Below are 133,597 nucleotides of genomic sequence, written 5' to 3' on the forward strand. Positions count from 1 at the left end.
AATTTATTTCTCTGTATATTTGTGGAGAGCAGGACCAAAGTAACACAATTTGCTCCCGGGATGCTAATTGATGGGAGCCATGTTACTCATGTAGTCTGACAAGGGCATTGGGCAGATTCCTGAAATCAGGAATCTCGAAAGCTGACACCTGCTAGATTTCCTCATTTGTTTATGGATAGTTTCTACCATTGTCAAAATACACATTTAAAAGTAAAACTGCAAATGTTGTTTGATTAATTACTGAATAATTAATTTGTAGGAAAACAACTTTGTAAAAAGTCACCTTCTTAAAAAATTTCGTAGAGTTAATATCTGCAATTTATTTCTCTGTATATTTATAGAGAGCAGGACCAAAGTAACACAATTTGCTCCCAAGATGCTAATAATGAAACGCTTCTGCTTCTTGAACATTTTTTTGCTTTGTGTAAATTTACTGTGTCTACACAAAACATATCAGGCCAAATGAAAGACAGAGCTGCAAGAATTTCCACATTGAAAGTTGGGCAGGATGCCTGGGAGGGATGAAATGTAGTTCCCATTAAATGGATACCCAGCTGTCTAGTCGCAAGGCTCAGATAAAGAATATCTACTAGCAAGGGAATCATTGCTAAATATGGACCAAAGAATTCAGGACTTCAAGTTTAGTTTCTTTAATGTGTGAGTGAGACACTCAAAGGGATAGAAGATGAAGTGTTTAATCTCTCTGAGTTCATTTAAGGACACATCCCAATAAGGAAAAGCTGTGGGGCTTATGATCGTTTAATAAAACAGTGCGAAGAGAATTGTTTGGCACTTGTTTGCACATGACAGACTCACAACGATTCATTTCTTTAAAAATGAAGCTCCACAACACCCCATCTAAAATTATGTTTCCGACCAACATCACTTAGTAACTACACATAGGAATGAACACTGGCCTGGAGGCAGCATCCACAGATCTCCTGAGATAATGACTAGCTCTTCCATTTACAAGAATCCTGTTCATGACTCTCGGGGTTCTTATGCCATTTCTCTGCCACTAATTAGCTTTGTGGCTTTTACAGGGTCTCAGTTCGTCATGTGTAAAATGAGAAGGTTGGGTTTTTGAGTTCTTAATGTGCCTTCCAGGTCTAAATCCTTTCATTCATTCCTGAATCACTGCTGGTGGATTGAAGTATTAAGTTACCATGGTGGTTGACAGAGTCACAAGAACACTTGGTGCAGAGATTCTCAGATCTTTGGAATACTCCATTCATAGTAGGAATTTATACCACCTTAAAAGTGAACAGAGCAGAAATCTGTCCTTTCCTCACAGGGCATAAGTATCCTTGATGTAGGGGCTGGCTGGAGACATAAAGGAGGGAGCACAGTGAGGCAGCTTTCATAGTGAGGAGGCAGTTTTGCCTCCAGAAGGCACAGGTCAGATTTCCCTTCACTCTTGCTCCGACTCCAGCCAGCAGGTCATTGACCTCACATGCTTCACCTTCTGCAACCCTGACTCACAGGACTTAGCTGATGAGTATCAAGACTTACATACCATACCTGTCATGCATTTTTAAAAATGTATGCTCTCAAGTAACACTTTGGCAAGATTATCCCACAATAGAAGGTGTCAGAGACAAAGAGAAATACCTTTACAGGAAAGACTTTTCATTAGAAAAGGCATAATTTCAAGCTGCCTCACTTTGTGTTCCCTTCTTCAGTGGATAGGAAAGATATTCCTTTTTTTTTTTCCTTTCTAAATTGGGTGTCTTGATTCTATTTAAGGTTTTTCCATAGGCAGGAAAACCAATGTCAGCTTCCAAGTCTGCAGAAAAATCTTGTTTGTTCAACTACTTTACTAGAAAAAAATTCTAAATTCAACTTGTTTCCCTTGTTTATAGATAAATATAATGCCTTGTTAAGAATACTTTTTTCAAAATGTTGCACAAAATAGAATATATCAAAATAATTTTCAAATGTTATCTGATCTCTAAAATATAGTATGATGTCATCAAAACATAATTTAAGAGTAAGATTACAAATTAAGATTTTTACTAGTTTATAATATACATTAGTTATTTCTTGGTAATTTTTTGTCAACTCTCTTCTGAATTATATTTATTAACTCCCTTCTGTTTTATTTGAATCAAATTTTTACTTTTGTCTTAATAGACATTATGAAATTTTTTTTCAGTTTTGAAAATTCTACAATATAAGCTTACTGGTATATATACACAATGGAATATTATTCATCAGTCAAAAAAGATTAAATCATGTCATTCTCAGCAACATGGAGCTAGAAGGAATTATGCTCAGTGAAATAAGCCAGAAGGAAAAAGAAAAATATCAGATGGTTTCACTTATAGCAGGAATATAGGGGAACCAATTAAGACATCAGTGTGAAAAAATAACAACAGTATAAAACACAACAAAGGAAAAACTGACAATTATAAATCAGAGACATACTGCAGGGGAGAAGGCTGGAGAGGGATGGGGGAGGGAGGGAGGAGCACAGGGGACTGAGGTGATGGTGCATGGGTGCACTGGTGAAGGAAACTCTATATTTCCTTCCTTCAGTAGTCCTGAGGGGGTGGGGAGAAGCAAATATTGTTTAAAAATGAACAGTGATGTAAAAAAATTTAAAAATTAAAAAATAAATAAAAATAAACTTATTCTTTCATTATCCAGTCCCTCAACTTACATTGCGTATTTTTAGCTCAAACCAATATTTCAATATTTACTTTATGAATGTAAATGACACATGTTCCTTTTAGAAATGCTACTTATATTGCAAAAAATCAGTGACTCTGTCCACTGCTGTTATTCGAGTATTGCAGGCTCTAATTCAAGTTTCTGGGTGATTGGAGACACTGCCTTCATTCCATTGGATCCATTATGAATTAACACAAGAATAATGACACATAATTATTGCCAGACAGTGTTTTACCCACTTTGAAGTTTCTAAAAGAAGATGTCCCTAACGTATGCTCTTACTTGTTTATTAGTTGTCAGGTTACAAAGCAAATAGTTTTGATTACTTGGTTTACTTAAAATAAAATGGCATTTTTTATATTTAAATTTCAGTTATAATGTTTCTAAGTCAAAAGAGTATAAATACTAATATGCATAAATATATAAACTGTTTCCATGAAAGTACCATTGCAAACAGAAGACAGCCTGTAGCAATTTTTGTTTTAGGAGAATTACTACTAATAGTAGAATCCCACTAAATAAAAACAAATTATTTTCCTTACAAGACAAATTGTTTCAGTGATGATTTGGAAGTTATCATTTCAAATTGTTTATCTTAAAATATCTTAATGCTGTATTTGTTATCTAATTTTCTCATCCTCTTCTACCACATTATAGATTAAATCTCTGAATGTTTTGAAAATCTTTGTCCTCCTTGCTTCTGAACTCTATATCCTATTTTTATATAATAAATTTTTTTGACAATTTAAAATCCAAAATCTATGCCTACTACTATCTCTCTCTGTAGAAACTACACATTCTGCACAATGTAAAATATTAGACCAAAGAAAGAACATACAGTCAAGTAAAAAATGTTTTTTAAGAACTGTGAGCCAGTCTAGTATATCTGCTATGGATTCCACCACAAATCTCTCTGTAATGGAATTAACTGTTCCCTTCAAATCACCATTTTATGGGGAAAAGACACAAAGTTAATATACAAAATTATACATTATTCAGCAAACTAGTTTAATACATAAAGACAAAATAATTGACTACCTGAAATCCAAAGGGAAGGCAAACCATGAGGTCAGGTGTGGTTTCCCCATGACTTGAGCCAAACTATTAATTCTATTAAGGGAGCAAGTCCCTTTCCCAGCAGGAAATGCATTGGAACTCCGAGTCACTTGCAAACATTGTTATAAATATGACATCAAGTCAAATCCACAATCACAGTCTCATAATTTAATTTTCCCAATGTAGATATTTAAAGCCCCATTTGATGATTTTATGAGCCTGCTGTTTTCTTAATAGTTAAAGATAACACCCTCTAAATATTTAGCCAAGTGACAGTGACTCTATAGATGCCTGCCCATGAGGGCTGACCACCACAGCACAGTAACTTACTTGTTTACATGTCAGTTTCCCCAGTACCCATTATTATAATGTTCAGGTGTTGTAACACATCAAACATTACAACACAAGAGACTGCCAAAGGCTTACACAAACTACACAGCCACGCTCTCTTGGCGAATGATTCAGATAATTATAATGAAAATAACATCAACAAAGTGTGTAAACTGAAACTAAAATTAAAGAAAACAAATGAAGTTTTACTATGTGGAAATCATATATAAGATTCTGATCAAGAATCATAGATCCTATTGCTAGAAAGTAACTTAGAGGTAATTTAGTTTAGCTACCCAGCTGACACAGATATTTCCTCTACAAAATTCTTGACAAGTGACCATTCAGCCTCTCTTTGTTCATATATCGTTCCCCAAAGTACACTATGCTATTGAGTCAAAACTTGCCTTGCTGAAACCTCCACTCATTTACTCTGTTTTCCAGAGCTTTAAAATCAATTCTGCCACTCTGTACTGGTTCACTTGTAATGTTATTATAATAACAATAGCAAATACTTATTGAGTTCTTACTGTGTGCCAGGCATTGGACAAGATATTTTATATAAACTATATTATTTATTTAGTATTAGGAGTGTAAATTCTGGAGCCAGACTCTCTGATTTAGATACCAGCTCCACCATTTAGAAGCTTTATGACAGAAAATCACCTAACCTCTTTGTGCTGTAGTTTTTCAACTATATAATGGGGGTAATAATCATAGTGCCTACATGATAGGGTTGTTAGAAGTATTAAATACTAGTGTATATAAAGTATTTACACAGTCCCCTAGCACATGATAAAGACTGTAAAAATGTTGTCATGCTACTTGTTGTTTGGCAGCTTAAGTGTGGGATTTTCAATTATTGTTGGTAAATAACATTTGGAATCAATTTATTATTCAATGTATTTGCCACTTCTTGTGTATTTGCTATTCCATGTAGCTTTGCATATTAGTCTATTTTTAAAAAGGTTCAATTCTGTGAACTTGTTTAAGTGTTTGGTTTGTTTGAAGAGCTTGGAACTAAGAGCATGACTTCTCCAAAAGAAGTATTCCTAATATATTCTCTCATGAAACAAAACCATCCAGAGTTAAACCAGAAATGATGAAAGTGTGCTTGGAAAATATTACAAAATGTATAAAGAATAATAACATTTTTCTAAGTCTTTGGTTTAATAATCCTACTCTGAAAAGTTAGCTTAGAGATTATAATGAAACAAAATGAGTAAGTTACATGCCCCCAAATCTTCCTTACAGCATTATCAATTCCATCCCCCATAGTATATTAGTTAGATAAGTTATGATAAACATACTATAACATTGTAAAAGAATCCCAAACTTAGTCATAATGAAATTATTACTATTAAAACATGTATATTTGAAGACAAACTGGGAGAAAATAGTGATAAAATGAAAATAATTCTAGTAAAATAGTACAGTCATGGTACACCTCAAAATATTTTCATTCAAAAATATTTATAAATAGGGGGCCACCTTGGTGGTGCAAGGGGTAAGCACCGCACTATGAAGCAATCCACAGCCTCTGCAGCATGAGTTCGATTCCCGGCCAGCCAGGGAGCTACTCACATGGCGCAGCAGACCTCTCCTGTCTCACCCGCTGCTCCCCTCAACAGTGTGTTTCAGTCAGTCTGCCTGTTTTGCTCCCCACTCTGTCTCTGGTGAATCCTCTCACCCACCGCATCTCTGGCCTGTACCCCAGCTCTTGTATGCATAAATAAATAAATCTTTAAAAAATATATATTTATAAATAGGTTACTGTGGTGAAAATGAACTAAAACTATGTGTATCAATGTAAAATCTCTAGCAAAAAGTGTTCAGAAAATTCATATGACATAATTCCATTCACATAGTTTGAAAACTTAAAATACCATATCAGATATTGTTTGTGGCAACAAGCATATACACGTATGGTAAAAGTCTAGATATTTGGGTGGGAATGATATATACCAAACTCAGGCTAGTGATTACCTCTGGAGACAAGGAGGGGAATGTGACCATGGAGAGATGCACAAGGAGGGATGAATACTCAAGTTACTTGAAGAGCAAACTGGTTATTTTAAAATACTATCTTCTACTGGCTCTCAACCTGTCTGAAGAGCTTTTTAAACATACAGATGGCTGGGTTCCATCAATCTATATTCGATTCAGTTGATTTAGAGTAAGACATGGGTCTCAATAATTTGAAAAGCTTCCCAAGTGATTCTATGGGCACCCAGAAGAGAGAGCTAATGTATTTTTCATATAGCTAAAATATATGATGGTGATTAAAATATAAATGATGGTTTATATTTATAAAACATGATTTATATTTATAAAATATACAATGATGACATATTATTTTATCAATAAAAATATAAGATCTTAAAAATACATATTTTGGATTCTGCTTGACTCAAAAAATCAAAGAATTCTGCTACTCTCCAAGTCCAAGTATCCATGGGCACACTGCTATCACAGGACAAAGAACCTGGCATGTGTATTATGCAAGAGTGGAAACCAAGTCCAAACAGATCAGGGAAAGAGTACAATTTAAATTGTCATGCCAGCAACAGCACAACTGAAAATGACACCCCCACAGTATTGTTCTTCCCTGCAGAGTGAGTTTCACAAGAGCTCTCTTGTAGAGGACGACTTCTATGCTTGCAGCCTCCTTCTGCTCTGGGTCTCTGTCTGAATGTAATAAAAGAAAGAAGAGAAAGAAGCTGATCTGTTTCATCTCTACAAAGCAGCCTTGTCAGATTTCCATGATGCCAGGCCAGTGGGTACAGTGGAAGAATCATTCTGTGGGCCAAAAAAGGAAGATAACCAATTGTCTTCAGAGCAGTCTGCCCTGAGGATGATCTTGAAGTCAGGAATGCAAGCCAGAGGAAGCTGCAGTGGCCAAGTCCTAGCCTCAGGTTTGTTAGATGAGAAACGAGCCCAGAGTGTTGATCACAAGTGCACCCTACCCACTCACTAGCTGTTGGCCTTCTCAGCCTCTGTCTCTTCTCTTCCTATCCTCCAGAGCGTTTTCCCTGGACTTCTGCCCTTATTCTTTTCCAGGCTTTCTTTAGAAACCAGAGGGTTTCCTTAGATACAGAAGAAGCAATAACTCTTAAGACAGGAAAGAACAATTAAATAAATGAAATGTAGGAATACTGGGGAAAGAGCCAAATTAACAGAATAACCTTTATGGACTGAATTCTGGTTCCTTAGAAACTTAAAATAGGTGCTCTTAAAGAGAAAGAAATGTCACCTTTCAGTAGAAAAACTCATAAATCACTATTGCACAATTTGTTGTATAATCTGTTGTTGATGGAACCTAAATTCTGATAGGACATTCAACACTTGAGGATATCAGACTATGGGAAAATCATTAGTAAAGGACTTGAAAATCCCACTGGCCACAAAGAATTAATATTGGATTAGTAGTGGAACTGCCTGGTGGTATGGTAGCTCCATTTTTTGGAGATTGAGGAACCTCCAGACAGCTTTCCATAGTGGTTGGACCAGTTTGCACTCCCAAAAACAAATGTAGGAGAGTTCCTTTTTCACCACATCCTTGTCAACATTTGTTGTTGTTTGTTTTTTTGATATGTGCCATTCTTACTGGTGTAAGGTGGTTTCTCAATGTGGTTTTAATTTGCATTTCCCCGATGATAAGGGATGTTGAACTTTTTTTTATAATTCAAGAAAGAATTTTTAATTAAATAACATTTTTAATTAAGCATTACCCTCATCACCGCCCCACCAAAACCCCCACTAAGAACATGTTTTGTTCTACTAGAATCTTCTTTCTATGTGACACTTTTCTTGTTTCATATGCCTGTTGGCCATTTGCATTTCTTCTTTGGAGAAATGTCTTTTAAGTTCTTCTGCCCATTTCTTGACTGGATTGTTTATTTTGTTTTTGTTGGGTTGTGTGAGTTCTTTGTATATCTTTGTGATCAATCCCTTATAAGTTGACTGGAGTGCAAAGATTTTTTTTTCAAGATTTATTTAATATTTATACAAGCACTGGGTACAGTCAGAAGCACGGGAGGGTGAGAGAATTCACCAGAGCCAGAGCAGGGAACAGAACAGGCAGACTGATGAAATACACTGCTGAGGGGAGCAGCGGGCATGGCAGGAGAGGTCTGTTACAACATGTGGGACCCTCACCAGCGGCCGGGGATCGAACCCACCCCTATGTTTATTACAACACTATTTACAATAGGTAAAACCTGGAAACAACCCAAATGCCCAAAAATAGATGACTGGATCAAGAAGATGTGGTATATATACATAATGGAATATTATTCCGCAATCGAAAAAGATAAACTCATGCCATTCACAGCAACATGGATGGAACTGGAAGGAATTATGCTCAGTGAAATATGCCAGAAGGAAAAAGAAAAATAGCAAATATGACTTATAGCAGGAATGTAGGGGAACCAAATAAGACATCAGTGTGAAAAAATAACAACAGTACAAAAAAACACAACAAAGCAAAAACAGACAATTACAAATCAGAAATATACTGCAGGGGAGAAGGGAGAGGGATCAGAGGGAGAGAGGAAGGAGCACAGGGGACTGAGGTGATGGTGTACAGGTGCATTGGTGAAGGAAACTCTATGGGGACTACACCTGAGAGAGGGGGGGAAGCAAATATTATTTAAAAATGAACAATGATGTAAAAAATAAAAAATTAATATAAAAATAAAAAAATAAATGATTAAAAAATAATAATAATAAAAGTTTAAAAAATGTTAAAAAACAAACAAAAAATATCAGATTAAAAAGTAAGAAGAAACATGCAGAATGAAAAAAGGATTGTTGATATTCATTTTTGTTAAAGAACCTAAGATTTTTTTAATGGGGATATTTTAATAAAATAATGTAGTCAGAGGGCCAAGTAGTGCCAGGTTAAAAATAGTGAGTTCCTCTCCTGCACTGCTGGTGGGAGTGCAAACTGGTCCAACCACTATGGAGAGCTGTGTGGAGATTTCTTGACCTACTAAACATAGAGATTCCATATCATCCAGCAATTCCACTCCTAGGTATTTACCCAAAGGACACAGAAACATTAATTCCAAAGAGCACCTGCACCCCTATGTTTATAGCAGCACTATTTACAATAGCTAAGCTCTGGAAACAACCCAAATGCCCAAAAATAGATGACTGGATCAAGAAGATGTGGTACATATACACAATGGAATATTATTCAGCAATCAAAAAAGACAAACTCACACAATTTGCAGCAAGATGGATGGAGCTGGAAGGGATCAAGCTCAGTGAAATAAGCCAGAAAGAAAAAGAAAAATACTGGATGGTCTCACTCATAGCAGGAATCTAGAAAACCTAAATAAGGGACCAGGTAAAAGAAAAAGAATAGTATAACTATAAGAAAGAAAAAATCAAAATCAACAAACAACTATAAAACAGAGACACACTATGGGGGGGATCTGAGGAAAGGAAGGACTGGGGTCAAAATAAGGGGGGTGCAATTGTATGGGGAATATAAAAATAAAAAAATTTAAATTATACTGAAAATCATTTATAAAATAAAAATAAAAATAAAAATAGTGAGTTCCTTTACTTAGAAAAGGAGATTTGTGTAGGTAGGTGATTCTTATGATCCATTTTTTAAGAAGTTCATTTGTAAAGGCTTGAAAAAGAGGCTTCTCAATTTTCTCTATAGATTGGAGGAAGAGTGATTAATTCTGAGACATTGCAGATGGATGTGCATATAAACAAATGTGGGCAGAAGCAGGAAGGTTAAGGAATGCTACCTCTGCTATTATGCCTGGCATACTACCTATTTATTTATTTCTCCACAGTTAATCATACTAGCATTAGAAAAAGCTGAGTGATTAAGCTCTGTTCCAAGAACAGTATTAATAATAATAATTATGTCGGTAAATAAACTCATAAACAATAAAAATAAATCAAGTCATATTTCAGTTGAAAATCAGTTTGCCAAATGGGGGAAAATTATTTTCATACAAGAAATCTAGATATGAAGAATAAGAAGAAAAACTAAAATATCTACAAAGGAAAAAGATTAAAGCAATATGTTATTTTGATAAATACTGTAGTCATTTTTAAAGAAAATAACACTTTAATGACCAAGGTATACTAGTAATTCTCTGGAACTATGTGATGAAGTTATCTAACAAGAATTTGCCTCACACTTAATTAGTCATTTGTGCAGTCATCAAGCAAAGAATGCCAAGACTTTCATATAACCTAAGTCTTCAGAAGCAAAGACCAGTCAGACAAGTTTCTAAACAGAGGTGAAAATAAATGCAGAAAAAGTAGACTGGGATTACATGGAGAAGACAGAGCTTGTCGACAAAGAAAAGACATAGTTCTTGGTCCCATGTGATTAAAAACACATAATCCAATTAAAAACTCAATTTAAATTTTGACAAATCGATCAAATGAATTAAAAACAACATAAATTCTCCATTATCATTTAGGCTTCAATTTCATCAGATCATTTGGGATTATAAATACAACCATAATAGTATACACATATGAGTTTCTCTCACATCAAGAAATAAAATGGTTATTTCATTAATTGCATACCATTGTGAAGAAAACCATAAAGGTTACAAGTGTTATATATACGCACACTAAAATATTGTGTTTTAAACTGAGAGTCAAAGTCTTAGGCCAAAGACCATGTTCAAATTGTTTCTCTTTCTACAAGGACATGGACTATATCTCTTGTGTAAGCCTTATAATGCAGACTTCTCCAGTCTAGGCATTTTGACAAGTAAAGATGATAGATACATTAATACCCAATTTATATTGAATTAGCCCAACTCAGTTCCCATTTTGAGATTCCTCCTCCCCCTCCCAGATTTGCTTGTAGGATCTATTCTAGTGGTCTACTGAAACAGAGCTCTAGTTCTGCTATCTTTATTTATTTATGTATTTATTTAATTCATTCATTCCTTTGTTCATTCAATCACATTTTACTCATTGGTGATTTCAAAGTTGGCATTACTCATTACTCATCATAATTTCCTATAGCAAATGCAATTTCAGTTCAAGTCCCCTAATCTCCAATCCAATCTTGATGATTACCCCTATATCATTTCCCTATTGAAATTCTAGAGATATCACTGCATTAATCTCTTTTTTCCAAGCACTGGCTGGATATTAGGGGTATGGCTAATATAAAATCTGTCCAGGTCTCTAACCTCATAATTAAAGAATTTGGGGGATGTCTGCTTAGCTTGAGGTTAGATAGGAAGAGAATTCTGATTTCTCAAGATTCTTTTAACCTGGGAAAGACCTAGAAAAGAATCCAGAATGTAGATATACCAAAATATTCTCAATTTAGCAAATTGAGAACCTATAACTATAGCAAATATAGTATGCCTTTTAGAAATCATAGTTAACAATAATTGAGTACCTAAATACATAAACAGTTACTAATTTAGTTGCACCTAATAGGATTCTTTCCCTAATATAGAGTTGGACACTCTACAGATTTACTGAAATGTTTATAATCAGATTAATCAAGATTTTATAAAGAGGTAGAATGATTTATATTCAGGATCACACTGCTAGTAAGTAGGGAAGATAAGATTCTAACCCTGCTAGTCTGATCCTAGGCTTTGTACCCTAACCACCATCCTGCATGAGCTGTTGCAGCTACTAGTTTCAGTTGTCCTCACATTCTGGAATCCTTTACAATGTATTAGCAATAATTACTTTGCAGGAAGAGTCCTCTGGGATATAAGGAAAATAATTCTTGACTGAGAAGTCTGTTCTTGTTTCAGCTCTGCTAATTAGTATCGTGAATAAGGACAAGTGTCTGCACCTCACTACCTTTCAGTCCCCTCATCCAAAAAAAAAAAAAAAAAAATGCTAGCATAGAACTGAATGGCCTCAAAATTCCCTTTCATTTCTAAAATTGAAAGCTTAAGAAAAATATATTCTAAATTTAGGAGTATACATTTTAAATTAAGGATATAATTTAAATTGCAAGTCTTAGTCTATAATATAATGACATGTTTGAATTTGAGTATATTGTAAGGAAAACCCCTTAAAATTTTTGTTTGTTTCATAGAGGACTTTAAAACACTGAATTTCTGTGAATTCTCAACTCAAAAATGATCTCATTTTATCCACACTTTTCAAGAGGATGAGTACAGCTCTGGCATGCCTTGTACTCATGAAACGCCATTCTTGGGACTGAGCGGAGACAGGCACTTTCTGCAGTGGTATCTGCTCAGCCCCCTTGATATCATGACATATATAGATAGCGGTGATGACCAATGTTGATGGGAAGTGGAGAGTAACAGACTGCAAGAAGATAGGAGCAAGACAGGTGGTGACAGAGGAAAAGGTGGGACCTGACTGACAGAGTGACATCTCCAGTCACCCTAACTCATTATCAGTATTGGCTTTGTATGAAAGAAACAAGTTTCACATATATTAACATGTAAGTGGTTCCCAATTTATACAAAACTTATACTGACTCAATCCATCACATAATCATAATGACCCTCTTTCTCCTCTTTCTCGTGCTCCAACTCTTGCCTCCACATTCTTGAATTTCTGCCTAGACAATGCTTATGGTTCAGTGGGGCTGCCTGCTCGGACAGAATTGGGGACAGAAAGGAGTTGCAAAGAAAATTGAGATTTCTTGAATCTCTTAACTTAGGAAAGACCAAGAAAAAGAATCCAAAATATCAATAAGATGTGGTATATATACACAATAGAATATTATTCAGCAATCAAAAAAGATAAACTCAGGCCATTCTCAGCAACATGAATGGAGCTAGAAGGAATTATGCCCAGTGAAATAAGCCAGAAGGAAAAAGAAAAATATCAAATATCACTTATAGCAGGAATATAGGGGAACCAAATAAGACATCAGTGTGAAAAAATAACAACAGTACAAAACACAACAAAGCAAAAATAGACAATTATAAATCAGAGACAAACTGCAGGGGAGGAGGAGGGAGAGGAATCAGAGGGAGAGAGGGAGGAGCACAGGGGACTGAGGTGATGGTGTACAGGTGCATTGGTGAAGGAAACGCTATGGGGACTACAACTGAGGGGGTGGAGGGAAGAAAATATTGTTTAAAAATTAACGATGATGTAAAAAATAAAAAAAAATAATAAAAGAAAAAAAAGAAAAATGATCCAAGATGATAATATTTTCAACTGTGTATTGTTGGACCCTGAAACTGTACTAGATACTCATCCCTGGAGTTGTATTTGATACCCAGAGTGTTAATAGCTAATATTTATTAAGTACTTAATAAGTGCCAAGTAGTATTCTAAAAAGCTTATATGTACTAACCTATTATTTCCTTAACAACACTATGAAATAAGAAATTTCCTCCCTGTAAGATGAAGAATCTAGACCCTGAGAAATTAAATGAGAATTAGGTTACAAACTCAGATGATCTGATTCCAGAGTCAATGTTCCTAATAGGTCCCCTATGCCATCTTGGTATAGATACTATCCCCAGAAACTCTGAAATTCATCTTATAGGTAAGAAAACCAAGACCAATGAGGTTAAAAGATTTTCCAACATCCACATAGCTAAAGGACTAGTTAAAAAAAAAAAAAGTCTAGAATTTCCAACTTCTAAAACAGTAATTCTCAAATTTTTTTTACTGACTCTGATGGGTTTGGGTTCTAAAGAGGAAGTGTCTTGAGTTTCTTATTCTATATTCATTTGAAAACTGTTCTGTGTCCCTGAAAATTTGTCATTCTTCTCTGGAACCCAAAATATACCCTGGCAAAATATACATACCAGCAGGGCCCAGGTAAAGGCCCACTGTCCTTCCTAAGACAGTCTGTACACTTTTTAAAAAGAACAAGAAAACATTTGTCCTTAAGGATAAGATCAATTACCACCCATGGCAGAACTTGCCCCAACCCTGATGAATTGTTTTGTTTCGTTTTGTTTTGTTTCAGTTTTGCACATACACTTCAGATGCTCAAAGGAAAAACAATAATTTCAAAAGTAATACACTTAGAGTAAGGTATATTAAGAAAACAAAATAACCCTCTATATGTAAGATGACGAGCACAGAGACCCAGTTCCGCGATGGATGACATGCCACATTATTGCTTAGCCATATTAATATGTTTGTTAAGTTAGTTTCAAGCTTCTAAACTCACCTAGCTCATTATGGTGTATATTTGCCAGCCCCAAAACTCTCAAACTGCAGTCTTTTTTCTTCTTCTTTAAGCAAGAACAGATTCTGCAACGAGACAGACCTCATCCCCTATGTTAATTTCTACGAGGGAGTGATAGTCAACATGAGTTTGCATATAACTTACTGTGTTGTACCCAGCCCCCAAAGAGTCAGAGGGTGGGGATGAAAGATTTGTTCTCTAAGTTATGCTAATTTCAACATTTTTGCGTGGCTTTACAAGAAGTTCTGCATTTTTTAAAATCAAATAAAACATTTACTTGTACATTGCTTATTGTGCATTAGTTAATACATTCACATACTATAAAATACACCAAGCAAAATCATGATAAACCTATGGTACCAGAGGTGTTAAGCCTCTCAACAAGTTCACATCTACTTGTTTCAAGAGCTTTATTTTCCTGATTAGACAGCCAAAATAATTCGATGAATTAACTAAATCCATCACCACTTGAAATGTAGGCATTCTAAAAATGAAACTATGTCTATTTATGACTTGAGAACCTTATTATAGTAAAATCAAATAAGAGATAGGAAGCTGCCATCAAACTTGCTATATTTCATCTTCATGGATAGTAATTCAAATTTAAATAAATTTAGTTTAATTCCATCCTAAATTATGCACATGAATGCAATCATTTTGAATAGTAGACTGAGTAGGTTCAGGTAAACAATACTCAGAGATTAGTAGGATGAATAAAAAATAAACTCATCTTGTTCTGATTAGTCAAACATAAGGAAATATAAGTAATGTCTGTGATATGAAAGTTGACACAGATAGAACATCCTAGAAAGAATAACTTCAAATTATTTTTTTCAAATCACTCCAATTAGATTTTCTAGATATTCTAGCAATTCATTTTACTTGGTGCTAATCAACTTAAATTTTAAAAATGAGTGCATATAAGAAAAAATCCAAAAGGTAAATTTCTAAGACGCTAAATGAGTTACTAATCAGCATTTAAAATTTTCAGCTTGTTTCTACCTCATTAGCCTATATTTCAAATTCATATTTATCTTATAATATGCTTCAGTTTTTTAAGATTCTATATGATCCAAATTTATAAAACCCATATGAAATAGTCATATGAAGTTCTAACTTGCAGAAAATATTTGGGGTTAAGTTATTTGGGCATTAAAGGAGGCTCTCTTTGGGGGCAACAGCAATTTAGATTTCTACTCTGTTACAGAGTGTGTATAGATGTTTATAAAATTAAATTAATATAAAGTCATTATTAAATTAATATAAAGTAATTAAATTAATATAAAGTTATTTTTATCATGAGCAACAGAATCTTACTTCATTTAATTTACTTCCATTCTCTTGCCTGCCCTTGATCTTATCATTCTTCTGATAGCAGAGACAGACAGTCCTTTGTTTGTTCTGGGTGCGGTTTCATCCATGTTGGGTAGAATAGCAAAGCAAAGCAAAGCAAAGCAAAGCAGGATGCAAGTGTATGACCAAAACAAAGGAATGTTAGCAAGCAATTTTATAGGTCTTATAATCAGTGGTGCTTCATATTAATTTCCTGTGATTGATGTTTTAAACCTTAATTGCTTCATTTTGCAATCAGTCACTAGCTGCAAATAATGCAGGTCGCAGTCATCAGATTAGTGAGTCTCACAATGTTGAAGCCATTCTGCACATTTGCCAACAGCATTCAAAACAGGAGCTACCAGAGGATCACAACAGCCATACTGTTTGGATAAAGAAAGTTGGTTTAGAGCCATGGTTCTCAAAGTGTAATCACTGGACCAGCATCACCTAGGAATTTGTCAGCAATGCAAATTCTGAAAGTGGGGCCTAAACTGAATTTTAACAACTCTTTCTGATGACTCAGATACACACTAAAGTTTGAGAACCATTGGGTTAGAATGATTCCTCAATGTCATGATTTTAAACAATGTATGGTATGTTGGTTTTACCACAAAGCTTCAAAGGACACAAAATAATGTTCACATTACTTGTTTTGTACACAGTTATGAAAAAATGGGGGGAATGAATGCCAGTGGAGATTTGTAGGTAATATAAAGAGCATAATATTTAAAAACACAACCAACTTTATATTTACAAACATGGAGGTTGGGTAGAGAAAGGAGGTGAATTCCTTTTTCTACAACCTACTGAGGCAAACACTTTCTGGGAAAAAGTTTCCTTCAAAGATGGGGTTGCCATCTCCTGGCAAGAGGAGTTCTGGAAAAAGACAGGAGCTCAGGCCATGGGGCATCTGGGTCACCACTATCATAGGGGGGACCTGTAACACTGACTCCATAAATATTAATAGAAACCTGAGTTCATGTCTGCCTGATGAAAATTCATGCCCTCACAAAGTCTTTATCATTGTTGAACCAGGCCAGGAATTCAGGACTGGTCTACCAAGGCAGTTTAAGTTGGTACACATGCCTGTTTAGAGGGTGTAGGACACCCCCTGCCATCCTCACTTCTTTTCTCCTCTCCTATCTTGTTCAGGGATCTCCTCAAAAGGTCTATATGCCAGTCTCCAACAGGGAGCTTGGCTTATCTATTTCTACTGCATTTAGAGAATAAATTCATCCAATGTTTAACTGATGAAGAATTCACAAATTAATTGTTTTCTTGAATTCATTCATAGCAGTTAAAATATTAAATAATAATTTTACTCTTTATCAGACTAAAAAAATATTGCTCCTTCTTGGGTGTAGTATGTTGTTTTCAGGTTTTGTTGTTCTTGTACTAATTTTTTTAATAAACATAGTATTGTTTCTGTGTTAGAGTTTTATGGAATATAAATTCATGCCCCTACTTTTTCTAAAAATAAATTTAGTCCACACAGGACTTCCTAATGAGAAATATATATAACTCATTTATTGGAATAGAAATATAATGCCAAAGTCATAAAAAGGAGGAAGAAACATACGTCCTAATCCCAAAGGCTAAGATGATAACTGTGGATGATTAATTCTACTCCTGCCAACCTGAAAAAGAAAAGTAATATAATGTGTTGTTCATACTTTGGGAAATAAGGAAATCAGGCTTTTCAGAAGAAATTTTATCCATAGTACTAAGCCCTAAAATAAAATAAACCCAGCATGTGATGTCTTATATAGAAGACAGTGTAGGCTATTTACTTAAAAACTTCAATAGTTTTATAGAAGCAAGCCTGGTACTTGTGTCCCCTAAAGGATAAACTCAGTACATAAACATGTAACTTTATAGCGATCTAATGTGATACAAGGGCAGATCTTAAAAGTCACTAAAAAGTAAATGGATAACATGTCCCTTAAACAACTTTGACTCACTTTTCTCTGCTTAGCTTTTGGAAGGAGTGAAATAATTTACTCAAGGTTATTCTCCAACTAGAATCTAGATTGTTAGAATACTGCTGATAAAAAAAAGACACATAAATCTTGTATATCAAGCAAGCAGGTGGCAAGGTTGATATTCTATTAAGCAAGCTGAAAACGTTGCCCCAAAAGCTGCTCTCAGGAAATTGAACAGCAAAATATCTGATCCAAGTTAGAATTTTCCCTTAAGAAATGACCATACTTGTAGATGATTGAGGTACTGAAGAAATATAAAATCTTCAGAATTGCATGGGGTAACATGTGTTTGGGCAGAATCTGGTATAACATAAGCTTTGACCTGGAAAATTTCAGAGAAGTTGTCATCAATTTTGCCACTTAGCCATAGAAAAAGTCCTCAACTGCTTCTGTGGAACATTTGATTCTGAGCAGCATAATTTCCTGACATGCTTGCCAAAATAAATTAGTTCAAAATGTACAGTGAGGCACCTGCATGAGTTGACCCACTGCATGGGGCTTTTTGAATTCTGGTGAATGACCAAAGGAGGTGGTGATACTTGAACCATTCTTTCTGGATCAAGTTAAATAGAGTAATTGCTTAATAGAGACCACCCATAATACATGCTAATAAAGCTATGTCATAAGGATGTAGAATCATACCTGTGTGATTTGTTTTGGCAAAAGGGCTCACATTCCAGTTATCAAAAAGTGAGCTCCCACCAAATAAGCTTAAAGTAAAGTATAGGGTCGATAAACATATCCTGTTTTATAACCCTTGAGATTGTTGTTTGACCTCACAATCTTTTCATGGTATCCTGGAATTTTTAGAGGACATCAAAAGAGGGGTATTTAAAGGGCTTCATATTAAGTGCTTTGAAAACCATTAAGGCTAACAAGTGAACAGATTCAAAGTTGGTTAAGATTTTCCCCTTTATTTCAGTAGGAAGGGCTATACTTAAATTTAATTTCCCACCAAAGTGATACCCTCCCACATTAAAGGTTCTGAGCAGCTATCATCTATGGTCAGACTGCTTTGTACCAGGGCACATTTGTCCCTGAGTCATAGAAGGCACTCTCATGCTTGCCTCATGAAACAAGAGAGAAAGGGAAGTCACTGTCCTTCTACTATAGTAGGACATGGAGGGTAGAAGGACATGGAGGGTTCATCCATATCCAAGCCAATATGTTCCTCTCTGCAAACTTTGAGAGACTGAGAGATAAATACACCTGCTAACCTGCTCAAGTGGTGCACCCTGGTGCTTGTCCAAACCCATTTCATGACAAAGCCTTACAAGTCTGTTTTATATCTGAATACTGTCCATAAAAATCAACTTGAATACATTTTGGAGAATGTTGTAACAGCCATTTTTTTGGACCAAAACAAAAAAAGAATCTCTCCCCTCCACCCCCCATAAGCTACAGGGGAATAAATCTCTATAATTAATCTCTGACATTCTCTTATAAATTATTAATCCACAGTTTTCCTCATATCTCATCCATTCTTTTTTGGGATGGAAAGGGAATTGATTGTTTTGTTGTTTCTACAGTAGCTATTTAAAAACATTTGTTGCCAGTTGTCTTTTTTGAAATACTTGCTGATATGGGTTCATCTCTTCTATACAATTATTTATGTTAATTTTTGAATAAGTACAAAATTCTAAAGGAATAAGACAATTAAATAAGAAATATTTCCTTCTTACCTTATTTTGCCATATATCCAGTTTCAATCTCCAGAAGTTATTATCAGTTTTCTTATATATCCTTAAGATTTTCTATGTAGATGTTTTAAAAGCAGTAACAATAGCAAAGCATACACATTTTTCTGCATCTAGCTTCTTTTTATCAACAATATATCTTGACAAGCACTGCATATGAGTACAATCAAATCCTCTTCATTCATTTTAAAAGTTACATAGCATTTCATCTCATGTTTGTACTATAATAATTTAGGTGGTTTCTTTTGCTATTATAACCCAAGCAAAAGTTAGGATACTTTTACAGTTTTTTAAATTAATTTTTTATTCCTTTTACAGTTTTTTTCCCTGCATGTGTGAATATATACATAAGATAAATTCCTAGAAGTGGAATCACTAGTAAAAGAGTATGCATGTGATTGATTTTAGTAACTGTTGGCCAATTGTCTCTGATAGGATTGAAATCATTTATTGTTCTACTAATAATGTGTCTGACCAGTACACTGCTTATCTCCATTATGACCAGTAAAATGGTCATAATGTACCTTATCAAACTTTTTTATCTTTGCTAATCTGAGGTAAAAATTTAATCATAATTTAAATGAAAAATTTACTCTTCCTCTTTTCCTATATTTATACTATTTGTCTTTTTCTTTTTTTTTTTAATACTGTGTTGCATTAGCTGCAACCTCCGGAACAATGTTGAATTATCACAGTGAATATGGGTATATTTGTCCTGTGTTTGACTTACATGGCAAGCAGTTTGATGTTTCCTGTTAGGCATGATTTTAGCCCTTGCTGAAATATAGGTATTTTGTTATTTTAAGGATGATACCTATTTCTACATATTACTAAGAGGTTTATTTTTATATATTTCACCAAAGAATAGAACTTGAATTTTTCAAATGTTTTTCAACGTCTAATTTCACTTTTTGCAACCCTTCTCACCAACTCTGCAGTGTGTACCATCACTTACATATCCAGTGTTACTTTTCCTTCATCATCCAATCAGTGATTACCTCCACCCTCACACACAGTATAATGGATACTGTGGTTCTCCTCCCAGATTGTTCACCTACCTCAAACGTATGAAATGCTCATACTTGCATCTCTCCGTGGGAATTTCTCTAGGTCACAGGCACTACCCTGCCCTAGGACAAGTTTGTACTCTGACTGGTTGATACATGGGTGCAGGACTGGCCCTATGGCCTCAATTTGGTGATGATTTTAAAGGGCCATCCTAGTTCTAGAGCTCATGATAGAAAGGACTCATTGTGAGTCATCTCCCTGTGTCCCAACCCTGCCTCCCTTCATTCCTTAAGGTGTAACTCCTGAGTGAACTCTTACAAAACCTTATGCATGTGATTTTTTGACTCAGTGTCTGTTTCCAGGGATCCTAATCTAAGACACTTAGAAATCTGTAAGCCTTGTGATAGATATTTTTCCACTTGTCTTTCTGAGTCTCCACTGTTTCCCACCCAGTTTTCTGCCCTGGGAGGCTCAACTTGTGCACATTATAGTAACAGAACTACTATGCCCTCTGGTTTTCTGTTGGATTTAGTCACTGGCGTGCCATACCAGAAGAACCAAGAGAGGGAGGAGAGTAAGGTTAGGTATTTATTCTGTCAAGGTTGGTTGGGGGTTTTATTCTATTGAAGATGAGTGCTGTTCTCAAATTGCCTGTCCTACATGACTCTATCTTTCTGGTTCTGGCTGCATCTGTCTACTTTCATCCCCTCAAATCTAGAGATGGTGAAAACTCTATTGCTATTATCTTTATGGTTCTCCTGTACTGGCCACACCTTTTAAACTAATCTCCCTTGGAAATAAATCCTTCTCAAATTTTCCAGGTTTGAGTCATGTATTTACTTTTTGGACCAAAACTAATACATAACTATCAGATATAAGGAGCAAGCTGGATTCCCTTCCTTGCTTGCTGGATATACTGACAAAGTTTTAACAAAGGACAAAGGAAAAGAATGCAAGGAAATAATAATCATAACTATTATTTACTGAGTGCTTACCATGTACCAATTACTGACAAATAAAAATACAAATTCAGACTTAGATAAGAGATTTCACTTGGAAAGACTACTACAAAGAAATGGGGTGGGGGGTAAAAGGAATATTGCAATAGGAAAAGGTGTCTTAGTGAAATCAGAAGAAATCTCTCACAATAAGATCAACAGCATCTCAACTGTTAGGTAAAGTGACTTTTTTCTCCTATATAGTTGAGTAAACAGACCAGAGAGAATCTGAGGTGGGAAAGTGGAATGAAAGAGTGGGGTTTTTGTCCTGATAGAAACTCAGAGAATAACATACCCTGAGATCAACCTATTTTAAAGATATGCTGTTAGGGTGGCTCAGGCTGAGGACAGGTCAAAGTTCAGGGACCTGGAAGAAGGAAAGAATTCTAACCAAAATTGCATTAACAAATAATTTGTTCAGATTGATCATGTGAACAAAGCAGTTCAGCTACTTATTTATGAGGGAAGGAATGGGAAGCTGGAGGATCCACATCTGGTCTTTATCATAGTAAACAAGGGGGCTACATGATGAGTAAGTATGTAAGTCCTTTAGGTTAAGGATTGTTCTTTGTAGTAAGCCATTTTCCAAGAACAAAGAGTGTTCTTTAACCATTACTGTTTTGCAGGATATCAGGGCTCAGGTAAAATACAACACTATAACCAATAACCAATAAGCAATAATTCCGAAGAGTTTAAATGTGTTATCATATTTAATCTACTTGTGTAAGTAGAATAGAGGGGGTAAGAGAGTGCCAAACCACAAACTTGGGCTAATTAACTTTAGTTTCCTCTCTTTAGAGGTGTTAATGGCAGTACTGACCTCAGTATGATTGTTGTGAAGATTAAAACAAAGAAATACACACAAAAATGTTTACAAACAGTTCCTAGTGTATAGTGAATGTTCAATAAAAGTTAACTATTAATACCATTATTATTCCCAATTTTCAAATGAGGGTGCTGAGGCATGGGGAGGGCAATTTACTCTAGTAAAGATTAAATCTCTCCTAGAATACATTCTTTTACCTTCTCTCATCTACTGCATTCTCCAAGTGAGGGGAGGAGGGGAGATAAAGTAGACACAATGTTAGACAAAGCTGAGATCAATTTTCCAGAGTTACTGCTTACAATTCAAGAAAAAGAGGAAGGAAATGAATCACTTATAATTTTTTTCTCTAACCTATGAGGTTATTAATGTGATAGCAGAAAGAAAACATTCTTATCTCCTAGCATTGTCATCATTTTGTCAGTAGTCTACAGTCACCCGGAGCTGGCAGTGGAATAGCAGCCAAGAGCCCTTACCTCCTCCAAATTTATCAAGCCCTCCAGAGTCTCCCCATTCTATTCTAGGCAGTACTTTTATTTCTGGATGGTACAAAGTTGTAAAATTCTACAAAACTGTTGTGATTTATTTTCTGTTACACCAATTAGCAATAGCTCTCTAGATACAATATCATTGTGATGATGACTTTGTAATTGTTATTATCACATGACTAAACTTGAGTAATTTTGTTTCTTTTCTCTTGCTCTACCTTACATTCTAGGTAGTATAACACAGAACTCTGTAATTTTTTCCTTCTTTCTCTGTAATCTGACCAAGTTTTGTAAAATCTAATGTCTAAAAAGTGACACTTAATTGGATATTGATGACATAGGAGATTATTTCTAATTTTTTAGGTATAATCAGAAGCTGACTATTTTATATCTATAGCTGATAAATTTTAACCCACCAATTATCTACATAACAAAATCGTTTTCAGTAGTTATCATGAAATCAAATTGATAATAATGGCAAGAAAAACAATGAAGTTTTATTTTATTGAACTTTGTATATATGTATATATTATGTATGTAAGTAAAATAGATAATAAAACAAAGATAATATTCAAAAAAGGAAAATGTGATGCATTAATTCTGTTTAATTTTTTTAAGAGGCATGTATTTTATTCATTTATTTATTTATTTGTTTGTTTGTTTGTTTATACATGTATTGGGTACAGTCAGAAGCGCGGGAGGGCGAGAGAATTCACCAGAGCCAGAGTGGGGAGCAGAGCAGGCAGAAGGACTGAAGTACACTGCTGAAGGGAGCAGCGGGCGGCAGGAGAGGTCTGCGTGCCATGTGGGACCCTCCTCCAGTGGCTGGGGAGCAGCCGGGGTTCGAACCGGCGCTGCAGAGGCCGTGGGCAGCTTCGCAACGCAGCGCTCAACCGCTGAGCCACCGGGGAGGCCCTGTTTAATTAATTTTAAGGGAAAATATACCTACATAGTTTTTCACAGTGATGAATAACATTAGTTTAATTGCAACTAAGATATCTAACTAAAATAAAGATATTATTCAAGTTAACTGATATATTTCAACTGATATAAAACAACTAAAACTTGTCAGCCCCTCTGTTCAAGAATTCCAGTCTATTTTAAGTCATGTGTTTCAGTGTCTGCCTCAAACTATGAGGCCAAGTCTGTATGAAAACAGACCTGGTTTAAAACTGAATACTATCCATGAAATTAGACGCTAGATAGAAATTAGAAAATGTTGTAAAAAATAGCACACAAAAATATTTCACCTCATAGTTCAAATTTTGTTTCACTATTTTAAAATGTAAACCCAAATAATGACTTCAATTGGTTCCATAGTCTAAGAGGACTTAGTATAAAGTATAAAGTAATTCATGTTCTTCTTATATAGTAACTTAGCATATAGTATAAAGTAACTCATGTTCTCTTTATCTTTGTAATTACTATATATCACTGTTCTTTTTAAATCTACCAGGTAGATGCAAATATGTAAGTACAGGCAGAAACTGTCTGCTCCATACTCCCAACCCATCCATTCTCGTTCAACAGATCCAAACCATTAGGAATTTATTTTCAAAACAAATACTTACAGTTTGGTCCTAATATGCCAAAAGCCAATATTGTGACTAAGAATTCTCTAACTGCCATTAGAATTCAATGTTCATTTTTTTTTAAAAGATTTTATTTATTTATTTATACAAGCACTGGGTACAGTCAGAAGCACGGGAGGGTGAGAGAATTCACCAGAGCCACAGCGGAGAGCAGAGCAGGCAGAGTGACAAAATACACTGCTGAGGGGAGCAGCGGGCGGCAGGAGAGGTTTGCGCACCATGTGGGACCCTCGCCCGGTGGCCGGGGATCAAATACACTGCTGAGGGGAGCTGCGGGCGGGATCGAACCCTTGCTGCAGAGGCTGCGGGCAGCTTCGCAACCCAGCGCTCAACAGCTGCACCACTGGGGAGAATTAGTACCTTGATGTTTATATATATATTATTCAACAGTATGTAGCAATTGTATACCAAAAAAAAAAAAAAAAAAAAAAAACTTAAGGAGAAATAATCTATTATTGACATTGTTAAGTTTTTATTGTTTTTTTAAAATTCTTTACAATGTACCCCATTGTCGCCAGTGCTAAGAGTGTGATACTGGTATATGATTAAGTATATATGATTAATGTCCTTACTCTTTTTTTTTCTTTTTTTATAATAAATTTTGTTTTTATATTCCCCATACAATTGCAACCCCCTTATTTTGACCCCAATCCCTCCCCTCCCCGCCCCCCACCCCCTATAGAGTGTCTCTGGTTCATAGTTGTTTGTTGATTTTGATTTTTACTTTTTTATAGTTATTCATTTTCCTGGTCCCTTATTTAAGTTTTCTAGATTCCTGCTATGAGTGAGACCATCCGGTATTTTTCTTTTTCTTTCTGACTTATGTCGCTGAGCATGATCCCTTCCAGGGCCATCCATGTTGCTGCAAATTGCATGTGATTAACTTTTTTGAATGCTGAGTAATATTCCATGGTGTAGATGTACCACATCTTCTTGATCCAGTCATCTATTTTTGGGCATTTGGGTTGTTTCCAAAGCTTAGCTATTGTGAACAGTGCTGCTATAAACATAGGGGTGCAGGTGCTCTTTGGAATTAATGTTTGTGTCCTTTGGGTAAATACTTAGGAGTGGAATTGCTGGATCATATGGAAGCTCTATGTTTAGTAGGTCAAGAAATCTCCACACAGCTCTCCATAGTGGTTGGACCAGTTTGCACTCCCACCAACAGTGCAGGAGAGTTCCCTTTTCTCCACATCCTCGCCAACATTTGTTGTTGCTAGTTTTTTTAATATGTGCCATTCTCACTGGTGTAAGATGGTATCTCATGGTAGTTTTGATTTGCATTTCCCTGATGACAAGTGATGCTGAACATTTTTCCATATGCCTGTTGGCCATTTGCATTTCCTCTTCAGAGAAGTTTCTTTTTAGCTCTTCTGTCCATTTTTTGACTGGATTATTTTCTTTGTTGTTGTTGAGTCTCATCAGCTCTTTGCAGATTTTTGTGATCAGTCCTTTATCATTAGTGTTGTGTGTAAAAATGTTCTCCCAGTCGGTGGGGTTTCTCTTTGTTTTTGTTATTGTCTCTTTTGCTGTGCAGAAGCTCTTTAATTTGATGTAGTCCCAGCTGTTTATCTTTGCCTTCACTATCACTGCTTTGGGTGATGTGTCTATAAAGATGTCTTTGATGTGCATATCACGTAGTGTTTCGCCTGTATTTCCTTCTATGTATTTTATGGTTTCAGGTCTTATGTCTAGTTCTTTAATCCATTTTGAGTTGGTTTTTGTGCATGGTGTTAGGTAGTAGTCAAGCTTCATTCTTTTGCATGTAGTGACCCAGTTTTCCCAGCACCATTTATTGAACAAACTTTCTTTGCTCCAATGCATAGTCTTTGCTCCTTTGTCAAAGATTAGTTGACCCTAAATCTGTGGGTTTATTTCTGGATTTTCTATTCAGTTCCATTGGTCTGTGTGTCTGTTCTTGTTCCAATACCATGCAGTTTGATGATTATGGCTTTGTAGTAATGTCCTTACTCTTAAGCACTAATTGCAGAAGTGATTAATTTCAAATGGCTAAGACACACATATTTACAACCAGTAGACAGACTGATAGTAAAAATATGATGAAATATTTAAAAACAATGAAAACAGTGATCATTATACTATTATTTAGATAATTTTAATTTTTTCACAAAAAATTATGAAAAATACTACTTTAATCATTGGCAAATACACACACATATATATTTTATACCTTTTCCTAGCAATTTTCTAAAACATAAAATTTTTTTATTCAAATGATCAGAGAAGTTTGAATTTTTAAATAAAGTTGCCAATTACCTAATATTAATTATCAATTACCAATTAGCTAATGTAGAGAAAATATTCTAATAGTTATTGATATAATGACTGATATACTAAAATGTTGTGCTTAGAATTATAACAATGCAATTTTCTGTTTGAACAGGGACTCTGTTCAAACTGTTCAGTGAAATACTATGATTTCAAACCTTACAAAGACTTTATTTATATATAGATGGATAGCAATATCTCCTAACAATTATATATACCCCATGTTTATATTTTTATATATTATCATATATAATGTGTACATTATATATAATATACATTATAATATTAAATATATCCAAACTAACTTTATATATAGTCTAAGTAACAATTTTTTAAAACTCAGTTTAGAAGATTTCCATTTTATTATATATATATGGCAGTATAAAATTAGTATATTATATTAATTTGAAAATCATTGGAACTTAATTTTTTGACTTTTTCTAGTTCTAGTTTTATTTACTTATTTTAATTAATAGGATTTATTCCTGTACCAGTTTCAAGTTTATAGCAAAATTAAGTTGAAAGCATTGAGTTCCCATATACTCCCTCCACTGGACACTCACAGCCTCCCCCACCTACAACATCCTGCACCAGTATGGTACATTTGTTACAGTCCATGAGCCAACACTGGCACATCATCAACAAGCAAAGCCCATGGGATACACTAGGGTTTACTCTGGGTGGTGTACATTCTATGGGTTTTGACAAATGTATAATGGAACACACTTGCTTTTTATCTATAGTATCATACAAAATAGTTCTGAAGTTAATTTTTTTTTAATATTAAATTTTATTTTTATATTCCCCCATACAATTGCAAACGCCCCATTCTGACCCCAAACCTTCCCCTCCCGCCCCCCACCCCCCAAAAAGTGTCTCTGGTTCATAGTTTTTTGTTGATTTTGATTTTCACTTTCTTATAGTTATTCATTTTCCTGGTCCCTTATTTAAGTTTTCTAGATTCCTGCTATGAGTGAGACCATCCAAAATAAGCCATGAAGTTAATTTTTAAATTAAAAACACTTTTCAATTAAAATGTTTCCAGGATATGTTTTAGGGAAAGGATTAAGTGGGCTTTTCCCCACACCAAGCAAATCTCTGCAACATCAGTTGGGTGTCCTTCACTTTAACTCACTTCTATGTACTTGAAGATAGTATCAGATTCCACAGGTTAAGGGCTCAGCCCCATGAGACTACTCCCACTGCACTTCAAATGCCAATTACAGGTAGTAGATCTGATGATTACCAACAACTTCTATCCAGTTTAGTGAAAAATTCCCATTAAACCTTTCTTGTCTTTAATTAATTTGCTAGATGGGCTCATAGAACTCAGGGAAATACTTACATTTGCCAATTTATTTAAGGATATGATAAAGGATACATGTAAATAGGCAGATAAGGTAACATAGGGCAAGTCCCAAGTTTCTGTTTCCATGGAGTTGGGGTGTTCACCTCCCAGTACATAGATATGTTTGTCAGCCAAGAAGCACCCTGATCTCTGTCCTACTGATATTTTTATGAAGATTTTCTTAGAATTATTAACACTATTTCCAGCCCCTCTTCCCTCTCTGGAAAATGGAAGGTGGGGCTGAAAATTCCAACTCTAATCATGGCTTAGTATTATTGGTGCCCAACCCCCATCTAGGAGCCCACTGAGGGCTCCCAGTGTTCTTATCACTGAGGAATTTACAAGGGTTTTAGAAACCTTATATCAGTGATGGGGTCAAAGACATTTTAGAACAATAGATCCCCCATCTTATCATTGGGGAAATGACAAGTTCCTGGAGTTCTGTGCTAGAAATCAGGAACAGATTACACACACACACGTGTGTGTGTGTCTAAGTATACATGTATGTGTGTGAGTATACTTATATACGTGTGTGTGTGTGTATATATATATATATATATATGATCTCATAGCAAGCAACTTCAATATAATTTCTAAATGGGAACAGAGGAATCAAGAAGATATAATCATGTAAAGTTTGTAAGAATTAAGTCCTGTTATTATAAGAGTTAGGCTTGTTATCATTGCGTGTATTATAAGTTTAATTTATCTAATATGATAGATTTGGAAATGAAAATCTATTATTCTCCTTTCAAAAGAGTTTAATACTAAGAATTTCTGATTCAACGTTACCGATCAGTTACAAGAAAGGTATCATGCTTAGTTTGGTATACCACATTTTCAAAACAATACTAGTAAAAAAAAAATGTATCTAGGACAGTGTTCACCAAAGTGAAAACTGGCAAACATAATTCTGTAGAACCTCTCCTCCCAACCCCAAAGAAGAAAATCCAAATACTTCATATTCTTCTTAGAGCTTTACAACATACTTAGCATAATAAGCATTCTGAGAGGTCTTAAAGTATAGAAACTTCTTTCCTTTTGGTTAGCACATTGCTTTCCAAATGAAGTTTTTCTTTTTCTTTTGCATAGCAACAATGACTATCCTGCTCAACCAGATTTTGAGAAACATTGCTTTGGAAAGCATTAATCCAGAGAGTGAGCAGGTTGCAGAGATGTATGGAAATGAAGGAACTGGGACTCAGGAAAAAGGGTTGAGTTTGGATTCATACAGACCTGTTTTCTATATCAGCACAGTCACAAGAAGTGGCATGACCTTTCTCACCTGTAAAATGGGTAGAAAATATTAATTTCAATGTTTTTGTGAGGAATAGCCCTTTCCTATAAAGACTTTGCTTGCCTACTTCCCAAGTTGTGAAAAAGGAACATCTACTGTATGCATGCCAATTACAAAGATTTGGTTTAGTCAATCTAATGGAGGTGTTTCTGATGTTCAAAAGCAATCATTTTGAAGCGCATCCTAAACTATTTAACCCTTTCCTTCCAATCACCTAGACCACGCTCAAGGACCATTTATTCCAAGTACCCACTTCCACCTCTGAATTTTTTTCTAGGATTATACTGTATGTCTAGAACACTTTCCTCTAACTTAGCCACCCAATAACAGACACAGCTTCTAATAGTCTATTTCCTCTACTACCTTTAGTTAAAATCACCCAAAAATAAGGTCACATATTAAAATAAAACAAAAATATTAAGTTTAAAACTATGGTGGCTAAAAGACACGACTGAAATGTTTGCTATCAAGAAGCTTTGAACAAAGCAAAGAAACATTCAAGTTTATTTTAGATTTAAAATATTCTCAGGATAGCCTTATGGGAGTACGATTGTGCTAGATATCTTCTATCTTCTATTTCTCTCACCCCTACTCCTAGATCTATCCCCAGCCTCCTTCTCTAAAAGATAAGGTCTATGAACAGCTTCCACGGATTCTCTTACCCTCTAACTTCCTCTTGAATTTGGCCAATGGAGAGCATAGGCAGATTAGAGGAAAGGAGGGGAGTGTTGTCCAGGTGTTATTCTTATGTTTACTCTATATGGGGGTCATTTCTCTCCACCAAGATCTCAGTTCCTGTGAGATGGTCCTCTCTACATAGCTCTCTCACTGTCTTCAGTTTGGAGACCAAGTTATACTGTAGCAACGATTGGTTATAACTATTGCTGACTTGGTTCATGTACATTCTAGTCTTGTAACTGCTTCAAGCATACCACTAAAAGTCATAATATTTGAAATAGTGTCTGGAATTAAAAAAATATCAAAAATCTTGAGACTTAGTGTTTAAGCTTTGAATTGTACTTATTGCTTTAAAGTCTTAGAAATTAGTTTTAAAATACAAAAATACTTGGAGGAAGAGTATTGGAGTAAATGTGTAACACTGTGGTTCTCAAACTTATGGGTAAATAAGAATCATCTCAGAATATAAATAGACCATAAACTCACACCACACATGAAAATCAACTCAAAATGAACAAAAGACACGAATGTAAGACCTGAAATAAGAAAAAACTACATAGAAGAAAACATAGGCACAACACTCCATGACATAAACTTTAGAGACATCTTTGTGAACTCATCTTTAGCAGGAAGGAAAACAAAACAGAATATAAACAACTGGGATTATATCAAATTGAAATGCTCCTGTACAATGAAAGAGACAGTGACTAAAACAAAGAGACACCCAACTTAACGGGAGAAAATATTTGCACACCATACATCTGATAAGGGATTTACACAGACTGTCTACAAAGAGCTTTTACAACACAACAAAAGGAAAACAAGCAATCCAATCAAAAAATGGACAGAAGAGTTAAATAGGCACTTCTCCAAAGACATGCAAATACCAACAGACATATGGAAAAAATGTCCATAATTTATCATCAGGGAAATGCAAATCAAAACCACAGTGAGATACCACCTTACATTTATGAGAATGGCCAGGATCAAAAAAAAAACCAAAAAAACAAAAAAACAAATAACCCCAGAAACAAGAAGTGTTGGAAAGGATGTGGAGAAAAAGGAAATGTATTACACTTTTGGTAGGAACATAGATTGAGACTCCTCAAAAGACTAAAAATGTATCTATCCTATGATGCAGCAATTCCACTTGTTGGTATTCACCCAAAGAGCATGAAAACACTAATTTGAAAAGAAACCTGCTGTCCAATGTTTAGATCAGCACTATTTACATCAGCCAAATATGGTAACAACCTAAATGCCAGAACAGTTCAGTGGATCAAGAAGATGTGGTATATATACACAATGGAATACAACTCAGTGATCAAAAATGATAAAACCATGCCATTTGTGGCAACATGGATGGAAATGAAAGTGATTATCCTAAGTGAATTGAGACAGGAAAGAAGCAGAAAGAAAAACGATGGATGGTTTTACTTATATGGGGAATAGAGAAACCAAACAAAGGGTCAGACGAAGACAAACTGTCAGACCAACCCTTGAAAGCAGACAACAGATTGGAGACATTCAGGGAAGGGGAAAGAATAAGGAAGGGGAGAATAGAAAACAGGGGGCGGGGAAGGAGAGTACAATAGATGGAGGACTCTGGGTGCTTTGGAGGACTCTGGGTGGGAAAACTATGGTGACTACACCTGAGTGGAGAAATTTTACATAGTGAAAAAATTAACAAGGATTTTTTTCCCAAAGATTTTTTTCTCATTCAGATATGAATTGCATGCTAGATAAGAACCCCACAGAATTCTGATACAAATAATACTGTACTAGGTATCTATTTCTGTGGGGAAAAAATAATACCCAAACTTAGCAAATTTAAAACAATACATTTTAATTATATCATACAACTTCTAAAGTCAGGAATTCTGGAGCAACTTAGCTTATGGTACTGCCTCATTGTCTTTCATGAGAGCAGCAAAAGAAAGAACCAGCAAACAAAGAGGCAATATATAGGATAAGAGAAATTATTTTCAAGCCATATATCTGTAAGGGATTAATATCCAAAAAATATAAGGCACTCATACACTCAGTATCAAAAGAGCTGAATAGATGGTTTTCCAAAGAAGACATACAAATGGCCAACAGGAACATGAAAAGGTGTTCAAAATCACTAATTATCAGGGAAATGCAAATCAAAGCCACACTGAAATGTCACCTCACACCTATTAGCATGTCTGTTATCAAAAAGACAAGATATGATAAGTGCTGGCAGTGATGTGGAGAAAAGGGAACCTTTGTGCACTGTTAGTGGTAATGTAAATTGGTACAGCTTCTGTGGAAAAGAGAATGGAAGTTCCTCAAAAATTAAAAGTAGAACTATCATTATAATCCATCAATCTTGCCTTTAGGGGTATGTATATATATATGTGTATATATATATATAATATATATATATATATAGAGAGAGAGAGAGAAATAAAGAAATGAAATGAAATCAGCATCTTGAAGAGATAACTCTGCATTCCCATGTTCACTGTAGCATTATTTACAATAGCCAAGATACAGAAATAATATGTGTCTATCAATGGATGAATAAAGAAAATTACACACACACACACACACACACACACACACACACACACCCCAGGGGAATATTATTTAGCCACAAAAAGGAAGGAAATTCTTTTTTTTTATAGCTTTTTATGGAACAACGTGGATGGATCTTGATGGCCTTATTCTAAGTCAACTAGACCAAAAGAGAAATACAAATACTATATGATTTCATTTACATGTGGAATCTAAAAATGTTAAACTTATACAAGCCAGAGTAGACTGGTAGTTACTAGGAAGTGAGGTAGGGTGGGAATGTTAGTCAAAGGGTACAAACTTCCAGACATAAGGCAAATTAAGTTATGGGAATCTAATGTTCAACATGGGGACTATAGTTAACAGTACTATTTTATATACTGGAAAGATGCTAAGAAAGTATATCTTAATTTTTTGTACCACACACAAGAAAATAATGATGTGAAGTAATGGATATGCTAACTAATCTTACTATGGTAGTCTTTTCACAACATATATGTTACATTGTATACAGTGTTACATGTCAATAATATTTTAATAAAGCTGGAGGGAAAAAAATCCATATCCTTCAGAAAGGATATGCCAAGAGCACCACAGAAAACTCTTCCTACTTTATACTTTTGCCTAGATTCACTTCCAAAACAGAATTGTTTTACTTAGCAACTAACAATAGAAAACATGTTTCATAGTAGGTTATCATTTTTAGTATGGACAGTAGAGCTATACATGACTAATCATCAGATACTTTGGAAAATTCAGTTTATTTTCTGTATTTTGTGCCTTTGCAACCAATACAATGTATCTGTGTAACAAGGCCCTATGTGACAGCATCATAAAACACTGAAATAGATGGCTCGAACACTGTGGCATCATTTTCAGAGTTATTGATCAAAGAGAGGTTAACAGCTTCACTGGGTTCAACCTGTAAAGAATTGCTGGACTCTGGCTTCCTTCCTCCTGTCTCTAGCCACATTGTCTCCTTTTATGGATTAAGTTCTGGCAGCATCCAAGACCAGGCATGCCCCATACTAGGGATGTAGGAGGAGTTTAGAAGGCAGAGTGCCAGAGTTCAAGCTCTATGTCTTCTGTTGGCCTGGGTCCTGATTTTTGTCTCCTGTTGGCCTGGGTCCCTTTTCTGTCTCTCATTTTCCTGTCCTGGGATTCTCATTCTAGAGCCTGACCTTGCTAATGTGGACTTACTGCCTTGACCTACAGAACCTCCATCACTTCTCACTCCTGCTCTTGTTCCACACTCCCAGATCTGACCTCTTAGGTCTGCTGGCATTAGGTCGCTGCAGTGGATATTTCCATCTGGTCTAACTGAAGTCACTCTCATCTCACACACATTGGCCCATCCTGACATAATCTGGCTCTATGTAGTATATCCATTTCCTCTCTCAGCCTTTCTTGTGGTGTGAAATTTAATGCAATCTCACCACTCCCTTTATATAAACACATCCCCATTATATTAGAGATTTAAACATTTTATTGTGTAAGTACTGTCTGTATATGTCAAAACATTTCCAGCTCTATGTTTTTTGTTATTCCATTCATTTACTCATTTGTTCATTCATTTCTCCTACTCAATGATTCTAACTGAAATTAGTTATCTACCATTTCCTCTGCTTGAAACCTCCCATCTCTGTTACATATGACTTTCCTCTCCATCCAGAGTGGAGTCTATTTCTTCTTTCTTTTAATCTGGCAATTCTGTGATATGCTCTGACATATAGATGCAGCAAAAGTGGTACTCTGCCAGTCACAGGCTGGGACCTTAAATAACCTGGCGACTTCAGCTTTTGCTCTTTTGAGGACCCTGAGTCACAATGTAAAAGTTAAACTACCCTAATAAAGAGGCAGCTGAGGCACCAGACATATGAATCAAGCATCTTGGATCCTCCAGTCCCAGTCAATCTGCCCCAGGCAATACCACATGGAACGGACACCAGCAGAATAGACACCAGATTCCCACATAGCAGAATCAGAACAATGAAATTATTTTTTTTATTACATCAGTAAGCTTTGGGATAGCCTGCAGTGCAGCAAAAATAAAAACAGCAATAAATATGTAACTTCCAAGTAAACAAAGATGGTTCTAAAGTAACCTAAAAGTAAATTGGGGGCAGAGAAGCCAAGTTCTAGGTCTATCACTTATTCTTAGGACTGCATGGTATTGAATTTGATCAAAAGAAAGTTATTGGTTTCAGTAAAGCAGAGCTTCAGAGTCCAGTTTAGAAGGAATTAAGGATAAAGTGATTAGTGAAAAAGTAAAAAAATAGGTAAAAAAAAATAGTTAAAAAAAAAAGGTAGAGAGCAATTCTGCTAGATATTGAATAACAAAGGTATTCAATCCCACTTATATCTCTTATATGATTACTTATATAATCACTAGGGTACTTCTGAAAATGCAGAATCTTGCCCCTTAAAATCCTGGCTTAAGTAAGTTAAATTCTTTAAATTTTGATAAGTTTTAGGAAAAGGAGCTTGTGAAGAGAGTGGGGCTGTAAATTCGCAGAGAAAGAGAATAATCAAAAGAAAAACCAAGACAAGATATAAAATAACCTAACACAAAAGGATGTATTAAATAGTGGATTTCCAAAGAACTTCCAACTGTTGCCTAAAGTCTCAAGAATGAATCTATTGCATGCATATAAAATAGTGTGAAAGAATGTAAGCCAAATTGGAACATGGAATCTTTTATGGGTGGTGGTTTGAGGGCACTTCATTTGATTTTTTTTTCCCACAGTGAGAATATTTCAATTATTAGACAAACAAAAGACTTTTTAAAACACATAGTGAATGTTTAACTAAATAACTTCTAGCAATCATTATATGCCTATTAAATTAAAAATATAATAAAATGAGTAAACTCTATGTTGGATCTAAGGCAAATTGATATAATACTAGAACGTGAACTCAGAGACAGAAAACTATTCATACCTTTTGGCCTAATTCCACTTTAGGATTATACCTCAAGGAAATGACCAGAAAGAAAAGAAGTAGTTTGCACAAAGATGGTCATAGAAATGCTATTTATAATACTGGAAAGTTGGAAAAGTCTCAAACGTTCAACAATAGTGGTAAGGCTAAGCAAACTGTGGTGCATTATCAGGATGGAAAACTATGGAACACTGACTAGTGTGGGGACTAGGTGGGTAAATGAAGTGTTAACTGAAGTTTAATAAAAGGACACAAAATTTCTATGTAGGGATGGCAACTATGCAATTTGAATTAACAAAAATCAAAATAATATGGAAGAATTTATATAGCTATAAGCTTAATATCCTTTCTCCATAAAATTGTTTAAAATCTAGATTTGTTTTCTTGGAAGGGGCAAAGAGGTATCTGGGACTCGAATGTAGTAGAATTAACTACTGTGCTTATTCTTTTAATTTCCTGTGCTCGAGTCTCCAGTGTTCTCCCACTGCAGCAAATGTAGTTAACACCCACAAAAAGTCACTGAGCACATAAGTACTGGGGGAGCAGTTTTAATCAGCGACATTGAGTAGTGTTTTGAAAAAAATGGGTGTGTAGCAAAGGATGTACCAGAAAAAAATGGCAATTGTAGATTTATAGGACGTTTTTCCCCTTTCCTTTTCATGCAACCAAGTAGAGTTACCAAGCAGAATTGATTAATTTCTTTAAAAATATAAACTATCTAAACATACCAAGAAGCAGAGAGAGAGTAAAGTAACATGGACTCAACAGATTTATGTGAGTACCTAGAAGTCCTCTGTTATCCTTCCCCAATTCTATTCAGAGCCCTCTCTCCTCAAAGTGAAACTATTTAGATCTTGTTGTGTGTGTCCTGTCCTTGCATTTTAAAATGTTTTTGCCATATAAGCATAGATCCATAAATAACATAGAATGTCATCTTGCTTGCTTACAGATTGAAATGACTTCATAACATAATAATAAGCAACCAAGAACTCAAGATAAAAGCTTACCATATATTAATATTGTGCCATAATGCCATATTAATTCATATACTTTTTTTAAGAAACAAAATTTCCAGATACAGTTGTAATTCCCTGAACCCCTTTCCCTGATCCTAGAGTTTAATTCATTAGGTTAAACATCCAGCTTTTTTACATCAGATAAGAGGAACACAGTGATAGTAGATAGACAACTAAGAAGAACCCAAGCCCCATTTTGTATTTGCTTAGAATTTATCTTAGAATCTGAAAAGTCATTCCAAACAAAACATGAAGCCATACCCAGAAGATCTGCCGTAGCACATTCTGGAAACCTGTCTATTTCTGTTTCTAATTTCTCAAAAAATATACATAATAATCCACTCGAACTGAAGCCAGTTACTAGAACGTACCACACTGTATTCGTATCTGTGCCCTCAATGTGTCATGACTCAATGAATGAATAGTACCAAGTTTTTTGCTGTTTTTTTTTTTAAACACAGATGGTGTTTGTGACAGCCATAAGAATGTGCCTCTCAGATCTCTGAGTATAACACTGATGGCCCAGGGATGCTGTGTTAGGGATCCAACACACTTTTCACAGGCTTCTGCCAGCCAATGATTGAGTGTAGCAGGGAGACCCAGACCGGCCTATTGCTGTGAGACATGAACCAGCTGACATGTAACTTTGGCTTGAGGACTCCCCACTAGCCCAGAAAACACTTTCTTAGACTGCATTACACTTTCTTACACTGCATTTCACATTAACTTTCTTACACTGCATTACACTCTAATCCCATCTTGGTATCTACTTCTTTGAGGATCTTCTTTGAGGGTGAATAAGTTTGTGCTTTTCACAGGATTTCCTGGATAGGACACATTAATGTCATTAAAAATTAACGTCATTAATAAATAAATAATTAATGATTAATGGTAATGAATAATTAATATTAATGTCATTAATAAATGATTAATTAATGACATGTTACTGTTGTTAATAATTAAGTATTTATCCAAAGATTTGGGATATAAGGCCTCCCTGGCAGTGCAGGGGTTAAAGACAGCTATCAAGCTATCTGCAGCCTCTGAAGTACTAGTTCCTTCCAGCAGGCCAGGGAGCAACCCACATGGCACAGCAGACCTCTCCTACCTCGCCCACTGCTCCCCTCAGCAGCATATTTCAGTCAATCTGCCTGTTTTGCTCCCCACTCTCGCTGGTAAATCCTATCACCCCTCCCCAACCTCTTACTTACACCCCAGTTCTTGTTTGCATAAATAAATCAATCTTTTTTAAAAAAAAGATTTCAGATATAAAGAATAGAATCCTTTTTAAATGATATTAAAGATTTTCATTTATTAACATCTTCAAAACATATTAAATGAAAAACAGTATGCAAAATATTATTTATAGTGAGATCTCACTTTTGTAAATCAGTATAGAAAAAGGTATAAAAGGGTAACACACGAAGGTTTTTTAAATGGTTAATCTCTAGGTTGCATTTAGTTTCTTTGTTTCAGATTTTCTATAGTTTTTCATTTGTCTATAATTAACATAAATTGCTTTTGCAATAACTTTTTCTTTACACTTTAAAGAAACATTGAAGTCCTTAATTAAACACGATACTCTTAGGTACTCTGAAACTTTAAAATCAGATTTTTATCTGATGTAACTTTGTTCAATTCTTACCTCTCCCAGTTGCCTTTCTTTTTTTTTTAACGATTTATTTATTTATGCATACAAGAACTGGGGTACAGGCCAGAGGTGCAGGAGGGTGAGAGGATTCGCCAGAGAGAAAATGGGGAGCAGAACAGGCAGACTGACTGAAATGCACTGCCGAGGGGAGCAGCAGGTGAGACAGGAGAGGTCTGTTGCGCCATGTGGGTTGCTCCCTAGCTGGCTGGGGATCAACTCGTGCTGCAGAGGCTGCAGACAGCTTCACAGTGCGATGCTTAATCCCTGCACCACCATAGGGCCCTGTTAGGTGCCTTTCCTACACCAATGCAATGCCCAGCATTATCCCAGATAATCCTCCACTACTACCTTTGCAGAGCTGTTTGGCATGTACCTATTTATGGTTTTTGAATCTGTCAGAGCTCAATTGCTCTCCATTTGCAGAACTGGCTGAAATGTCACAATGCAGGGCAAAGACTTGGGTTTCCCAAAGAGCTGGATAATGAAAGTTTGAGTTGTCTGTAGCGTAAAACTTGACTTTTGTGAAACAAGAGATGGGAAGAAGTCAGTCAGTCACATTCTCCCTCTTCTCCATTCTATTGAATGGTTTTTCTTGCATATATTTTCTAGCATCCCCTCTGGGGAAGTCCTTCTTGCTGAAGGAGAACACACGGTGAGTGACGTACTGTATCTTATATAGCGAAGCCAGTGCAGTCAGGCATCACTTTGCATAGTCTCACACCTTTCCCCACCTCATTTCTTCCCTTGTTCCTCACTCTCAATTTTTGGGAGTTATAAAATAAGAATACTTGGCCACAAGTGATATAACATAAAATACTAAAAAGTGTGGTTGTGACAGGCAGGACAATGCTCAGATCCTCCTTCAAGAAAGTATGTTCTACCCAACTGAAAGAAGTGGGCTTACCTGACATCTCCAAGAGATAGTAACTTCAGAATTCACTTCAGCTTTTGAATTGAGGTCAGAATGTCTGGAGGTGAAGCCCATGGCTGATTGTGACAATGGTAGGTGAGGTCACTTTCTTCTTGGCTCACCAGGACCCAATGACTGAGCAGGGCAGTGGTACCAGGATGTAGACATTTCTACTGAACTTACACCTCCTCTACCAATCACTGTTTCGGATTTCCCATTGTGCTGGCAGAGATGCCAGATCTGCATCATTGATAACTTCCCTCTGCCTATCCTGCCTCCTCTCTATGACCTTTCACACTCCTCACTCCCTCTTAGTCTCTGGTGTCCAGAGAGCCCAGTGGGCAAGGCTGGATCAGAAATATTCTAAGGAAGTAGGCAGTAAAATTGGATCACTCCACATGACTAGCAATTAGCACCCCACTCAGTGTGTAAGTAGGAGCACAGAGGGACCCAGGCAAAAGATGACAGTCCTAGTTCTATAATTTTCAATGGTATAGAATTGGAACAATGTGCTGGTAGAGAAGAATACACTAGCTGGTGCAATGATCTAGGCACTTAAAAGATAAGGGGACTGATAAATATAAGGAGAATGGAATTGGAGACTGGACATGAAGTCATATTGTCACCCCACAGACTGCTAATGAAAAACTGTGTTCACTGACTTGGTGGTCACTCTTTCAGGACAAGAGAATTTAATATCCAAGCTAGTACCTGAGGGGATGTTGCAAACTTACAGCTAGGGCAACTCCTAACAACCTAGAAAAAGCAAAGGCTTTCACAAAGCCTGAATTTAAATGCTTGTATTGCCAAGATGTACAGAAGAGGAAGAGAGCAAAAGACCCAGGAAAATGGAGAATGCTGAATTAATATGTTACATGAGGCCAAAAGAAGAAATACATTATTCAGGAAGGTTTCAAGGATACATAATTCACCATGTGCATTGGAAATATGTTGACGACAGGGACCTCAGAATGACTATGATGTTCTGTACAGCATTCCTCTTCAAGTCTGGATTAAAGTGAATCCTGAGAAAAGGTCACAGAATTTGGATCACTGATAGCAACAAGGTTGGAGATATCTTGCAGCAATAGGGGACAGTGGTAGATTTTTACTATCAGATATCAAAGGGTCACAGTATCCACAATTATGAGATGATTAACAGAACACAGAATCCTTAGAGGTAAAACAGTTGAGCAGCCAAAAGGCATTGCTTAATATACATAATTAAAACAAAGTAGATGAGAGGAAGATTGAGGGAAGTCACCTCAAAAAATGTCTTTTGCTCAATTTCTGGACCTGAACCAGTTTTCAGATATAGTGCCCACTGACTAACTAAAGACATGGCAGAGTTCCAGTACAAAGAACCCTGCAATACACAGTGCTTTCTCCAGTGCTTCCCCAAGGGACTTAGACTATATATTTGATTGACTACTGTTCACTGGGGAAAGGGAAATACTCAGACATTTCAAGGATTGTTGAATACAAGGTCAGAGTTAATACTGATACCCAACAGATAGAAACTTCATCATGGGCTCTATGTTCAAGGGCACATAGACACCATGTAATAAATGGAGTCTTGACCAAAGTCTAGGTCAACAGGGCCTGTGAACTCAGTTCATATCCATTTCCCTGACTAAATATATAATATATACAAGGATTTATATAATACATAAATATATAATATATATAATAGGGATTTACATAGTATGCAACCACTGATTTGATAAAACTACTTTTTCTATTCCAGGCAGGAAAGGTCAGGAACAGTTTGTTTCAGGACTCTGAGAACTCTCCCACCATCTGTTATAATTTAGCTTGAAGACATCTGGACCATCTGGACATATAACAGAACATCATATTGATTCATTATATTGATGATATCATGCTGGATGAGTAACAGAGTGCTAGCATGAGGGAGATCTTAGTAAAACACATGCACTCCAGAGGGAGGGAGATAAACTCTACCAATATTAAAGTACTTGCCAATCCAGTAAAGTTTCCGCACATCCCATGATCTGGTATATGCCAGGACATCCCCTTCAAAGTAAAGGACACATTGCTGCATTATGCATCCACTACTACAATGAAGGAACTGCAATGATTGGTAAGATTCCTTATGCTTTGGAGGCAACACATTTCAGACCTTAGGGAACTTTTCCAGCACATATATTAGATGATTTGGAATGTGTCACTTTTGAATGGGGCTCAGATTAGAAAATGACTGCAAGAGATTCTGGCTACAGAGCAAGCAGTCCTTCAACTTGGCACAAAAATCTAAGCACACTCTACAGTAGTAGAAAAAGATATGGTGTGAAGTTTATGGAAAATCCTGGTAGAATACAACCAAGGCTCCCAAGGTTATGGAAAAAGATTATATCACTTGCAGAAGAGGATCAAGCACTTTTTGTAAAACAGCTCCTAGAATTCTAATGGGCCTTGATGGAATTGGAGTACTTGCCTTTAGGATACCAAATAATATGAGTCTGAAACTGTCCATCATGAGTTGGGAACAAGTCATAGAGTAAGATGAACCCAAGAGCAATCTATCATAAGATGGAAATACTTCTGGGACTCAGCATGAGCAAGAAAAGAGGACACAGCAAAGGGCATAAACAGTAGGTCTAGAATCCCACAGCATCTATTATGCCCCAACATGGCATCTGCCATGTAGCAGTGTCCCTCCTCAGGGAATCAACTCCCATTCAATCAGCTAAAGGTAAAAGAAAAACTCTTAAGCTTGGTTTATCGATGGTTGATTCAGAATGTGAGTGAAAACCAAAAGTGATTCTGTGTGCATTTTAGCCTTATTCAGGGATGGCTATGAAAGACAGCAATGATACACTGTGTGAAAGACAAATTTTTCTCAAATCTTAACTCAAACCAATGAGTAGAGCTTCAAGAGAGTCACACGGTCATTCTTTGTGTGAAAGGAGAAGTGGCTGAAGTCAAAATGTATATGGACTCATGGACAATAATGAATGGTCAGGGACATAAAAGGAGAAAAATTAGAGTATCAGAGACAATGATGTCTGGGAAAGAGACATGCAGATGAACATATGAGAGTGGATACAAGATGCGAAGATTCATAAGATACAAATATCATATATTAATGATCACCAGAAAGCAAGCACCCACATGTCATGGGCATCAAATAACAAAGGGAACCAAATAACTTCATCAACTGCAATTCACTAGCATGATAGACAAATAGGTAATATGGCCACAGTGTCAGAGGTGAAGCCAATGGGTTAAAAGCCAATCTGAGTGATTGCCTCCTTTGACTTTCACCTCCAATGCCTTAGCCAGCATCAATGGCAAGCCACATGCACAATGCCTAGTCTACAGACATTAAACAATATAACATCCGGCCAGGGGACCCACTTTACAGATTCACTGGTCATGTTAATACTGAATCATCTTAGAAGCTGCTAGCTAAATAGTGTTGGCATGACCTGCTGAGCACAGTTGAAACACCCTATTAAAGGCAACACCCTGCAAGATGGTGGTACCATCCTCCAAATTGTTAATAAATGTCGAATCACAGATCTGTAGATAACATTATGCTGCCAAGAGGAAGAATACATAGGTCCAGGAACCAAGGGGTGGAAGCAGGAAAGGTCTTGCTATCCCCACAGTTCTGGATTTTGCAGGATTAGAGGCCTAGTCCCCAAAATGGATGTGTTCTTGCCAGGGGATAGCAAGATTCCATTGAACTACAGGCTACAGCTGCCACTTGGACACTTTGGGCCCAGGAACCAGCAGGGGAAAAGAGGAATCATCATCTTGTCAGGGGTAACTTACCCTGGGCAGTGGGAGGAGTCAGGACTGCTGTTAGGTAATGGGAGCTGAGAGGAACTCAGGTGAGCCACTTGTAAACCTCTAGTTGAGTACCACTGGTGGCCATGAGAACATCTGTAGTCTGGAGGTTATAGGAGCTGCTCCCCAAATAGTGTTATAAAGCACATAAACATGACATGCAAAGTAAACCAACAGATGCAGGGATGAATCAATCAGATCCTCCATCAAGAAAGGACTGTGGGTAGCTGTCAGTCCCCAGCTGTTCATGTTTTCAGAGTCAGCTTCATGTTTTCATCCTATGTTTTTCTCAGAGTGGGACCCAGTCAATGACAGGCCTAACGATTTCCTCTCAATGGAGGAACTTCACTAAAGAACAGTCTTTGCTCTGGAGCTCCTTGTTGGCCTAACCTGTCCAATCCTGCTTCTGCCCCTTGTCTTTCACAGGTGTTACACCTCCCAACCCCCTACCCCCATAAACTTTTGTATTCCTAACTTCAGTGTTTACTTCTGGGAGAATCTAACTAGGACAGACAGCTCTACTAGGCCTCTGAATCAAATCGTTCTCTGCTTCTAACATGGAGATGTGTGTTCTAACTAACTCATGATTGCATTTTTCTCATAGATTAAAAAAAAAACTACATTATATGATTATTATGAGAATAAAAGGATATGTGCAGAATGCTGTGTAATTTGAAAATTGCTATGTAAACATTAGTAGTTTTTATTAAAAGTACTAAAGAGTACTAAAAGTACTAAAGAGTACTTCAGTAGTAAAAGTACTAAAGAGCAAAAGCATTTCCCAGATTACCTAACAATCCTCAACACTATTCACAATACAAAGCAACACAAAACTGAACCCTCAATTCTTACAGATAATTGTTTTCAAGCCCTTTCAAAGCTGGTATGGTGTAGAACTTTTTCTGTAGCTTTACTTATTCCCAGGGAGTAATTTATACACTCATATCTTGTGTGACAATCAGATACAGACCAAAATAAAGAATTGTAGAATGCTATAGTTGTAACCTGCCCTGGGAATTTTGGTTTGTTTCTTTTCATTTCTAAAATAACAATTGCTAAGCTAGAGGAAACGAGAAACAGTGACAAACCCCTTTTACAAAACACAGTGAGTAGAGTATTGTGGGAAAATACTTAACACCTGGATAACCACAAGCCACTTTTTTCTAGCAATATTAAGCCAATTTTATATCTATGGACAAATATTGCAATTTTAATACATATGAAAGTAAAAATATTTCCTGTAAACACTTCTTTATCATTCGTCCTCAGTATTCATACTTACGTGTAATGTATCATAAGAAGAGAACTATTAATCATATCACTTATTATCAGAAAAACGTTTATCAAAACTTTTCAGCAGAAAAGATGGGAAATGTCTCTATAATGTGCCACTGTTTGCTTAGCTGATGACACAGATTTGCAATGGATTTTCTTTCTTTCTACTTGCATTTCCAAAGGTATATTTTTGATTTGCATTAAAAAGTTCAAATAAATTCAGTTACATGCTTTGAAAATTTATGCTTACACATAAACTGTAAAGAGGTTTAAAAACCAGTGTTTTCCCCTTTTGCTCCTCCTGGCCGAAGAGCTTTTTCCCCCTTGACTGTTTATTCAGATGTGAGGACAATACTGAAGTAACTGTTGTTGATAATGCATGGTAACCCAAATGGTTTTGCATGTTTTTTGGCAGTATGGTTGAAAGCACAGGAGTAATTCCCATACCTACAATATGAGCTGGATGACAAGAGAATGCAATTAATATAAAAAGGGATCATGAGATGCACTAGGTAATTTGAAGAGTGTGTTTTATCACAGTATGACTAGCAGAATTCTTCAGATTTACATGCATGTGCATTTCGGGAACCCTGATAATTTAATACAACATCAAAAGGTCTCAAGTCATTGACCTCACAACGCGGTTCACAGAACAGTACACAATGATGAAACCTGAAGCAATAAAACACTGGTGACCTGGAATGTAAACATTCCTTCTATTAGGACATGACTAAAATTTCATTCAATTTTGTTTTGGGGTTCTACTGGGTTGCCGTCAGACACCTTCCTTTCATATGTTAAACTGGGTCTCTAGGGTATTAGAGGAGAATCCAACAGTTTCGGGGAGGCCAGTAAAGTTTGCCAGAAAGTTCTCGTAATTTTCCGTCACGTTTTCTCTGAGCACAGGAGTGATCCACTCTGCCTACCTCAGACTGATGGAGGCACATTTACCTTTGAGGGTGACTTTAATGACTGGAGTTCTCAAAGTCTCACTTCCTCCTCCTCTGTTCCTCTTTCCTCACGGCTCGGACGTCACCTGCGCGGCGGGACACACCTGTCACTGTCGCCGCCCTCGGGACCCGCGCGCCGCGGGCTCCAGCCCCGGGGGGGGAGGAGCCTGCGCAGAGGTGGGGGCGGGGGACGCCGAGGGGCGGTGCCGGCGCGCGCGGGCGGGGTGTGCGCGCCGCCGCCGCCGCGTCAGCAGCGTGCGGCACGTGCCCATGTTTACGTCCCTCGTGGAGCCGCCGACGTCAGCAGCCGAATGGCAACATTGTGGCGATACTGAGGCTTAGAGTTTAGGAGACGCGTCCGTCAGTCAGGCCGGCGGCGGGCGGTCGGAAAGAAGAGGAGGAGGGGCGGGGAGCTCGGTCCCCGCGAGCGGCGCAGCCCAAACGCACCGCCGGCCGGGATCGCCCACCCGGCGGCCTGCCCGGCTCGGCACGATCCGCGCCTCCCGCCGGGGCGCCGCAGACGCAGCACCGCGGCCTCGCGCGAGGGGCGGCCGGGACGGGCGCGAGGCGCTGCGGCAGCGCGAGGCTTGTAAACAGATCCGGCCGCACGTGACCATGTGAACTACCTGCTTCGGGGACACGTATTGTCTCTCACGAGAGCCGCGCCACAAAGGAGCGCGGCGGATCTGAGCGCGCAGGGGCGAGCGAGCGAGCGGGGAGAGCCGGCGGGCGCGCTAAAATGGCTGAAGGCGCCCAGCGAGGGTGAGCAGGGGGCGCGGCGCAGCCAGCCGGTGAGTCTCGGGCGGGCAGGGCCAGCGGCGCCTCCCCCGCGGCCTGGAGCCAGAGCCACCATGTCGTTCGCGCTGGAAGAGACGCTCGAGTCGGACTGGGTCGCCGTGCGGCCCCATGTGTTCGACGAACGCGAGAAGCACAAGTTCGTCTTTATTGTGGCCTGGAACGAGATCGAGGGCAAGTTTGCAATAACCTGCCACAACCGGACGGCCCAGCGGCAGAGGAGCGGCTCCCGGGAGCAGGCGGGGGCACGAGGGAGCGCTGAACCTGGCGCACCCGCGGCGGATGGGACCCGCGGGCCGGGCAGCCCGGCGGGCAAGGGCCGGTCCGAGGCCACTGCCTCTTCGACTCTGGGGAGGAGTCCGGGGCCCCGGAGGAGCCCGGCCTGGGCGGAAGGCGGCTCTCCGCGGAGCGCGCGCTGCCCTAGGGGGGACCCGCTACTGAGGAGTCCGGTCAGTAAAGGGGCGGAGAGTCCTCTCCGGAGCCCAGGGCGGGCCAAGTCCAGCCCGGTCCGGAGAGGAGCTGAAGGCAAAGATGTGGCGGGGGCCACCGCTGCAGTTGCCCCACCGGCGCCCAAGGAGGAGGCCCCGGTGTCCTCGGTGCGGGTAGTGAGCGCCTGCGGGGCGGTCTCCGAAGAGATCGAGGTGCTGGAATTGGTGAAGGATGAAGCTGCGGCTCCCGCGTGCCCGGCTCTCCCAGACGCGGAGCAACCCCCGCCCGCCGCCGAGCTGGAGTCCCCGGCGGAGGAGTGCAGCTGGGCCGGACTCTTCTCCTTCCAGGATCTGCGCGCTGTGCACCAGCAGCTGTGCTCCGTAAACTCGCAGCTGGAACCGTGCCTGCCCGTGTTCCCCGAGGAGCCCTCGGGCATGTGGACCGTGCTGTTTGGGGGCGCCCCAGAGATGACCGAACAGGAGATCGACACTCTGTGTTACCAGCTCCAGGTCTACCTGGGCCACGGCCTGGACACCTGCGGCTGGAAGATCCTCTCCCAGGTACTCTTCACCGAGACCGACGACCCCGAGGAGTATTACGAAAGCCTTAGCGAGCTGCGTCAGAAGGGCTACGAAGAAGTGCTTCAGCGGGCCAGGAAGCGCATCCAGGAGGTAAGATCTTAGTCTGGGCGCCAGTCATCGCTTTTGTTTATTACCGAGGGCTGGATGGAGCCTCGGTCTGGGCTGTGTGCTTCTGTGACATTTGTTTTTCCCAGGGAAAAGGGACCTGTATACCCCTGCATTCTTTTGAGTAGTAGAAAAACCACAGCTTTCTTTAATTGGCCTTAAGAAGGACTTTTGATAAGTGTATAGATTCCCCCCACCCCCATGAGATAGGTTGTATGTAGTAAAGTGCTCTGTTTTACTAAGTACAGGTCATAAAAGTAAAGCCAATCTGGAAAAAAAAGTGTCCGGTAAATATAAGCTTAATAAGTATCTTCTTGCCCCAAAAGCTCTTTCCAGTAATCACTACCTAGATGTTTTAACCCTTTTTTTCCTGGTCATGTTCATTTATTCAAAGTAGTTTACCTTTTGTGAAACAAAGTTGACCTGTTTTTATCTCCATTTCTATTTTAGCAACAGGCACATTCGCCCCGCCCCCAGTTTTATTGAGAAATAATCAACATACATCACTCTGTAAGTTTGAAGCATACAGCATGTTGCTTTGATTTACATATATTTGTGAATTGATTACCACAATAGGTTCTGTTGACATCGATCATCTTATACAGAGACAAAAAAAAATGAGTTTTCTTTGTGATAAAAATACTTAGGATCCTCTCTTTCAGCAACTTACCTATGTGTTAAAGAGCAGTGTTAACTCTAGACATCTTGTAGGATGTTGTACATTACATCCCTAAGTACTTACAACTGGAAGTTTGTGCCTTTTGCCTACCTCCCTCTAGTTTCCAATTTCCCCCTCCATCCCCATCTCTGGTAACCTCAAATCTGATCTCTTTTTCTATGAGTTTTTTTTTTTTTTTTTTTAAGATTCCACATAAAAGAGAGATCATGTAGTGGTTTTTCTTTTCTGGCTTATTTCAATTAACATATGAACTTCGATTTTAAATGTATTTTCCCCCAATGAGCAGTCTGTCCAAATGAAAAAGCATCTACAGATAACTGGATGCAAATTATTTTTAGAGATCTTCTGCATACTCTGGTGAGTATCTCCAGTCTTCATAGATGGTTCGTGTTTTACTCCTGTTTTAGGTAGAAAAATGGCCCTGGGCAGGAAAATGTTTATTATACTTTTATATTTTAAGAGAAAAAATAGTGCAATTGCTCTTTCAAACTATAATCCTTAAAAATAACAGGAAATAATGTGAGGGAAATTCAGAATGGCTATACAAAGGGAGCTCTACAATGTGAATAATTTGAGGTCATGCCTACTTAAACTGCTGAAAGAACTTTACTAAAAAAAAAAAAGCCAACTTTACAATACACTTAGTTTACCCTAATGGACACTAACAGATACTTTCTCAAAGCATTTTATTATTTTCAGTATTACTAACAGATTAAGATTGAAGTTGGGGTGGGGAAATGCTTGATACTGTGTTGTCCACTGTTCACGTGCTTGAATTTTGCTTATTAAGGCTAGGAAGCTGGAGTGCCCCGGTTTCTTTGTAGAATATTACTTGTTTTTCTTTGCTAGACGTGAGGATTTAGAAACTAATTCTCACTTTTCTCACAGTGCTTTCTTACAACTTACTGAGCCTAGGTCTTCCTGTTTAGTTTATGTTAACAGTCACCCACCTTAAGTTTCCTGGATATGTTTTATTTCAATTTCTAGCATCTCGCTTTTGGGAGCCGTGTTCTATCTTAAATTCTTTTTAGAAGCAAATGAAAGAAATAGTCACATATATTTTCTTTAGAGTTGTGTAAATAAATGTTGACATATATTTCTTTAGGTTGCAAGGACGAAGTCATTGCTTTTTTCTCTTGATTTCTAGATACATGCTATATTGGTTTTTTAAAAATCTTTATTTTTTTAACCCCTAAATGATGTAGTTATGTCTGGTTTTAATTGTATTGATACTGAGAAAAAATAAATTTTCTTTTTTTTTTTAATTCAAATGGGTCAAAAATGAGGGCTGCTGAAAAATGTAGTTAATTACAGTTTTCTGCAACTCTTTCATGGGGGATGGTTACATTTTTTAAAAAGGAATATTTTTTCCTAATTAAGGTTATGTTAACTATAATGTTTTGTTCTCTTTAACAGAGAAAAATTTAAGCCTTTTAAAGGGTCTTTTGTGTTTGGGGAAACAATTCAGAAAGTTTATTATAAACTCATTGAACATCAAATAAATTTTTGGTACCTCATTTAGTTGACTTGAACAGTATTTTAAAAATAGCTATCAAGGATAGGTAAATAGGTCTAGTTATAATGCCCACCATGATTTCTATTGGAAAATGATGTTATGCGACTCAGTGGAAGGAAAGGGTGGTGTGATTAATTAGTGATGTCTGCTGTGGGCAGGATAATGGGAGTGGATAGCACACAAGTCATGTGTTTTTTTGTTCCTGGGTAAATTCTTTGCTCTTACTAGTTCACAGTAGCTTTTCTTTAAGTAAAATCTTCATGAAAGTTGTGTAATTTTTGCATTATTCATTATGTTGAATTAGTAATTATATCTAATTCAATGTTGCTTTCCCCCCCCTCAGTTCTTAAGTTGACTTAACTTGTGGAATTGTCTATAGGTTTTCAAGCTAGGTATACCTGGCCAATCAAGCACGTTCTTAGGTACGTTACTTAGAATATTTAGTCCTTTTTTTTTTTCTTTAATTTCTCTGTTTTGTGGTCTTCTTTTCCCACATTATTCCTTTTCCTACCCATTTAAAGGTTTTAGCTTAAAGACCACACCTGGTTTTTGTTCAAATGATCAGTAAATTGTTGAAAAGAGTGTTTTGTTTTGTTTTTAATAGAACAGACTGTACAACTAGATTGTAAACTTCTCAAGGTCACTGGCCTTGACGTTATTTTGGAATTCTCTTCTTTGCACCTCTTGTTCAGGGCCACACATCTTGTGAATGCTTTTAGTATTGGTGGACAACCAGCACCAGAGTTTTTTTAGTGTTGCAAGAATCTAAAGTATTTGGAAGATGCTTTCTTTTAATGTAAAGTTGTGGGTAACTAGAATTTTATAAATTGATAAAGTAAATTCCACAAAGGATCATGCTACTAAGCAGAAAATCTCTTAAAACTGAAAATAGCTTTCCTAGATAAGGGATGTTTACCTGAGTTTGGTGACTATCTCATAAATTGAGGAGAGTTATAGATGAACTTTAATGGAATACCTTAAGTAGCATTCAAAGTTTTATATGGACAGGAATGTTTGTATTTTTGGAGAGCAAGGCTTTTGTCAAACTCCTAAAGATGTTCTTCAAAAGGAGGCTGAAAATCATAAATTATTTACTTTGTAATCTTAGGGCATACTTATATGGAGGTTTTGCTTTTTTAATTCATTTAGAATTTTATAGAGTGTTATAAGAAGGATTCTTATTTCTTTCTCATTTAAAGAATTAAACCTTGAATTCTCTGCTAAACATTTTTGTTATTGTTCACAAATTTAGTTAACTTACTGGAAATAGTTGTGAAGGGTGATAATTTGTACAATATTAATGAGAAATTACTTTTAGATGACAAGAAATGTAAGGTTGTATACTACTCAGGACCTCAATCTTGAGTGCAAATGAAATGTGAAATTTATTACCTGGTAGGTTTGTCTTGGATTTTTTAGGATTTACTGTAGGAAGTGCTATTTATACAGTGGACACACAATCCCTGAGTGAATCTAGTGCCACCAAAGCCTCTTGGAATGGTTTCATCAGTAGCCTTGGTTGTTGATCAGAGCTAGAATCTTATTATATTGTGTGTACATGGGTGGTCCATATTGTGGCTTACCTATGATGACCTGAGCTTTGTAAATAATGGTTTCTGTATAAAGACAGTTATTCTTGAAATGATTAATTGTGGTGCTTTAAAGACTAAATCTTAACTATGATGGTAGGCTTGATTAAGATCTAAAATCTGTTCACTGTGGAATTTATTATGTGTGTAAAACTGTGCATAATTCTAACTTCTTTCCAATTGAAAACATTGTTTGAGAGCAGCATGAGTTTTCAAAAATAGCCATTTAAGGCCTTCAGTAGACAGAGTCCTACCTAGTGTTTGGAGTCAGCAATACCTGAGTTTGAATAGGACTCACCATTTTTGTGACCTGCTTCTTTATTTAACCTCTTGAAAAACAGGGAAATGGGGAAAATTCTTAACTGATATCATAAGATATAAGTAAGACATTTCAAAAAAATGCTTAAGTATCTGGCACTTATCAAGGAAGCATCCAGAGTTATTTGTTTTTCTTTCATCTAATGAGAATTCTCCAGACTTTTCAACTCAACAGTTCTAGGGAATTGGCATTGCTTAAGTATTGGGCACTCTCCATTACCTATCTCCTTTTGCCCTCCTCTCTATCTTTTGAGATCAGTGATGTTTTGAATTTTATTTAACTGAAGCAGAAGTTGAAACTAGAGAGGCTATATGAATTTGGCCAATCTTATACAGCTAAGGATTGACCAAATTTAGATTCAAACCTAGATTTGTGTTAATTCAGATGTGGTTTTCTGGCATGTTTTGTTACCCTGAATAATGGAGGGATGTCAGAATAAGAGATTGGCAGTATCTTATATTCTAGTCAGTTCTGCGATAACCTCTAAATTAAGATTATACAATACATATGTACCCATTTGTTTTATTTCAAATTAATTAAGGTAAGCATGGTTTGGAATAGATTGGGAATATTGTGTTTTAGAAGGAAGAAGTTTGTCTTGGGTATAAAAGGATGGGTTTATGTTAGATAAGATTGGCCAATTGTTTTCCTTTGTATCTTAAAATGTCTCAGCTTTGGGACTACATCAAATTAAAGAGCTTCTGCACAGCAAAAGAGACAATAACAAAAACAAAGAGAAACCCCACCAACTGGGAGAACATTTTTGCACCCAACACTAATGATAAAGGACTGATCACAAAAATCTGCAAAGAGCTGATGAGACTCAGCAACAACAAAGAAAATAATCCAGTCAAAAAATGGGCAGAAGAGCTAAAAAGAAACTTCTCTGAAGAGGAAATGCAAATGGCCAACAGACATATGAAAAAATGTTCAACATCACTTGTAATCAGGGAAATGCAAATCAAAACTACCATGAGATACCATCTCACACCAGTGAGAATGGCACATATTAAAAAAACTAGCAACAACAAATGTTGGCGAGGATGTGGAGAAAAAGGAACTCTTGTGCACTGTTGGTGGGAGTGCAAACTGGTCCAACCACTATGGAGAGCTGTGTGGAGATTTCTGGACCTACTAAACATAGAGCTTCCATATGATCCAGCAATTCCACTCCTAGGTATTTACCCAAAGGACACAGAAACATCAATTCCAAAGAACACCTGCACCCCTATGTTTATAGCAGCACTGTTTACAATAGCTAAGCTTTGGAAACAACCCAAATGCCCAAAAATAGATGACTGGATCAAGAAGATGTGGTACATATATACCATGGAATATTACTCAGCATTCAAAAAAGATAAACACATGCAATTTGCAGCAACATGGATGGCACTGGAAGGGATCATGCTCAGCGAAATAAGCCAAAAAGAAAAAGAAAAATACCGGATGGTCTCACTCATAGCAGGAATCTAGAAAACTTAAATAAGGGACCAGGAAAATGAATATAAGAAAGTGAAAATCAAAATCAACAAAAAACTATGAACCAGAGACACTTTTTGGGGGTGGGGGGCGGGAGGGGAAGGATTGGGGTCAGAATGGGGCGTTTGCAATTGTATGGGGGAATATAAAAATAAAATTTAATATTTAAAAAAAAAAAAAATGTCTCAGCTTTAAACAGCTCTGACTTCTGAGGCTATTTAACAGAAGGGGCTAGGAGTTCTAAGATGACTTTGCTCAGCACTCCTCCCAATTATGACTTTCCTAACTTTCCTGGAAAGCTAATATTAGTTATAAAACTTTGGAGCCTCCAGTGACCATGTGTTAGGAGCCCTGGAATGCTGCTCTTTCATTGACTGTGAATTATGACTTATGAATGAGCTTAAATAGTAAAAGCAGGCTCAGGAGGTACATTATACAGTTGCAGTGGAGAGATCTGTTCTGCCTGGTACTTATTGACTGCAGTGATTGGAGTCATTGAAAGATAAAATAATACATATTGAAGAGAGGTGGGAGCTGTGGCATTTTAGAACCCAGGAGATTGTCAAAATTGTAACTTGATGTCTAACATAATATAATCCCGTAAAATAATGCAGACCACTGCATTAAACATAGGTAAGAAATAATGAAGCTAAGTGAATTTTGTGAGTTATTCTAAGTTATGACGAAAAACTTGAAAGTTAGAGTCTGTTAAAATAATGACTTAGATAGTACTCGTTTTCTTCAATCCTATACTCAAGTAAACTTTTTGCCATTTTTCATTTCTGAAAAAAGTTAAGTACAGAAAAAAGATTAATATATGCTTTTATATTAGTGCTTATATAAAGAAGAACCATGGAGGCTGGGGACAGCATGACAACCTTGGTGATAATTAATTTATGGGGTGGTTTCTGATGCCCAGTTAACTTGGACATATTAGTAATGTGAGTGCTGTGTGTGCATGCGCACACATGTGTACGTGCATGCATGTGTATTGAAAGGGGAAGGTAGTGAATGGTTTGGTTTGTCAGACATAAGTTTGAATTAGCAATCATCACTCCTCAGATCTTCATGTCTCTTACTCCTCTCAATCCCTGTTTTATTTGATCTTTTATTAACAGGAGAATATTGTCGTAAGTTGGACTTGAAACCACAAGGTGGTTTTCCATTATAAGTTACACGTATGCTTGCTTGTTTTTTTTTTTTTGTAATAGGAAGTTTTCCATGGCTTTTTTCATTCTTTAGTAGAACAGGATCTACGCCCTCTGAATATGCACAGTTGTCTTGGTTGTTGATAGAAGAAAAATTAAACTGCACAAGAACAGAAAAGGTTCTTCATCAGAAAGCTAGAAATTTTTGTGAGTTGTTTTCTTAAATGTGGGAAATTGCCTTTTTATGCTGGAATAATGCTTCAATTTAAAGATATGTGTGGTTGTAACTGTAATAGTCTTTTCAGACTGCACTGAAGTTTTTATAAAGTAGGCTGTGAAATAAAAATAGGTATAATGAAGTAGATATTTTATAGAGAAGAATAGTCTTAAGGGTAAAGTCTTAAAATATCTAGTGGTTTAGAGTTTTGTTTGTTAAAGTTTAAGGGTGATGGCTTAGGGCCTTGTTTATTTTCAACAAATGTTAGTGCATTCAAGTAATGCAGGTACAGGGAAAATACAGTGATAAACAAGAATGGTCATTTTCTTTAGAAGAAATTTTAAATAATACTTGTTACCAAGTGATCTGTTTCTAGGCATTAGGTGAGACAGGGTACTTGTTAAGAAGTGCCTCACTATTTTAATTAGTGTTTAGTGGAAAGAAAATTTATGAACATGACTCCGGAAAATCTGTTTTTGTCCTAATTTTGATACTAGTTGTTTACCTTCAGCTGTCATTTATCTTCTTTGGGCCTTTGTTTCCTGTTTGTAAAGTGAAATTATAGCTTCATTTTTGAGGATCATTTATAGGCACAGTGTAGCAAGGGTAGGGACCTGAGGTTTTGTTTATATGCTAATATACGGGTTTCTGTCTCCCTACTGTAAGGTGACTGAGTCACAGCACTTTTAATGTTGCTAGAGTTTTTAGGTTTTGAGAAAACCCCTAATTCATTTTTGGGTGCAGAGAGCATTAGAACAAGTCGAGTACTTTTTCTTCCTTTTTTGTGTTTGCTTTTTTATCCTCATTTTTTTTCATTACTTGTATTGGAAGTTTTTTTCTGTACTTTTCCTTGTGGTTTTTCACTTCAAGATTGCTTTCTCAATCATTTTTTGATAACTTGCTGAAGTTACACTTAATTATGAAATGAATGCTTAATTACTAAAATTTTTCTCCAATGTTTCTTCCTCATCACCTCCCTATCTAGATGAGTCTCTGTCCCTCCTTTTTTAACACTAAAAGGGCCAGAACTGGAGTGACCTAAGTGTTAAAAAGTATTATTGAAGGGCTAGTTTTCAATAGTCACAGTAACTGATCTTTATTGAGTGCTTAAGGTGGGCCAAGCACTACTCAGTTAGCATGCAGATAGGGAGTTAAGAGATGGGGCTCAAGTGAATTTGAGACCTGGTTCCTCTACTTATAGATTTGTGAATTTGGGCAAGTTACCTAATTCTGTGCCTTAATTTCTTTCTGTATAAGGTAAGGAAAACAATACTGCTGCTTCGTAGAGGAATTTTAAAATAGATAACTCTGTAAAGTATACTTACAAAGGCACCAGATACCTAGGAAACACTTGATAAATGTTAGCTCTTATTAATATTAATCTTCATGTGACCCTAAGTGGTAGGAATTTTACAGTAGAGGAAATAAATCAGAGGTTAGATAAATTTGCCTAAGAAAATATATCTTAAGTATATAAGAGAACTAGATTCAAACCCAAACCTGACTGATTCCAGTCTGCTTTCTTGACCACTTGACTGCATCTCTGTAGAAAGGGAATGAGACTGACTCATAGACTTAACCATCCTCTTACTGAAATACGTGATCAATGTCTCATTCTTGGACAAAACATTAACAGTGTCTGGGGATGGCTGTTCTTGGAAAACCTTCATTATGTACATTTAATCAACAGTGCTGTCTATGATTAAAGAAAATTGTAATCTCAAAGAAGACTAATTCAAATTTGCACTAGTATGTATGATAGAAAAAGCTCTAATGTGAGGGAGAACGCATGTCTTTCTTATACATACTTGTAAAAATATAATTTTTTCTATAATCACAGGATGAATAAATATTATACTGATGTTTAAATATTCTGTTGTAAATTCTTTATTAAGCTTGGCTTAAGTGGAGTAATAATTTTTCTTAAGTTTTCACAGATATATTTTACTTTAAAGAAAATTTATTTTCTCCCAAACACATTTCCTAATACTTTCTCCTCCCTCACCTCTAGAAGGAGGGCATCTAACCTAAGACCTGAAACTCCCTTTTCCCTCCTGTAATTTATTCCCATTTAAAATATTCCCTAACATTGACTAGTTAATATTATACGCCCCTTACCTTCCTAACTATACTTAATGGCTAATTTTTGGGAGGCTGGGTTGAGGGAGAAGGACATTTAATGATGTTAAGTTATCTTGCTTTATTTTTAAGTTAGAAATCCTGCTTCTTAGATGATATGAATTTTGGTATTGGGTTTGCTAAATGAAAATGAAAAGGTTATGACAAATATGCTTATAGAAATGAAGGGCTAGAGAAGAAGAGCGTTAACACTAGAGTATTGTAACAGTGTAATGCCTATAGAAAGGGGAGGTTCCACAGTCCCTGCCCCACCTATTGAAGGGTGGAGCTGAGTACCCAGGAGAAGTTAATAAGGAGCTGAAGAAAAAGACGACTAGGGGGAGAGTGGAGTAGTCACTTGGAACAGAGAAAATGAAGCAGCTGTGCTTGCTCTTCGGCCTTGGACTTGTACCAGGGTCTTAGGGGACATGGAAGGGGATACTTGAAAGAGACAGAGACATGGGTGAAACATCATGAGGAGGCTGACAATGACAGCCTTTATCATGACTTGTATTTTCACTTTGCTGTTTTCCTTTTAGACTTGCCTAGCCCCTTGTACCTTTCTTATGATTCCCCACCAGAAGGTATCTTAGACTTGTGGCAAACTCTTAGGCCTTACTGACCACGCTTCGGGCCAACCCCGTTTGGCTAGGCATTTACCCACAAGCAACTTTGGTTGTTTCATGGGGCAATTATTGTAACTATATTCTTTCTCTTCTCTCTTTTGCACACTAATTATGTTAAACCTCTTTTTGTTGAGGTCTTATGCACTACAAGTGTTTATCTTCATGTGGTGGATGGCAGAATCCATTTAGCACAGGCAGGCAACTCTACCACTCCCCTACTTTTTCTTTCCAGTTTTCCTTTTCATGTTCCATGAAATATATAATTGTATTTTCAGTCTTCCTGGACTCAAAAGACTAGTATCTTCCTTGAAGTGAAAAATAATAGACTCCCTAGGAGTGAAAGATATTAAAAGGCAGTGGTTGAGCGCTTGAATTAGACTACTAGAGAGTCACACCTTTCACCAGCTATATTTGCACAAGTTTCTGGACCTCTTTCTCTCATTCTTTTTCTCTAAAGTGGCATAATAGTTAAACTTAAATTATGAGATGTTACAGTTTTTTTTTTTTTTTTTTTAGATTTATTTATTTATTTATACAAGCACTGGGTACAGTCAGAAGCGCGGAGGGTGAGAGAATTCACCAGAGTCAGAGCGGGGAGCAGAGCAGGCAGAGGGACCGAAGTACACTGCTGAGGGGAGCAGCGGGCGGCGGGAGAGGTCTGCGTGCCATGTGGGACCCTCCTCCGGTGGCCGGGGAGCAGCCTGGGATCGAACCGGCACTGCGGAGACTGCAGGCAGCTTCGCAACCCAGCGCTCAACCACTGCGCCACCGGGGAGGCCCAGAACAAAACAAGAATGGAGTAGAGCTGTGTGCTTTGTGAATGTGGAAAATGAGTGCAGCATCAGTCCTTATTTTGTCATTTGAGGAAATAGACCCCATGAAACTTAGCGTTCCCACAGCCACAGATAATTTCATTGCTGTGATAAGGCTCTTTCATCTGATTACCCCAGTGTTAGTTCTTTTGCTGTTTTTGCAAGGTGATACTTACTTGCATGTCTAAATAATAATTTAACGGTGGAGATATTATTTGTAGAGTTTATTAGGTTGTTTCTTAAATATCTTCCTAATTAAGAGAAAAATAAGGATTTCAGTTTTGTTTTTAACATATCGGAAAAGGGAAGAAAGTTATAAAATTGTACAAAAGGATATATAGCTGCTAAATTGTATAGTCAGGACTTTAAAGATCTTCAAGTGTAGTAGAAGCCCTGTATTTCTGGAGTCAGAGAGATGACCCTAGAACTAACTCTGCCTGGCAAGGTACAGGATGGGAACTCCATCCTGTAGGCACAGAAGGTATCTTCTTTCTCTCTCCTCTGGTGTTTGTTATTGTTGAGTGGGTTAGAAACCAAGTTGAATAGTAGTGGTAAAAGAGGTAAGTCACACAGGGTTGTCACACAGTTTTCTCTGTTGCAGTGATTATAAGGTATCTTGAAAAACATTTTTTTTTTTAAACTATTATTAATGACTACATTAAGGATCTGCCTTAGAGAAATTTTGCAATAAGCAGTTTTGTTTCAAGTATTAGATATTAGAGGCCTCACAGGTTAAAAGCCTAGGTTTTAACAGGTTTTGACTAGGGAAGGCAAAAAAAAAAAAAAAAGTTCATTAAGGAAGGTAGAAAGAAGAGAAAGGGAGAAATAGTCTACTTAGTAAGCTAAATATTTAATTAATACCTTACACAGTTCCTCATTTCTTTTAAATGAATCAGTAGAGCAAAATAACTTTTTGAAACAGTCTATGAGAGGTGTTAATTTGGAAGCAAAAATAATTCAGTTCTTTACTTTCCAGTCCCCCTTTGCATCCTGCTATGAGCATGTGTATATTAAGTTGGTTGCATGTGAGTCCTTCTGAAATCATCTTTTTTTTTTTTTTTTAAAGGGCAGGTTTATTAGGAAAGGGATAAAACAGTTAAAGACACTTGCATAGACACAAGGGGCAGGAAAGAAACGCTGCCCCAGAAGGGACAGGTTTGCTAAGAGAGGCCTGCATGGTTGCAGGTAGGCGACCTTGACAGGTCACAGGCAGACAGGAAGGTGCTGCCCTGCAGATGGAGAGAGTTGGTAAAAAGGGACACCTGCATAGTCACAGGTGGGCAGGGGGATTGCTGCCTGAAATCATCTTTATAGGCATGTTGTATTCTCCTTAAGATCCATCTGGATTTTGATTTTGTTTATGTATACCAGTGAATCTTCTCAAATTTAACAAACTTTTATTTTCCACTTTTTAAATTCAGGCCTGCCTTATGCATTCCAAACATTCTTAATCCTAAATAATCCAACTTTCTTTCTAATTTCTTTCTACTCTTTTTTTGTGTGTGTGCAATATTTATAGCACCTTGCACGTTGCTTAGTTTAAAACCTGCAAATGGCTGCAGTTCAGTTTATATTTTTCTCTGAGTTTGGTCAGTTTGTGTTAGCAAAAATAGAAAACTAAATTATGTTATTGAAACAAGTTAGTAATTATATTCTTTTGCCAGTTGAATTCTTTTTTCATGGATTATAGGAAATGGTTTAGACAAAAATGTCTAATGCTTAGCAAGTTGCATCTTTTGAAGTTTCAATATGTATTTCCTTTGAGATTATTTTCAGATACTTAGATAAAATAGCTTCCCAGTTGAAACTATAGTTGATTTTAAGGTAATCTATTGTTGGAAAAACATGAAACTTTATAGCAAAGAAGACAAATTAATAAATTAGCAGTGTTAGGGGAGATGCCTTGGGTTCTCTTAAGAGTATTAAGTTTAGTTGCTGCATAATAGCTTTGAGGATAAAAGGCATGTGGGAAATAATATATACGTAAGTAAATATTTGAATAGAATAACTGACTCTGTTGTGTTGATCCCACATACCTGTAGAGTAGTATTGTGATTTATTTAATTAGCAAATGTATAGTGACTTGCTGTTTTTTGTGTTGGCAGAAAATAGTGTTTAAACCATTTAATGCATTACATTTACTTTAGTCTCTGTAAGAAGAGCTCAAAGAAAACTAGTGTCTGAGGATTGTGTTACTATTGAACCTTGGCATTTGATCACTTGAAATGACTGTAGAAGCTGTTATTGAAAGATGTTGGTGTTCCTGCTGTTTTGGGTTTTTGCCTCATTCTTTTAACAATTTTGTTGTTCCTAAAAGTTGATAGAAAATCATTATCTTAAAATTTTCCATTTTCAAGTAGATTTAAGGGTAAAGGTCTACTATGCGTGTAGATTATCTTGCAAAGGAAGAAGTATTGCCTGTAAAACTCTGAAAGGCTAGTTTGTACTTCATTGTAAAAACTATCATTGTTTTGTTGGGGTATTTTTTTTTTTGATTAAATTTTCTTATCCTATCTTTCCTTAAGTGGTTACTGTGTTTCTGATAAGCTACAGCATTAAGGTGGTAAACTGTGGTGGAGATGAGCACCATTGCCACCAGTTAGAACTGATTTCTGAGACTTGAGAAGAATTGATCATGCATGGCACTTGTTGTTATTCCCATAATCCTCCTTTTGAGCTGTAATTTAAAAGAGTTTATTCAACACATGATTTAGCTATTTATGAATAATAGATATGTGGTCATAGGAAGAGATGCATGTATTTTGTTTTTATTTCTCATACTTTGTCTTTTGGGAAAGTTTGTATGTTTAGTTTTAAGTATTATGGTGAAGGGAATAATTTAATTTTCCTTTTCTGATGTGTAAGCCACATCAGAAGGAGAAGAAATAAAGTGTAAAACTTCCCTTTAAAAGAAGTATATGCATTTATTTGATAGAACATTATTGAAAATAGTAAATGAAAGGTAAATCTTCTCCCCATTCCCCTTTTCCTTGCTCATTCCCTTGTCTGTGGTTCCCCTTCTCAGAGGCATGCCCCCGTAAGAGTTTCTTGTATGTCTTCCAGATCTACTGTCATATACAAAGGTAATTACATACTCTTTTCCTTTTACTCAAATATTAGCATAATATATACTCTGTTAATGCATATTGGGCTCTTCCCTTGTATTTCTTTTTAATTGCTCAGTAATACTCTGTTGAATGTATTTGCTTTAATACCATTGTATTTTTCCCCCTTATCTTTTGGTGCCTGCGGTGTACCTGGTAAAATTCCAATAAAACCCTGAAAAAGCCACCGAGGGCTCCAGGACTCTCCTTTACCTGTCTGCTTCAAGCATAGAAAACCTGCTCTGTGCCGGTGGCCTGCCACTACAGTAGCCAGCTCTTTATTATTTACTCCTACATTGTACATAATACTTATATAAAGTATAGTACCTGATGAGGCCATTGTTCCTCTCTACAATTTTTCTTTATAAAAATAGTTTTGTCCTCTTATTTTTCCATTTAAACTTTAAAATTGACCTTTTCTTATGCCATAAAAATGTCAAGAGGCTATTTTATTGCTGCATGAAATTTATAGATTAATTTAGTAAGAATTAATTTTTTTATTAGTCTTGCAGTTATCTACATTGTGTTTTTTTACATTTTGTGTGCGTGGTTCTTAATAGATTTAAGTTTATTCCCAGGCATTTTTCTTTTTCTGGCTTTTATAAATGATGTCCTTGTTAGTTGTCTGTATTTACTTTAATTTCTACATGTAAATTATACAAACTTACTGAATTCTCTTTATATTACAGTTTTTCAGTTTACTCGAAAATGAATTCTAAATTGCCAGTTTTTAAATAGTCAGAATTCTGTCTAAAATTTCTTGATTATTTCACTGTCTCTTTGTAGCAGTAAAAGACCAAATTATAATAAACAAAAAAGAGTCAAAGTAATGTTATCAGAGTGAAGAGACTTAGCTTGACTTTGATCGCCATTGCCTTTTAAACATCCAACTTCACTGAATGACATCTATACTAAAGATAAGGTCCTGGTGCTAGACATGAGACTAGACCAACCTTGTCACTCTGTACCTTTCTTATAAAAAAGAGATCATTTTAATAATAACTATTTTTCCTTAGGATAGCTAAAAATGCTTTGAAGTACTAAACCTAGAGAAATGGCAGTTTTGGCTCAATTTTAGTTTAACTAGTATTACTTGATCTAATATAAAATAATAGTAAATGTGCTGAGAAAAGAGTTAAGGAAAAATACTTATAGAGCAAGAAAAAGTTACCGTAATTCTAGAGATTTGAAAATTGAATATATAATTTATATAATATAGGGACTTCTGTATTGCATTAGTGTTTACTAATAAAGCATTGCTTCTCAATCTGTAAAGTGAATACTCATCACCTGTTGATTTTACTAAAATTCAGATTCTGAGTTTATATATTAGGAATGGCCCTGAAGTTCTTTATTTCTAACAGTTTCCCAGATGATGCTGGTATTGCTGGTTCCATGCTATACTTTGAGTAACTAGGTACTAAGTGACCAACACTTTGATGTGGTTACTTGGTTAAGTTGAGCCCTGTGAAGTAAAAATTAAATAGTGTAGATTGACTAGATGCATTGCTCTCTTTTCCTGCTCCATAAATGGTATCACTGCTTATTTAGACAGAGATGCCCTGCTCTTCCCTAGAGTGTCCCCTTTCCTTCAGGGAACATGACAGTACTCCTCCCAACTAGTCATATGATTTCTCAGGTTGCTCTCCTTCGCCTACCTAGCACTTCCCTCCCTTCAAGACCTGATTTAATCCTAGCTTTAGAGCACCCTTTTCAGTGCTTTCAGCCCATGTGATCTATCTTTTCTCTAAAATTTCTTTTACTGTCTTTCACAGTCAATATTATACTTTTGTGTCAGTTTGTTTCTCTAGTTAGATTATAGACTTTGTAAAATTAAGGTCTATCTTGAACATTTTGCATCCCCTATATGACTTTTCCTGAATATCTGAAAAGCAATTTGGACATGGTATCTGTATTCTTTGCCTCTAAGAGTCTATTTCTATTTCTGTGTTCTCTGTCTCAGTGTTTGTTGGAAACCAAGTAGTCATCCTTAATTCCCTCTACCATAAAACCCAATCTTTCACTATGTTCTGTTAATTTTATCTCCAAAGCATTTCTTGAATCTGTGCTCTTCTCTTCCCCCAATCTAAACTACCACAAACTTCTATGAACTGACCCAGGAGCCTGTAAACTGACCTGTCTCTGTCCACTCTGGTGCCCCTTCCAGTCTGTTCATGCCATTGTAGTATGACTCTGGCCCAGACTCTGGTCTGCTGATGTCTCCAGAATTTCACGGTACACCCCTTACCCCAACCCCATTCTCTAATCTGCTATTTTATGGTCTCCGTAGGACTTGCCATTCTGTCTTTCTGATCCAGTCTTCTCTTCCCAATTTGCATAGTTTATGCTTTTTCATCCTTCAGAGCACAGGTCAAGATTTACTTGAGAAAGTAGTCCCTGCTGTTTCCCTGGAACCAGAGAGAAAAAACAAACCAGAAAACTCATATTGATGTCTCTCTGCCTTTAGCATAAAGCAAGAGCCCACTTGGCCTCTCCTTTGTGCACATCTATAAATTATTTATCATCAGTTATTAAAATCACTAATGTTTAAATTGATTCTTTTTTCCTCTACTTGACTTCTATTAAGCAAATCAACAAACGAAACCAGCCAGTCAAACACTATTTGTTAACAAAGCAGAAAGACATTGGCCTGATCACCTTATAAAATAGTAGAGCTTAGCCGAGATGAAAATGAGTAGTATTGATTATTATGATTTTATTATAATCACTTTTTGTTTTATTTTTAAAATAATCTAAGTGCACATAATGAAATATAAAAGCAATGTCTTTAAAAAAGGTTTGTATCATTTAAAAGTTAATAGGGCCTCCCCGGTGGCGCAGCGGTTGAGCGCTGGGTTGCGAAGCTGCCCGCGGCCTCTGTGGCACCGGTTCGATCCCCGGCTGCTCCCCAGCCACCGGAGGAGGGTCCCACATGGCGCGCAGACCTCTTCTGCCACCCGCTGCTCCCCTCAGCAGTGTACTTCAGTCCTTCTGCCTGCTCTGCTCCCCACTCTGGCTCTGGTGAATTCTCTCACCCTCCCGCACTTCTGACTGTACCCAGTGCATGTATAAAACAAAACAAACAAACAAACAAATAAATAAATAAAACATGCCTCTATTTAAAAAAAATAAATAAATAAAAGTTAATAGACTGTTTTATATCAGCTTTAGGTTTGCAGAAAATATTGTTCCCATTTACTCCTCCCCTGCCCACAATCTCCCCTGTTACTAACATCTTGTATTGGTGTGGTACATTTGGTGTAATTGGTGAACCAATATTGATGCACTAAGATTATTAGAGAGCGTAATTTACATTAGTATTTATTCCTTGTGTTGTATAATTCTGAGTTTTGACAAGTGCATAATGTTGTGTATACACTATTACTGTATCAAATAGAACAATTTCACTTTTCTAAAAATCCCCCGAGTTCCACGTATTCATTGGAGTGCAGCATCTCTCTCCAAACTCTGGCAACCAGTGTTGTTTGTTGTTTTCTTTTTAACTGTCTTCATATTTTGTCTTTTCCAGAGTCATATAGTTGGCATCATAGTTTGTATTCTCTTTAGATTGGCTTCTTTTACCTTAGCAATGTGGATCGAAGATTCCCCCATATCTTTTTGTGACTTAGTGGCTCATTTCTTACTGCTAAATATTCCATTTTCAACACTGAGTATTTTGTGCATTAATATTGTATGAATGCAGTTTATTCTTTGACCAATACATCCTAATTTTATTGAAAGACGTATTCTAGCTTCCAACTTTTGGCAGTTATGAATAATGCTTCTATAGCATTTTTGTGCATGTTTCATTTGAACATAGATTTTCACTTATGTAAACATTAAGCAGTATGATTGCTGAATTATATGGTGAGATTATGTTTAATTTTTTTTTAAGATTTATTTATACAAGCATTGGGTACAGTCAGAAGCGCCGGAGGGTGAGAGAATTCACCAGAGCCAGATCCGGGAGCAGAGCAGAGCAGGCAGACGGGCGAAGTACACTGCTGAGGGGAGCAGTGGGCTGCAGGAGAGGTCTGCGCCCCATGTGGGACGCTCGCCGGCGGCTGGGGATGGAACTGGCGCTGCAGAGGCTGCGGGCAGCTTCGCAGCCCAGCGCTCAACCACTGCGCCACCGGGGAGGCCCTATGTTTAATTTTTTAAAGAAAGGTATACCATGTAAATCTAATCAAAAGAAAGCTAGAATGGTTGCATTAATTTCAGACAAAGCAGACTTTGGGGCAAGGAAAGTTATCAGTGGAACATTAAAGGGTTAATTCTGTAAAATGACCTAATAATTACACGTGTGTACGTGCTTCCAAAGAGTGCAAAGGAACACATTCTCACTCTCAATGAATGGGAGTTCTGGTTATTCCACATCCTTACCAGCATTTGCTGTTGTCAGGTGTATAGTGGTATTTTTATTATAATTTGCAGTTCCCAAGTAACATGATATTGACTATCTCCTTGTATGCTTACTTGCTATCAGTATATCATCTTTGATAAGATCTGTTCACACTTTTTGCCCATTTTAAATAAACTTGTTAATGCTGAGTATTAGGAACCCTGTATTTTGCATAACAGTATTTTCTCCCAATATATATAGCTTGACTTTTCATTCTCTTGATAGTGTCTTTTGCAGAGTAGAAGTTAATTTTAATGAAATCCTCTTTACCAATTTTTCTTTCATGGATCACACTTTTCATGTGTCTAAATGGTCATCAAACCCAGGGTTACCTGTATTTCCTCCTGTGTATTTTTTAGGGCGTTTATATTTTTGCATTTTACATTTAGATCTGTGACCCATTTTGAGTTAATTTTTAAGTCTTAGTGGATTATTTTTACATGTAGATGTCCACTTGTATCAATACCATTTGTTGAAAAGATTATTCTTTCGCCATCAGATTGCCTTTGATCCTTTGTCAAAAGATTACCTTAAAGTATTTGTGTGGATTTATGTTTTAACTCGTTTATGCTGAGAACTGACATGTTGACAGTAGTGAGCCTTCCAATTCTGTACATGGACTGTCTCTCCATTTATTTATCTTTGATTCCTTTCATCACAGTTGTATGATTTTTCCTTTGTAGGTCTTGTACATATGTTAGACTTATACCTAAGCATTTCAGGATTTTGTGCTATTAGAAATGGTATTTGGAAGTTTTGGTTTTTATGTATTCTTTTGGGTAGGTAAACAAGACATCTTTGCAAACAAAGATAATTTTGTTTCTTTCTTCTCATTTTGTATACTTCCCGCATCACCAATTGCATTAACTAGGACCTCAAATACAATGTTTTAATAGGAGTGCTGAGAGAGGGGACATTATTGCCTTGTTCCTCATCTTAGTGGTAAAGCGTCTGGGTTCTCACATTTTATAGGATGTTCTGGGTATATTGTTGATGTTCTTTATCAAGCTGAGGAAGTTCCCTTTTATTCCTAGTTTGCTAAGAGTTTTTATTTTAAATGAGGATAGGATTTTGTCAAATACTTCTCTGCATCTACTGATAATATGATTTTCTTGTAGCCTGTTGATGTAATTGATTATATAAATTGATCTTTAAATTTTGGGCCAGTCTTCTGTACTTGGAGAAAAACAACATTTGGTCCTTTTATTTGCTGTTGATATAATTTGCTAATGTTTACTGGAGGATTTCTGCATCTGTAAGAAATTCCCATTTTTTATACTGTCAGTCTACTGATGATGAGTTCTCTTTTCATTTATTTGGAAAAATTTTTTGTCTTTACACTGTTGATTTTGGTATTAGCATAATGTTGACCTCATAAAATTGTGGAAATGTTTTTTCTCCCTCAATTTTTTGAAAGAGCTTGAGCACAATAGGATTAATTCATCTTGAAAGTCTGATAGAAAGTTTGGCCCTAGACTTTTGTTTTTCGGGAGAGTTGATTGCTGTTTCAATTTCCTTGCGCGTTATTGGTTTGTTCAGGTTTTCTATTTCTTCCATATTCAGTCTTGCATGATTGTATAATTCTGAGAATCTCTCCATCTCATCTAAGTTGTTGAATTTGTTTACTACATAAATTTTCATGATAATCTATTATCTTCTGAATTTCTGCAGTGTCTGTTGTAATTTCTTCTCTTTAATTTCAAATCATATTTATTTGAATTTGCTCCTTTTTTTTTTTAAGTGTGCCTAGCTAGAGGTTTATCGATTTTATATTTTTCAAAGAGCTAACTTTTGGTTTCATTGATTTTTTTTTTTTGACTATCTTTTTTAATTCAGCTTCATTTATTTGTGCTTTAATTTTTGTTATTTTCTTCTACTGGCTTCTGGTTGTTTGTTTGTTTTCTTGTCCTAGTTCCTTGAAGTGAGAGACAGGGTTGTTTATTTGAACTCTTTCTTGTTTCTTAATATGGGCTTGTATTGCTATATACTTCCCTCTTAGTACAGCTTTTGCTGTTCCTATACATTCTGGAAGGTTGTGTTTTTGTCAGTTGTATCGAGGTATGTTCTGATTTCTTTATTTCCTCATTGATCCAGTGTTCTTTTAGTAGTGTGTTGTTCAGTCTCCACATATTAGAGGTTTTCTCTGCTTTCTTTTTTGTGCTTGATTTCTAACTTTACCTATGATTTCAGTCTTCACGAATTTATTGATATTATTCTTGTTCCCCAACATGTGGTCAATCCTGGAGAATGACCCATATGTACTTGAAAAAAAATGTATATTCTGTTTTTGGTGTGCAGGGTCCTTTACGTGTCTATTAGGTCCATTTGGTCTACTTTTTGTTAAAAGTTATTATGTCCCTATTAATTTTTTTGTCTCAGATTTGTCCATTAGTGAGACTGAGGTGTAGAAGTCCTGTACCACAAATGTGGTTTTTCCAGTGTTTGTTTTCTGACTTGATAATAGTTGCCTAATATATTTTTGTGCCCCTTCATTTGGTGACAATATGCTGATGATTGTTAGATCCTTCTGATGTATTGTTCTCTTTATTATTATGAATTATCAATTCCTATCTCTTGTTGCCCTTTTTTAACTGGAAATCTGTTTTATCTGATACTAATATGGCTGTCTCATCCTTTTTTGGGCATCCACTTGTAGAATTGTTTTTTAAACCCTTACCTTGAGCCAGAGTTTATCTTTAGATCTCAGTATGTCTCCTGGAGATAGGAGAAAGTTGGATATTGTTTCCTAATCCAACCTAATCTGTGTCTTTCAATTGATGAGTTTAGCCCATTAATATTTAGAGTGATTATTGATACATGAAAGTCTGTTACTGACTTTTTGTCTTTAATTTTGTGGTTGTACCTAATTTCTCAGTTCATGATGTGTGTTTCTCTAATGGGTGTAGATTCTAGAGTTTCTTTCAGTATTTATTGGAGGGAGTGTTTAGTTTTTACAAATTGTTCAGTTTTTCTGTCTGAGAAGACCTTTATTTCTTCCTTGTAGCCAAAGGAGAGCCTTGTAGAATATAGTATTCTTCATTGGTAGTTTTTATCTTTAAATTTTTTGATCACATCTTTCCATTCTCTCCTTGCCTATGGTGATTCTTCTGAGAATTCTAATGTTAGCCTGATCTGTGTTTCTTTGTAGGTTATCTGTTTCACCCACCTTGCCAACTTCAATAGTCTTTCCTTGTCTTGAACTCTTGGAAGTTTGACCACTCTATGACTTGGTCTTGATCTCTTTTTGTTTATGTATCCTATTGTTCTTTTAGCTTCCTGGATTTGTGTCTTAATTTCCTTTACCAGGCTTTGGGAAGCTTTCTTCTTTTATTTCTTTAAATATGTTCTGTGTTCCTTTTTGTCTCCTCCTTCTGGGGTGCACCTTATTCTTACATTGTCTTTCTTCATGGTATTGGATTGTTCATGGAGTGTTTCTTCATTTTTTTTTTTTTTACTTCATCTCTTATTTTCTTCTTTCATTTTGCTTCTTTAGGTAAATTCATATCTTCAGGTTCACCGCTTCACTCTTCCATTTGGTTTATTTTACTTCTGTTGATTTTTATAGTACTTTTAATCTTTTAATTTTTTTTCGTCCTGCAAGTCCTTCATTTCTTTCTTTAGGGTTTCATTTTTGTGGGGGGGGGGTTTGTTTTCTATTGGTTTTTTTTTTTTATTGATTAAACTTTTTTATTCTTACATGTTCATTTTTGTACAATATTTAAATTTTTTTTACCCTTTGTTTGGTTTTCTTTAGATATCATTTTTGAGCTTCTGTTCTTTGATTGTGTTTCTGAGGTATTCAGGTTTCATTATTTTTTAATTTTGTTGTATATCCTTGATCCGCTTTTCTGCATGTACTCTGCGTTCTTCAAATTCAAGTTTCTTTATGATAGTATTCTTGAATTCTATGTCTTCCTTGTCTTTGTGGTTAGGTTCTGGAGATAAATTCTCCATATGTGGTGTTATAGTCCCCTTTAGGTTTCTGCTGCTATTCTTTGTGTCATTTTGCCTCCCCCCTTTTTTCTAGGACCTCACTGCTGTGGGTTTTACCGCCAGGCTTGTCTCCACCTCTTCCACACTGGGCTGGGGCACTTAAAAAGCGGGGTCACTGCTATCAGGCAGTGCTGTGCACAGCCTGGATTTGAACTGACTGGGACCTGCATCTCCCTTGAGATCCTGGTAGCTGAGCTGGTGTTCAATGGGTCTTCCTGAGGTTAGGTGGGGTTGCCAGTGAAGGGCTGTTCCCTGCCTCTCACTGGGGACTATATGTGTTCCCAAGGCCTCCCGCTTACTTTCTAGACTCTTTCTTCTGATCATTCAAGAATCAGAGCAAAAGAATCAGGTTTCATGTAGTGAAACCAAGACTGTGGGTTTCTTTGTTTTAGCCACATACCTTCTCTCCTTTGGCAGTCACTGTGACCGGCTCTTAGACCGAAGTCATGAATAAAAATTTGTCTAGGACCTTCCCTTCTTTCGGTTGTTAATGCCTCTTCCAGTTTTTAACCTTTTTGGGGCCAATGAACAAGTGCCTTCAAGTAGTGTTTTGTAATATTTTGTCCAAGGTTTATTGTTAATATCTGTGGGAAAATTGACCTAATAGGAACTACTCAGCCAAGACCGGAAGTGAAAGTTCTTCATATTAACAGCAAAAGTTGAAATTACAATAGCCTTAACACAGTAGATGATAACTCATATTTAAATAGGGTTTCTTTGTTATAAAGGCACTTTAATGTAGATTATCTGATTTATTATGATGAGTTAATGATGTAGTAGGCAAAATACTAAATGCCTCGGTACTGCTGTATTTTGTGCCCAAAAAAACCTGGGCACGAAGTTAATCCAAAGTCTAAAATCCAGCATGAAAATGTGTGTAATATAATATGGTAACTAAAGTAAGAATTTGGGAAGGAAGGTAATAGTGGAAACTTTAGTTATGAAAAAGAACAGCAGAATTTTGTGCTTTCTAAGATGAGACTGTTTACAGGTAAATGAACACCAAGAATAAGTATATAAAATAATTGTCCTGCTACGTGGTTCTTTCAAAGGTTCTTTAAATTTCAGCTTAAGCTTCCTTGGATAGCCTTTTCTTTCCATCATCTCTCTAGACTAGGTTGTAGTTTACTGTCCTGCCACCTCTTACTCTTTCTCAGTGTTCCTTCACTTTATTGTGTTATTTTTATTATTTGCTTTTTTAAAACATTAAAAATAATTTTTATAACATTTATCACAGATTGTAATTTATTCAAGCTTAGTTTCTATTTATTTATGATATACAGAGCTCCCATGAGGACAGAGATCGTGTTTTTATATTTCCAGCTCCTTATTACCCAAGAGCTGAACACATATTAGATACTCTACCCATAATTTTGAATGGATGTATACACACACAAATATAAACGAGTACCAGGGAATGCACAGTGAGAAAATTGTAAACTTTTCTCATAGTCAGTCTAAAAACTCTTCAGTAAAAAGTTTTTATTTTTTTTTTCACCTGCATTTTGAAAGAAGTGATAAGCATGAGTTGACAGAACTATTGAGGAAATATTTCAGATTGGGAGCTGGAAAGAAGTTATATGAAGATTATTTGGGAAAATTATTACAATAATATTGGCAAGAGTTGATTCTGCTCTGTAAATTAAAGACATTTTTATCAGTATAGAAAAAGCTACTAGGTACTAAAAAGTAATTTTCAAGAACTTTTTTAAAGACATGCTAAGCAGATGGTATGGAGTACCAGAAAATACAGAGAATAGTAACTATATGAAAGGGATGAATCAGGTAGTGATATTCAGTAGTATGACACCTAAGCATGGAGATGAGTGATAAAAGGCAATATCCTTGACTTTTGTTTCTGTGTTTCAGAGTTCCAAGGTCTTGCTGTAATAGGAAGTTAATAGCAAGTGTTAAAACTTATTATAATAGGATTTCTTGTTCTGCAGCTCTTGGATAAGCACAAGAATACAGAGAGCATGGTGGAGCTTCTGGACTTATATCAGATGGAGGATGAAGCCTACAGCAGTCTTGCAGAAGCCACAACTGAACTCTATCAGTATTTACTACAGCCATTCCGAGACATGAGAGAACTTGCCATGCTAAGAAGACAGCAAATCAAGGTACTGTATTTCTTTAATCCAAATAGTTCTCGGCCTGACTAGCTGTGCATCTTAATTTATAGAGGATCTTTTTAAAAACGCAGCTATTTGCTCCTGTCTCCCCAAATATTCTAGGATAGTAGGTTTGAGTTACGTATAGCTTCAGCACCTCATTTTAAAACATCTCAAAATGTGATTTTGCTGAGTAGCCAGGATTGAAAATAGCCTAGAAAGTGAAGTTATAAATACATTGAGAGATCCCAGTTTTCCTCTTTTTTTCCTATACTTTCCCCCTCCCTCTACACCTTTTATTATTTTGAGTACAGAGTAGCCCTATACTTCTTTACCAGGAGTTTTAGGAATATTTGTTTTGGGACAACATTGTTTTTAAAGTTAATGGACTTACTAGTAGAGTTTTAAAATTCATGACACTTAATTTTCTTGTATAAGGTCGTGTTTTTTGAGGCAGTTGTTTAAGGGTTTGAATTTATTATACAACTGAACTCTAATCCATGTTGCTGTGTTTAATTCACATGGAAATTTTGGTGAGCTAGGACATTAAAATTGTGGTTTCTTTAAATATTGGATGGTATCACTTATAGGAGGAATATAGGGAAACTAAACAAAGTGTCTAAAAGCTAAGACAAAACTTGCAGGCAAATTATAGATCTTAGGCATACAGCAGGGGAGGGTCAGGGAGAGGGGGAAAGAGCACAAGGGACTATGGTGAGGGTTCATAGGTGATGTGGTGGGAGATTTGCAAGGACTACACCTGAGGGAAGAAATCAAATACTGCACCAATATGAACAACAATGTAAGAAAATTAAAAAGTTTAATAAATAAATAGAAACTCTTTTTCCATAATGGATTAAATTGGAACATTATATAATAAATGTATGTTTGAGAAAATTTGCAATTATTCTGAAAGCATGCTTGGCAAGGATGAGCAGCTGTATGTTTGAAAAAGTGTAACAAGGGAAATCCTATTTATGTGTCTTTTTTCCCTTTACTAATGAATTAGGATATAGAGCAGCACAGACTTAGCCACACAACTGACACCTGTTCTTTATGTAATAACTAAATAACTATATAAATAACTAAATTTTTGAAAAAGAGAACGAAGGGATTAAAAAAAGACAGCTACATACCTTTGTTAGGACTAAAAACACAAACATCACTTCAAATTCTGTCGTTATAAATGGCGAACTTTAATACTTAATATAGTTAATAGGTGATATTTAATATTACATATATTTTAATTTAGTATTTCATTTATTTAAATGGAAGTTAACGATTTTTAATTCAACCTCTGACTCATCTATAAGCTTTAAGCAGTTGCTCCCAACAATTTTTTAGGCCTGGAAGATATAAACTCCTTTAGGGGAGCTCTCAGACTCTTAAGGCTAATTAATGTTTCTTCTCAAAAATGTGATTCCCAAATAGTATTGGTATCACCTCTAACCTTGTTAGAAATATAGATTGTTGGGCCTAACCTCAGATCTCTACTGAAAACTCCAGAGAGAGAGCTCAACATACTTATTTTAACAAGTCTTCCTTGGTGTTTATGGTACACACTAAATTTTGACTACCACAAGTCTAATAAAACATGAAACAGCTAAGGGATGCTGTTATAATCTCTCTGGGACTCAAATTTTCTCATCCATAAAATGAGATTTAAAGTAAGTGATCTTGGGCCTCCCCTGGTGGTGCAGGCCTTTGAGCACAGCGCTGTGAAGCTGTCCGCAGCCTCTGCAGCACTGAGTTCGATCTTGGCTGCCAAGATTCCCACATGGCAAGGCAGACCTCTCCTGCCTCGCCTGCTGTTCCCCTCAGCAGTGTATTTCGTCAATCTGCCTGTTCTGTTCCCCGCTCTGTCTCTGGTGAATCCTCTCACCCTCCTGCGAATCTGGCCTGTACCCCGGTTCTTGTATGCATGAATAAATAAATCTTTAAAAAAAAATAATAAAGTAAGTGATCTCTAGATTTTTAAAGTCATTGTCTCAGTAAGTCAGAGTCAATTAATGAATTGTCTTCCTAATTAATCATCTTCTGAATCAACTAGAGTCACATCAAATACACTGTCCACATGCTTTTAATACTTGCTGAAAGTTAATAATCCAGAAACTGAAAGGCATCTCCAACTCTTCCCCTCCTCCACTGCCCAATGTAGCCAATTACCTCATTTTACCAATTATCTTTAGATGAGTTTTGAATGTGCTTTTCTTTCTTCATCCTCAGGATTCTCAGGATAAAGCAAAACTATAGGTGTCTTGTGTGAAATAGAAAATGATACTCACTCCTATGCCCTATTCCAGCAGACAAATTGGAAAAGGACCCCCTTCTGAGTAAATGCAGCAGCACTTGGTACAAAATGTGGACTGGATTTTAGTGTCTCATCTGTCCCTTTGATTGGGTGTCTTTATGCAAGGTGCAACTTGTACACCATTGGACCACTACATGCCTTAGCATGCATGTGTGAACTATATAGTGCCAGCACTCATATTAAGGACTTATCTCTTACCTGAACTGTTTTTTTTTTTTTTTTCCTTTGGTTTCCTTACCTTCAGGTTTCTACCACCTTTAAAAAAAAATACATTTCACATTCTTTCCTGAAAATATCATGTATGTTTGCTTTGAATATAAAATTACAGAACTAGATGCTTCCAAATCTAATCACATTATTTTCTTAATCAAGAGTCATGTTTAGGTGACTCCTAGGCCTGTAAAATTTGCATTATGAGTATTGTTACATTAATATATTCACAGATTTATTTTGACATTTTTCTCACCTAAGAATCTGAAGTTTTTTTTTTTTTTTTTTTTTCTGGTTCACTGTTTCAGCAATAGGCAGGTATAACAGTTAAGTTTCTCATATAAAATCCAGTGCCTAGGCAAGTGTTGTACTTTATTATAAGTAATTCTTTGCCAAGGAATGTGTATTTATAAACTAATCTCACTATCTTAGCTACCTAAACCAACACATACTTTTTTCCATGTTAGCAACAGGCACTGTTTTCTTTCTATCCCTGAAATTAAAAACAGAGGTGTCATTATTTTTGGCACATGATCCAGCTGACCAGTGCTATATATCATCTTCAAGTTTACCAAGTTAGGAAAAGAACTTAGTATTCTAGCTTAATGTCTTAGGTACAATAAACTATGAACACATTTTAATAGTTGGGTGAAACATTAGCTACTGAGTTTCAGAAGCCAGTTAAAAAACAGTTTTAAAAAAAAGCATAGAATGTATATACAATGATGGTAAAGATAATGTAACAGCAATTTACAAGTTTGCTATACTTTGCCTTCAAATCACGACTACTGGATTTTTTTCTTTATTATCTTTCTCTTCAAAAACTACTGTGCTCATTTTGTCATTGCTGTAGTGTTTAACCATGCACGTAAAAGGATTTCTATCTTAATGTTAAGATTTAATATTTTTGAGCTTGAGAACTGCTGCTTCTGTTTATTAAATTTCTATTCCATGGTTGTTTCTGTTGGTGTTTGATTGGAAAATCACACCAGTTATTTCAACAGAGGAAACTTAATATAAAGAATTGATATCTAAGTACAAAGTTGTTAACCAGATAACTTAGGAAGGCAAGAAAGTAACTCTAATATATCAGTTAACAATTGTAAAAACCAGCCATACTCTGAGATAAAGAAAAGAAAGTTTTAATTATTAAAACTAGCAAACAGAGCCCTGTGGATCAGACCTCTGAGAAAGTGAACATTGTCTACTGCTGATGTGGCTGAACTAATGGAGAGAAACACCCAGATCTCTGGGGTTAAGGCATTGATGGACTGATACTGGTTTGTCTGGTGAGTTGCACAATGAGGCTAGTTCTGCAAGGTCAAAAACTGGCTTTTGTAACTGCTTACAGGATGGAACTGCAGATATTAGTGTGAAGAAAGCAGGTCTGAGATGATGCTCACAGGAACTGTAATAAGAAAATCAAGTGATACAGATGGAAAGAAGCATCTTCTTCAACCCTGAAGCCCCAATCAACCTTTCTTATGGGCAAAGAGTAAAGGTGATTTGCAGAGCCCAAACCCTAGCATCACAGGTGTAAAGTTGAATTTGGAGTTAATAGATAAGAATTTACATCCATTTTTAGACTTTCAAAAGCTACGGGGAAATATCTGGTAACATAACTTAAGGTCTTTAATAAACATACAAGTTCCTTAAAAAGTACAAAGTTTAGTCACATCATTCAAAATAACTTCTATGATAATGTGCTACATAAAAGTTCAACTTTTTTTTTTTTTGTGGGACCCTCGCCTGTGGCCCAGGATTGAACTGGCGCTGCAGAGGCTGTGGGCAGCCTCGCAACCCAGCGCTCAACCGCTGCGCCACCAGGGGAGGCCCAAAAGTTTAACATTTTAACTGCAGTGTTCAATTTATTAAATTTCTATTTCTTTTAAATACTAATCTTCTATTTTTTAACTTGCATGCTTTAAAATCAGAGGTAATTATAGCAAAAGGAAGCAAGACACTTGATGGTTTTATTATAGCAAACAAATCTTCTAGAACTCTTAAATCTGAGAAATCTAAAATGCCACTACTAAGAATACCGTAGTGGTTTCTTGTTGCCTATCAAATTCAGGTTCCTCAGTGTGATGTAAAGACCTATAGTGATCACAACCTGCTTTCCTAGGCTTCTCTCTTATTTACTTTCATCTCTTTTACCTAAACTCCACCCTGACTGTATTGCTCTCTGTCCTTTATTGTGTACTGAACTTACCTGCCTCGAGGCTTTTGCTTAGGCTGATTTTTTGCCTCCCACTGCCTTTGGGGTGGTTCTCTTTCTCTATATACTTCATATGTACTTGTCAAATTCCCGTCCCTCCCATCAAAGTCCTCTGTAATTATGAACCCTTAGTAAAGTTTGTCCTGATCTAAATAGCTAAATGTGTTCTTTCCCCAAAACCTTTATTTTTCTTAAAGACCTTAAAATACCATTGTTCATGTTATACAGAGACACCTTTCACCAACTTTAGTGCCTGGCTAAAATTCTGTGTGTTCTTTAGAAATCCATTTACTCATCATTCCCTTTAGAAAGGTTTGGGCAACTGGCGTTGATCAGATATGTAATACATCATTGTTTTGAATTAATTATTGAATGTTAAGTTGTCAAAATGCTCACAGTGAATAAGTAACAGAGAAAGGTCTCCTCATTTCAAGACATTTCTGCATCACAGTATCTCTGGCCCCTCTACTCCCCAATTAGATTGTAAATTTTGGATGTGGAGAATATATATCTTGCTTATATTTATATCCCCTAAAGCACATGGTACATTAGTCTCTATTCAGATTACATAATTGAATTGTTTTCCAGATAATAGCCATGGAAAATCTAAATGCCTCCTCCCTAAAAGGAAGGAAAAACTCAACCATATCCCATAGCATCATATAAGTTTAGCTCTTGTAGTATGAGACTGACGATACAGTAGTCATCTTCTGAGAATTAGAAAAAAAAATTTTCAGTATAGATGAGTAGGGAATTAGAAATCAAAAATCTAAGTTTTTGCTACTGCTTAATTGTCTATGCTTGGTACTATTTTTGTAATCCTAGAAATGAAGCTCACATAATTATATTTCCCTACTATTAAGGGGAACATTTAGGTTCTGATCATATCTCTACTTCCCCTGCCTCCCTCACACATTGGAAAAAAAGAGGTAATTCTCATAATTTTGTCCCATATGTGAAAACATGAGCTCATTGTTTGCTTGACCAGAAACAGGAAACCTCTGGGATAATGTGTCTTCAGCCTGTCTGAAGCCTGTTTGATATGGCTTGTGAACCCAAGAAGAGATAAAAGCATGTTTTCCTTGTTCATGATTATAAAAGCAATACCTATACAATAAAGATTTGGAAAGTGCAAATTTTAAGCAGTAAGAAAAAAATTACCCATGAATTGCCACCAAAAGATGACAGCAGTAATACTACATTTCAGATATTTTGTCTTTTTTTTTTCTTGGACATTCTTTCATATCCTTGAAATTACTTCTGATTTTGATCTGTCTTCACATAGTATTATAGCATAACCATTTCTCATTGTTATTTTTAAAAACTTCATAATCATTATTGAATTGTGCATAGAATTGAATTTTATGGGTGTATCATATATAATTTTATTATAAGATGTCTGGGGCACATTTTTTCTTTTATTTCAAATAACATTTCAGTGGGCATCTTTTATTGTTCTTTTAAGGTACTTTATTAAATAAGGGGATTTTAAAAATACTTAAAAAAATAATAAGATACCATAAAGTACTTTCCAGGAAAGATTTAATCAGTTTATAGTTCTGCCAACAGTGTATGAGTATGTGTCTGTTTCACCATGAACACACTAACCTGGGTAGTCTTGTTTTTAATATTTACTTAATGAGTCTTTCTAACAGATTTGTTATCCTGCCATTTAAAGATAGCTATTCTGTGTGTGCTCCTCTTTTGTGCTCCAGTGTATTATCTAGGTTTTTTTTTTCCCCCTCTTTCTTGACTTTTTCAAATCTTCATTTCAGATATACATGTGTATATAAGTTTTCAGTTTAGAGTAGTCCCTGACTTTCATTGACAGGGCACCTACCAGTATCTTGTATCACTGTAGAAGTTGCCATCATAAGTCTATGCACAGAATTTGGGGAGAAAACAGAATGCTTCCCTACTACTGCTGATTAGATCTTAATAGATTCATTGATAGTGACTATTTTATATCCAAGACTTGAGAAAGGAACACTATGAAGATTTCTCAAGAGACTTTCAAAGCAGTTGTTTAAAAACATCATTTACCACCAGGAGAATTGGTACTTAAGAGGGCTATGAATTGACTTTTTCTCTAAGCATCATTCTTCCTGGCTGATCCAGAAAAAGTTTAGAACAAAAAGAATCAGAGTCTTTTTCTTCACATAGGCAACAAGTACAAGTGGAGATCAAAACCAAAACCTGCCTTTCCCATTAGGGGACTTGTCTCCCTCAGTTTACTAAGAAACACTACAAATCACTGCAACAGTACTCACTTCCTGTGTTCTAATCAAGGACCACCTTACTTTAATTTGTGCCATCTCTTTACTACATCTATAGATCCTCTCTTTGCTGGGTGCTTCTTATTACCACGCAATTTGTTCTACCATTACCCATTTAAATATAGCAAAAAACAAAGGGACTACCTGGAAAACTAATCTTTTAGCTCCACATTTTTTCTCTAGTCACTCTCACAGTTGAATGTCTTGACATTTATCATCTCTATATTTGTCATTAAAAACATGTATAGAAGCATTTTATTCATTCAGGAAATATTTTAGATTGCCTAGGTCATACTCGGCAATGCGCTAAATGAAGAACAAGAAAATCTGCATTCTTTGGACCTTTGGGTAGAAATCAATAGTAGCTATTTATTATAAAATCTTTGGAGTTACTTATAGTCCTTGGTCACTTTTTAAGGTGTGACACTGGAGGATCAACATTTTTCTTTTTCTCATAATATGGTCTTAACATCTTTAATTTTTAAGTCTTTTCTCATGAATGGTAAAGCAAGATGGAGTATAGAAATGGTCATGGCTATTGTTTGAATGCACTTTTTTTCCCATGTTAATATACCTGTGTAGTGCCTTTATATACTTTTATATTGTCACTTATGTGAATTTCATTTTTACATTCTCCTGGTATATCCTTGTTTATCATTTGATTTTCAACTTTACTTTCATTTTAGTTGTGACTTGTAAATAATGCACGGTTGATTTTTCTTAGGAATTTTTAGATCAGAATCTTTAAGTAAATAAATGTGCTGGTATTTATTATGATAAATCTTAAAATCTGAGTTTTTAATTATTTTTTGTCAGTTATTAAATATTGGCACAAATAATTCTGAACCTGAAAACACAGCTATAAGAGGAAATGCATTTTTCATGATCTCCCTAAAATAATCAGTGTTAACATTTTGCTATATATCCTTTGTATGTGGAGGAGGGAAGGATGAAAGAGAAGAAGGTAGGTAGAGGAAGGAGGAACCCATTTCTATGTCATATATCATCAACATTACTATTAATTTTGTTTTGTAAGATGCTTCTACTCCAGAGCAGCAAAAGCCAAGTATTTATCCATTTCACACCAAGCACAATGGCCGATATATAAGCATTCAGCAAATGCTTAAGGAATGAATAAAAGAAATTTTCTTTCTTCTTTCTAAAGATTTCCATGGAGAATGATTATCTGGGTCCCCGAAGAATTGAAAGTCTTCAAAAAGAAGATGCTGATTGGCAACGGAAAGCTCACATGGCTGTGCTATCTATCCAAGATCTTACTGTCAAATATTTTGAAATAACTGCTAAAGCTCAAAAAGGTAGGTTTCCAAGCAAAATTACCCTTGTTAGGTATTTTTGAAATGAGTGATTCTTTATGTTCACAATGGTTATATAGAAAAATACATGAATGCTGCTCATCATCTTAGCAGTTAAAGATAAAGACCATTATTAACAAATTAAGGTTATGTGCTTTCAATCTTTTCTGGAAATATGTTTCCATGTACCCCACACTAAAAAAAAATAGTGGATTATTATGATGGATGATAACTGCTATAGCTTCCGTAGCCAACAAAATTACCCTTGTGTTAGATGCTACTAACCAACTCAATACAAATTTGGGGATTCTCACAGCTAACCTTTGATTTCATGATTTGCAACAATAACTGTCAGAGCTCACAAAAGCACATACTTAAATGATTGCAGTTTATAAAGGATATATACAAATCAGGACAAGTCAAATGAACAAACAGGGCAAAGTCTTTGAAGGCCCATTCCTTCCAACTCCCTTCCATAGGTAGCCACAGACATCCTTCCAAGACTCCTTGATAGGCAGTTTAAAAATCACTGCTATCAGGGCCTCCCCTGTGGTGCAGCAGTTGAGCGCTGGGTCGCGAAGCTGCCCGCAACCTCTGCAGCGCTGGTTCGATTCCTGACTGCTCCCCGGCCACCGGAGGAGGGTCCCACATGGCGCACAGACCTCTCCTGCCGCCCGCTGCTCCCCTTAGCAGTGTACTTCAGTCCTTCTGCCTGCTCTGCTCCCCGCTCTGGCTCTGGTGAATTTTCTCACCCTCCCGTGTTTCTGACTGTACCCTGTGCTTGTATAAATAAATAAATAAATCTTTAAAAAAAAAAAAAAAAGTGACCAAAGACATGTAAAAAGTAGGATCATCTTTTTAAAAGTTGCTTTTCTTTGGTTATTACTGGTTTTGATCATTTTTTGGTTTGTTTTCATGTCATATTTGGTATTTGCATGTCCTTTTCTTCTAATTAATGTATTTCACCTATTTTTTTCTGGTGTTTTCCATTGAGCTCCTTATATTCATTGATATTCTTGTTATATTCAACCAACATTATTCGATTTTATTTATTAGAAACCCTAAAATTGACATTCAGAGCAAGATTACGAACTGAAAACATTACCTCCCTATATTTTAGATTTTAAAGGCCACAGAGAAACCAAAAGAAATATTACTGTTGGAAGAAGATTCTAAGAAAGAAAATTCCTCATCAGTCACAATGGGAATTATCATAGAGAATTTATTTTTAAAGACTGAAAATCAAGAAATAGTAATATTTCTGAATAGAGGTAACCACCAGAAGTGACTAAAAGCATTTGAGCATTGAGAACTAAGCCTAGGAGAAGCTGATATTAAGAAAACTGCTATTTTTCATGAGCCTGTCTGTACTTTTAATATCTACATGAATTATAAAATGAAGATTTCATAAAATTCTGAGGAAAAGTTTACTGAGATATACTTCCTTGCAAAAAATAGTTAGGACATAGTAGCAGTATAAAATTACTTATCACAGTCACTACCTCTGAATATATAGAAGAAACCATTAGTGAATTTGTATTGACTTAAAGATTAAAATTGCCTACTTCTTTTAAGTGTGTCTCTGCTCGCTTAAAGTCCTTGGACATAGTGTGGTTGGGTTGGTGATACAAGGGCCTAGAATAAGCTATTACCATACTATTATCAGTAATAAACTTCATTAGCTGGAACATAGTAGCTTTTTAATTGCCAAGAAGTACCTTTTAAATTAGGGCTACATTGTAGCAAATTAAAATTTTCCTTCCTTCCCCTGTTTTTAAAGGCTGTGGGTGGGTGTCTTGTTTAGATTTGTTTTACTACTCCAACATTAACCTCAGAATAAGAGCTGTGCTAATCATTATATAGGATTTATTTCTTCCTATATCAGATTATTACAGTATTTTTTGGAACATTTAAAATAACAATTTTAGTGCATGGATTTAGATAATTGTAATAATCTTAATAGCTATGTCTTTGATTTCTACTAATATACCCAGGGAAAAATATAAACTGTCACAGAATAAATTTTTTGTAGGAACTTTGAGATTTGATAACACTGGTCATGTGAAGGATTTTTTTAAAAACTTGATACCCATCTGACAACTGAGTTCCATCTTCAGAAAGATTTTTCTGAGAACGATGATTTGCTCTTCTAAGTGAAGACATTAGAGGTAATCTAAGATTACTGAATTATAGTTTAGAATTGTTATAGGTAAGTTCTCATGGGGATAAGATTTATGTGTTTATCTTTGAGTGTTAATAAAATCTAAGCTTTTAAAATTACATAATATCAAATTGTTTTATGTCTTAATGTCTCTTAAAAATTTATTAATAGCTGTGTATGATCGAATGAGAGCAGATCAGAAGAAATTTGGTAAAGCATCATGGGCAGCAGCTGCTGAACGTATGGAAAAACTCCAGTATGCTGTTTCTAAGGAGACTCTACAAATGATGAGAGCCAAAGAGATATGTTTGGAACAGAGGAAACATGCATTAAAAGAGGAGGTAACAAAAACCATCAGAAAAAATATAATTTTCAAAATTTAAGATTTGTTGTTTGATTTTTATCTTTGTACTTTGTCAGTACAAGACTGACATTTTTCTGATTCTACAGATAACTTTTATTTTTGCACTATTGTGCTGTGTGGCCTGTAATTTGAGATGGCACTAATAGAAGTTAGACTTGGTCTTTTCATAGGATCACAGTGTGACTACAGGCATCCATATACTATTAAGACAAAAAGTTAGGATGACATCAGGATTTCTTTTCAAAAATTTTTTGTACTGTAAAATTCAGAGCTTTCTGACAATTGTTGAGTTTCCCTGCCCAAAGAAAGTATGTAAAAATCCTAAAGCAGTAGCATTTTGCAAAAATTGGCTAGGCTCAAAGATTCACCTTATAGAACTTCCCACCAACCATCCCCAGCCCCAAGCAACCGTCAGCCTACTTTCTATCTCTATAAATTTGCCATTTCTGAACGTTTTATATAAATGGAATCATAAAATACGTGATTCTGACAGTTTTTTTTAAGATAGCACATTTTAAAAATCCATCTGTGTTTGCTTCATTTTAGTATTTTTGCTGAATGTTAACTCCATTGTGTGGTCATAACACATTTTATGCATTCATCAGTTGATGAACATTTGGGTTCTTTCCTCTTTGAAGCTGTTATTAAATGCTACTATGAACATTAACATTCAACTTTTTGTGTAGACATAGGTTTTTATTTATCTTGACATATACCTAGGAATAAAGCTGCTATTTAACCCCTTTGAGAAACTGCCAAATGTTTTCCAAAGCAGCTGTAGCATTTGCATTCCCATCAGCATGTACAAGGGTTAGGATTCTTCTGCATCTCCTCTATTACTACTTCCTATAAATTCTCTTTTTCATTGCTATCCTGGTGAGTATTTCATTGTGGCTTTGACTTGTATTTCCCTGATAACACTGATAATGAATATCTTTTAAGTCCTTTTTAGCTAGTTATATAGCTTTCCTGGTGAAATGTTTATTAAGATCTTTTGCCCATTTTTAAAATTTTTTAATCAGATTTTATTAATTCAACATTCATTTTCAATACTGTAATTTTAGGAATACACTTTCAGACCTTGATATGTGTATATGCTTCACTCACCCACAACCAAAGTTCTAGTGCCAATCACTCTAGCAAATTGACCTCTACCCATTTCTCCCCCTTCCCTTCCATTCCCTTCTTTCTGTTAACTGCATATGTTTCACATGCCTGAGTTGTTTTGTTGTATTTTACCAGTTTGTTGCTTTGATTACTTCTATTCCACATGTGAGTGAAATCATCCAATAATTGTCTTTCACTTTCTGACTTATTTCACTTTAGCATAATAATCTCAGGTTCCATCCATGTTACTGCAAAAGGCAAGGTTTCATCTTTTTTCATATAGCTGAGTAGTATTGCATTGAGTGTACATACACCACAACTTCTTTATCCAGTCATCTGTTGATGATATTTAGGTTGTTTCCATCTTTTAGCTACACTGCTATAAACATAAGGAATCATAAATCTTTTTGAATCAGTGTTTTTGTATTCTTGGATTAGTATTTAGGAATGGTATTGCTGAATCATTTGATATTTCCATTTTGTTTTTTAAGATCGCTCCATACTTTTTGTCACAGAGGCTACACCAGTTTATATTCCTACCATCAGTGCATAAGAGTTTCTTTTTCTCCTTATCCTTGCAAACACTGTTGTTTCTGGTCTTTTTGATATAGGTTACTCTCACAGGTATGAAGTGATAACTCTCACTGTGGTTTTGATTTCTATTTCATTAAGTAATGTTGATCATTTTTTCATGTACCTCTGGCCAGCTGTGTGTCTTATTTTGGGGAAGTTTCTACTCACATCTTTTGCCCATTATTTTTATTGGGTTGTTTTTGTTGTCTGGTTATATGAGTTCTTTTTATATTTTAGAAGTTGAGACCTATGATGTGCAAATAATCTTCTAATCCATAGTTACCTTCATGTTTTGTAGTGGTTTCTTTTGCTGTACAAAAAAGCTTTTTAGTTTGTTGTGGTTCCATTTGTTTATTTTTGGCTTTTGTTTTCCTTGCCTGTGTTTTCTTCTATGTATTTTATGGTTTCAGGTCTTGTAGCCACGTCTTTATTAATCCATTTTGAATTTTTATGTATGATGTTAAATAATGATTATTTAATTTTTTACATGTTACCAGCAATATTCCTTTACACTGTCATATATAACCTTTGTCATGTTGAAGTATGTTCTTTCTATTCCCAGTTTTATCAGGAGTTTTTAATCATAAAGGGTTTTGAAATTTTGTCAAATGCTTTTTCAACATCTGTTGGTAAAATTGTCGTTTTTACTTTATATTTTGTGATGTGGTGAATTACATTGATTTTCATATGTTTGAACCATCCTTGAATCCCTGAACAGAATCCCACTTTGTTATGATGTATGACCCTCTCCTCTTAATGTATTACTGGATTTGATTTGCCAAGATTTGTTGATGATTTTTGCATCTGTGTTCATCGGAGATATCAGTCTTTGTGTGTTTTTTTATATTGTGTTTGACTGTTGTTGGGATCTGGATAATGTTGCCCATCGAACAGTGTTTGGAAGTTTTCTACCCTCCTTTTCCAACTTAGAAGAATTTGAAAAGATAGATATTGGATCATCTTTGAAAGTTTGGTGGACTTTACTAGTGAAGGCATCTGGTCTTGGACTTTGTCCTTAGGGAAACTTTTGATTCCTCTTTGATTTCTGTACTTGTCATCTACCTATCTGTTTCAACCTGCATCAGTCTTGGATGGTTGCATGAGTCTAAAATTTGTCCATTTGTTTTAGGTTTTTCAATTTGTTTGTATATGTATGTATATTCATTGTAATCTCCTGTGATCTTTTGTATTTCTGCAGTATCTACTGTAACTTTAACTTTCATTTCTGATTCTTTGAATTAGGGTTTTCTCTTTTAGTCTTAGTCTGTGTAAGGGTTTTATAAATTTTGTTCTGTCAAAGAATCAGCACTCGGTTTCATTAATCTTTTTTGTTTTTTTTTTAATTTCTACTTGATTTCTTCTCTAATTTTTAATTTTTCCTTTCTTCTACTGAGTTTTGGTTTCATTTGTTTTTTTTCCTGGTGCCTTCAGATGTGAGACTGTTTATTGATGTGGGCTTGTATTGCTATGAACTTCCCTCTTAATTCTGCTTTTGCTGTATCCTGTAGGATCTGATAGCTCACCTCCTGATTTTCTTGGTCTTCAGATAATTTTTATACCTCCTTTGATTTCTTCATTGACTCAAGCTATTCAAAAGCATTTTGTCTAGTCTCCACATATTTAGGTTTTTACCAGTTTTCTTTTTGGCATTGATTTCTAGTATACGTTTGTAATCTGAAAAATGCTTGATATGATTTCAATCTTCATTTATTTATTAAGATTTGTTTATGTTCTCACATACAATCTCTCTTTGAGACTGTTCCATGTGCACTTGAGAAGAATATGCATTTCTTTGGGGATGGGAATTTCTGTCCTAGTAAGTCCATACAGATCAGTTATTTTGTTTTTACTACTGGAGTGCCTTATATATTTTATGTATTATATACAAATCTTATATATATGTACATTGTTTTAATATGATTTGTGAATATTTGTTCTCATTCTGTGGACTGACCATACTGGATTTTAAAACATTGAATATATATTTGTGAAAGTAATGCATTTTAATCTCTAGAGAAGCACAAAAGTCTCTCTTGTTTATAAGCACAACTTTATATAAAATACATAAAGCTTTCTGGAAACTTTTTGATTTAGGAGGTATACCAGTATACTCCTCGCTGACATTTTAAAAGTGCATCTGATTATCTACTCTTGTTTGAACATTAGTATGAGACAGCCTATCATGACTGTGATCTAGAAAAAAAGTCTTGTTGATAGATTTTAAAGTGTGGGTTTATTCTCCCCTTATATTTTCTTACTTGCTATCAGTGTTTAAAGGTAAAATTGGAACTTGACTTGTCCTGGACCTTTTTAAACGTTATATTCAGGATCTCTTTGCAAGAATATCAGCCCCATCTCTTGTTCTCATGAGGCATTTCTAGTGTAGTCTTCTTTTCTAATTAGCTTTCTCCTTTATGCAAATAGCTGTATGGAATGTTCTTAATTGACAAAACTTGAAATTCTGACATTTTATTGCCTGTGAAATTTTATTGCCTCTTTGTCTTCATCACAGTAACTCTAACTGTTGTTCTAGCCAGGCTGACATTGAGTTGTACTGACAATATAGTGTGCCTAAAAGCTGCTGAGGGTAATATTTGTGAATACTTGCTATTGCAAGAACATTGTTTTTGCTAGAATTGGTCTAAGATGTTCAAGGAAGGATGAGGCTAACATAGGTTCTGAGAGTCTGGAATGATTTTCTATGGGGTCATTTTCCCTGGTGTCATACATTAATGCTCTGCTACCTTAATGCTCTGTTTTTTAATATTATGGGTTATGTTTGAATTCTTCAAAGGATTTGGTAAAACTCTCAGTCATACTTACCAGGTTTATGCTTGTTGTATGTGTATGTGTGTTATCCTTGACACATGTATATAGCTGTGATGATGTATTGCACCAGTTTTATTAGCATTCATTTAAAGTGACCACATTACTCATGAGAAACAGAGTAAATGTGAATTATTAAACCCATCCCAACAAATACTTTGCCAGTGAAGACTTTGTAATAGAGTACTACCCGGTGATTTAAATTATGGGGAGACTTTTATTCTTTAAAAAACGATGATGTTTCCTTAAGTTATCTTCAACATAAAAACTCCTTCCTGATGTGATAAAATAAAACTTTAAAAATAAAATTAGAAATGATATTAAAATATTTAGTAGTGCTCACTTCAGCAGCACATCTACTAAAAATATTTAGTAACATTTCCCATGAGAATAATGCTGAATTTAAAACAAAATTTCCAAATTAATGCTGAAATATTAAATACTACCCAGGCAATCAAAATTCTGTTTGACTTTTAAATTTCCTTTAAGTATATACATAGGAGTAAATATTACTCTTTTTAGTCTATTCCTTGAAGTGTTACTGAGTCTTGACTATAGTCATTCTTAACCCTTTTTAGGTCACAGACTCCTGTTCTTTTGTGAATTTGAAAAGTAGGAACACAGTTTTGCACACAAATTTAGTAGGTGCCCATATCATCTATAAATGAGCCTCTAAACCCAGATTGCCCATGAGTATTCAAACTTTCCAATCTTTTTGGCCCAATACTTTGAAAGAATCCAAGGTGAGTTTAATTATTTGAAACTGTTTTACTCCACTCTTTCAATAATATACTCTGCCCTCCCATCCAGATTCAAAAATAATAGCACTTTCAAAAATAATAGTACTTTCTTGTTTGGTAGAGGATTTCAGTCATTTCCCTTCTATTTACTTCTAAAACTTTGTGATTCCTTGACATCATTTCTATGACTATGAATATAGAGCAGAATATTAGCCAGTCTTGAGGCTATTTATTTATATTTTATAATTTTGGTTTTTGAAGCATATTGCTTTAAAATGCATTGCTAATTATGCATTTAGAATACGTAATTAAGATAATAATTCCCATAGGAGTTTTATTTAAATCATAAAGTGTTTCCTGAGCTTTTTCGGTGTACCATAATGGATATGAATTTAGAATTTAAACAGAGCTATTCATAAAACTTCCTGCAGCAATGGAAATATTCTGTACCTATACTTTCTTTTTTTTTTTTTAATTTTTTTTTTTATAGAGGCATGTTTTTCATTTATTTATTTGTTTGTTTGTTTGTTTTGTTTATACATGCACTGGGCACAGTCAGAAGCGTGGGAGGGTGAGAGAATTCACCAGAGCCAGAGCGGGGAGCAGAGCAGGCAGAAGGACCGAAGGACACTGCTGAGGGGAGCAGCGGGCGGCAGGAGAGGTCTGCGCGCCATATGGGACCCTCCTCTGGTGGCCGGGGAGCAGCCGGGGATCGAACCAGTGCCGCGGAGGCCGCGGGCAGCTTTGCAACCCAGCGCTCAACCGCTGTGCCACCAGGAAGGCCCTGTACCTATACTTTCTAATAGGTTAACTAATAGTCACATAAAAGGTTTTGAGCTCTTGAACTGTGGTTTATGTGACAAAGGAACAAAATTTTAAAATTCTATTTATTTTTAATGTAAATAGCCACTTGTGGCTACTCTATTGGACAGAGCAATGCTACAGATTCCAAATCTTCAAACATTACGTACACAGCCTTCAGTGAACTACTTAACCTCTCCATATAATAGAAATAATTTCTGCATTCTAGGAGAGTTATGAGACCAGGAGCTAATGTATAAAAAGCATTTGCCATAGTTCCTGACAGAATAAGGAATCAATAAATACTGAATATTATTTCTGTGATCACTGTTAGGTATTGTATAAATATCATCAAAGGAATACAAGGATGAGAAAAAATGTAATTCCCATGCTTATGATGTTTATTTGCATTTCATATAGACTTTTCCAAAAGTTTCAACAGCAAGGAGATTTAATGTGGTGGATGCAGTCTGAACAGAAGTGGGGCAGTTGGGGGTGCTTATCTAGGCACAAAACCTGGTTTTTGTTGTTTATCAATAAGCGACTAAGTATAAAATTATCTCAGTTCTACTCTAGAAGTTCTAATTTATATCACTTAATTATGAAATTATATTTTTGTGGTGGTTACAAAAAAATGTAGTTTTAAATGTTTCAGGCTCTGTCCTCAGTGCTTTACATATATTATCTCAAATTCTCAAAAATAACCTTGTAGGCTACAAGCCTATAAGTCATTATCTGAAACCCCTGAGATTGAATATGTTTCAGAATTATATATTTTTCAGATTTTAGAAAGAAATTTAAGGTTTTAACTTCAAGATTTTAATATTCCAGTAATGGAAACACATAGTTACATTAAATGGAATAACTAGGGATTCATGTCAATTTAGATCATATTTTCCTAAACTTGGATGGTGAGATTATTTTGACAGCAAAGAAATTGTGGATGTTTTCAATTTTCCATTTCTGAAATGTGGAATTCCAGATAATTCCATCAACTTGATGTATTCTTATTTGTGCAGGTATTATTAGTTGAACCTGTATCTTTAATCAGGTTTATCTGGTTTCTGTGTTTCATGTTCTATCTTTTTCCACATAAAAAAACTAGGCTTCACTGAGAGCTTAATTTTAATGCTTTTCTCCTTATACTGTGCATGGTAATTATGACTGCTTTTCCACCCCACCCCCCAAATTATGTTTATTGAAGTGAAATGGGTTTGCATCTTTGCTCTGGGAGGTTATATGTTCAAACCTCTGCAAATGTATACTTTCATATCCTACCCACTACCAGTGCCTCAACACCATCTACCATGTTGTATTGGGCTTTTCCATCCCTTACCCCCATCCCACCACTTTCCCCTTCTGGTTTCTCAGTTTTGCAATCAGATGATTAGAGTTTATTATTGGTTTGGTTTTGACTCACTCTTTCCTATTCTCTATTTTCCATATAGAAGTAAGATCATCTTGTATCTGTGTCTTTCTGATTCATTTTGCTTAGCATTATCCTCTCCAGTTCCATCCATGTTGTTGCAAATGGCAGGAGTTCATTCTTTTTTATAGCTGAGTAGTATTCTATCACATGCAGGCAGACACACACCACATTTTTCTGATACATTCTTCTGTCCTCAAGCACTTAGGCTGTTTCTATAACTTAGCTATTGTAAATAAGGCTGCAGTGAACATAGGAGTACATATATGCCTTCCAATTAGTGATTTTGTATTCTTTAGGTAGATCCCTAGGAATGGAATTTCTGGGTCATGATACAGCCATTACTGATATTTTGAGAAACCTCCAAATTGTTTTCCACAGTGACTGGAAGAGTCTACATTCCCACCAACAGTATACAGGATTCCTTTTTGTCTACATCCTTGCTAACACTTTCTATTTCCAATCTTTTTTATTTGAACCATACTCACAGGAATGAGGTGGTATCATTGTGGCTTTGATTTGCAGCACATTCCTGATAACAAGTGATGATGAGCATTTTTTCATGTGCCTGTTGACCATCTGTGTATGGTTTAAAGAAGTGTCTATTTAGCTCTTCTACCCATTTTTTGATTGGGTTGATTATCTTACATGAGATCTTTATATATTTTGGATATCAGCCTTTTGTAAGATATGTTACGGCATTTAATTTTTTTTTTTTTTTGAGGCCTCACTTCATTTCTTGTTTACTGTTCTACTATAAGGCAAACAGTGGTGGGTACTGAGTATTTGTTAATAAATAAATGATTCATCCCATAGATATTCTGAAAGCTCAGTTTCTCAGAGCCCCATTTCATGTCATGGAGTTTTTTAAAAAGCACAGTAGACTAAAAAGCAAAACAGTGACATTATTAGTTTGTATAGATTGCTTTATGTCTGATTTCATGATAAAAGTACAGTCAGTCAAAACAGGTACACATGGAAACTACTGTGTCATTGTGCATGATGTGGAATGGTCATCTGTACAGTCAGTAGTATATGATGTAGATACATGAACATCAGTTGGTATTTAATTTCCTTGCTAGATTTATCATAAAAGCATTGTTTCCTTTTCCATATTTATTAGAACAGTATTCCTCCCTATTTAGTCTTGTTAAAGAGAGTTCTTGGAGGAATTGGGTCTAACTTCAGTGTTACAAGTATTATCTGAATTACGCTGGGAAGTTACAGGTTTATATCCTGATATCAAACATTTGCTCAGAAGGATAAAGTTCATCTTTAGGGTAAAGTAACAAGTTTTCATTTGCATTTGACTATCTATTTTTTTGAGCACTACACTTACTTTCCAGGATTCCTTCTCACTCAGGGATGCACTGTCCCCACATAAAATAAATATGCCTCATTCATAGCACCTACCTTCTCTGTACTGCTTCATTTTCAGGAATTAATACTCCTTCCACCCTGGACTTCCATCCCTTTAGTTGTATATGGTTATCAGCTGAGTTAGGTGATAGGAGAAAAATATCAAGATAAAAATTTCAGACGTTACAGGGAAGAAATCTGGAACAGCATAACCTCATATCTCTCCTTGCTATTCCCTGAAGATTTCATATTCAATTTGAAATTTATATAAACCTCAAAACACCATTTTTGTCCTCCCAGATTTCCCTGACTTTCTTATCATAACCTTTTTCCATAGCTTATCCCCCATAGAAGTTCTGTCTCTACTGGTCCTACAACCTTTTTACTTTTTCCAAGATCTACCACTCTCCTGTTGATTGTTTTCTCAGAAGTTGAGAGTTAACAGGCCCCTTGTATGCACTTCTGCCCCTGATGAGGTTTTGTTCTTTTAAAGACAATGCCACATCTGACTCCATTGCTTTCAATAGAACTTGCTTAACTAGAAAATTGGGGGTGAGGTCACTTGTTAATAAGAAAACTTCCTTTTTCAGTTTGATATTTGATATTGGCTGTGTTCTGTTATCACAATGCTATCTCAAGTGTTTTTAAAGTACATGGATCCTGGACAGGGATCAGAATACTTTTCTACTTGTGGTTGAGGCAACTGACAAATTAAGGTATGTGAGCATAGAGCTTTCTGCTTCCTTCCTTAAAGAATCAGACAGGAGAGATTGGTTGCAACTGGTCAGCAAGACAAAGCCCTGTATATGTGTGGCTGACCAAATTTTACCCTTCTGTTGCAACCATCTGAGTACAGCCTGATCTTTTCCATATATCTTACATATATATCTTACATGATAAGGATAATCACTTAAATTTAGCATCCACTTTTAAGAGTAAAATGGGATGGGGCCTCCCCTGGTGGCACAGCGGTTGAGCTCTGGATTGCGAGGCTGCCCGCAGCCTCTGCAGCACCGGTTCGATCCCTGGCCGCTGGCGAGGGTCCCACCAAAAAAATAAATAAAATAAAAAAATTTTTAAAGAAAGTAAAATGGGATGCCATTAGCATTATGCCAGGACAATTAGAATAATTTATTATCATTCTAAATGTGAATAAGCTGTAATGTTAACTTTAGAAAACTTATTTTTACTGTGTTGATACCTAGTTATTTACAAAATGAGGTTTTATTACTGTTTGATGATGTATATTAAAAAAAATCTTCACTTGATTTTGAAGTTTCTCTTAGAATAATTGCTTTATATCACCTATAACTTTTTTAAAAAGATTTATTTATTTTTATACAAGAGCTGGGGTATAGGCCAGAGGTGCGGGAGGGTGAGTGGATTCACCAGAGACAGAGCGGGGAACAGAACAGGCAGACTGACTGAAATACACTGCTGAGGGGAGCAGCGGGCAAGACAGGAGAGGTCTGCCCTGGCCGGCCAGGAATCGAACCCGCACTGTAGAGGCTGCAGACAGCCTCACAGTGCTGCACTCAACCCGCTGCGCCACTGGGGAGGCCCACATATAACCTTTATTTACAATCATACCTAGATTTTTTTCATGTCCCCACAAACTAGAAATGTTTTTATTCTTATTTTCGATGCAGATGCAGAGTTTACAGGGTGGTACAGAAGCCATAGCCCGATTAGATCAGTTAGAAGCTGATTATTATGATCTGCAACTTCAGTTGTATGAAGTACAGTTTGAGATCTTGAAGTGTGAAGAGTTACTATTGACAGCACAACTGGAAAGCATCAAAAGACTTATATCAGGTATGGTTTGCATTTAACCATGTAAGTCCACACAAGCTTTAACACATAGAAAAATGTACGTGGATGTCAAGAAACATATTGAATATGTTTCTTCTGAAGAGGCTAAAAAAAAAAAATAATGTAAAAACCTTTGAAAGGAGATCCTAAAGTCCAACAAGTAGTTTAGTAGACTCAGCAATGAAAATACATGCTACATCCTTTGTAAATTACTTTTTTTTGGGGGGGGGTGGGAAGAGATTAAAAGTGCTTCCTCCAGAATCTAGATTCTCAAGTTGTTAATTTTGTGGGAGGGGACTAATATTTAACATTTATTGATCACTTTTCCAGGTACTGCTAAGCTCTTTACAAATATGCAGTTACTCTATGAGGTGTATTTCTTAATCATTATTTTACCAAAACACTCAAAAGGTAATGGCTTCACCTAAGAGGTTTTAGAGCCAATAATTGGATTAGAACCCTGTTCTGTCTGGTCTCACAGCCCTTTCTTTTAACCACCCCTTGTTTGCCGTTCTGTAACAGAAAAGAGAGATGAAGTGGTGTACTATGACACTTACGAAAGCATGGAAGCCATGCTGGAGAAGGAAGAGATGGCAGCATCTGTGCATTTACAGAGAGAAGAGCTACAGAAACTTCAGCAGAAGGCACGCCAGCTAGAAGCAAGACGTGGACGGGTTTCAGCCAAGAAAGCCTACCTCAGAAATAAAAAGGTAAAATAGATTAAATATAATGCTAACCCAGTATATCACTAACACTTACACATCTCTTAGAATTAAAGAGTTACCTCTTCTCAGTAATCAGGCCATTATATACATATATAGCTCTCTGTGAATTGCCTTCTTAAACACATTAGAACAGCCAGTGGTAGTATGTTGTTCACCTCAGCCACACTACACATGACTTTATTAAAGGAAGTAACTATGGGATCCCACATAATACATTTCCTAGCTTCTTTTTTATTTAAGGATGCCAGTGGTATTCTCAGTATTGAAGATTATTTACTTATTTGCTTATAACTTTGATCACATTTCTAAATTTTTGTGCATTTTAATAATTTGGAATGGAATTATTTTGTGGAAGTAAGACTTTCTTTGTCCTAGAAAAATGTTTTCCTTTGTAGTCCACATGTTATTATCATAAGGTTGTTTCTCATCACTGTAAGTGTGGGCTTGAAATCTTGAACCAGTTCTGTCACCTATACCAAACTGATAACTGTGTCGTACTGATTTACTTTGAACTCATATATTCAGACAAAAATGTGGCATTTGTGACTGACATATTCTCTGAGACTCTACCTGTCTGTTCTTCATCAAATCCCTATACCACAGAAAATCAAAGCCCTTTACTTTTTTAAATAATAGCTTTTATATACTGAAGAAACCTAAGCAGGCATCTTCCACAGTATGTCAAAAACCCAAGACATTTGCCCATTAACACAACAATTTCTTGGCACCCAGAGCCATGGCTTTCTCACAGTTGACATAATGCTGAACTTTTCCAATTCCACAACACAAGGCAAGCTCTGCTCTTGGTGGTTATGAGGATCCCATCTGTACCTGCCAAATATACAGTGTAGATGATTCCAGCAAGTTCTAACACTGTACAGTGTAGAGTAGTATAGACAGCAGAGAGAAAGGTTTTAGGGAAGAATGAAATGAAAGTATATTATTAGGAATATTGGAAGTACTGTTTTACATATTATTTTAACTCAGTACTTTAGTGATTAGATGGAGTTTGTAAACCTGAAGATTTTTGAGAGCATTTTTGAAAGTATTATACAAATCAGACTTCAGAGATAATTCATTTCAATTCAACAGCCTGCTAAGCACATCATCAGGCTTGAGTTACAAAGATCAGCAAGGCACAGTTCTGTTCCTCCCAGTCCTATATAAAAGGGAAACCAGGTCAACAGATGAATGTGATGCCACCTGACACCTGAACAAGAGAAAAGGGAATGAAGAAAGGTCCCTTGGACTGGATTTTAAGAGTATGAATAGAAATTTGGCAGGTTGATGGTATGAGGATAATTCCAAAGAGAAAAAAGTTGTGTTACACAAAGACATTGAAGCATAAAACAGCACTGTACTTTGTAGACATAAGGGACTGAGTTATGGGGAGTTTGTATAATGCTCCAATAAGCCTGGACTTTGTCCTGAAAGTATTGTAGTTATAGAAAAGTTTTAAGCAAAAGGGTAATATAAACAGATTTATATTTTAGAAAAATGAGGCAACATGAAGAATAACTTAGAGGAAGAAAAGACTGAAAGGTTTATGGTTGGAATGTGTTAGTATCCAGGTTGAGATGCTAAGAGTATGGTAGTGTAAGTGATAGTAGTATAATAATCTGAGATGTGTCCAGATCTGACACTTTCCAGAATTCACTGGGAGAGAGGAGGATCTATTCTGCAACAGCTTCCAGATTTCTGGATTAGGCATTGGATGGATGGGAAAACCCAGAGGAAAAGCATATATAGTTTAGAGGTGAGGAGCCAAATTTTATATTTATTAGGGGTCTCTGGGGTATTTATGTGAAGGTGGCCATGAGACATCAGTTGAAAATGAGAACCTTGTAAGAGTGGGTGAGGTGGTACCAGAAAACAGAACTGAGTAGGTGATTCTTAGCAGTAACTGGGGTGGGGAACTTTTGAAAATGTGGTCAAGAGGAAATAAAAGAGAAAGAGTAATTGGGAGTTATGAGAAACAGAAAGAATAAAGTCACAGAAGTGAAAGAAAGATGATTTACAAAACAAAGGTGGACAGCAGTGTCAGGTCCTTCAGGGAAGTCAAGGAAGAAAGAAATATATTCATATCTGAGACCACTGATGGCCTTACTTAGAGTTTTGGGAAGACAATTAGGGACAAGAGCCAGATCACACTGGTCTGAGAGAATACAGCAGAGTTTTAGAGTGAATACTCAAAGGCTAACAGAGAGAGCTGACTACACATACATAAGTGGCCCTCAGTAAAGAAGAGTAGCTTTGTTGACCAGGTCGCTTGAAGGCTGTGTACTTTTCTAGCAGCATTGTCTTCTGATTCAGACCTAACTCTTCCCTCATTGGTATATACTTAGTTCATTTCGATTTTATCCATATTCATCACTTCTCATTCTTACATTAATCTAAATCCTAGATAGGAAACTTAACCTCCAAAGAACCTGCACATTTACACCAGCAGCCTCAAATTCACTACTCATCACATTACTCAGAGTCAGAGGACTCTAAGTGGTCTTGTCTCTGCTCCTGTCTTCACAAGCCCACCAGTCAAGGTGGCAGAACTTTAGAGAGGAGTAGTGATAGAAGAAGGAAACTAGTAACACTAAGTTCTAAAAATAGAAAATGAGATCAATCATAAAATCAAAAAACAAAAATATGCCTCTTTTTAATATTTTCCTATATTCCTTGTCATCTGCATGTCAATATGCCTAGAGTTACCATCTCCTGAGTGTCATGATGTGATAGGATACTCAAGGGTAGTTCTCATGTTATAACTAAAGGAACCAAGACGTCCAGTAATTAAGCAGACAATCCAAGGACTATTGGCTAGTATGGACAAAGTTAGCATTTTATTCTAAGTCTGTATGACTTAGAAGGTTGAGTCATTATATCACTGTTATGTCACCATAAAGAACTCTCAGTACCATTGTTTTCCCCTGGAGACTACCCTAAACAGATTCATTTCACAGTTGATACTTAAACCCCAGTGTGAGTAAAGAATGTAATATAACAAACAGTTGCCTTAAAATACAGTTTACTGACTTACAAGGTCATTCATTATATAACTTTTTCTGCTTAGGAGAGTGATCTTTTGGTATAACTTTGAAAGTATTGGAAACTGGTGTGAGGACTTTTCCTTCTAGAAAAGTTGCCAGTTGATAGTGAATTATTTTGTAAAGAAGTGCATATCTTATTTTATATTTACTTTCATATGATTCTATTTCATATTTACTTTCATATGATTATCAGAATAAGTATGCCTTTATTTTTTTAATAATCCTTTTAGTCTTTAACGCTCTTTGAGCTCTGAAGTCTATAATCAGAAGATTCAGATTTAAATTAGTCTGGGAAAAATCATAGTATTTTAGCACATTAGAGAGAGCTTCAGAATATAGACCTATATCCAGAGTTGTATGTAATTTTTTCTCAAACTAAAGTATACAATAAGACTTAGAATCTTCTTACCATAGACTTCAGAACTGAAAGAGTCCTTTGAGATTATTTAAGGTATCCACTCTACCTTACTCCATTTGACCTCTTCCCCCACCAAAAAAGGGAGAAATCAGGACTTGTAGAGAAGTGAATCATTTAATAGAAGAGTCTTTAAAACCTGATTATTTCATTTATGCTGCTTCAACCAGATAAGAAACCAGAGATGACTTACACAATATTGTATACATAGGTATATCTTAAGATTAAGCTTTAAATTATAGATAAATCCTGGTGTGGTGTTTTGAGACTTTCCAAGTTTCACTTACATTAAAAACATAATTTATGTATTTATAGGAAATTTGTATTGCAAAACACAACGAAAAATTCCAGCAGCGCCTTCGGAGTGAAGATGAATATAGAACCCATCATACAATACAACTAGTAAGTTGTGACTCTTGGAAACTTAGAGCAAAGTTTCAATTTTTACATGTCTCAGAGTGAATAAAACCTGTAGAGAACAAGAAATTGTTATAACTATTGATAAATGTTAGTTATTCAGTAACTACAAATATATGTATATATTTTATTTCTTTAGGGAAAATTGAGTAGAAAATACAATTCCCAAATACCTCCACAAATGCATAGCTTCCCCTACCACCCAGATATCATACATTAACACATCATTATCACCCTAAGTCCATATGAAGGTTCTTTCTTGGTGGTGTATGTTCCATTGGTTTGGCAACTGTATAGTGATAGGTATCTACCATTATAGTATCATATAAAATATTTTCACTGTCTTAAAAATTCCTGGTGCTTCACCTGTTCACCCTCATGTCTCCCCAAGCACCTGGCAAGTATTGATCTTTTTACCATCTCCGTAATTTTGTCATATTTAGAATGTATAATTGGAACATAGTTTATAGACTTTTCAGATTGGCTGCTTTCACTAAGTAATATGCATAAGTTCTTCCGTGTCTATTCATGGCTAGATAGCTCATTTCTTTTTAACATGGACTAATATTGAATAAATGTATCAGTTTTTTTTTTTTTTTTTTTTTTAATAGAGGCATGCTTTATTTATTTGTTTGCTGGTTTGTTTTGTTTGTTTTGTTTATACAAGCACTGGGTACAGTCAGAAGCGCGGGAGGGTGAGAGAATTCACCAGAGCCAGAGCGGGGAGCAGAGCAGGCAGAAGGACCGAAGGACACTGCTGAGGGGAGCAGCGGGCGGCAGGAGAGGTCTGCGCGCCATGTGGGACCCTCCTCCTGTGGCCGGGGAGCAGCCGGGGATCGAACCGGCGCTGCAGAGGCTGTGGGCAGCTTCGCAACCCAGCGCTCAACCGCTGCGCCACCGGGGAGACCCTCAGTTTTTTTTTTTAATCCATTCACCACTGGAAGACATCTTGAGTGATGCAAAGTTTTGGCAATTATGAATAAAGCCACTATAAACATCTGTGCAGGTTTTTGTGCTCCCATAAGTTTTCAACTCTTTTGGGTAAATACCAAGGAGCATAATTGCTGGATTATATGGTGAAAGTATATTTAATTTTGTAGGAAATTGCCAGACTCTCTTCCAAAAGTGGCTGTATTATCTTGCATTTCCACTAGCAATGAATGAAAGTTCGTATTATTTCACATCCTCACCAGCATTTGGTTGTGTCATTGTTTTGGATTTTAGCCATTCTACTAGATGTGTAGTAGTATCCCATGTTTGTTTGTGTAGTAGTATCTCACAATTCCCCAATTGTATGAGATTGAGCATCTTTTCATACTGCTTATTTACCATCTGTATATCTTTTTTTGGTGAGAGGTCTGTTCACATCTTTTATTCATTTTTAATTGGGTTATTTCTTGTTAAGGCTTAAGAATTCTTTGTATATTTCTAGATAAGTCCTTTTTCAGATCTGCCATTTGCAAATATTATTCTCCTGGTCTTTGGCTTGTCTTTTTATTCCCTGACAGTGTTTCTCAGAACAGATGATTTTCATTTTAATATAAGTCCAACATCAATTCTTTCTTTGATTGATTCTACCTTTGGTGCTATATCCAAAAAGTCATCACCAAGGTCATACATATTTTGTTCTATGTTATATTCTAGAAGTTTTATAGTTTCATATTTTACATCTAGGTTTAAGATTCATTTTGAGTTACTATTTGTAAAGGTTGTGAGGTGTGTGGCTAAATTTTTTTACTTTTTTTTTTAGGGACATGTGATATAGTTTTCAGGTTTTTTCCTTGGTGCTTGATAGCACTAAATCCTATTTAGCATGCCTGCTGTACTTCAACTTTTTTTTTTGTTAGTGCTTAATGTACTACCCGATTTGACAGGTAGTCTATGAAAAATGGAATTCCCTTATCTTTACCTTTTCCCTGCCACATTACTGTCTTAAATGATACCTTCACACACTATATTACTTTTTTTTATTTCATGATCTTAAAATTTTTTATTGATTTTTACTTAACATTTCTTAATATAGTCCTGTTACCTAAGCAAGCTAGGTTTTTACTAAAGTGGTTGACTATCTTGATGTCTGTGTATAAATTTTGGTCACTAAATCAGATTTTTAAAAATTTCCTAAACACTTCTTCACTGCTACTTTAAAAATTCTTCTGTTATGAACATTGTTAATTAATCTAAAAATGTTCCTTAGTCACTTATGTATGTTAAAAAAACTTGTATTTATAAAAAGGTATGTATGACCATTATAAAAAATTAAAGCGATACAGAAAAAAGTTACAAAGAAAAAAATCAGTGCCAAAATAGATTATTCTTTTAATAGAACAACTTCAGTGAGTTTGAAAAAACTACTAAAATTTAGATAAACTTGTTGACCATAGCAAGAGATTTGGAAAAACCTTGAGTATTGTGATCATAGTTTTATAATTATTTCAACTTTAGACTTGGTCTATGAAATGACGAAATTATTACACTTGTACTTTCTCCCAGCTCCCCCTTCTCGCCATCTCCCAATATTTTATAAATCTTCACAATCTGAATACAGTGATATAACTTTTATATTCTTTATTTCATATAATCAAGATTCAGTTAATTCATGGGATCATGAAGTTTTTTGGGTTCATCTTTGTATTTACATGGATTCAATGCTTAATGTCAAGTCCTCTTATGACTTCTCTATGCCTGGGTTTGTTTTGATTCATCTTGGAGTTGGTAACGTTTCATTAAGGTGCTATATCAGAGAAGTTGCATGGTTGCTATAGTGTCTGACTTCTGGCATGCTTGGGGAATGTTTCCTTTATATCTAAAGGACATTTTGGCTGGGTCATACAGTCATAATTCCTCTCCATCAAAATTTGGCAAATATTGCTGTGCTATCTTGTAGCCTTGAAGATTGCAGTGAAGAGGTCTGAGGCCTCATGGCATTCTTTCCTTTTCATCACTTGTAAGATTTGACATCCTGGACATCCATAAGAGTCTTTATTGTGGAAATCTAGTGAATTTACCGGTGATCATTATGTATTGAGTTTTCCTAAAACTTGATATATACTTTCAGTCTGAAGATTCAATTCAGTCCTTTAGATTTTGACATAATCTTCCAAGGCAAATGTAGCAGAACTCACATTCAAACTATATTGTTCAGGGAAATGCTGATGGGAAAGAAGAGAGAGGTAATAGAATAAGAGAATAATGGGGGATTGAATTTGAATAGACACTTGATGAATGAAAGACAGATAGGTTAATGACACACAAGAAACCATCATCTCCATGTGAAATTACCTGGCTTTACAAACAAAACAGAAAAATAAAGCCATGGCTCATTTACCCATCTAGAAAGATTTTTCATGTATTTAATATTTGTTCTATCACATGAGATTTAATTAGATAGCTTGTTAGGTGATTCAACAACATAGGAAAATGTTAAATTTCTGTATAGATAACTGCTAACTACAAGCTATGATAGTAAACCAAATGATTTGTATATAATGCTGGAAGTGTTTTTTTTTTTCCCCTGCCATTTATATTGCTATATATGTAAATATGTAATTTTTAAATTACTGACCAAGTATTTGCTGGTTTTATTTTTAAGGTCAGGTGTTTGAGTTAGCAGACTATAACAGCTACAAATATTTCATACTAAAATTATTTTAAGACAGAACCCCCTAAATGAAACATTTTCTAATTTAGAGAATATTTATTTTACTTTGCAAAGTAAATATCTTTAATGTAATAAATGCCAAAAAATGAAATAGCATATCATTGTGAATTTTAAAATTTCTATTAAAAATTAATACTGGGGCCTCCCCAGTGGCGCAGCGGTTGAGCGCTGGGTTGCGAAGCTGCCCGCGGCCTCTGCGGCGCCGGTTCGATCCCCGGCTGCTCCCCGGCCACCGGAGGAGGGTCCCACATGGCGCGTAGACCTCTCCTGCCGCCCGCTGCTCCCCTCAGCAGTGTACTTCGGTCCTTCTGCCTGCTCTGCTCCCTGCTCTGGCTCTGGTGAATTCTCTCACCCTCCCGCGCTTCTGACTGTACCCAGTGCATGTATAAACCAAACAAACAAACAAATAATAAATAAATAAATAAATAAGACATGCCTCTAGAAAATTAAAAAAATAAATAAATAAAAAATAAAAATTAATACTATTTCATGCCATAGAACATTTTGTTTTAACACATCATTCTTTGGAGTTATCCAGTTTACTGGGAGAACTCTCTTTTTCCCTATTACTAATAAAAATGAATGGGACATATCGTAATGCAATTATTCATGTTTTACCAGAAAAGAGAAAAATTACATGATGAAGAAGAAAGAAAAAGTGCCTGGGTTAGCCAAGAAAGACAGAGAACATTGGATAGACTTCGAACTTTTAAACAGGTAACAAAAGTATGGTCAATTGATTTTCATTGCTTTTTTTTTTTTTTTTTTTTTTTGCTTTTTATTTTTTTTATTTTTTTTTTTTTTTTTTTTATTAAATTTTATTTTTATATTCCCCCATACAATTGCAAACGCCCCATTCTGACCCCAATCCTTCCCCTCCCGCCCCCCACCCCCCAAAAGTGTCTCTGGTTCATAGTTTTTTGTTGATTTTGATTTTCACTTTCTTATATTCATTTTCCTGGTCCCTTATTTAAGTTTTCTAGATTCCTGCTATGAGTGAGACCATCCGGTATTTTTCTTTTTCTTTTTGGCTTATTTCGCTGAGCATGATCCCTTCCAGTGCCATCCACGTTGCTGCAAATTGCATGTGTTTATCTTTTTTGAATGCTGAGTAATATTCCATGGTATATATGTACCACATCTTCTTGATCCAGTCATCTATTTTTGGGCATTTGGGCTGTTTCCAAAGCTTAGCTATTGTAAACAGTGCTGCTATAAACATAGGAGTGCAGGTGCTCTTTGGAATTGATGTTTCTGTGTCCTTTGGGTAAATACCTAGGAGTGGAATTGCTGGATCATATGGAAGCTCTATGTTTAGTAGGTCCAGAAATCTCCACACAGCTCTCCATAGTGGTTGGACCAGTTTGCACTCCCACCAACAGTGCACAAGAGTTCCTTTTTCTCCACATCCTCGCCAACATTTGTTGTTGCTAGTTTTTTTAATATGTGCCATTCTCACTGGTGTGAGATGGTATCTCATGGTAGTTTTGATTTGCATTTCCCTGATTACAAGTGATGTTGAACATTTTTTCATATGTCTGTTGGCCATTTGCATTTCCTCTTCAGAGAAGTTTCTTTTTAGCTCTTCTGCCCATTTTTTGACTGGATTATTTTCTTTGTTGTTGCTGAGTCTCATCAGCTCTTTGCAGATTTTTGTGATCAGTCCTTTATCATTAGTGTTGGGTGCAAAAATGTTCTCCCAGTTGGTGGGGTTTCTCTTTGTTTTTGTTATTGTCTCTTTTGCTGTGCAGAAGCTCTTTAATTTGATGTAGTCCCAGCTGTTTATCTTTCTCTTCACTATCACTGCTTTGGGTGATGTGTCTGTAAAGATGTCTTTGATGTGCAAATCACATAGTGTTTCGCCTATATTTCCTTCTATGTATTTTATGGTTTCAGGTCTTATGTCTAGTTCTTTAATCCATTTTGAGTTGATTTTTGTGTATGGTGTGAGGTAGTGGTCAAGCTTCATTCTTTTGCATGTAGCGACCCAGTTTTCCCAGCACCATTTATTGAACAAACTTTCTTTGCTCCAATGCATAGTCTTTGCTCCTTTGTCAAAGATTAGTTGACCATAAATCTGTGGGTTTATTTCTGGATTTTCTATTCGATTCCATTGGTCTGTATGTCTGTTCTTGTTCCAATACCATGCAGTTTTGATGCTTTTTAAATAGAACTACATACACATTTCCTATTGTAAGATTTCTTTGTATGAAAAAATACTTGTTTTTCCATTTGTTGTTTAGAAAACAATTGTAAGTTGTGGCAGTCATTTAAAAAAAAATTTATCAATGTTTTGATTACATGATTACATTTCACCTGATTACATTTCCAGAATTAATATTCTCCCTTAGCTTACCACATTAGTATAGCATAAGAGGAATGGTCAGGGCCTTTGAGAAACCTGGATTCCTCCTGAGTTTTACATAAATAGTTCACAAATGACTATCCATTTCAAGCATCAGCTTGTTAATTGCACATGCATCAACCTGTGGTAATAATTTATGGAAATGACCAGTGACCAAATTAGAGAGTGGATCAGGATACATGAAAAATGCTTCAGACATTCTCTTACCAGGCTAACCCATGACTCTGGGCACTGATATCACAGCAGGTAGATGGTACCTTGGAACTGTGCTTAAGCTGAATGGTTCTCCTTGCTGAATGGTTCTCCTTGCTGAATTGCTCAGGAACCTGGATATGTGCAGATAGATCACTTAATAGTTTAGTAAAGAATGTTTTTGTTCAAGCCCTCATAATGCAAGGTAGGGGAAGGGGAGAAAAAGAGATCCATAATGCAAGGAAAAACTTGTGCTGAGTAAAGGTAGTTCTACCAAATGTATTAAAGCCATGGTCTTCCTACAGTAATAGATAAAGAATGAGAGTTGGGTATGTCAGTACTCCAAATGTATTTATTCTCTTTCCTTCTATTCTACTGTAAAATACACATTGTTTTCAGAGTTTTTTTAAAAAAGCCAAGTAGCCTTTTGGAAAAAAAGTTAATGTTTTAGTATTTTCATCTATAAGCATTTGGCATACATGTAAGAAATTAATAGTAGTTTCTTAACTTTCTGTATACCTATAGCATATATTTGCTTGACATCACTTATGTTTTGTACTTTTTATTGCTATTTTCATTTAAATTAGTAATTTATCTGGGAAATTTTTTAAACTGATATATTATTATGAATAGAATTTTAGTGTATCATACTATATAAATTTCAGTAGTACAACTTCAAAAAGTCATGTAATTTTGAACAGTTGACTTCTAACGTGGATAAGAAGGAATAAGACTTTGCTAAATAGTTTGGTGACATATTTGAAAGGCTAATGCTTTGTAGTCTGGTTGTATATATAACTTTATTAAAGAATTTTCCCTGAAAAGTCACAAAAGTTCCAAAATAACATCTTGCATTTGAAAGCAAAAACAGCCATTTATTCATAAATTGTTTAATACAATTTAGCCAGTAATAATAACTTGATTTTTTAGAGGTACCCTGGCCAAGTTATTCTGAAATCAACCAGGCTGCGACTGGCTCATGCAAGAAGAAGAAGTGCGGCCAGTCCTGTGCCCTGTGAGAACCAGTGTGACTCTCTACCAGGAGCACTACAGGTAGAAGAGAAAAGTGAGGGGGTAGAGGAAGAAAAAGGCAAGTTTGGGTCATCACAGATAACAGAGGCCCAAATCCTCGCACAACCTGATCCTTCATTAGCACAACTTGAAGCCACTTCATTACCTCTCAGTGGTGTTACCTCTGAATTGCCTCCCACTGTCTCTCTCCCACTTATGAATAATATTGAACTTGAACCAGGTTCTGTTACCATAGATCCACTCCCATCATCTACTCCTTCCACACCACCTCCCCCACCACCACCTCCTCCCCCTCCCCCACCACCACCACCACCACCACCACTGCCTGTTGCTAAGGACAGTGCCCCAGAGACACTGGACAAAGGTCTGCCTAGAATGGAGGGGATTGAGAAGAGGATCCCAAAGTCTGCAAGTGCCCCCTCGGCACAACTCTTTGACAGCAGTCAGCTGGTCAGTGCAAGGAAGAAGCTCAAAAAGACTGCTGAAGGTTTACAGAGGAGGAGAGGTAGGTTAAGATGTTTTATGCTCATCTGTTTGAATAAAGTGATGTGTTATTTGATAGGGCATTTTTTTTCATGGGACCTTACAAAGCTTAAAATATTGTGTTTTTGAACATTATTTGATAGCAAACAGGTTGTCAAGGTTGTGGCAGGGCAAAATTCTTACCAACCCACATCAAAAAACGTGTAGACACAGATAGGTGTACCTTCTTGAGCTCTTAGGCATGTTTTAAAAAAAACTATCTTCTGAAGTGATACTTTATCTACTTAGTAATATAGATATGTGGCTCCTTTTGTGTTAGAAAGAAAATCTGATTTTAAACTTGGGAAATGAAAAATGGTATTGATATCAGAAAAGGTAAGCTATCTGGTCAGGACTTTCACATTAGGATGACATTGGCAGGACCATGTAACATCTGACCAATATTTATCGAACACCTGGGTTTATGTTTTGTATAAAGATGCAAAGAAGAATACCAAGTGATGTGCACAATTTATTGTATGCCAGATATGCCTTATAAAGCTATTTTTGAAAACTGGATAATCCTGTCTCAAAAAGCTTTTAGCTTGCATAGGGAGAACATTTTATAAAACAATTTGCATGTTTTTTATTTTGAGAGACCAGCCTGTAAAATATTTCTTTCTATACCCAATTAGCATTTCATATGTAAAACAACTAAATTAAAAAAAAATAGCCAAAATTTAATTTTTTTAATTAAATATGTAACCCAATCACTGTTTACATTTAGATTGGGTTGGTACAATACAGAAATCCCTTGGGAGTTTCATCTATATTACTAAAGATCACCTCTCACCTCCTAATCTCCTTATTTCTTGCACATGGGAACGGATAAGGAATACCAATAATACCTAACATGGAAATTCAGTGTTGGAGTTTTTTTTTTAAACAAGCAATACTAGGATCCCCTGTGATCTGACAACCTTTTGTCCACATTTCATGATCCATTTTGTAGATGTAGTTTCTCTTGTTCTAGGCTTACAGTCCTAAAGGCTAGAGATTATATAGTTTAAGTGTAATCCTAACTATAATTGTTCTTTCTCATTTTCAAAAGTGAGCTCACCCATGGATGAGGTGCTAGCTTCCTTGAAGCGTGGTAGTTTTCATCTGAAAAAGGTTGAACAGCGAACTCTGCCTCCTTTTCCTGATGAAGATGACAGTAATAATATCTTGGCACAAATAAGGAAAGGGGTAAAGTTGAAGAAGGTACAGAAGGAAGTTTTGAGAGAGTCCTTCACACTTCTACCTGACACAGACCCTCTAACACGGAGCATCCATGAAGCTCTTAGAAGAATCAAAGAAGCATCCCCTGAGTCAGAGGATGAAGAAGAGGCTTTGCCTTGCACAGACTGGGAAAACTAACAAGTAAATGGTCTTATTTTCTTCAGTAGCATTTAGTAATACAGTTTTTATATAGAAAATAAGGTCTGTTACATCTTATTGAGTCTGAGCATCATTATTTACTATACAATTATAGCATGGATCATAAATTTGTAAACTTCAAGTTTTACTTCCATAATTACTAGAAACTTTACAGAATAGCACTTTCAAAGGTATTGGCTATTTAAATGATAGGTTTTTATATCCTGCTTATTGAAAATTTCTGCAGTATAGCTATATGCCGAGTAAAGAGGAAAGTGAAAAATTTTTAAAAAATTTAAAAAAAATTTAAAAATCACACATTTCTTCTTTAAAAAAAATAAATAAAGAGGAAAGTGACAGTCTTATTCTAGCTTTACAAAACAGAAGACTTTTTCAAACTGAAGTATTTTGGTTACAAGCTGTTACATATATTGCTGTGTTATTAGCAGCCCTCACAGGAATTTTCTAAGATCAGCCATGAAAAATTGTTGTACTGGTAAACTAAGGTTTATCATTTTAAAGCTCATCATACTTATTGCAGTCTCTAAAAATTGTGCACATATCTTACTGAGTACACCTTGGATGTTGGTTACACATTTGGCATTCTCCTAAGATAATAGAGAGCACCACTCTACTACATTTTAATAAGCTAATTATATAGTAATGTGGCACAAATTAGCTAAATTATAGAAACATGACTATAACACATGCTATAAATTACATAGTACATAGAATTGGTAGTGATAACTGAAATAGTGTAATTAATGCAAAATATGAAGTATGCAAACATATTCATTAATTGTTATGTGGTCCTGATGGAATATGTTTCTGTTGACTTTATAATACTCACCAAAATTGGAGAAGACTCAAAATCCTGGAGTGAGTAAAGAAGTAATTAACTTACTCATTAAACATAGTGATTCTCAGTGTGCCTGATCATAAGAATTAATCTGGGGAGCTTAAAAATACAGATTTCTGACCTTCGTCCGAAGGATCATGACTGAAAAAAAAAAAAAAAAAAAATATATATATATATATATATATGTGCAGATATACATCTGGATTTTGAAGACTTAATACAAAAGATAAACTGTCATTATTTTTTTAATATTAATACAGGTTGAAAGATACTATTTTGGATATTAAATATAAAATATTACTAAAAGAAATTTTATATGTTCCTTTTGGGGATTGCTTTGTTAGGAAAATGTTACTGTACTATGCTCCCAATTCTGCCCCTTTTCATCAGTAACCTACGCCAATCAGTAATATTAACAAGAGTGGGAAGTCACATTTCTCTTGATAAATGGTTGTGTGTTGCCTTTAATGTGCTTTAGCAAACATTCAGTAGTACCACTTGCCCTGCTCTGGGTCTTAGGCTGTTGGGTATCAGTTTTCTTTGTTGTTATTTATAGAGGGCCTGTTATCATTCACTTTGACTTAGTATTCCTAAATCCCAAAATAATTTCAAACCATTTGTGCTTTATACATATGTACACCGTGGGGAGTAAAGGAAATACATCAGGTGTCTACTCAGTGTGTGAAGTGTCTAGAGACTCAGGTATGTGTCTAGGAATATTCACACTGGGTATTTGTAGATTGTCTCCCATTTTACAGTGTTTGCTACCTATTGCCTTGTCTCCTTCTTGTAACTTCTCAGTAAGCTGCTAAGGTTGTCCAATTTTACCATTTTAGCACTAACCATTGATCCCACAGCTAGGCCTTCACATAAAATGAGCATTTAACTCTTTCATTACAGAGTGTCGCACTCAGAGTACATGGCCACCAGCAGCTACTTAGACCAGCCCATCTCTGCTTGTTTTCTCCCATCTCACCAGATCCAGCCAAACATATAGATGTTGTATAGCATTTCATCTATTCAGTTGACTGGAATGTTATTTATAGTTTTTGGCTGTTAATTTGACCTTATATCAAATAGTAAGAATATAATCCATAATGAATACCACTTTGAAAAGTTCCTAAAACTTTGTTTTTCTTGGCTGATTCTTATGGCTTGTGTGTATAGTATGTTAAGAGAAACAATGAAATACTATGAGAAAGTATATGAGCTCAGATAACCTGCAAAGTCACTTTTAAAAGAGAGCATATCCTGGTGCGCAGACCTCTCCTGCTGCCCGCTGCTCCCCTCAGCTGTGTACTTCGGTCCTTCTGCCTGCGCTGCTCCCCACTCTGGCTCTGGTGAATTCTTTCACCCTCCCGCGCTTCTGACTGTACCCAGTGCTTGTATGTATAAATAAATAAATAAATAAATAAATAAATAAATAAATAAATAAATAAATAAAATCTTTAAAAAAAAAAAAAAAGAGCATATCCTGCTCTGGAAGCAAACCATAGACTAGTTAAAACCCCCATGTGTTGAGCGGGCAGTGTGTGTTTTTCTGAAATCATTTTTTAAGACTCCTCTTCAAATGACTAAAAAGGCTATAAATTTGTACTTCCTGTTATTCCATTTATTGTAGATTTCAAATCATTGAATACTTTTTTGTGTGAAGAGCTCATTTCTCAAAACTTCATGAATAAAAAAGTAAAGGTCCACTTACCTGCCTCTTGGTTCTCTAAAAACTCTTCCCAGAAGTAGCCATAAGTAATAGTGTCCTTGAAGGGGAATAGTGTCCTTGAAAGGAAATAATGTAATTATTTGGACTTGAGTTTCAAATTTGTTTCCCACAGGCTCCTTAAATATATTTAGTAAGTATAAATGGTGCTATCTGATAGAAATACAGCATGAGCACAGATATAATTTTTAAATTTTCCTAATCAGTCATTTAAAGCAAAAAAAATGGGGTGATATTGATTTTGTTAATACCTATTTTACATGATATATCCAAAATAGTATCATTATACATATTACAAATATAAAAAAAGTCTTGATGTAGTTTACCCTTTTTTGTATTGTTTTAATCCAATGTATATTTTATACTTACTAATAGCACCTCTCAGTTTGGACACTGAGTATTCAGTTATTAAAGTGAAATGTCCTTACCAAAGCAATAAAATGATATTTAATGGACAAAGATTTTATACTGCTCAGAGTTTAAGTCAAACTAAAAATTCAGTTCCTTATTCACTAGCCAATTTTCAAGTGCACAATAGCTATATCTATCTATAATATTAGGTGATGCAGAATAAGTTGGCACTTTACACATGTGCATCCTAGCTTTTATCTGAAAAAGAGGACTTTTATATGTATAGGCTCCTGTGCCATAAATATGTCTCACACAACTATTTTGAATTTTTAAAAGTCCTGGTAAAGCCACCATTTAAAGACCAGACTGATCCTGTCTTCTAAATATCAATATAACAAAAATTGCTCTCTTGTGAATTTAAAAGATTTCATGTAATAGTTCATATTATACTGGCAATAGATGGGGCAAATATTTTAGATTGCATATTTCTTTTTAGTATAAGGTTTTGACTTAAAATGTTAAAGAATAAACGTGAAAATGAATCTGAAATACAGCCTTTTAATGGTGATCAAAAGTCCATATTCCAATAACATCTGTCACTTTTAAAACTTCAAGCCTGACCCTTTTTTAAAATGTCTTCTGTAAACTATAGTGTAAATTGCCATTTATAAGAATAAGCCATGCTGTTCATCCTGGATGTTTACACACTATCTTTAATAGGTCAAGCTTTTTAATACACTATTATTATTTTGTTTATGAACAGGTGACTTAACAGAAAGAAGAAAAATACCTGCAGTTGAAGATTGATTCTTATTCTTTTGGAAAACAAAATTTTAATCATTTGGTTCCACAATTGGATTTCATTAGATCCAAAATTGCCTCAGTGGTGTGAAAAAAAGAAGCACAATTGGCAAGTTAATACATTTCCAGTCATTCCAATAGATTGTGGTTAAGTTTTAGATGTGCAATGTTCATGACTGCTATGAAGAAAATACCTTCCGGAGAGTCCTGGTTTTTTAAGCACCTTCCCTTCCTGTCCACCCATTTACATCCTTTTAGTGGCCAGTTAAGGTAGGGGTCACTATGAGTTGGAAAAACACTGGGTTGACAGAGATCTACTGTGAGCTGTATTGAAACAGCTTTGAAATCCATCAGTCAGTGCACTGATTAGTGATCTGCTTGAAAATATAGAGCTTATTCCCTATCAGCTTATATAAATAATGTGACGCTCTGAAAGAGAAGTTTATTGTGCTAGCTGTAGGAAAGGAATTAAAATCAGGTGGAAATGCACTGAAAATTTCCATATTACTCATCTCCAAAGGAGTTTTCATAAAGATGTTCAACAACATCTAAAAAGATACATGGAAATACACCTTTTAATGTGTTTACCACACGATGATACATTTAACAAGGCATATTTTTAGAAGGCCACACACACTTAACTTTGTAAGGTTTCAAAGTAAAATTTCCATGCTTTTAAGTAGCTCTTCATAATTGTGAATTTATAATAGTTTGAATTTCATGTGCAGCTTTGTTTTATGGGAAGCAATATTTTGTAATTTGATATTTCAAATTATTTTTAGCCTTTTGTTTGAATTATTGCTTGTTACTATAACTCCACATGACTTTCCTATTGAGAATCAAAAATCAGGATTCAGTAATAGGGATGCATATCATAAGTCTTTCATGTACCATTTAAGTTTTTATGCTCCACAGTGAAAAAAAGTGTGCTCTACAAATATGCAGAAAGTAGACAGAAAAAAAAAGTCTCCTTTGTTGACATTTCACCGTCTTCACATGCTTTAAGTACAACTTTGGGAAAGAGTCTTTGTTATTGTCACTAAAGTTTTAATGATATGTTTGTAGCTCTTAAGTGCTGATTTTGCTGAAAGGGAGTCCTGAAGGATGCATTTATATGAATAGAGCTGTTAGGAATTTTCAGCAAGACTGCTGTTGGTTTGAATGAAAATAGATATATTGGGCCCAGTTTACAGTACTCTGTAGGGTGTAATTCTGCATAAGACAGATATTGGTCTTTATATGATGGGAATTTAGGACTGAAGTACCAAAAAGAACTTTATTTTTTTCTTCTGAGGCAATTTTCTGACTTAGAATTAGAAAGCAGTCCCAGGGTAAAAGTCCTCCATGTATATGAATTGGTGTTCCTGGAGAAAAAGAAACGCTCAAATCTTTGTCACTTTAAAATGTTACTGCCTTTAATTATGGGAGAAAAATTTCTTGTAACAGATTATATAAAACAATCTTTCTGCTTAAATGTTGGTGGTATGTTTATTGATGAGACTAGGAGCTGTTGCACAGCTTTTTCACAATACAGTGGTTTTATTCTGGCACCATTCTCACCCCTTTTCTGAGAGGTTTAGAAGCAATAGAGCTAATATATTAATGTAATCTTTATCCCAAAGGGGGTTGTTTGGGGGAGGTAACTGTTCTTTTCTGATACACCTTCAGTAAAGCATGCTTGTAACCCAAAGAATGATTGATTTGATTGCTAATATATTTAAAATATTTTAAAGCAAATTTGCAGATCCTAAAAAAAAATCATGTATTAATTATGCCTTTGGATGCTTTTTTCTTTTTCATTTATTAATATTTAGAAAAATATAGGAGGATCTAGTGTTAAATTAGAAACAAAAACACAAAATTTCATTTGTCAAGAGGGGTTTGCTACCTAGTTACTGTTACTGCTGGAGTTCCATTAAAAGACAGGCTCACTTATCTGAGCCATGTGGTAATAAATCTCTAGCAAATAATGGAGGGTATACAGATCCCTATAAATCCTGTAGGGGTGCAAGATTCACAGCTTTTAACACATTCCTCTATAGCACTTCAGAAGGTTATCTCACACTTGAGGATAAGTAGGTTAAATAAAGCAAAGCCTTGTTAGCAGCCAGCTATGCTCATTCTCTGGTTAATAACTTTCTCCAACATACCCATTTTCCTGCCTTGAGATTCAGGTTCCTACTTCCAACAATATTACAAATTACCACAAGCCATCAACTTTGGCATTACGACAAATATTAAAATTTCAAATAACTATAGTCTGCTTGACCATCAAGATGAGATTACCTTGAACCCTTATGTTCATTTTAAAGCTGATCCAGAACCCAACAAATATTATATAAGCATGGTTAAATATTTCTTCTTGCCCCTAATAAAAATGAACATCTTTGGTCTTAGTATTAATTTTGTATATATTTAGTTATGATGGTACTTACAGATGATCACAATTTCAGTTCCAAACTTGGCTGTACTCTATAGGTTAAAATATTTCATGGTTATATTTCTGTTAATATATCATTTCTGTATGAAGAATCCACAAATAGCTGCTCGCTTTTGCTGAATCAGTTTAGAAGTTAATTTACCAATCTAGTCTCAACTGCAGTATATTTAAAATAGGGAAACAAATATAGATGATGATCTGGGGATGTTTTGAGGTTACTGTTACTGCTCACTTAAAGAACAATTTTAAATATTTCTCCTAATGTAACCAAAATTATGTATATATAACCAATGCGGCATGCATAGAAAAGGATTGCTAATGATTTAAAATGCTGATAGTATTGTAGTGTAGCAGTATGAGAAAATGCCTGGCTAAAGAGGATTTTTAAAAGATGACTAATAGTCTCGCTTACTTGATATTTATTTTATAGTCTTGTTGAGTTTATGAGCAGCATAAAAACAACCATCCCTTAATTTTTCGTTGTGAAACAGAAACATTTCTATAAAATGCATTTTTAAATGGACTCTTGAACACAGTTATAATAGTTGATCGGATGTAGTATTTCTATAGTGGGAATTGGGCTTTTCTTATTACATGAAATCATAGAACATTTTCAGCACTTCCATGTACTCTGTATAATGGGGTGGAGGGATTCTTTTTTCTATAAAGCTGACCTATGTAGCAGTATTTGATAATATATGGCATGACCACTTTGTCATAAAATGTGTTTAAATTGTAAACACTTTGGCCATAGTAGAAACTAAGAATTAAAACTCTCAAATAATGGAACAAAACTTAATGGGCAGCATCCTCTCTGTTTGGAATGGGACCAGTATACGATTAATATAATTTTATACATTCCCTAAGATTCCATTTTTAAATTGCATTTGAGTGTGTTTATAAAAACTTAAGTCAGTGCTTTGAGCCTAAAAAAGTTTTTTTCACTACTAGTGGGTCCTTAAAGGCCCTGATCAGGGAGATGAAATTTCATATACCTTACCAAGTTATTTGTAAAAAATCTTTTTGAACTGCTGTAAAACATTTAAAATCCATGGCAGATGCATTGTTAAAATTCAACCATTTGATAATGAAAGCAGAAACCTTAAAAAGTTTTACCTAATTCTTGCACTGAATTTAAATGATAATATAAAGTTAAATGTGCATTTGAAACAGATTTTATTTCTCATTTATTGCTTAACATAGGAGAACTGTGCTTATTGTTAGAGAATTGACCCGCAAGATTTATTTCAGATGTCAGAGAGGTAAGAAAGTAGAAGCACCTTACTGTTGGAGCATGTTGCATTTATTTAGTGCTACTGAGCAATTCAGTAGTTATTTCTGAACTTTGCTGCAAAGTGCTCTTTAATTAAAGCACATAAAGAAGAGTCTCTGCTTAATTGCTTTGTAAAATGAAGCAATGGTATTTTTTATCCTATAAATATAGTCTAATTTAAAAGTTTTTCCTACAAAATGAGTTTATATTGTTGCCTAAACTATCACGTATGTAAACAGAGGTTTTTTAAAGGTGAGAGAGAATCTGGATTTCCTTCCTCTCTCTCCCTCTTTTCTTCTCTCCCTCTCTCCCTACCCCCTCTCTGTGTGTGTGTATGTTGCAAATGTTTGTCCATTGAGTTATTTCAAAATGTGCTCATCCTAAAATTTTCTGTTTTGCCCTCAGTAAATGTACAACTTGATATTTGATGAATTTAATTGATTGAATTCCAAATTTATAAATGTTTCTCCCCTTCAGACATAATGTATTATGCCACTGTAAGGTGCATGTACAGAAAATACCTCTGAGGTTGACATATTAAATATTTTATCAATGTTGTTTCACACTGAATCTCAATCAGACCTTAATTTTGAAGGTTATGAAAAGTTTGGTTTGTTTTTAAGTCAGGTGTAACTGAGTGGCTTAATTTGGGGATTTAAAGCTGGCTAGGCACCACCGTGGAAAGTGAGATTTAGGTGTTCACAGAAAGTATGGGTTGTTGGTTATACAGTTCAGTTTTAACAAAGGAAGTTTGGGGTTTTTTTAATTTGCATGTTCTATGATTAAAGAGTGTAACACGTTATTCTGAGCTTTTCCCAATACTAATTATATTGGTTTTAAGAAGGCTCAATCACAAGATGGCATTTTCCCTTCATTTGTGATCCAAGAGGGGTCAACAATACAACCCATACAGTGACTTCTGACTTTTCAATTTGGACAGAATCCCCATTGTCTCATTCATTTCTCATTGTACTGTATGTCTTACCAAGTGTGAACGCATAATATATAGTTTATGAAAAATTGAAGGCTAGAGATAATTTTGCATGAAACAAGCCCATTAGGGCTAATAAAACTGACATGTTTTTTAGCCTTTCTGGTTAAATGAAAAATTTAATGGCAAACCAATTCACCATTTAATAGCTTTGTGCAATATTATAATGGTAGAAACAAAACACTAGCACATTGTGCTTGGCTTTTAAGGATAGCTAAACACCATTACATTAAATGGACAATGTGTACAATGTATTGTAAATGCCAACTTTTGCAAATTTACAATACTTAAATATGCTCAATTAACATTCTAAAGTATTAAAAGTACAAAGAAAAAACTAAGCAAGCATTTATAGCAATACTATGAAATCTCCAATAATTGTTTTGACTGTTGCCTTTTGCTCTGTAGTGCAAAATTTCTGCATTGTAATTATTGTTTTGCTTTGTACTTCATGTTTTTTACACTCATGACTTCAGAGTTAAGTACTTGTACACCAAGTATTGCAATCACCTTTCTCTTCTTATACATGCAATGTAACAACATACAGTTTTGGTGCTTAACAATATTCCTTTTTTTTTCCTTAATAAAAGATATTTATTGAGTTAACCTGATTTTGTTTGTTTTAAGTAGCATTGATGATAGATACTGTCACTTCATTTCAAACAGAAGGAACATAGCAAATTGTGCATTTGTTAAAACATGTTGAACAGAATTCAGAGACTATCTACCCCTGTACTACTTCCTCTTCCCAACTACTATTTATAATAAAATATTTTAATTTGTGTTAGAATGGCCTTATTCATGCTGTTTCTGTAAATATACACATAGTTTGGAAATGTTGACTTTCAAAATTGGAAGATCTGTAAATGACCTAGTATTAATTTGTGGTTATCTAAATCAAGGGAGTTTTGGCTTTACACTTAAACACAGGAGTAGTTTAGAGTCTTAAAGCTGCTACTGTGTAGTCCTGACCCCCAGACTCACACATGTAAGGGCAGGTATCCTTGTGGAGGCTGAGGTCCTACATGCTCTCTAGCCTGAGACTTCTAAGAATCCTAGTACGTGTGTCACGCTTGCAGAAATCATGGTGTGGGTTGGCTTGACATGGTTTACTAGGTGGCCTCTTTTGTATTAGCCATCATCACTAAGTCAAGTGAAAAACGTCTCCTGGAAATCTTGCCTGACTAGGATGTCTTAGTTTTTGTGACTCTGTCACTTAACCTGACTTTTACTGAGTTCTATCAGTTTGGTGAAAACTCTATGAACTATTTTGCCATAGGAAGGTATTTGGGAGACATTTATATTCGTTGGTGCAAAAAAACCCCAACATTTCATCACATTCTGACAGTTACTAATTGATAACAAAGCTTAATTATATTCCCAAGCTCTCCATCCCCATGCCACATTATTACATAGATACCCTTTCTGCCCAGACCCCACAACTTTCTTACCAGAAATTTGTGACATTTTCTCCAGGTCACTTGTTGTCTTGCTTATTCATAAGATCCTCTTGCTCACCACCTGTGTGCTCTCTTCTTTGAAGCTGGCTATTTGTCAACAGTTTAATCTCTAACAGGCTGATGGCCCATTAATTCTCCTCCCATGTTCTTAAGGTCCATCCGCTCATAACTACCTCCTCCTCTTTTCTCCCTCCTTCCTCCCTCTCTCTGCTCTTCGCTATTATTGTGAATAACTCCAGGTACTCAGGCCACTGAGCAACTTCCTGACTCAAGTTCCTCCCTGTCACTGATTCCCATGGCCCTGCCTTGTGATGCATTCAGTAGATTTCTGGATGTCATGCCTCCAAATTGGCCTAGGAAAGCATGCACCAAAGTCTCCCTTCTAAGCTCTTACCCATTCTTTTCATTTTACATGGTCATTTCATGCCTCTCTACCTATACATGTGTCTGTCTAAAATGCTTCTTTTCCATGTGTTGACATCATCTAAATTCATCCATTGAGTGTTCATTTGGAAAACAGCTGGGCAATATAGAAAACCCTCCCTGTTTATCAACATTCTTAATCAGAACATTAAAAGTAGAGGAATAAGAAAGTTAAGATGTGAAAGGAAAAATAACAGAATCTTATTTAATCTTCACAATGTTCTATAAATTGTACTAATCATTTGAGGTATAAGAAAAGGATTTAGATATTAAATTATCCACGGTGACAGTAAATTAAGTGGCAGAGGGCTTTGCTTTAAAATCCCTACATTATCATCAACTTTACTCTTAACCCCCTAGTATCATCAACTTTACTCTTAACCCCATAAGAGCCACTGAATGAAGTGCTCAGTATTCAGTTCACGGTCTTGAGAAGAGCTCTTCCTTCTAGGATAAAATTAAATCTGTACCTCCTGTGTTGAGATGTGCCAAACAAACTCTTGATCAAGAAAAGATTTTATGAAGGATGGAAGCAAAAATATCAAAGGCATGAAGAGATGATTTCAAGTTAAGACAGTCACAGAAAAAAAGCTCACATCTCTTCAGAAGCAATTTATTCTATTATATGAATGAGTTATAGCAGATTGAAGAACTTCAGGCACTTCAAGAATTGGTCACTTGTAGACTGTTGTTACTGACTTCAATTGTCAACTTCTGTTATTGATATAGAGCTAATTTGGGAACTTTGTTCTCCAACAACATAATTTCTGCAAGGAGCGTCATAGGGGCATATATATCCCCACATATACATGCATATACGTGCAGGTCCTAGTGTGCCCCCTTAGCCTCAGTGATTTATGTGATTCTAGAGCTAGAACATTCCAAATAACTGCAAACAAGTCAGTTCCTTTGACCTTCAGTAAATGTCTTGCTATACCTCCCAGGTTATCTGGAAACCTTTTACATTGAAATTATGTTAAATAATGTTTTTATCAAGTCATTGAAAGTAAGTTAACAGTTTTAAAGAAAAACCTTAAGCAACTAAACTTACTAGCCAATTTCTGTCAGAAAAAATAGTTGCTATAGAGAACAATTAAAAAGTTACTTATTCCCAAGATCATTGAACTCCTTCCATCAAAAGATGTTTTGTGTAATCAAAGATGATAATTGGGAAGCCACAAGAAACTTTTTCTAGTGAAAAGGAAATAAAGTCTAGCAGGATTCAATCTTACAGTTTTTCCTAAAACGCATTAGGAAAGATTTAGAATAAGAACCCCTCTTCTGATTTTTTATTCTGATATTCTGCAGCACATAAATATAATTTTAAGCTACTAAATTAACACCATCAAATGACTTGGGAGGAGAAGTAAGGTGAAGAGAACAAAGTTTCCATCCATAGTCATCATGAGCAGTTCCTCATACCATCTTATTGAAGATTACAGTAGCAAAAGTCATACAATGGTTCCATCATGAAGTGATATAATTTGCAACAATGTCCTATAAATGTGTAGGCCAGAATAGTTTTAATGCTTAAAGACCCAGAACTGCTGAGTTCTTATTTGAGTAAATGTTGAAGTGTTCCAGTAGTTAGTATCTATTCAAAATTATTTGGTCTTTCCTACAAGCCACTTTATCATCCGCCTCTTTTCAGAAATATCAATAGGATGGTCTATCTAGGCAAGTACATGGGTCAGTTCCACAATATTTGAGACAATGTTATCTATTGCCTGTCCTGTCAGCATTGCTAACACTGCCAGAGAATAAACCATAAATTTATTGTGATACAGCACTCACTGAAATACCTAATTCTAATTATTTCTAGAGTTCATAACTCCTTCCTTCCTACATAGTCTTTCACCCTTTCCCTTGGTTCCAAAGTACATCTAAGTCATGGTGATGCCCATTTTCTGGCCTATATCTCTTCTCAGAATTAGATCTGTATGTATTCAGCAGCAGAGTGATCTCTTCATTTGAATTCCTCGTATACATCTCAAATATAACATGTCCACAGTGATTCCTCTGATCCCTACCCAATCAAAACCTGAATCTGGGCCTTCCCGGTGGCGCAACGGTTGAGCGCTGGGTTGCGAAGCTGCCTGCAGCCTCTGCAGTGCTGGTTCGATCCCCGGCTGTTCCCCGGCCACTGGAGGAGGGTCCCACATGGCCCGCAGATCTCTCCTGCCGCCCGCTGCTCCCCTCAGCAGTGTACTTTGGTCCTTCTGCCTGCTCTGCTCCCTGCTCTGGCTCTGGTGAATTCTCTCACCCTCCCGTGCTTCTGACTGTACACAGTGCTTGTGTAAATAAATAAATCTTTAAAAAAGAAAGCTTTAAAAAGAAAAAAAAAAAACCTGAATCCACCATTTCCAGTTTTACCCACTTTCACTTTTCATCTGGTTTTATAATTTAGACCCTAGAAGTTACCTTACTGCTTTTCTCACCCACACCATCCAAATACAAATCTCTAAGTCCTATCAAGCCAAACTGGAATTTACATCCAGCACACATCACTGCTTTCTCTGTCCCTTCCCACCCTCTTGTGCAGACCACCTTCCTCTCTCCACTAGACCACTACACTAGCCTCCTAAGTGATTTTTTCTACTGCCACTCTTTCCTCCTTCCAAATTCCTCTCCATCCACAGTAAAAGTGGTGAGATCAAGTCTCTCCCCTGCGTAAAACCCTCCGATTGCTTCCCAATGCATGTAGTATAAAATACCAAATCTCTTTCCTGTGGACTGGAAAGCTGGATGTGATTGGTCCCATTATTTACTAGCCACGTGGGTAATCTCTTAATTTAGAGATTAAGAGAGTAAGATGTGGCATACTCCTATAAGTCTTCTCTTCCCTTTTTTAAGTGTAACCAACAATTTTGTGTTCCCTCAACATTTGTATGTCGAAGTCCTAACTGCCACTGCTGCCTTCCCCCACCATCTCATCATTATGTGCCCTTTTTTGGAGATAGGGTCTTTACAGAAGAAATCAAGTTAAATTAGGATGGGCCCTAATCCAGTATGGCTGGTGTCTTTATAAAATGGGCAAGTTTGGATGCAGATAAGTGTAGAGGGAAGATGATATGAAGAGACAACATGATAATGACCAGCTACAAACTGAGGAGAGACGCCTTGACAGTTATTTCCCTCACAACCCTCAAAAGGAATCAACCCTGCCAACACCTTGATTTTGGACTTCTAGCCTCCAAAGCTGTGAGACAATGAATTTCTCTTGTATAAGCCACCAGTCTGTGGTACTTTGTTACAGCAGTCCTGAGAAACCAATCCACTATCATCCAGTTTTCCATATCCTCAAATAGGATTTGCTACCCTCCCTCAAGTGGATCCCTGCCATCCTCCAGCTCAGCCCCTTGTGTCGTAGGATCATGCTAACCAGATTATCCACTTACGTTCCCGACATTTTCTGGAACACTGATAGGTGAAGCATAAAACTAGGTCTAGCCAGTGAACTGGAAGCAGCAGTAACGTGTGGCACTTTTCGCCTGAAGCAGTGGACAGACCATAGAAATTACTTATTGAAGAAGATGAAGATACCCTCTATCACTACTTCCTCTCTACACTGTATTAGAGATACTAATATTGCAACTATGCAAGAAAAAGAAAGGGTAAAGAATTGAAAAGAAAGAAAACACATGGGGGGGAGGCAGATAAGATTGTGTAGGAAATCCAAGTTTATAGATAAATACAGAAATTAAGATGTTTAATAATTCATAAAATTTAATATTTGAATATCAACTAAATTTTTACAAACTAGTATCAGTTTAAATTTTAAAAAGCTATTTTAAAGCACTGAATCAATGAAAATAAGACATCTAGTGGGGGAAAAGGCATGAAACTTGAATAGCGAACTCACAGAAATAAGTTAAAATGGCCAATGTGCATACAAAAAAGAAAAATAACCTCATTAGCAACAAAAACAAAGCCAAAATGATTACACTACACCCTCAAGAAGAGTTAAAACTTAAAAGATTATTTTGTGTGTTGTCAAGGATTTAGAAAACTTGCATGCATTACTCATGCTAGTATAAATGGTACAACTATTTTGGAAAACTGCTAGGCATTATCTACAAGAGTTGGATATATGCTCACCCTGTGACCCAACTGAAATCTCTGTACTTGAATCAGAAGACATAAGCAAGAGTGCTTACGGCAGCATTCTTTATAGGATCCAATAACCAACAAAACCCAAATGTCCATCAACTGATGAGTGGAATTATGGTATTTTCTTAAAACTGTGACATAATCATATATTGATTACTATAAAACAATGAAAAATACAGCTACACACCTTGGGTGATCCTCACTGATATAAGTTGAACAAAAGAAGCCATAAAGCATAATACATGATTTCAGTCATATAAATGAAGTGGTAAGGGTATTATTTCATTAGTAAAAAGCAAGGAGATGATTGCTGCAATAATTATGCCAATGGTCACTTTTGGAAAAAGGAGAGCTTTATGATTAGAAAGGCAAATCTAGAGTGCTTCTATAGGGCATAAAGCTTCCATTTCTTGATCAGGCTGGTGGCTAGGTGGGGGTTCACTTTAATTCAGCAAGCTGTACATTCATATTCAATTTTTCTGAATAAATATGACATTTCACAATAAAGTGTTTGGGGTGGGGGGAAAGCCTGATATACAGTTCTTTTATTAGAAATCTAGAAATTGCTTCTAGAGTTCAGTTGCCAAAAACATTTTTCTCCACAAAAATAATTTGTGTGCTTGCTCTTTAAAACAATGAGAACATATAATCTATCATGTTTCGCTTTTTTCCTTAGTTGGCAGGAAATCAGAGCCTAATTTAGTGCTTTTATGGAAAAACCAACTCAGTCGGACTTCTGAGTCATAGTCCTCAACTTTTAATTGGTTCTGTGTGTGTGTGTGTATCTTAGCCACTCCTTCTGTAGATATTTTTATAAGTTTCTTTTGGTGAAGTAGATGGGAAAAACCTTTTGAAATTTTATCAAATAAAAAAAGATTGTAGTGATTAAGAACAACTTTTAAGACACCTACTAGCTGTGTGAACTTGAGCACATCATTTCCTTGTGCTTCACTTTGTTCATCTGTAAAATGGACACAGTGACACCCACCTCATCTGGTGGCTGTATGGATAAAATGAGTACACAGAAGAGTGTCTGACTCATATATAAATGTTAGCTATTATTCTCTTTTTAAGATGTGACTTTAAAAATCTTCACAAAGTCATTTAGAAGTAAGAATTTCTGAGACTATAGTACATGCTCCTGGACAAAGTCTGAAAATGCAGCAATATCATAAACATTTTGTTATTTAATGGAACACAATATCATTTGTGTCACAAAATGAATACTATGCAGTAATCAACATTTTGTATTAACAACAACAACAAAAAAAACTTTACCTTTATGTCTACTTTTTTGAAAGAATTGAGTGCTCCGGAAAAGGTAGAATTCCTATTTTCAGACTGGCTTTCTGTGAAATGCAAACCTAAAGAATCAAATCTAAAAATATAAAGAACACCAATGAACTCTCAGTTAAATATGGGGGCCTGAAACACGCTTTTATGAATACTCCCCCCCTGGAGCTCTAACAGGACAGTAAAGGAAGAAAGGGAAAAAGTGAAGAAAATTTATGGATGAGAAATGTCAATAAGTATTTGAAAGATGCTTGGGAGGTGTGGGATAAATGACTTAACCGAGAGGAGGGAGCTGTCCTGATGAGTCTGCTGTGAGAAACTGGGAAGCAGGCCAAGTCCTGAAGGCTCTAGCACCTAGGGCACTGTGTTCTTTGAAAGGTAGGGTGAGGTGTGGTGAAAGGAGAATGGTGGAAAGTCTGAAAGAGGAGCAATAGACAGACACCCCCTCACCACCTAGACCTTCCTCCCTACTGGAAGACACTAGAGGTTCATTCTCTGTAGAAAACAAGCCAAAAATAATCTGGACTCAAATAGCAGGTACTAATGGAGGGTAGAGGGAATGCTGAACACTGGAGTGTTAAGTCACAATCTACTTTCAGAATCATGAGCCCCTGACTAGCCCCTGCCTAGTTCTGGGATGGCCCTTACTCTGCCAACTTTACCCTCCACAGGATTCTGGAAGATCCTATTTGTTTCCCTGGAGAAACTAAATGGTCACAGAGGACAGTCTAGCACATGTTAGTAGGGAATGGAGAGACATGGAGGTTTACCAAATGACAAAACTGACTTTTATGAACTCACCCCCAAAGCCTCCAACGAGCTTCTCCCTACCTGCCCAGGTAACTCCCAGGGTCTCTCTGTAGAATATAAACAGACTGCTTAGAACCATAGAGACATTCTCAGAAAAATCACACAACGGACAGAGGCTAAAACAAACTTTAAAAAGCAACTTAAAAAAAAATAGACAAATTCAGGGAAAAAGTCAAAATTTTGTCAAATAAGGCAAAATACTGCCACAATGAAACAAGACATTGCTATAAAAAGGTGTATTCTGAGAACAAGTAACAACATTTAGAAATGAGAACTCTAATAGCTGATATTAGAAGTTCTATGCAGGGTAGAGGCAAAGAACTCAACACCAAACAAATAGCTAAGGAAATGAACAACAGAAAAGATAGAGGACTAATTTGATTAATCTATTACCTGATTAATGCCTGGAGGAAGAGAAAAGTGGAAGGGAGAAGTTATTAAAAAATATAAAAAGCTTACTATTTGCTTGTCACAATTTGAGTTGGATTTTCTTTCATGTGCAATAGAGGATTCCCTGGTGGTCCTGTAAGGAGCTTCTAGTAAGTTGGGATTCAGAAATGCTCCCTGCAATGGCCAACACAGTCATTTCCGGTTCCTTTGGAGAGAGCACTCTTCTTGGAGCAATGGGACAGAAGCCAGAGTGGAGAAGTCTCAAGTGTGAATAGAAAGTTAGCAAACGGAGATAATGGCATAACTACACAGATCTGATTTTTTCAGTGAAAAAGAGAGAAATCAACTGATAACATAAGGATTAAGGGCAGACATGTTTCAAAGGTAAGAGACACTAAAGCATGCCTGTGTGCTAATAAAAATACAGTAAACTAAAACTAAATTGAAATTACAAAGGTATTCCTGTCTCTTAGGTAAACAAAAGACCACATTTATAATCAATAAATAACAAGAAAATGGAAAAGAAAATTAGTTTTGCAGTCCAGGCATCCTAAGAGCCTTTGACCTTAAAGTTAGGAATTTAAATTCAAAGGATTAGAGGATTTGGGGAGGATATGAATTTTTTAAACATCCACCTCAATTCTCCATGGCTAGATAATGTACTCAAAAATAGCCCCAAAGATCTATTCTGGTCACTAATGGATTTTCTAGAAAAAGTTTGTTCTCACATGATATTTTCAGTGATTTCTTGTAACACTAGTACACTGTTTAGATTAAACCACATTTAAGGTCAGTAATTTATTATTGTAAATTGTACTTATTATTATTGTAAATTGTACTTATTATTATTGTAAATTGTACTTGCTCAGCAAGTACAGTATAATTTAGTCATTCAGCAGGATTCACTACATATGGACAATGCCGGTGTGGACACAAACCTGTGTGCAGTACAAGGGATGGAGTTAGTATGCAAAGAAGAACAAGACTGCTGTGTTTCAGGAGTGCTGGACCCCACTGTTAGATGGGTGCCCACCTCATCTGGAAAACAAAAGGCATTTTCTCTATATTCTGCACATAAGTGACATCATTCAGTATGTCTTACTCCTTCTAGCTTATTTCATTAAACATAATCCCAGCTTCATCCACGTTGCCACAAATGGCATGAGTTTATCTTTTTGTTTATCTAGGTTGGTGTTGCATTCCTTGCCTCTACCTTGGATAGAATTTGTAATATCAGCTATGAGAGTTTTCATTTCTAAGTGTTGTTCCTTGTTCTCAGAATATACCTTTTTATAGTAACACAGCTACGAATAGTGTTCCACTGTGTGTACATACTACATCTTTTTTTTTTTTAATCAAGCTTATCGATTTCCCAGACCTTGTGTATGTTATATCTTTTTTGACATGTTTTCCATCTTGATCCACTCATCTGTTTTTGGAGTAGGGAGAAAGCACAATGAAATCTGGTGGTAGAATATGGGTGCTAAAATACTAACAGCTATGTCAAACAATGGTACTTGTACTTAAAATTTTTAAAAATTTTATTTGAAAATAAAAGGTGGAAAAAAGTGCTTATTGTAGTCAAACTAGCACAAGATGAATCAGCACAGAAAATACCATTGAGAAGCGTGGGGCCTCGACCATTATGCCTCTGAGAGGACCTGTCACTTGTGATCTGGGTGTCCCCTCAAGGAATTAGGGCACACTGCTGCTGCTGCTTCAATTTAGGGTGTGTCTAACAACCCAAAGTCTTCTTGATGTTACCATCCTAGTCATTTGTCAAACTCTGCAACTGATATTCCAGGAAATCTGTGTGAAGAGCAAAAGATGTTACCAACACAGCAGGTAATTCAAGGACCAAACCACTGCTAAATTATACATACAACTGTCATTTTCATCTCCCCCAAATCATCAGCAGCACCTTGGGTGGTGACTAGATACCTCTGAGAAGGACCATCACCACCCCTTCAGGGATGTTTACATCTGTGTAACCCTATTCATGTCCAGACACTGAAAATTCAGATCTGAGAGCAAGTGACTGGGGATAGTGCGAGACTTGGGCCTGCCAAACTATACTTTGAAAATTAACGCCATATTGGACTGTGAGTTAGTAGAACTTCCAGAAAGGCCTAATTGTCTCCTTGGCAGTAGTGGCTTCACAGGAAGAATTTGATTCCACTTCAATCAAGAATATGCTGTGATGAATATCCTCTCTGTATAAAATATCTGCTATTTCAATAGCCATCAAGGGGAAATAGATGAAGCGTGAAAAGAGCAGTAATGAACCAAGAAACATTTCCCGGTCACAGAAAATGCTCCTACTCAAGAATTAATTTTATTCTATTTTTTGCAATTGCAAATAAGAATAGATATGATTTGCAAATGCAAATAACATGGCCATTTCCATCAGGGAACATGCTTTGTAATTGCTGCCAAATTCTACAATAATCATAAATGCCTCATTCAGTCCCATGCTGGTTTGATCCTTATGTTTTCTCACAATAGGTCAGAACTAAGAATCTGCTGACTTCTCAGCTAGAATTCAACCATTTTACAGCTTTCATTTTTAAAAGTGCACAAGGCTAAAAGCTTGGATCTAGGATCTGGTATTAGACAGCTAGAGATCTTGGACTGCACCTTTTTTGTGAGTCTCAAGCAGCATAATAAAGTGGAGAGGCTGCTGGAGGATTTTCAATCCTGCTCTGGCTGTGTGAGATTAGTCCAGTCACTCACCTCCTCTGGTCTTAGTTTCCTCATTTGGGAAACTGGACAGGAAAATTTCTGAGTTTCCTTCCAAATCTCACATTCTGTGGTTCTATATGTGGTGCCAACTAAAACAGGTTGTTCCCGGTGATCTGTAAAGAAAGAATTGCCCTACAGCTTTCTAGTTTCTTAATAGACTATTCATAAAGTAGAACGGAATCTACCCCTGTGTAGACACATACCACCTCCAGCAGAGTGAAGGAAGAAATCATTAAAGAGCCTGACATGCTAAAGAGACAACAGGCTGCCTGCCACTGTACATTTGCCTGTGTCTGCTGAGCGAGCTGGCTCTTAGGAATCCAGAGGGCTGTGGAAAGACAGCAAGTAAAAGTTAACCTTAGGACCCTACTTACTCCACACAGCAGTCCTTTGTTCTGGGGTTTATCTGAAACCAAAAGATAAATTCTTTTCCCACAAATTCAAATATGCTGCCCATAAGCTAAAGGGCTTTCCATAATGTTAAAGATTATTTTCTTTGGTTCATCAACACTTTTTGATATCATGGCCCCCAAAAACGTATTGCTTATCTTCAAGCCTCAGATTTAACGGTCAACAGCATACCAAAAAAAAAAGTCCCCTGTTACTTTAAGAAATAATTTTATATCCATACTGTATCCGATTAAGGTGCACAATTTGAAGAGTGTTGACAGTTTCATACACCTGAGAAACAACCATCACCATCAAGATACAGAATATGTCCATCACCACCAAAAGATCCTGCACTCCTCTGCATCCACAGGCACCACTAATCTGCTTTTGTCACTATCATTTTCTAGATTTTTAAAAAGTGGAATCATGTAGAATGCACAGTCGTGTCTGGCTTCTTTCACTCAGCATGAGATTCACTCGTGTCGCTGCATGTATCAGTAGTTTGTCCCTTTTTATTGCTAAATAATAATCCATTGTATGAATGTACTGCATTTTGCTTACTCATTCATCTGTTAATGGGCACTTGGGTTATTTCCAACTTTGGATTATTGTGAATAAAGATTCATATGCAAGTGTTTGTGTGGACATGTTTATTTCTCTTGAATAGCTAGGAGTAAAATGGCTGCATCATATAAAAGGTCTATGTTCAAATAATGTTAACAAGATTTTGAGACAATGAATTATTGCTAGGGACCTCTTTTCCTTCAATGAGAGAAACCTTGGAGTTTCACTAGAAGCATTGATACTTCACCCTGTATACTCTAGAGATGGAAGTATTAGAAACATTGATTCTTAATATACTGAACATCTAGCGATGGAAAAAGAGGGTATAATACATTGTGGACTACTGCATTAATTTTTAGGGGAGGAAATGGGGGCCTGAAATATTGAGGCACCTGTCCAGTAGAGTTGCAGGGATGGTTAAAATTTTTGGCAGGCCGCATGTGTGTGAAGAACCTGTATGACAAATTCAAGTGTGTGAGGGAAGGAAGGAAGGAAATGTCAGAAAGAGCTACCTCGTGCTAGAATCTGGCTTACATTGTTATACTTGTGGACTGTCAGTCAGAAATAACTGAATAATCATTCATATTGGATGACTTATGTTCTCCATCTAGAATCTGGTGGAAAAAAAATAGTTTCAAGCATGGACTTCTGATAAAACCCCAGAAGGCTCTGTGACTTGTGCAGAGACCTCCACTTCTCCCAAGGCCAGCACTGCCCACTCAGCAGACCGGGCCCTTGGAGATGGATCAAGTCAACACTTCTCTTGGACACTTCATACCTTCACCAAATGTAAAACCACTAGTAGTGAACTTCACTCAAATTCATTCAAGAGGAATCCCATGTGGAAGCATTTGCTCCTATTTCATTTTCAGTTGCAATAAAAATGGAATAAAGTCATCATTGAGCACATCTTTCTTAACCTAAAAATAAGTCTTTTCTAGCTAATTAAGGAATGAATTCATGTTTGTCCTCTATTGTCAATATGATGCATGGTAAGATCTTAGAGAGAACTTACAGAACCCTCTTCTAGTGATGAATACAAATCTTATTGTGCATGACATTTTAAAGGCCACATCAGAGAGATAAGAAAATGTGTATTTCTTGATTAAACTTATATTGATTTACCATTGGTTTATGATGTTCTATAAGCTTCACACCTTGATACAGATGTGTGTGTGTGTGTGTGTATATATATATATATATATATATATATATATATATATCTCACTACACCTGCCACCAAAGTTCTAGTGCCATTCACACTATCACTTTGACTCCCTTTGCCCATCCCTCTTATTTCCCCCCTCTGGTAAGCACTATATTTTTCATAGTGTCTAAGAGTCACTTTTGTTGTGTTTTTGCCAGTTTGCTTGCTTCGGTTATTTATATTCTACATGAATGTAACCACCCAGTAATTAATTGCCTTTCTCATTTTAACTTATTTTGCTTAGCATAATCCTCTCCAATTTCATCCATATTATTGCAAATAGCAAGATTTCATATTGTTTATAACTGAATAGTACTCATTGTGTACATATACCACATCTTCTTAGTCCACTCATCTGTCATTGGTTTCCACGTCTTATTGTATGTAATATATCTTTTTGAATTAGTGTTTTCATATTCCTTGACTAAATACCTGAAAGTGGTATTACTTGGTATATGGTATTTCTATTTTTAGTTTTTAAAGGAAGCTCCATATTGTTTTCCATAAAGGCTGTACCAGTTTACATTCCCACCAACAGTGTGAGAGACCCCTTTCCTCCACACTCACCAGCACTTGTTTCCAGGCTTTTGATAACAGTCATTCTAACAGGTATGAGGGGATATGTTATTGCTTTGATTTCCATTTTCCTAACAGTAAAAAAAGGTGAGCAAAAAAAATTGCAGTTTAAATTAAAGGGAAAAACATTTCCCCTGAAACTACTTTGACAATAAACCAACAAATAAAAATACTTTCAAAAAACTCTCAAAGCAACTTTGAGAATTTGTGGTATGATAGGAATATATTGGTAAAGTCATTCTTGTAATGACCCTGTTTTTCTTGACATAAAAAGTGAAAAACCAAAAAAGGAATAAAATTCAAAAACTCTTTGAACCAAATAATGAAAAGGAAGAAACAACTTACTAAAATGTGTTATCATTATCACCTTAACAAATGTGTCCATTTTCTCAAAAGCAGCCTGGGTTCTGCAGAGAAAACAAAGCCCACCATCATCTTTGCAACTGGTTATATAGTTTGAAGAAGCTGAAGCTCAAAAGCATTTCTGTGGATTCCATGCTGCTACATGCCGCATGTTTTTAGGAACCCAAACATTCTGATTCTGAAGACACACTGCCAGCTACCAGTCTGCCACAAAAACTGCTTTCAGTATGCAGAGAAGGTGGAACCCAAATCTTCATTTTGAGATCTTGGATTCCCAGCATGGTTGAAGTGGAAGAGAGCTCTTCGCAGAACACACAGAGAGAAAGGCTTAGAAGGTTCCTGAGGGGAAAGAATGGGGTGTGCTGTCACCTTTTAAAACTGCTGACCTCTGGGCCTCCCCGGTGGTGCAGTGGTTGAGCGCTGGGTTGCGAAGCTGCCCGCAGCCTCTGCAGCGCTGGTTCGAATCCCTGGCTGCTCCCCGGCTACCGGAGGAGGGTCCCACATGGCGCGCAGACCTCTCCTGCTGCCCGCTGCTCCCCTCAGCAGTGTACTTCGGTCCTTCTGCCTGCTCTGCTCTCCGCTCTGGCTCTGGTGAATTCTCTCACCCTCCCGCGCATCTGACTGTACCCAGTGCTTGCATAAATAAATAAATATTTTATAAATAAATAAATAAATAAAGCTGCTGACCTCTCTTTTTCTGATAACTCCAACAACCCTGGACTCCTCCTAGAGGGATGAACAGACAGGAATCGCAGTGCTCTGAGTAAGAGTACTAAGTGTTATCAGCATTACTGCCAACATTTCAAGTTTTTAGAATCTGAGGTTCTGTTTTTTTCCAAAAACCGATCCCTGCATCTCCCCTGAATTCACATGAATTAGACTACCCTGACACAAACGCAGGACAATGTATTTAGAGAGTGGTTGAATCACTGCATACATCTTTCTTGCATGAATTTCCCCCACAGGCTTGAAGTAGCCACCTCAGGATCCAAGGCACTACAATGGGAGTCTAAGCACGCATGAACTCTTACCTTTGTTTCATCCCCAAAGTGACAGTATAATCTTGGGGTCAGATAATAAACCAGGAAACAAAAGTAAATGAATGAATCATGGTCAGCAATTCCGGTATCTTCCTGAATACCCTGCCCTAGAGACTTGGGCAATAGCCACCTGCTCCAACCTTGTTACAGCCACTTAAGTGAGCAACCAATTCCACTTTAAAAATTATTTTCCTGTCACTTACGCTCTCATTGCTGAGGCTGGCAAAGAAAAATATGTCTTTAGAGAAAAATAGGAATAAAGTCCATACTGTTTTCTGTTGTTTGCTAGGTCCATGTAACTAAATGACTACAGATTTCCTGGGGTCTCTGGGTGCTTGTCTGTGAAGTAGAGCCACTCGCCTTCCTAGGGCTATGTTAAGAACCAAGTGACATAGCATATAGAGTGCACAACACATCTATATGTGCTTAATAAAAGTTCTTTTTCTTCTCTCTTACTCTTATAGCTTTTGCTCTTTCCAACAGGCTGAAATTGATTTAGAAGTAGTTAAAACCAGAATTATAGGTTTGAGACATTTTGGTTTGATGAACAAATCATTAGCCAAAAGGAAAGTTCAGACCTATTCTCTTTGTTGGGACCTAAGCTAATATTTAGCAGGCAGCGTCTGAGGACCAAGGCCATATTAACCACTACAGAGAGTTATTCAAAGGAGAGTTTCATCCAATATTCAATTCAAGTGGGCTGGGGCATCTAAGCTGGGAGAATTAAAGCAATGGAAGTTGATAGCTGCATTCCATCCTGACACATGGTTCTTAAAGATGAATTTAGTAGACAATTAAGGAAGAGGGGGATCCTGTGGTATGTTGCATTCTGCCCAGAGTGGGGCAGTTTATGGCCTGGCTCTTGGGTAGAAACTTGGCTTTTGACAAAGTGTCTTTCAATATTTCGGGCTTCACCTTCACCTTTTTATCTTCCTAACTGGTAACAGTAAAAGTAGATCCTGGCAGCTAAAAAGGATCTTATATTTAAAAAAAAAAAAAAAAGTGACAAATGAAAACATGCTTAAAATTATGAACCCCAAGCATAGTACAGGGGAACATATGTTATTATTTATCTTTGTTGCGTTCTTCATCAGGATAGTTCAAGTCAAAGCAAGAAGCTAATCAACCCTGACATAGGGTTTGGATAAGGAAATATTCACACTAATGTCTTAGAAGATTAGTGCCCACACTGCTAACCAACATGGCTATGACTCATAAGCAGAGCTGAAAAAAATGGAGAAGGAAAACTTTGCGATACTGCACTGGGATAACCTTGTTTCCTCAGATACCCTATATCATCAACCAATCAAATGTTTACCTTTTGCTATTGTTATTCACACTTAGATTATTAGTGAAAAATATCTCTGAATTATTCATCACAATGAACTTTGTTACTAACAAATGAAGATGGAATTACTACCACAGGCCAATGGTCAGTCTTACAGATAGATAAAAACAAAAACAAAAATCGTGCAAATTTGTGACATATCCTTTACTTTTTAAGTATTCATTTTCTTTCTTGCTGAACAAACAAAAAAGATTTGAAGTACCTTATTATAAATATATATATATATATATATATATATATATATATCACCAGATCAGCATAACAAGATTAAACCAATGATGAAAAAAAGGAGCAGGAATAAATTAGGGTCAAGAGGAAGAAAACTAGAATTTTAAGAACTTATATCCAAGGAATACTACAGTTACTAGCTCAAAACCTAGTCTTGATCTTCTTAACAGTGAGGGTGATGAGGGAATGATGGATTTATGTAGTAGTTAAATATTAGCTTGGGTCCCAACAATGAGAAGCACAGGCCCAAAAGAACAAATTTGTTTAGTCTTAATCTCTGACAATAATTTGTGATAGAGATCTTTTCTTAAAAGGGCAATTGGGTTATATAATGAAATAAATTCTGATAACACCTTGATATAACATGCAGAAATATTCCCTATATACATGAACTATGACATGCCTTGCAGAAAAACTATGGTGATAATTAAGACTGCACAGCAAGAAGACAAGGTACGCCCTGGCAGTAGAATCCCGGCACTCCCAGGCAGCCAGAATGCGGCCTCAAATATGGATAGCAGGCAGATAATTTCCTGTTCAATGAGATGTTATAAGGAATTTTATGTGTAACCCTTAAGCATCCTTAGTCTGGATCCTCTTGATTTCATATAAAATTAAATGAGAGTTTCAATTTGATTATCTGGTATCACCTGCTAGTTTCACATCTAGGTCATTGTGTACCCTTCTTCAAAGGCTCTATTCTAACTCCACTTTCCCTGTACACCCTTTTAAAAGTCAGGGCTTTCTAGAGCTCCAGGCCTGTCCTTTCACATTCCGTTTGATTTCATCCACTCATGCCTTCCCCAAGCACCCATTTTCTGATAACTTCCAAATTCATTTATCCAGCCTACACTTCCTCCCCAAGCTTTAGACACATAAACCTTCTGAAGTATCTCACATTCAACATTTCCAAAACAGAACTTACCTTACTTCAAACCAAATCCAGAAAATGAGAAGTCCTCCAGGCAGTTAATACATAGAATGTATTAACTGATTAAAAACAGTTTTTTCATCATTGGTTTAAACTGCAAAGTTATTAGTGGGGGGTAGTGGGGTAACATTTTTGCAGGCCACCACTGGAATGCAAATAATGTAATTTTGTTTTTCTCCATTTTGTTCTAAAATATCTTCTGCCTGGCAGCAGAAACACTGTTTTAATCAATTTAAAATAAACTTAGTCATTTAAGAGCTCCCTCCTACTACCTCCTTCCTGGGGTTACAACTAAGTTCCATATACTGTCCAAGTAGTAAAGTATTGGGAGGGGGGATGAAGGACTGGTGGATTCTGGTTCTGCATCTGCCTCTATCAATGCTGGCATTTGCTTAGACATTGGGTTCCCTCTGGCCCTGGTACCTTTCTGCACCAATACTGACTGAGCTGTCCAGCTGGTCTTTGGTTCCAGATTAACACAGGTGACCGTTGTGCTGATTCACTGGCTCTTTTGTCAATAGATTCTGCACCTGCTGGAGAGAGTAGAACAGGGAAACCTGAGATGCTCCCTATGCTACTCTGGGCCCTACTCAGGGAATCTCCCCTTAGACACACCACATCACTGTTTCTTCTCAGTGGCTACTACATCATTCTAACTCAGGGAAATTCTGTTGTCAAAACCTAGAAACTGTAACATGGTTGTCCCTCTACTCTTCAATCCTCCATACTATCTCAGGGTTCACCTACTGTCCCTGAACTCTGATCTAAGGCAGGTGTGTTAGAGGGAAGGGGCAGTGTTCAGGGTCCCTTCTTAGTGCTACCCATCATTCTCTCTTCCTTGTCCCATAAGAAGGATCTTCTTAAAAATCTCATTTCATGGCAAAAATTCTAAAGTACAGAATTGCTCTCATTACTGCAGAAAACAACCCAACTCTGATGGCCATGGGAGTAGAATGCTTCTGCTGTTACTGAACTAGGGGTCAGGGGAAGGGTAAGAAGCAGAAAGAGCCAGGAAAGCAGAAATAAAATTTTTCTAAGTATCATCCTATCACATCTTTTGAACATCTCTCATATTTAGTAAGCTGATTTTGCATTATTTCCAGTTGTTTTTTCATATCTTACCTAGATTGTAAGATTTCACATCTTACCTAAAATAGTACTGAATCCTGATCTGATCTCACAGAACCTTTCT

General features: G+C 36.2%; 1 protein-coding gene across 1 annotated transcript; it reads left to right on the forward strand.

Moving 5' to 3' along the window:
• Positions 1-45,386: 45,386 nt before the first annotated feature.
• JMY (junction mediating and regulatory protein, p53 cofactor) lies at positions 45,387-115,301 on the forward strand. The gene is made up of 11 exons (XM_037530675.2): positions 45,387-46,741; positions 70,705-70,878; positions 79,050-79,200; positions 81,530-81,699; positions 92,204-92,369; positions 92,889-93,076; positions 96,866-96,952; positions 101,250-101,345; positions 104,116-104,722; positions 105,791-106,101; positions 109,789-115,301. The coding sequence occupies exons 1-10, from the start codon at positions 45,698-45,700 to the stop codon at positions 106,096-106,098; spliced, it is 2,991 nt and encodes a 996-aa protein (XP_037386572.1). The 5' UTR covers positions 45,387-45,697; the 3' UTR covers positions 106,099-106,101; positions 109,789-115,301.
• Positions 115,302-133,597: the final 18,296 nt, after the last annotated feature.

Source organism: Talpa occidentalis, unplaced genomic scaffold, assembly GCF_014898055.3.
Source record: "Talpa occidentalis isolate TD23 unplaced genomic scaffold, MPIMG_talOcc4v2.1 talOcc4.6, whole genome shotgun sequence".
NCBI lineage: Eukaryota > Metazoa > Chordata > Mammalia > Eulipotyphla > Talpidae > Talpa > Talpa occidentalis.

Coding starts and splice junctions, on each gene's coding strand:
- JMY (XM_037530675.2), top strand. CDS start 45,698: ATGTCGTTCGCGCTGGAAGAGACGCTCGAGTCGGACTGGGTCGCCGTG. Junction 46,742..70,704: donor CCAGGAAGCGCATCCAGGAG/GTAAGATCTTAG, acceptor CTTGTTCTGCAG/CTCTTGGATAAGCACAAGAA. Junction 101,346..104,115: donor GACTTCGAACTTTTAAACAG/GTAACAAAAGTA, acceptor TTGATTTTTTAG/AGGTACCCTGGCCAAGTTAT.